The sequence below is a fragment of the Sarcophilus harrisii genome, chromosome 6 (genome assembly GCF_902635505.1).
Source record: "Sarcophilus harrisii chromosome 6, mSarHar1.11, whole genome shotgun sequence".
Taxonomy (NCBI): domain Eukaryota; kingdom Metazoa; phylum Chordata; class Mammalia; order Dasyuromorphia; family Dasyuridae; genus Sarcophilus; species Sarcophilus harrisii.
This window is the reverse complement of record NC_045431.1, coordinates 149,299,634-149,443,812: the sequence shown is the minus strand read 5'-3', so window position 1 is coordinate 149,443,812 and position 144,179 is coordinate 149,299,634. Positions and strand designations below refer to the sequence as shown.

At 35.0% G+C, this 144,179-nt stretch overlaps 2 protein-coding genes across 2 annotated transcripts; both read left to right on the top strand.

Annotated features, from left to right (window-relative positions):
* The first annotated feature begins 53,007 nt into the window (after positions 1-53,007).
* SPP1 (secreted phosphoprotein 1) lies at positions 53,008-59,793 on the top strand. The gene is made up of 7 exons (XM_003772957.4): positions 53,008-53,171; positions 53,732-53,817; positions 53,930-53,971; positions 55,569-55,649; positions 56,121-56,162; positions 57,273-57,530; positions 58,926-59,793. The coding sequence occupies exons 2-7, from the start codon at positions 53,761-53,763 to the stop codon at positions 59,385-59,387; spliced, it is 942 nt and encodes a 313-aa protein (XP_003773005.2). The 5' UTR covers positions 53,008-53,171; positions 53,732-53,760; the 3' UTR covers positions 59,388-59,793.
* A 15,989-nt stretch (positions 59,794-75,782) lies between these two features.
* On the top strand, positions 75,783-143,918 carry PKD2 (polycystin 2, transient receptor potential cation channel). Its single transcript, XM_023506670.2, has 15 exons — positions 75,783-76,563; positions 89,936-90,049; positions 100,574-100,707; positions 119,112-119,362; positions 123,060-123,284; positions 126,365-126,593; positions 128,942-129,109; positions 130,042-130,223; positions 131,335-131,455; positions 135,118-135,216; positions 136,829-136,950; positions 137,185-137,302; positions 140,537-140,700; positions 140,953-141,100; positions 142,098-143,918. Exons 1-15 carry the CDS (start codon positions 75,897-75,899, stop codon positions 142,332-142,334), a joined length of 2,979 nt encoding a protein of 992 aa, XP_023362438.1. The 5' UTR covers positions 75,783-75,896; the 3' UTR covers positions 142,335-143,918.
* The last annotated feature ends 261 nt before the right edge of the window (positions 143,919-144,179 follow it).

Genomic DNA, 144,179 nt, shown 5'->3' with positions numbered 1-144,179 from the left:
CCATTTTTGGTCCTTTCATTTCTTCTGTTTCACTGTCCTCCCACCCCTTGGCAAAAATACACAGATTAGAATAATCTAAATTAAATTAAATTATTTCTGGCAGACATGCATAAAATGCAGAGTACAAGATTTTCTTTCATAGATTTTACCAGTGAAAATATAATTTTCCTTTAAAAACTAAACAATTATGAATAGGGAGAAAGGGGGCTTGTTTAGTTCTCTTAGGCCAAAATGTTTGGACAGGTGTTCATTTGCATTCTTGTCAAAGTTTCCCAAACATAGAGATCTATCTTTCTGATATCAAGAAGAAAACCATTAACCCATTAACAACTTACTTTGTTCTCTGGACCCCCTTAAAACTAATGCCTTCCCTCCAAAATTATCTCCAATTTATTCTGTACATATCCTGTTTGTAAATAACAATTTGAATATTGTCTTCTCTTTATTAGATTCTAACTCCTTGAGAGAAGGAAAGGTTTTTGCCCTTTTTTGTATCCCTATGGTAGGATAGTGTGGCACATAGCACATTCTTGATTAATGTGTTGAATTAATTTGATTTATATTCAGGATTGCCACCAAAAAAAAAAAAAAAAGACAACAGGCATTAGAACATATTTTAGTAATCATGACCAAAGCAATTCTCATAGAAAAATATCAGGGTCAAGCCCTTTTCTCTTCCCGAATCCTATTCAGTTCATGTACCTTCAGTGTGGGGTAGCTATTATAATAATTGTTATTATGTATTATTTATTTACTTGAGCTTATAAAGCATTTTTTTTCACAACTACCCCTGAGAACATGAAGACAAGTATTTCCATTTTACAGATAAGAAAGCTGAGGGTGAGATAACTTAAATGTCTTGTTTGTGATCAAATAGCTAGTAAATATAGGAATAATAACAAATGCAGTTCCTAATTTCATGCCTGAGCAAGTGAAGGTGGGGAGTGATTAATCTTAATAATAGAAATATTGTCCAGCAGACTTTTAGTAAAGATGGCCTGAACATAGACAGCCATAAATCTTTTCTGGCAAAAACCTGAAATTGGCCCAGACAGATTTATAAGAAACTAGAGCAAGAGACTTCTTCCATTCTAGAACTTCACAGAAAGATACCTGGAAGACCGCAGGTAAAGGGGCACATCAGCAAAACTAGGACCAAATAAACTGGTAGCCTCCCAATTCAGAGAGAATCAGTCTAAACATGTCTCTGTCCGGAGGAAGCATTGGGGGATGATTCCTCAAGAGAGTACCAGAATGTTAGAAATTGCATGAGTGGCCAGTAAGCCACAATGGGAACACTTTGGAAGCCATCAGGAATGGATGTGATGAATGCAATGTAGCAATGTTCAAATTAAGACAACCCGAAGAACCTAGGGCCTTCCTTGAAAGTCCTAAGCACTCTGTCTTGAGATGTCCCAGAGGATCCTGAATCCTGAATTATAAACCTCAAAGATTCAGAGGGGGATTAATTCTGGAAGCACAGGAACTCAGATGATTCTGGGTGAGACTAAGTGGGGCCTTCCACACACTCTTTTTTTTAAAAAAAAATTTATTTAGTATTTTTCCCCAGTTACATCCAAAACAACAACAAAAATTTTACATTTGTTTTTAAAAATTTGGAGTTCTAGGTTCTCTACCTTATCCCCATCCACAATTAAGAAACCACATATAAAGTTATACAAACATTTCCATAAAAGTTGTGAAAGAAAACATAAATCTTCTACCCTAATATAAATAAAAATCCTTAAGAAAAATTAAGTTAAAAAGACAGAGAGAAAGATAGAGAAAGAGATAATACTTTAGTCTGTATTCAGACACAATCAGTTCCTTCTCCAGGTATGGATAAGATTTTTCATCACAGTTACATTTAAAACAATTTTTTTAAGATCTATGTTCTCTCCCCACCCACAATTAAGAAACCGCATGTGAAATTATGCAAAAACATTTCCATAAAAGTCAAGTTGTGAAAGAAAACATAGATTTCCCACTCTAATGTAAATAAAAACCCTCAAGAAAAATTAAATTAAAAAAGAAAGAGAGAGAAAAAGAGCAAATTATTCAATCTGTATTCAGACACAACCAGTTCCTTCTCTGGGTATGGATTGGATTTTTCATCCTAAGTCCTTCAGAGTAGTGGATAATTATACTACTGAGAATAGCAAAGTCATTTAAAAACAACATTCCTCTCTCACCCCTTAATTTCATCATTTAAAAAAAGATATTATCCCTTCATATTCAATTCACAACTGTGCCCTCTGTCTATATGCACTCTTTCTAACTGCCATAATAATGAGAAAGTTCTAATGAGTTCCAAATATCATCCTACTATGTAGGAATGTAAACAGATAAACTTTATTAAATCCCTTATGATATCACTTCCCTGATTATCTCCTTATGTTTCTTCAGAACCTTATATTTAAAAACCGAATTTTCCATTCAGCTCTGGTCTTTTCATCATGAATGTTTGAAAGTCCTTTATTTCAGTAAATGATTACTTTTTCCTCTGAAGAATTATACTTAGTTTTGTTGGATAGTTGAATCTTGACTGTAATCCTAGCTCTATTATTCTCCAGAATATCATAGTTCAAGACTTTTGGCCCTTTAATGTGGGAGCTCCTAAATCTTGTGTTATCCTGATTGGGACTCCACTATATTTGAATTGTTTCTTTCTGAATGCTTGAAATATTTTCTCCTTGACTTGAGAATTCCAGAATTTTACTATAATATTCTTGGGAGTTTTCATTTTGGGATCTCTTTCAGGAAATGATCGATTGGTGGATTCTTTCAATTTTTATTTTACCCTCTGCTTCTAGAATATCAGGACAATTTTCCTTGATAATTTATTGAAAGATTATTTCCAGGCTTTTTTTTTGATCCTGTCTTTCAGGTAGACCAATAATTTTTGAATTATCTCTCCTGGATCTATTTTCTGTCAGTTGTTTTTTCAATGAGATATTTCACATTTTTTCCCTATTTTTTGGGTTTGCCTTATTGTATCTTGATTTCTCATAAAGGTAATAGCTTCCATTTGCTTAAATTTATTTTTTAGGGAATTATTTTCTTCAGTGAGCTTTTGTACTTCCTTTTCCAATTGGCCAATTTTGCTTATTAAAGCATTCTTTTCCTCATTAGATTTTTGTATTTCCTTTTGCACCTCTCTCAATTCTTTTCCTATTTTTTTTCTCTCTGTCTCTTACTTTATTTGCAAAATTCTTTTTGAGTTCTTCCATAGCCTGAGCCCAATTCTTATTTTTCTTGGAGGCTTTGGAAGTAGGAGCTTTAACTTTGTTATCATTTTCTGAATATGTCTTTTGATCTTCCTTGTTACTATAATAACTTTCAATGGTCAGAAACTCTTTTCGTTGTCTGCTTATTTTCCTAGCCTATTACTCAGCTTTGAACTCTTTGTTAAAATAGGGCCCTTGTTCCGGGATGGAGGGTGCCTGTTCCAAGCGTCAGGGGGTTTGTGCTGCTGTTTTCAGAGATCCTTCTGGGAATCTGACTTCTAGCACTTTTTTTTTGCCCTAAAGGAGTGTCTTATTCTACCGTAGCTCTAAGATCTAATATACTAAAATAACAGGATCCTGTTTTGCTGAAGTAGGAGGCACTGAGATTGGGCCCAGGGCTGTGCTGATCCACAGATACTCTCTACTGACCTTCAGAATCCTTTCTGATGACTCCAGGATGAAAGAATCAAAAGCCTCCATCACTGCTGCTGATTCAGTGGTCCCACCTTGCTGACACTGAGGGTTGGGGCCAGGCTAGAGCCAAGACCTGGACCGCACTACATGGCCTGCACTGGCTCCTACTCTGGCTCCACAGACCTTTTGTTTTGTCCTTCCAGGTCCTCTTTGGTGTCTCTGGACTGACAGATCTGGAAGCCATCAGTACTGCCACTGATTCACCGGCTGGGGCTGGAGCTGAAGCCGGGGCTGAGCCCAGGGCTGCCCTCTTCAACCACACTCTTAAAGGCATAGGGCCCTGGCTCAAACCCCATTTCAAGAACTAAAGTTATAGAAATGTTGAAAGGAAAGATCAGCCAGTGTTGGGGTGGGGTGGTGATTAACAAAATGACTGGGGGTAAAGGAGAGGTAAAGAGAGGAAGCATTAAAGTGACTAATAGTTCTGTCTACCTAGCTCAGTCCCCAAAACAATTTATCACTGTTACATAAATATATATATCAAAATATAAGCGATTTTTGGAAGGCTCCCCAATACTTAGCCTTTGTAAACTCAGAGCATAGTATTCTTATCCATGAAATTACACTAAGATATAAAAATAACCACCACTATAATTGCTTTGTAAAACCTTTGAATGCATTCTCACCTGAATGTCACAATAACCCTGGGAGGTGGGTACTACATGTATTTTTATTCTTATTTTACATATAAAGGAACTGAGGCTCAGGAGGTGTTAGGGATGGGATTTCAATTAGCTCTCTCCTGATCCCAAGTCCATATTCATCTTACTATGTAAAATCCATTTTATGATTCTAAAATAACATAAATTTCCAAGTAATAAGTAATCTTTGTTGCCATTACCTGTTCTAAAATGGCTGTGGGCAGTTTTCAGACTAAGTAATCAAAACTCTCTATAAACATAAGAAGATATAATCTAATCAATAGTGATTAGAGAAAAACAAATTAAAACATCTCTTCAGTATTTGTCTATCAAGTCTGATTAATATGACAGAAAAGGAAAATAAGAAATGTTGGAGGGAATGTGGGAAAATGGAGATACTAATGCATTGTCAATGAAGTTTTGAACTGATTCAACCGTTCTGGAGGATAACTACACCAAAGGAGTATCAAGCTGTACAAACCCCTTGACCAAACAATACTTTACTATATCCTAAAGAGATCAAAGGAAAAGGAAAATTGCTTATATATACAAAAATATTTATGGCATATATATGTATATATGTGTGTTTGTGTGCATACAAATGGAATTCTAGTGTACTATAGAAAATGATAAGCAAGATCTTTCAGAAAAGCCTGGAAAGATTTACATGAACTAATGAAAAGTGATGTGAGCAGAACTAAGACAACATTGTATACAGTAATAGCAATATTGTGTGATGATCAACTGTAAATGACTTAGTAAAACAATTTCAAAGACTTATGATGAAAAATGATATTCTTTCTCTGGAGATGAATATCATTTTTCATTATAAGATCATCATCTCCAGAGAAAGAACTGATAGAGTCAGAATATAGATTGAAATATCCTTTTAAAAAAAAAAGCCTTTATTTTTCCGGGGTTTTTTCCTCTGTATTTTCTTTTACAAGATGACTAAAGTGGAATGTTTTGTATGACTGTACATGTATAACTTATATTAAATTGCTTGCCTTCTCAGTGAGGGAAGGGGGAGGGAGAGAAAGAATCTGGATCTCAATTTTTTTTAAAGAATGTTAAAAATAGGGGCAACTGGGTGGTGCAGTGGATAGAGCACCAACCAGTCCTGAAGTCAGAAGGACCTGAGTTCAAATGGGTTCTCAGATATTTAACACTTCCTAACTATGTGACCCTGGGCAAATCACTTAACTTCAATTGCCTCAGGAAAAAAAAGTTAAAAAATAGTTTTTGCATGTTTTGGGGAAAAATAAAATATTTAAATTACCTAGAAAAGTAGAGGTGTTTCAGCAAGGTGAAATGAGATTTCTTATAGCTTTTCCTCCAACTTGACCCTATATACACATATATACAGTATATATAAATTTATATGTACATATACATATATATATATATAAAACTAGAAAAAAATGTCAGTTTATGGAAAAACTATATTTATCTGCTAGTCTAATATCAAAAGTTAAATTATTTTTCAGTTATTTTGCCACATAAAAACATATTTTTTTCTTGAAAAAGCAGTATTTCATTCAAATTGTAGAATCTTTTTCCAGTTGCAAAGAAATTGGAAAGTATGTCAGATTTTGATAATCCTGAGACTAAGCATTTCTATTTTCCCTATACTCTTTACACTCCTTAAAATTTAGTTCTCTGTCTTTTGCTAAATATAGGTCATTTCCTGTGTTTTTCCCAACAGATGGTGGAATTTCATTAGGAAAGTAGAAAATAAGTGTCTAACTCTGAGAAGTCAAAGGATCACCTGACATCTTACTATGATGGAAAAACTGATCTCTAGAGGTTGTGAAAGATTGTCTGCAATAGAGAAAAGCTCAGTTATAGTAACTAACTATCCCACAGGGCAGGCAGAAGGGGAAGTCTCTTTTTCACCATTTTACCAGGCCCAACATTTAGCCTAACAGACAACAGTGAAGAAGTCAGATAAAAGAGAGAAACCAAATCATCTCTTCCCCTTCTAATCCAGTATATTGCTACAGGACTTTGTTGTGGTTGTTGAGTTGTTTTCTATATTCCCAATTTTTCCTGATCCCATTTGGGGTTTTCTTGGCAATGATGCTGGAGTGATTTGTGATTTCCATATCCAGTTCATTTTACAGATGAAGAAATTGAGGCAAACAAAGGAAATGACTTGCTCAGTGTCACAAAGCTAATAAGAGTATAAGGCTAAATTTGAACTCGGGAATGAATCTTCCTGACTCCAGACCCAACACTCTATCCATTGCCCAACCCAGATGCCCTAAAAGCTAGCTGCTGGACTACAGCTTTTTAAGAATGAAGGGAGATGTTTACTGAATCTTCTCTCTAGCACAACTCAAGACGTCTTTTCTCTGTTCCTATCCTTCATGAAGCTCTTCCTAAGCTAGTACTACCTCATCAAAAATACCTTGTATTCATTTTGTAAATATTTGGTATGTGTGTTCTTATTTGCTCCCCCAATAGAATTTAAACTTGAAGGCTTTTGCTTTTTTCTCCTTTGGGCTATAATAGATAAGCACTTAATAAATAAATTCCTGTTCATTGATTCATATCAGTTGGCTTTCTTGGTTTCCTATAATTTCAACATAAAGCACTAATTCTTGGCCTTCAAGGCCTTCTAAAAATTGATTCCAGTTTTATCATTTTAATGTTATGTCTTAAATACTTCCTACAACACATAGTATATATGTCAGACTGATTTGCCATTACATCTGTATGGGACAGTAGTGACCACAAAAACAATCAGAGACTCTCTAAGGAAAAAATAAAAAGGGATTCTTTACAGTCTCACAAAAAAGTGCAACTCCTAACAGACAAGATGTCAGTAGAGGATGCAAAAGCCTCTACCCCACTTTTCTCCCATTGTCTGGAGGAGTCTGAGCTTACATTCTAAACATGGAAATCTATCCCAGAAACAAAAGAATATTAGTAAATAAAAACTCTTAAATTTTTCCTACAGAACTGCTATATAAGCAGATATTCTTAGATGAGAGAATTCTGTTATCTGAATTCCCAAAGCCATCATTGCTTTTAAAAGAAATATGTAAATGCTAATTAAAAGGTGGTGAGAAACAGGAGGGCAAATGTTCATCCAGGACAATCGAACACCATCAGCTTTTTAGCTATAGCTCAACTTATTATGGCAAAGTCTCAAGGCCATATTCCCATGAGAAGTCTTAACTCAATTTATCCCATATACATATGCTGATTAGTGTGATAGGAATACTAAATCAGACTAATATAATCACTCTTTATTAACCAACCGCATGTAATTATCTATTCCAAGATCCAAACATCAACACCTCTAAGAACAAATCATCAACATGACTCCTGAAGGTCCCAATAAATATGTATCATATTTGGGCTCCAAGTTATCATTCTAAGAAGTTTTCATTAATCAGCATGGTTCTCAAATTTCCAAATGGAATGCTCGAATTTCTGAGTTCAGGGAATATAAACTGGCCCTAGTCGTGATCCAGAAATAAGTTGATGACTTGGGCCTCTAGTGAATTTTCATAACTCTAGTTAAGTGTATTTGTAAGTTATATCTTAGTTTCAATTAATTATTGATTATCTAAACTTAGCTTTATTCCACTACTTGAGTTCCATAAGTTGATAATTTTGTAAGGCCCACAAATGATGTTATAAATATCCACATGGTCCTTGACAGAAAAAAAAAAAAAAAATTCTCACTCCTGTACTGAGCATAAGACATTTACTTGAATAATTTCTTCCAGAGTACCTCAAGGACACAGATGCCAGATCAAATTTAATACAATTTTCAAAAGGGACAACAACTAGCAGAACATATAATTATGTATCTAAGGAATAAAGCTAAATTTAGATAATCAATCATTAGGACCTCAGGACCTCAACACTATGGGCATCTCCTTTAATTTCATTATTGAACCTAAGCTATTAGGATCTAGTTTGAGTTAAATGAGGTCCAAAATAATTGATGTAGGTAAGCAAGATTGGAACAGTGATATGTGGAATTAATTGAATGAAGACACTCTCATGAGAAAATAGTTTTAAAATATACCTTAATTGTGAGATGAGACTTTATAATACAAGTAGAGTTATAACTAAAAAAAAAAAGTTGCAGGTGTTCTTCTCCTCCTGTTTCCCACAACCTCTTAATTGGAATTCAGGTACCTCTTTTAAAGGCAATTTATTTTATTTCTGAGATAAAATTTCTGGTATTAGAATGTAAGCCCAGACTTCCCCAAACAAGGAGAGCTGGGCAGGGAGATGGGGGCTTCTGTATTCAGGTTATTTAATCTTATGTTCTGTAGTTTTTACTTGGCACTCCTTTTACTAACAAACACTTTGCCAGATGGGAGATGCCCTTTCTCTTGAGATTGTAATAACCCCCTTTTTGCTTTTTCATACTCTGAGAGTCTCTGTTTTTGTGGTCAATACTGCCCCACACAAGTATCATTGTTGTGGTTGGAAAGGGAACCTCAAAATATTGGGATCACAGACTGGTGTTGTGAGATGTCTCAAAAGAATTTGCAGCTTGAATCCATTTCTTAGTCGAGGGGCAAAGTTTATTGTAATTATAATGCCATTACAAGCAGTCTAAATTCCGAGATAATTACCTTATCATCATCTTGTTTATCAGAAACTTTCCACTCCTAGGAAATTAGAATAATTTGCATGTGGCCATTCAAGAAGGAGACACTGGTGTGAATATGCTCTGTGTCCTTAAGCATTATAATTTGACAGTAATTGCAATAAATTGTCAGCAGCACCATTATACCTGGGCTTTGCACTTTGGTAATTCAAGCTTCCTCCAAGATCTACTAGGGGATTTCTTCAGAACTCATTTTAGCCTCAAAGTAAGGGATGGAGGGAGGGCATTGTGTTTTTTTTTTTGGAATTTAAATTGATTCCACATTTGTAGAAAGGGCAAATACATAAGAATGAGATATGTTCTTCCCTTGGTAAAACATTTATATTGCTGTATTGTTAATGGTCATCTAATTTGAATGGTTTTAAGAAAATAACAATTCAGTTAAATAGACAATCCTTAGTAAAAGAAATATAGGTAAATGAAATGAAATCCACTTGTAAACCTTTCCCAAGTCTTGTAATATTCTTGGTATATTCTTGAAAGAGCCCAATCTAATAAATTTTATCAGGGATATTGAGTCCTAAGCTGAATTTAATGTTAAAGGACCATCACATAAACTAAGTCAATAAAAAAACCCCAAAACCTAATAAACAAAACAAAAACTCAGAAGTGGTAATCAAGAGTTAAGTCCTTGGCCCTATGAAAATTAAAACTACAGAGAGTCCAGAGCAGAAAATGAGGAAATAAATTCAAATGTAGCTTTATAAATAATAGAAATGGATAATTAAATATATAATAGTTGTTTGTCCTTCATTTTCAAAGAGGACCAATTACATCACAGAGTAATGTCTTGATCCATGAATTGAATTTAAGTGAGGCACAGTCTCACTCTCTCTTCTTGGGTCTTTGAAGTCCAGTGGCAAAACAAAAGTTAAGATGTGAAATATGGCTGGGCATTTATTTGGTTTCCACAGTTATAAAAATTAAATTGGAGAAATGAAATTTAAATTATAAAGCTGAAATCCAAAAGTAATGAGATCCTTAATAGTGTGTTGACAGAGAGAAACTCAAGAATTGATCCCTGAGGCAAACAGGGAAAAGGCACTGATAGAAATCAGTTTATCTCCATGGTCTCACTCTCTGGGGAGGTTGTCCACTCTGAAATCCAAGTTATGTCAAACCCCTGAAAACCCACCCTCTGTAGGGGTCCAGCAGTCTCAACTTGCCATGCCTTGTCAAAAATTCCAGCCACAACCCTAAGGTTAAATTTTCCCTGTATAATCTATTTATGGACCATCTTATGGCTGCTGCCTTTCTTTGGATCATCCCATCATGGCACTTTGCCTTGTGGTGTCTTTCCTCTTCCCCTTCCACGATGCCACATAATATCTCTCCTAACTCCACTATTCTTCTCAACCTCACTCCTCCTTACAGTATACTTAAAAAAAAAATGTATTTGAAAAAATTTTTTCTTACCTATTATGCTTGTTTTTCTTTTTTTTTTTAAAAAGCCTTTTATTTTCAAAATATATGCATATTTTTTAACATTCACCCTTGCAAAACATTGTGTTCTAAATTTTTTCTTCCTCTGTAATGCTGGAGAAACTGAGGCAAGATAGAGATTAGAGAGTTTTTAATATTTTATTTGAATTTTTGAGAGGGAGAGATTATCTAGGGGCAGAGCAGAATCTATTTTGCCCCCAGGGCTGAATTGGTCTTTTCTCTCAAAGAATTCAGCATCAAATGTGAGATTCCAATGATTTTTATGGGGCTCTAGCAATCAGGGGAGACAAAGGCAAGGGGTGGAGTCCGAACACTGGTGAGCCCAGGAACTTCCAGAAAGAGACCATAAATCCCAGGTTGGGGGTAGGATCATAAATTCTGATAAATTGGGATTGAAGTAGGTAATCAGCTAAAGACAGAAAGTCTGGAGAGATCGAGGTAGAGGATGCCAATTAGGTATCAGAGATAAGACATCTGGAGTTTTATGACTCTTTTGGAATGTCAGAGTGGCCAGATTTCCACAGCCCTAAAGGAGGGTTGTAACCAGGGAGATTGAGGTCGAACAATTAAGGAAAACTGAGGCAGAACAATAAAAGGAAACTGTGGCACACCTCCCTTCCCTCCAGCCTCCTTCAGACAGCAAATAATCCAATATATTTTAAATATGTGCAATTCTTATATACATATTACCATAATTATATTGCACAAGAAAAATCAGATCCAAAAGGAAGAAAAAAGGGGAAAGAAAACAAAAAGAAAGCAAAGAACAACAAAAAGGTGAAAATATGACATTGTGATCCACACTCAGTCCCCACAGTTTTCTCTCTGAGTGCAGATGGCTGTCTCCATCATAAGACCATTGGAAGTAGCCTGAATCACTTCACTGTTGAAAAAAGCCGTGTCCATCAAAACTGATCATCATATAATCTTCTTGTTACTGTGTGAAATGTTCTCTTGGTTCTTCTTACTTCACACTAACTCTTTTAGGGTGCTAAGTCGCTTTGAGGATTTAGCCTGCCAACTAAGGCCCCAACCTCATGGGGTGCTCCCTTTCTACTGGGCAATTGTGAGTTCCACTGAGGAACTTGTCTATCATATGCTCTCCCACTCTATTTCATTTTACTATTCCCAGTGTCTATGGTATCCCTTCATTTGGTCTGTAACCTATTTCCCTAAATAAATGTACCTTTTGCCAAAGAGAATGGCCATTGTGGATTCTTCACATGACTGAACCCCAACTTTTGGCGCCTGCCATTATCTGGTGTCTACATCATCCACATAATGTGGGTCCTCGAACCACATCATTTGGCACCAAACCCTACATCATAAACCACAATGCAGGGACATCAAAAAATAATGGAGGGTGGAAATTATCTTCCCCCCAAAAAGTAAGCTCCCTGGGGGTAGGGACTGACTTTTGTAATCAGAAGTGTCAGCCTGAAATTTGAAAAGAATCTTTTGTTCTTTGCCCTGAAGCCCTACTCTGTTACCCTTCCCTCCTTCTAGAATGTAAGCTCCTGTGGGTCAGGGACTGGCCACATGAAGAGGGATGAAATTCATGTTATATGATTTGTAATATCCTGGGGAGGAATCTGTGCTTCGGGATAGGAAATAAAATGCTGCCTTTTGTAGTTTCAAAAGTGAGTCTACTGATCTAGGTACTCATTCTTTTTTTTTTCCCCCTTTATTAAAGCTTTTTATTTTTCAAAACATATGTGTCAGCATTAGCCCTTGCAAAACCTTGTGTTCCAATTTTTTCCCCCTTTCCCCTATCTCCTTCCCTAGATGGCAAGTAGTCCAATATATGTTAAACATGTTATCTTGTCTAGGCACTCATTCTTGCAAGAATGTAAAATAAATCTTTCCTGCATTGTGGGTCAGTGGATTTCTTGGTAAGATATTTTGTTTCTTACAAAGATGACTGACAATGGCCCCAAAATGTAGTGATGATCTTGGTGTCTTTGATATCCAACTAAATTCTAAGCTGTCTTTGTGGCCAGTTGAACAAGTTGTTCTCATCTGCCCATTCCTTTACATGCTTGGGGTGAAAACCCCCCACTCACTGATAGGTTTGAGGCCTCTTGGTTGCCCTTAACCTGATTTAGTGCTGAGGTGGTTTACTGGAGTGCAGCCATTGTGCATGCTACAATTCTTGAAGACACAGGTAAGAGTTGGGTGAATCAGGCGGACATCAAAGGGAAGATGAGCAGCTCTGAAAAAGGCAGGTAAGCTCTCACAACAGAGGTAGTAATTTTCTTGAATATCCGTACACCCTTCTGTGATAGCATATAAAGGCTTGGAAAAACTGTCCCCTGGGGCACTGATGCTGGTGAACTAAAGGCAGTCACAAGTTTCCAGTCTGCCTGGTTATGGAAAGTAAGTATAGCTTAGAAATCATCATGGAGCAAAAATATAGCAAGGACACTTATAACTATTTCTTCACTAAAAGACGCCAATATCCGGCTATTGAGTAGATTCCAAATGTGGAAAGAACTAATCACTCACCCTGGATCTGAAAGTAATGCTATGAAACATCATGTCACTCTCCAAAACAACCTTTTCTCCCTAAAATTGTAGGTTGTTTTGAGGTTTGGGCTCTGCCCTTGATTGTCTCCTCTATTTTTTATACCTTCTCTTGGCTCTCATGGATTCATTTGTAATTTGTTTGAGGATACCCAGTTTCATCTCTTCTCTATATTCTGGTTCCATAGCATTGTCTCCACTTAAATGTTCCATAATAATCTCCAATTCAATACATCCAAAACAGAACTCATTATCTTGTCCCTAAATTCCACTTATTGCTTAATTCCTCCATTTCTGCCAAGAGCATCACTCCTTTCAGTCACCCAGGTTGACAATCTTGGAGCTAGCCTTGCTTTTTCCTTGCCTCTCATCTCCCATTTTCTAACCAGCTGTCAAAGTTATTGATTTTACTTCCATCTTATCTCTAGCATCTATCCTTTTCTCTCCAATTTTCACAGCCTTAGTTCAAACCCTCATCAACTCTCATCTGGATTATTAATGTAGTCTCCTAATGTTTCTTCTACTTCCAGGCTCTACTTTCTCTAATACATCTTTAATTCTTGAAGCATAGATATTACCAAGCTCAAAAAATTAGAGTGATTTCCTATGGCCTCTATTTGCTATTTAAAGTCCTTCACAATCTAGGTCCAACCTATTTTTCCAATGTTTTTTCATATTACTTCCCCATGTACATTCTCTCTTCTGATCAAACTGGTTTTCTTTTTGTTCTTTGTACAATGTCCTGTCCCTGCATATGCTATCCCCCAGATCTTCCCTCCTTATTTCTATGTCTTGGGCTTCCTTGCTTTGTCTATGTCTCAGCTCAAGTGCCATTTCCTGCAGGGGGATCCTTTCTCATTCCTTCCCCTTTATTATATCTCCTTTCTGTCCTTTTCAGTTCTGGATATCAATTTTGTATTTTCTAATCAGTGAACATGCCAATAGAATATAGAGGGAATCAGTGCATAATACTTCCCCGTAGTAGAATACAATAGAATAAAGATTTTTTTTTTGTCTTTGTATCACTGATGCCTACCATAGTGGCTGTAGATTGAATTACATTGATTATCTAATAGTAGAACTTGTTATATTTTTCAATTAAATAAAATTATTAGAAACCTATGTAATAAGCATATTAATATTCCAAATGATTAAGAAGAAATTTGATATTACATAGAATCAATTCTGCCTACATGGTAAGAACACTTAATACCATTCCAAATTCAGGCTTAAGAGCCCAGAAAACTGACAGATTTAATCTATGAGTCATAATCAGAACTATTATTTGAGGATTTGTGAAGGCTTGAAAAGATGTCATTTGCCGGAAGAAATATAAACACAGCCCTGATTTTCGTTTGGGCAATAAGAAACAGAGAAGAAAAATCACTATATTATCCTGGCCATTAGCAGAAGACCGTTTGAAATAGTGGATAAAGTGTTAACTTTGGACTTCAAATCTCCAGATAAGACATGCACTAAGGATTATGATCCTGGACAAGTCATTTATCCTCTCTTTAATCCACTTTCCCTCTTCAGGGATTCCCCAAACCAGACTTCTTCGAGTATAGCATTAAGTTAACTTTCAGTTTAGAGAGAGAAAATAGAAGGGACTAGTCCCACTTCAGAAAGCCTCAGAAAAGATATGAGAGCAGCAAGCAGTCTTCTTCATGTCCCTATTCTCCGTTTGTTCCTCTAGAGATTTAGGGGAGTTTTCTATTGTGTGAGACATTCTCTTTTGGTTGAACTAAGTTATCTCATTCTCAATGGGAGAGTTCCTTTATTCTGTATTATCTGGTATAAATTCTCCTGTCTACACCTTCTCTGATTTCTGTTTTGGTCTGATTAGGATAAATGGACTGCTTTGCTTTTCACTGTGTTGAATTGGTATTAGCAGGAAGAAGGGGCAAGTCTTGGGTCTAGAATTTGGGGTCTTTCCCCAAAATGATGAAGTGATCAGAAGTTGGATGGAACTTAATCATATCCTAGATGAACAACATACAAGGGAACAGATAAAAAGAGTTCTAACCTGGAACCTCCTCTCTCTGAGTGGGGAACTATGGCCTCAAACTTCCTGCTTCCCCCTGGCAAGAATGAAAAATTCCCTCAGAGAAGTGGGGGGAAGGACAGGAAGAAGAGGCTAGAGAGGTTATTCTGCTTCTATCTGAGCCACGCAGGAAGACAACCACAAGTGGAGCCTCACTACACATATAGGGCACAATTTGACAACAGGTTTAAATAAATAAGATTTCCTGTCAAGTACTATGCTCTGTGATTTTTGGTACAATATAGCAAAAGAACCAGATTGTACAGAAAACATACTTACGAGTGGAGTCATATACAAATAAAAAGCTGTAATTTGGTGGGGAAAAAATTGAAGTGTCCTCTTCAGATTTGAACGATTTTTAACCTTGGAAAGGCCACATATGGAGTTTCAATATAAACATGTAATCTTTGGCTGAGACAAATGGATCCTCTTGTAGATGACAACATGTGGCACTACTTACATCCGTTACATTCTGCTTTGGTCAGACTCGACAACCTTGCCACATCCTTCCTTGTGCTATTCTTATCCTCTTTTACTTTATATACTCTTCATAATCCCCCATCTTGCAGCATAAGAAAACATGAAAACAGATACTCACATATTTCTTAACAAATGTTTATTGAATTATTGGCAGAGTCTTTGCTCTAAAGAGACTTATTGAGGAGACAAAATTCATACACAAGAAGGACTGAACTGGCCATGTATGCAATCTAAAACTAGGGAACAAAGCAAAGTTAGTCTCATTACTACCTGGGTGTATCTAAGCAAATTAATGTGTCAAAGGTATGAGCAGGTAAGTTCCAAACCAATCATATATAGTGCTATTTCAGTGAAGCTACTCATTGATATGTTCCTTTGCTCTCATATTCTATGATCTAGCACATCCAAAAGCATTTGCTCAACTTTCCCCTCCATATTTCGGTTTATAGCAAATCATATCCCATTTCTTTTTTTTTCTTTCATTAAAAAAATCTGGAAAGTTATCTGAAGTGACCATAAAGGAATTTTTAAAGATGTACCCTAAGGCTCCTTTCCATTCTTCCTCTTCCCTGCCATTGTGCTCTCTCCAATTCATAGTATCTGTTTGTACTTTGATTAACACTACTAATTTTAGAAAATTTTAGCATAGTTATTATATAACATATCTTTATATATAGTTTTTATTACATAGAGTGTGGTCTTTTCTCAGTCTTTGTCCTTCTTTGTCTCTCTGTGTCAATCATCCCTTTTTCATTGACACTCTTTCTTTCTGGGTCTTCAAAAATCCATCCTCTCCTATTTCTCCTTCTACATATGTGATAATGCCTCATCAGTCTCCTTTGCTGTATCTTCATGCAGGTCACAGTGGTATCCCGTAAGCCTTGGTCCTAGGTCCTCTTTTCTTCTCCCTTCTTCATTTGGTGATCTCATCAGCTGTCCTGGATTTAATTATTGTCTTTATACTGATGATTCTCAACTCTACCTTCCCTGCTCTAATCTTTCTGCTGACCTCTAATCTTACATCTCCTACTGCCTCTCAGATGTCTCATTTTTAATTTTTTTTTTTGCAAGGCAATTGGGGTTAAGTGACTTGCCCAGGATCACACATTTAGTAAGTGTTTAGTGTCTGAGTCCAGATTTGAACACGAGTCCTCCTGATTGATTACAAGACTGGCGCTCTCTATCCACTGCACCATCTAACTATCTCCAGCCTCTCAGATATCTCAAACTGGATGACCAATAAACATCTTAATCTTGACATGTACAAAATTGAACTCATTATTCTTCTTTCTAAATTCTTTCCGCTTTCTATTACTATCAAGGGCACTATCATACTCCCAACTCCCTAAGCTCATAACCTAAATGTCATCCAATGTTCTTCACTATCTTCCACTTTCCAAATTCCATCAGTTGTCAAAAACTGTTGATTTCACCTTTGCAATATCTCTTGAATATGCTTCCTTCTCTCCTCTGATTCAGGCTTTCTTCTCTTACTTGGACTATTGTAACCATCTGTCATTGTTCTTTCTGCTATAAGTCTCTGAGGACCCCAGTTCATCCTCCACTTAGTTGACACCTATCATATTATTCTTCCTACTCAACAAATTCCAGTCACTCCCTATCACCTCTGGAATCAAATACAAGTCATTTATTTGACATTTAAAACCCTTCACAATCTACTCTCCTCCCCTTTCCAATTTTCTTACACTCCCCCCTCTCCCACATACACATACTTATCAATCTATTGACAGTAGCCTCATGGCTTTTCCATAAACAACACATTTTGTCATTCAGCTCCAGGCATTTTCTCTTACTATTCCTCATCCCTAAAAATGTTCTCTCTCCTCATCTCCATCTGTTGGCTTTTCTGGCTTCCCTCAATTCTCAGCTAAAATTCTTCCTTCTATAGGAAGTCTTTGACAATCACTATCCTAGTGAAATTTCCCAATTTCAATCCTTTAAATTCTAGTGCCTTCTCTCTCTTGATTATTTTTTGTATATCATTTATTTGTTCATACTTGTTTGCATGTTGTCTTCCCCATTAAATTGGGAGGCTCCTTGGGTCAAGGGATATCTTTTGCCTTTCTTTGTATCCTTGGCACTTACCAGAGTGCTTAATATATTCTTATTGACTGATTATTAGCAAAAATATTTTTTGTACCCTCCTTGTTAAGTTTCTCATGCACATATCACAAGTTGAGAACTCCTGCCTCAAAATAACAATGGTATTATGATCTTTTCTTTCTCAATAATTTAATCTCCACACCATTCCCAAAGAGAGGAATACTGTGTTACTGAGTCCTCTGTTTTCAATTTATGTTTTATAATCCTTAATTTCAGAGAAATGTAAAAAGTTCTTATGTCTATTATGTGTTTTCTGAAAAGAAGAAACAGTTTTCCCCTTTACAACAGAAAGCACTGAGCTGACATGTCTTATTTGATTTAAACTCTGTCTCCAAAGGAGAAAGGAAATTGCCCACACAGAAAAAGCTAACAATTTTCTATAATTATCTTCTCCCCAACTCAAACCCAAATAGAGCTAGTATTCATCTCAGTGCTTACAAACCACACTGGTAGGGGGAAGGTAAAAGGAAAGAAGTGATTCATTCTAAGTAGTCAAACCATCCAGTCCCTCAAATGACCTGGTGAAAGTCAATGAAGTCCCAGTGAGCCAGTGAAGAAAAATTCCCATCTTCCACCTGACTGAGCACATCTTAGAAGAAGAAACTGAACTGATAAATAAGGCTTATTTGGAAGAAAGGCAAGATTACTCTACACACTATGCCAACATTTCTTTTCACCTTCATCATGAAAGCAGTCTAAAAGTACATCATTAATAGTGTGTTATACTTGGACAGCATGACTTTTTACAGTGATTTTTCCACGCAGAGGTATGCATAAACAAAGATTTGGGAGATAGAGGCAATTTAAAACACTGGCTAGTCATAAAATTAGATTCCTGAATTTAGGCAGCTAAGTGATGCAGTGTATAGAGTGCTGATCTTGGAGTGAGGAAAAGGAATTCCTATTTTGCCTCAAACATAACATTTCTTAGCCTCAATTTCTGCCTCTGTAAAATGGAGATGAAAATGGAGGCTTGTGGTGAGGATTAATGAGATAACATATGTACTGTGCTTTTCAAACATTAAATACTAGCTATTATTGTTATTTTGGAATAAGAAAGCTATGCTTGTTTTGTGATATGTTTCATTACAAAATGAATGGAATTGAAGATGTATGAATAACTTTGGTGGTTATTGTATCCTTAAAGCTTTTTAACCTTATCATTTGAAGATACATGTACTATCTTCTTTAGATTAAAACTTTGAGAACTTGATTTAAAAAAAAAAAAAAAAAAAAGAAGATGCCAGTTTAAGCTTAATGGCTTAGAATAGATAGATTCAGTTAGGTTTTCGTTTTCCCTGAATCCAAAACAGTAATTCTAGGGAATTCTTGAAGATTCCCTTTTGCTTATAATAGTCTGTATGTGACTTGATGAAAGCCCTGGATGGTGGTTGTGTCAGAGAAGAGGAAATATATACAAGATATATTAGAAAGATAGAAATGAGAACTGACTTGAGAGTCTGGATCACTATGAGGATGTTGGTACCTTGGTCTAATAGGAAAGTTTGGAAGAAAGAGTTCTGAGGGGAAATGGTGGATTCAGTTTGGATATATTGAATTTAAGATGTCTGGAAGACATCTAAATTATGATGTTCAATAGACAATTGGAAGTGGGAGTCTAGACATTGGGAAAGAGATTAGGGCTACATTAGTAGATCTAAGAAACATCAGTATAGAGGTTATAATTGAATTAATAAAAGCTGATGAAATTACTAAACAAAGTATTATAAAGGTGGAAGAGAAGAAGGTCCAGGACAGAGCCCTAATGACATATACCATTAGCAGACATAAACTATGTTTTCATGCCTGTACAGGAAATGTATTGTGTTATTCTCAGGCCTCTGATAATTTCAGGGCTGCCTAGTTGCTGTGCTGTCTTCCAGGCAGAATGTGATGTGCAAAAATATTCATCCTTCTTATGACTGACTTTAATTTCTTTTGAACTCCAGTTTTTAGTACACTCCAAGCTGGATACGGATTGCCCTTTATCAGTATGTCAAACTCAATATGTTAAAAATGAATTTCTTCTGTAAAATCTATCTCCAAACTTCACTTTTCAAAAACACTATTCTATTCTAAATATATTCTAAAAATAATCACTGCCATCTCCTCCATGAAATCTTCTCCAATTGCCCCAACCAGAAGTTATCTATTTGTCTTTGAGCTTCCATAGCCTTTGATTTGTGTTTCTCTTGTGGGATTTATTATACATTACCTTGTATTATAGTCATTTGCAAAGATGTCTTTTTAAAATTTATTTCATTTTTAATTTATGGAATAAAAAGCATTTTTATTAAAAGACGATTGCACCCAAAACTGCAGATCTACCATGCACAACTTATTATTCTCTCCAAACATGCAAAAAATAGATGTCTATCCTATTGTACAAAATTTGAATTTCAGAATCCTACAGTCCCTTTTACTCTAGAAATACTCAACAAATATTTGCTAACTATTCAATGAAAAAATTTTCCCTTTCTCCAATAAAAAGAAACCGAGATTTACCCCTTAGCTCTGCCAATGTAGAAGTGTGCTTATAGCATATGACTTAACACCTTACCCTGCTAAAAAAATAATTAAAAATCCAGTTTTTTCCAAAGTGTTTATTATTTATGATACACATTGATCTTAAACATTTAAGGGTTCTGCATATAAACTACTAAATTATATGACTTTGATGGGATGGAGGGAGAAAATTATATAGTTTACTTGAAAGTTAATCTTAGTAACCTACCTCCTTTCTGAGCAACAATGAATCAAAACTTTTTAATAGCACTGGTGGAAAAACTAAAACCAAAGGAAATATTTTGTAATATTCCTAATATTCTAAGCAGAAAAGAAACTTCTCTGTGTGAGATGTACCAACATGGTCAGTTCATTTACAGCTGATGTTGATTCACTTCCTTCTTTTCTTTCCATCTTTCTCTCCTTCCCTCATCCCCCAACCTTTACTTCATTTCTTTCTCTTTTTCCATTCTTCCTTTATTGTTTTAGATGTTAATAAATCTGATTGGGAAGGAATCAAAACTAAAAACATACTAATTTTCAGGATAAGAAGTAAGGGAATATAATAAACTTGAAGGAAGTATTTCTATTAGGATTCCTCCCCTCTCCCCCCTTTTTAAGTACAAATTTGTGACTTCATCATTGTGGTTTAAACTCCCTCTTTGGAAATTCTTTCCATCAATGCAGAAAAGCAACTTATTTGTAATTCTAGTCATGTGAGCTGACTGGGGCACTGATAGGTTAAGTTCTATGCCCAAGGTCACAGAGCCAGAAGCAGGGCTTCCTGACTCTGAGACCAGCTTTCCATCTACTACACTTAGACAATAAGTAATTTAGATTTTTTTTCCCACTTGACTCCAAAGAAATTAGTAATAACAAATTTCTTATGAAAGCAGCATAAAATTCCATTTCCCACTACTCATTTACTTCTCAATTTGTCATAGCCATCCCTACTACTCTATTGAAAGTGATTTCTCAAATGGCAAATTCTCAAAGACAAATCCAATAATTTCTTCATTGCTATTTTCCTTGATCTTGAAACATCATGATACCAAACTTTACATTTAACACCTTTCTCTCCCTTTATTTTCACGACAATACATTCTCTTCTTAATCCCATCTCTTGACCCTTCCTTTTTTGCCTCATTTACTGACACTTCTTTCCTTTTATTTATCATTTATGGGGGATTCTATCTTCAGTCTTTTGTCTCACTCACAGGTATAGCTTCAGTGATTACCTCTACCCAAATCTGTTTCTCCAGCTCCACCTTCATTCTTTAGCTCTATACTTACAAATAGATTTAATTTCAATAAAAGATGAAATATATTAATAGTAGCATACTTACTTTAGATCACTATGTTTGTACAGTATTCTGGTTCACAACAATCCTGGTAAGAGGGATAGAATTAAATTGATTAATTTGGTGCAGCTAGTTGACAAAGTGGATAGAGTACCATCCCTGAAGTCAAGAGGACCCGAGTTCAAATTTGACCTCCGACATTTAATTTCCTGGCTGTATGACCCTAGGCAAATCAATTAACCCCAATTGCCTCAGCAAAGATAAATCAATAAAACAAATAAAAAATAAAGTAATTAACTCAAGATTTTCCAGGTCTACTGGGATTTCCAAGAAGGAGTAATTGATATAAGGATCATCTTTAAGACAAGAGATAATCATTCTGAGTAGAAATTCCTACCTACAATGTAAGTCAAGAATCCCCACCACCATGTTTTCCATTAACAAATGAGCTGAGATAAGTTAGTTACCTCAACCAAAATTATTACCCAAAAAAGACAAAGCAGGAGTGGAAAAATGTGTTCTAAAAAGCAATGGCACTCAGGATGCAGCGCAGGATGACCTATGTTACATATTTGAGTCTAACCACATATGAAAAAAGCTGGATATTTAGTAATAAACAGGTGTTTGAAAAACTTGTGGGAAGGAAAATTAGAACAGAAGAGATTGTTTGTTGCTCAAGCATTTCAAACAATAGAAATAGAGAAGTGAACAAATGCAATAGGAAAGGATAGCAACAGCAACAAAATGACAAAACTTCTTCCTAAACATACAGAAGGAGACAGAGATCATGGTTGAAATGCATTGGAGGTATCGGGGTAACACTGTGGACAGAACCTCTTGATACTTTGCCTACAGGTGAATCAATGTGCTATTGAATTGTGTGTGTTATGTGTGTGTGTGCACATCTGTGCACATTGATGAGGGTCAAGTGGTAGAGAATTGAGATCTGAGAATCCCCTCTGGTTGACGCAGGTCCAACTTGAAAGAATTTGCAAACCCAAAAAGTCTGAATGGAAAAAGGGATTTTTATTGGCACTGAGAAGCCAGCTTTGCTAGGAAGACAGATTTCTTAGTGGCAAGAGGTCCTGTTAGGGAAATAAAGGTTATCACTAAGAAGAGGGTTTCTTCACAGTAGGCAAGGGCCTAGAGGGGTCCCTTGGCAAAGCATGAGTGGGAGTTCAAATTTGTCTTTTATTGGCCGTCTGGGGCTAGGGCTTCCATTGAATGAGATTCCTTCAATGTTAGTAATGCCCCCTGGCCTAAATTTCCAGTTGAAAAGAGAATATTTATCTTGGAGTTTTAAGCCACTCAATAGGAATATCAGGCCCAGATCTCCAAATGAATAAAATCATTTTGAAGGTTTTTTCCCAGAGCCTGGAATTTCCTGAAGAGGATCCTGGCCACCCCAAAAGATCAATGGAAGGTGATTTGACCAAGATCTCCAATTGAATGAAGTTGCTTAACTTGGAAAAGACTTGTCTGGGAAAGTATGCTTTTTCCCAGACTTCTTGGGGTCTGAGACCCTGAATCTAGTTTCAGGGTTTGCTGCTGTCAACATGACAATATGGGAGAGCACATGAAAGAGGCGGGGAAGCAAGGAAATGAAAAGGAATATGTGATGTGCTTAGGTCAAAATGAAGAATAACAAATAAGGGACTGTGACCTCTGATCCATGAAAGAAAAGAACCTACAGCTGAATGAGTAAGGATGAAGGGAGAAGGCTTGAAAATGGAGGAAGGGAAGCGGACTTCAGTGATGGGAGATGTTTCTATAGGTGAAAAGATATGATGTGTGAAGGAAAATGAAAATCTTATACTGGGTATGGATCTTATAATGGGTGGGGGTCTGGGGAATTTAATGTTTGAAAAGTCTACTTAGCCTGCATAGGGAGAGGTAGAGTTGAACCCTTTAGGGCAACTGGCACCTGTCGGAGTTGGAGAACATATAGACCCACAATAGTACTATTGAGGCAAATGTGGGACAAGATTAGTGGTAGGCTGCAATCAGGGACATCATGGGGCAAAGGGCACTACTATAGGGCAGTATCCTTTCTAACCATCTGTAATATTAAATTAAAGGAACTGAAGGGACATAGAACTGTGTTTATAGCAGAAAAGGGGGAAAAGATTCTTGCAGGAGTTTTTCCAGTGTTTCAGAATAGCACTCACTTCCCTTTCTGCTTAAGGAGCAACTAGATGTTGCAAGTAAGAGTACTCAATCCAGAGTCAGGAGACCCTAGTACAAATTTAATCTGAGCCACTGACTAGCTTTGTGATCAGGATAAGTTACTTTACCTTTTTAAACCTCAATTTCTTCATCTGTAAAATGAGCTGCAGAAGGAGATGGTAAATGATTTTAGTACCTTTGCCAAGAAAATCTCAAATAGAATCAAAAAGTATAATACATGATTGAAATTATTGAATAAAAACATTAGAGACATATGATCAAAAGTATAAACTTCTCATAGCTTTATTGTGAATGGATTTAAACAATCCAATAAAATGGAGATAGATTAAATAAGAAAACAAAACTTGACAATGTTTCATATATATATTATATATATATGAATACTATTTATAATGTAAATTAATACACAGGAGTTAGCAGGAAAAGGGGTTTTAACAGTGAACAATTAACAAGAGGAAAGACAAGTATCCTAGTAGAACTTACAGTTAACCAGAATGAAGTCACCATTAAAGGGAATATGCCTTGAGGTAGGAGGTCACCTTTGACTGGTAGGTTAAATACATAGAAGACTTTAGCAGACTGAACCCAAAAAGGGATTAGTAGTGTTGAGGTCTAGATTTGGGGTAACTAAATGAAATTAGGGTTTAGTTAAGGTCTAGTGGCAGGTTTTGGTTTAGGAAGTCAAGCAAAGCTCCCCTGCAACCCCATTGGATTTGGCACAAGGATACAGCAGTAAATGAGGTCTAGTAGTGGCAGCGAGTCCCCAATAAAAGCATTTATTGGCCCGAAAGCTAGATTGATAAAAGAGGTTTATTATTGGGTTTGCAAGTAAGGAGATAGGTGAAGGTAGAGATAAGGAGGGCACCGGACAGAGGGTCCAGTGGACAGAGGGTCCTCACATGATTAGCATGTTTGGGATCTCTGCAAAAAGACCCAGGGTGGCCCTTTTATAATAGGAGATTTAGCTGGAGGAGCTTTTGGGTGTAGCCCCAAGCGGGTGGGGCTGGGACAGGTCTGGATCTTCTATTGGAATTCAAAGGGACCAGGATTTGTGAGTTAAAGGGTAATTACATTCACTAGGAAGGGGTGGGAATCTAGAAAGGAATCTTTCCCATATCAGTAGGGGAAGGGGTTACACCATTTACTAGTGGGCTAATCCTGAAAGAATTAGCTACAACAGGGAAAAAATGGAGGGGGGAGAACAGAGAGGGAATGAGAAGACAAGCACCATGAGACAGGATGCCATGGTGGGCTAATCCTAAAAGGAATTTAGCAAAGATCTATACTATGAGCAGATTTTTTTTATAGCAGAAATATAACCTTAGGGATTTGATATCATAACTTGACTTTCTGTTTGGATCAGCTGGGGTTTCTAAAGACCGCCCCTGGGATGGTACTGCAATTAAAAGTCCACTTCAACAAAAGACCTTCTTAAGACAAAAGGCTCACTTAATGATCTCATGGGTGCCCTTCCTGCTTGCCTTTGGAAGTATTAAACTCCTATTAGTGCTTCAGAGTTTCTCTGCTAAAGACCCTTCTTGCAACCCAGGATCTGCTCATTAACAATACCTCTCTGGTTACCTTTTCCATTACTGATTGCACCTTTATTCATTCCCCTCAGTTCTCTGCCCTAGGCAGGAGAATTATAGTACTTCTTGCTTCCTATTTCAAATTTCAGATTCTCTAACTGCATTAGGCAATAACCTCTTCTCCTTTGAAGTTCATGCTATTCATTTCTACTACCCAAATAAAATTCTGATAGCTGTTGTTTAAAGTCCTCATCCCCACTCCACCAGGTTACCCTTCTTTTTTTCTTCATTAAATTCTACATATGGCTCACAATTTTTCTGTCCTCCCAAATTCCTGCCCTCATGCTAGGAGACTTCAGCATGCAAACTCTCTATCTCTCAAACACCCTAACCATGAGTTCCTCCACCTATGCACTTTTCATGAACTACTCCTCCACCCAACCTTAGCCACGCATAAAACTACCTCCCTGTAGGAGAATTCCAAAATCCTGCTATCCAACCAGGATCTATTGTTTTTGTTTGTTTGTTTTACTTCTCTTTACCTTTCCATACCATAACTCTGTCTGTACTATGACATGCAATCCCTTCATCCCTCAATGCTCTCCCAGGCCTGCTTTCCTGCACTAGCCATTTTCTCTTCCTTTCCTCATCTTGACCCCTTGGTGAATCAATTCAACTCTATAGTCTTCCTCTTTTAAACTCAGCTCCCTTTACTTTCATTATATCTTGCTCAGTCTCAGCATTGGATCACTCTCAATATTCTCCACCTTCACTCCTACACACATGTTGAAAAACAAAGGCAGAGAAAATCATGCAACCATTCTGACAGGGTCCCTTTCACCTTTGCAAAATCTCTCAAATATCCCCCTTTCTCTCCTTAGACACTGCCATCAATCTTGATCATGGCTCTCATCACCTCAAGCCTGGACTATTGCAGTAGCTTTGTCTGCCTACATCATGTCTCTCCCCATTCCAATCCATCCTCCCTATAATGGCCATTAAAGTGATTTTCCTAAGGTGCAGCTCATTCCTCTTCCATTTCTCTCACCCCCCAGAAACTCATTAAAAACAAATGGTTTCTAGTTACTACCAGGATCAAATACAAAATTCTGTTTGGCCTGGAAATACTTTCATACCCTGAATTGACTATGTAACTAAAAAGAAGCTCTAGAAAACAACGGATTAGACCCAAGTAGATTGAAAAATCCAAGTTCTGAAAATCAAAGAAGAGAAAAACAAAATTGAAAACAAAAACAACAATGAGTTGGAGGAAGTCCTTCCTACTCTCTTTATTGATCTCATGGAGCCCCTAACCATGTCTATAACTTTCCACGCCAAATATTTTTTCCCTAGACATTACTCCCCTTTATACATTATCTTTCTTTATTAGAAGCCAATCTTATTAAGAGGAATAAATGTCATTTTAGTATTTTATTTCCATAATCTATCACAGTACTTGCCACATAATAGTAACAGATAAGGATCAATGTGTGTCCCTGCAGGTTTTACTAAGCCCAAAACTGTGAGAATGGAGAACTCCTTGAGAAACACTTCCCTTGCACAGAATCCAGTACAGAATCATGTGGTAGAGTACATAACAGGGAAGGGCAGCTCCTTTATATTACGTTTTGATGATAAATAGGAAGACTTAGGATTCTTTTCCTGCTTTGATTGAAAATGAGTGGTTCTAAAGTACCACCATCCATTTTTGTTTAGCTAGGCAGAGCTTGTTAACCAAAATGACAACAAATACACTGAATTGGAAACTCACTATATGGCATCACTTTAGACTTCTTAAAACCATAGATGTTTTTTGTCTGATCCATAAATCTTCTGTACACAAAATTAAAAGCAGATGCTGTCTGTTTCACTGTAGATATTTATAACCCTAGAAGTCTACTTCTAGGCATTCTTTAGATAGCAAAACATTTTGAATTTGTAGTACTCATGCAATAGTCTGGTTTAGCTTTTTTACATTTTTCTGTTTCAAAAGGGATAGAATTTTTTGGTCCTTCCTAAGTAGAGAATAAAAATAAAATAAAATAAAAACTTGCAAAATGAACTCAAAATTCTTTTCTACTTTAATACAAACACTAGGGTCTACATCTAATAAACTAACTCACACATTTAAATTAATTGTCTCCTTCTTCCCATTAGTAAGAGCTCACACTTCCCTCCCCATCCTTCAATCTTGGCAGAGCTGTATTCATTCTGCTTTGGGACACTGTCTCAAAGTTAAGCTACACTACTTGGTGAGTAAGAGCACTCTCCTGGAACATTACATTTAACTGTCCCCAAAACAAGCTTAACATCCCACCCAGCCATCCACCAAGATACCAGAGCCTACCAAAACACTGATGTCTAGCCATCCATGTTATGTTTATCACCACTCCCTCCTCGCTTGCCACCTCTTGCTTTTGATTTGGGAACAATAATAAATCCATTGCTAATAGCAGGAAAGAATGTGATGACCTAATACCTCACAGATCCACTGGTAATCTCTATGACTATCCAGACTAAATTCTCCCTCTTCTGGTCACTACTCCCCTATGTTTACTGTTTCCTCTGAATATAAACTGCTGGTGTTCAGGGACTGTCTCACTTGAGTATTTGTATCTTAAGTACTTGGCATAGAGTAATTTTTAATAAATGCTTGCTGACTGATTGATTCACCCATGCAGCTTGATGTGTTTACCCAAATGCCATTGTAAGTTTTTAAGTTCACTTATCTCTTTTGTATACACCCTCACCCTCACATATACATAGTATGTTTTAATGACATTAATATGCTCCTTTCCACAGAAACTATTTTTCCCCATCTATGTTCTCCAAATTATGCTATATGGCTATGAACCATGGAAAACCAGTGTCAAAAGAATAAAAATTGTAGGTAATCCAAAGGAAAAAGGTAAAACTAATAATGTATATGAGGAAGGGGCAGCTCATTACCAACAATGACTTGTATAAAAGAAGTATCATAAAGGAAATTATCAAAAACGTGTCATATCTGACTCTTCATGATACCATTTGGGGCTTTCTTGGCAAAGATACTGGGGTAGTTTGTCATTTTCTTCTCCAGCTCATTTACAGATGAGGAAGCTGAGGCAAACAGAGTTAAATGACTTTCTTGGAGTCACCTATCTAGTAAGTGTCTGAGGGCAGATATGAACCGAGGAAGAGGAGTCATTCTGACTCTGGGCCTGGCAATCTATCCATTCACTGTGCTACCTAACTTCCCATCAAAAGCATACATAATTTTAAAAGGGGGGTGAGATAATAGAGCTCTAATCAGGGTGGAGCCATCAAAACTTCTCTGATAACAAGAACGGGATATATATATATATATATATATATATATATATATATCACTAAATATACTCCTTTTGGAAGTCTCTCCCTCCTCATCTCTACCTCCTAGCTTCCTTTAGGTCTTAACTAACAATCCAACTTCTTTTTTTTATTATAGCTTTTTATTTACAAGTTATATGCACGGGTAATTTTACAGCATTGACAATTGCCAAACTTTTTGTTCCAACTTTTCCCCTCCTTCCCCCCATCCCCTCCCCCAGATGGCAAGTTGACCAATACATGTTAGATATGTTAAAGTATAAATTAAATACAATATAAGTATACATGTCCTAACAGTTATTTTGCTGTACAAAAAGAATCAGACTTTGAAATAGTGTACTAAACAATCCAACTTCTTAAAAAAAATCTTTTCTAGTCTTCCTTAATGATAGTGCTTAATCTCTAGTCACACATACCCACACATCATACATATATAATATACATGTATATATATATATACATTCCATATATATTCATATATCTATATGATATATGATCTTCATAGATTTTAATATATAAGCATATGTGTGCATGTATATGTTTTGTTGTGGCCAGCACATCACAAATGGGCTAGTGGCAGTTGACAATAAGGAGACGGGGTTGCTGATAATTCAACAGAGCCGTTTAATGAGAGAAGTCATGTTGCTTATATATCTTAAAACAATATGTTACTCTGAAAAACACTGTTCTGTGACCAACTCTGGTTTCTGTTTTCTATGATCTAACTCTCTGGAGCATGTTGTTAGTTTTTAGAGACAATCCTATTTAAAGTTCACAATGCCCCAGAAATTGTACCAGGACCTTATGTTTCCTCATGATTTCAAGTTTAAATATACTCTTCATTAATCCTAGGAGGAGGGCAATATCACAGTTACTGAAGTTTCTAGTTTTCTGGGAGTTTTCTATACATATACATCTCCATAGATATTCATATATAAGCATATGTATACATATGTATGTGTGTCTTTTTTGTAAACAGTTGTTTATAAATTGTCTCCTTAATTATATTATGAGCTTCTTGATAACTGGAAGTTTTTCTCTTTTTTCTTTGTATCTAGCCACAGCTCTTATACCTGACATTTAGCAGATGTTTAATAAATGCTTGTTGACTTGACTTGATATAACACCATCTAAGCTCTGCCGGGTATGAAAAGGAATATAGTATGAATATTTGATCTGAAAGAATTTGAACACATTTATGACATGTCATACTTAATATGGGAGTCTTTGGAACATGTCCAAATAATCTAATATGGAAATTTCTGCATTCCCTACCACATGGGTAGATGTGACCTCCTTTGATTGCCTGCCTGTATCCTTAAAATTGTCAAATCTGAGCCAGTCACTTTTTCCTCCATTTTTTCTGCTGCTTTCTTTTCAGCTACTCTTAACTGCTGTCTTTAGGTGAAGATCACAGTACACTCATAACATGGGAGCCATGAACTGAACTTATGAAAGAAAAAGGATTTCCTTCCTCTTTTACCCCTAGTTCTGAGAAATGGCGATTCCATATTGTGTTTTCTCTTCTATGTTGTTTGTTTTCCTCAGTTTCAGGTGGAGATGATCTCCACCAGACTCAAGAGCTCAGGCCATGGCAATCTGGAATCCGGGGTTGTAAGAAGTAAACTGAGCAAGCTTGAACCTGAGAAGAGTTTTTGATTTGGATTTGGGGCTGTGTTTTATAAGAAGCAAGTTAAATTGGGAACCTTATTTCCTTCCCCTCCTTGAGATTAAGGTAGTATAGAGGAAGGGGATTATGCCTTTCATGAATTAGGGGAGTAGATTTGTATTTTTGTGACAATACCAAGTTGGTAAAAAATGAATTCAATTGTTAGTGGCTATATGGATCTCAGGTGCAAGAGGACCACTCCCTCCAATTGAAGAACCATTGATAACAGCCAGAATTATTGGCAAAGAATTTAGATTCCCCTTAAAGGCACCAACTAACTTTAGGAAAGGTGAAATGTAACATACCTGCCCTTCCTTCATGCAGTGAGGGCAAGGGTAGTCTCTTACCAAGTATATAAAAGTTCTGCAGTAGGTGTTCAACTAATTTGCTTCCTACAAAGTTGGGTATTCACTGTGGCCCATTCCAGGGAGACCTGTGACCTGCCCCTTTACTAAAGGAACATACTTGACAAGCATAGTTGGATCCTTGGTCCTCATGAGTGAAGAGTTGTGATTAATGTTATTATTGTTTAATTTTTTGGTCATGTCCAACTCTTTGTGACCACATGAACCATAAAACACCAAACTCTTCTATCCTTCACTGTGAAGATCGCGTATTTTAAAATCAGCCGGAGTCAGGAATTCAGGTTAGAGGAAAATCATCAATCTTTATTCTCAGTGAAGAAATATCGGAGGTGGAAGAGAATGGGCAATAGCAATGTGTGCAGCTGAGTCAAGAAGCTAGCTAGACCAGCAGCCACACGACCAGCAACTACAAGCATAGAACCCAGGCCCAATGTCCCCCAGCCTCTCTTCCTGTCTCTCTGCCTCCACCCACCAAAATCGTCATTTCCTATATAACACATCAGGACTTGCACAGAGAGTGAGCGGGGGCCATTTTTTATCCAAGCAGGTATATTAATAGAGTGTAGTCCAATTACTATTTAGCCTCACGTGCTTGGGACCTCAGTGCATCAACTCAAGCCTCAGCCCATTCATTACACTTCACCATCATTCAACATCTCCATGTTCATTGTTTCTATGACATGATCTATCCATCTCTTTCTCTGCTATCCCCTTTTCTTTTTGCCTTGAATCTTCCCCAGCATCAAGATTTTTTCCAGTGAATCTTCAGCTTCAGTACTTGACCTTCTAGGGAATTTGTTTTTGAATTAGTTTCTTTAAATATTCACTGATTTGATCTCTTTGCTATCCAGAGACTTCCAAAAGTTTTCTGCAGCACTTCAATTTGAAAGCATTGATTCTGCATGTTTAGCTATTTTATGGTTCAACTCTCACAGTCATACATTGCAAATGGAAAAACTACAGTATTGACTAGTGATGTGGATTTTTGTTAACCAGTTGATACTCTGGTTTTTAGTATGGATATCTATGGTTTTTAGTATGCTGCCCAAGTTTGACATAGCTTTCCTTCCAAAGAGCAAGCAAGCAAGGAGCAATTGCTGTCTGCAATTATCTTAGAGTCCAAAGATATAAAATAAGACGTAGCTTTCACTTCTTCTCCTTCTATTTGTCAGGAAGCAATGGCACCAGTTGCGAAGATCTTAGGTCTTTTTTTTTTTTTTTTTTTTTATGTTAAGCTTCAAGCCAGTTTTTACCCTCTCCTTTTTTATTCTCATCAAGAGGTCTCAATTCTTCTTCACTTTCCACCATCAGAGTGATGAGGAACAGTACTCAATAAACCAGGAATAATCTGCCTCAGGAGGCTACAAGAGATGTAGAAAGGCTCTACCCTTTCTGTTTTGAGCATATTGTTTGGGACCCTGCCAGTTCTTCCTTGTAAATCTAATTAAGCAAGATTTATTTTGCTTGTTAACCACGGCCTACAAGTGCATGGAATTGGGTATATTTTCTTTCTTAGATGAGCTTACAACTAGACTTCAAATTACTTCCTAACTTTTCTTTAAAGTGTTTCTTTAGTTGAGCATATATTATCAAACAGAGATTCTATGAAATGAACATTTCTGGCTTTGATAACTACTTTGTGATTTTGAAAATTCCTGGGCTCCTAAGATGATTACAACTGCCTATCAAGAACCATACTGTTCTCAGAGAAGATGACTACTAATAGAATCATTTTGAACCTGAAGGGACTAAAGAGTCATACCTTCCTGGACAGGAAATACAGACTTTGTAATTTGCTCATACAGCACAGATCTGAGATAAAGGTAAAATATCTGTTCTACGCTCCTACAAAATTGTCTTTACTTCCAGGAATCTAATAGATATGATGGATAATTGTATTGTGCTTTAAGTATTTGTTAATATGAATAAATGATTCTATAGTATCTTAAGTATGTTTTTTTTGTGATAGAGAAAATAAATAACTGATCTATACTTGATATCTCTTTTGGACATTGAGAACCTTCTCTTGAAGAGATGTTTTAATAATATCTTTTAGACAGGCCCTAGACATGAGTCATACCTACACTTTGTTCTAAACAATTTCCATCCTTCTTGAGTGGGAGTAATGAAAAAAATCATCCTGCTCTTCTCTCTTTGGAGTTCCCTCAGAATGAACTTGGTTTGTGTGACTCCAGAGGCAGAGATATTTTTCTTGGGGAAAGCCTTCTTGGCTATGAGAAACAAATGAAAAGAGGAAGTTTGTCTTAATAGAGAGAACACTGAACTGGGATTCAGAAGATCTGGATTTTAGGACTTACCTTGTCACAAACTTGCTGTATGAACTTGGGCAAATCATTTAATGTATTACTCTTCTTACTTTTCTTTTCTGTAAAATGAAGGTATTGACAAGATTATATGAGCTCCAAGATATCTTCCAACTCTATAATTTAATTTTTCCTGAGTATGCCAAAAAGAAGGAAATAAAGAATATTTAGGAGGAGAGAATGATGCCTATTAAATGGCACATGATAGAATATGAGAAAGAAGTAATAAGAGAATTAGGCCAATATCAGCAAAATTGTCCAATTGACAAGTCATTGTCCACATCCTCTGGGTACCCCAAACAAAATTAGTTACACTGTACTTCAGGTCTGCCATTCCATGATGCCATTCCTTCTCTCATCCTGCTTCTTAGCTGTGCCTTATTTCTTAATTTGTTTCTCCTAGGGTTCTTCAAGATCTTTCCTTCCTGTTATTCCACCAGATTATTAAATTCAACCACCCATTGTTCCCTCTAAGTAATTTTTTTTCAAAGAAGAAAATTGTGTTTAATACTATCCATCTTAACCAGGATAGAGTAATGAAGACATTGGCCTAAGGAGGCAAAATTTGGAGAGTGCTGACAGCACTTTCAGTACTTTACCAGTGCAGAAACCACTCTTTAAAAATGCTTTTTAACTTCCATTTAAAAAATAAAAATAAAATATTACAAGCTGCTATCCTAGCCCTGCCCACCCATCAGCCACACAACAGGTGAGGTCCTGTCTGGTCTATAGGCCTGTTGCCCAGCATTCCATGTATTCAAAAGAAATATTTGGGTTTTTATTTCATGACATTTGCCTTGGGAACATTCTGTGCTACTTGTTCAAATCGCAAAAATTGAAAATTACAGTGCTACTCTCTACTCCCACATGCAAAGGACACATTACCTTTCCTAAAACTAGCAACTTGAGTTCTCTTTATTCTCCAATTTACAAATGTGATCAACTAATTAAACTTGTACATAAATATACCCATTATGTTTTTAGTTTGTTAATAAAATGTCTGTTCAGTTTATAGATATAGAAATATGTTGATATTTCTATATGTATTTTCTTTATATTCTGTGTTATTGCTTGTTTTGCAGCACCGATGTACCATTAAGTACTCTAGATGATGGTAAGAACTAAGAACAATTACGATGAATTAGAAATGTTCAAAAAGAATTTTAATTTTATTTTTTGCATTGAAAAGGCATCCATGAAAGACTAATTTAAAAACCTCCTAATGTATTAAATTTGACACAATTTTCACATTAAAAACATTTATTAGGTGTCTACTCTGTCAGACTTCTGACCATAGAACATCTATTTCCCACATTCCTTTTTCAGCAAAACCAGATGGAATAATGGTAAAGAAACTCAATGAGAAATTATAGCAATTAACTTCTATAATGGAAGGGAAAGGAGTGCACTTTTATAGTATAGCAAAAAAGTGCTAAACACTTTTACAAATATTATCTCACTTGATTCTCATAGCATACCTGGGATTTATGTGCTATTATTATTCTCATTTTGCTTAAGAAAACTGAGGCAAACAGAATTTGAATTATTCCCACATAGCTAATAAGTGATTAAGGTCAAATTTGAACTCAAATTTCAAATTTTCTTGACTCCAGACCCATCACTCTAAATACTACACTATAAACTTCCTTTAACTGATAGAATGGGAAAGGAGAGCAACAAGAAGCTTGAGGGACTGCAGCAGGCTAATAAAGAATACCCTTCCAGTATGGCCAGACATGGCCAAACATATTTTTCAACATTGATCTTTGTTCATGGCCTTGTGTTCCAAATTTTCCCCTCCTTGCCCCCATTCCCTTCCCTAGATGGCAAACAATTCAATATCTGTTATAAACATATGTTAAATCCAAAATATGTAAACATATTTATGCAATTATCTTGCTGCATAAAAAAGCAGATCAAAAAGGAAAGAAAATGAATAAGAAAACAAAATGCATTCAGCTTTGATTTCAGCAAGCTGGTCTTCATTTGCTAGTCTTGTTTCACTCAGGCCTGTGATTTGGATGTGATAACTACTGAGTTCTCTTGCAACAAGAGCTGTTTATCTTTCAGGTCTAGTAGATTTTGTGCTGTCCATAAGAGTGCACAGATTTCATGTACCATGGGGTATGACATTTTCTATGCAGAAATTTTTGTAAATATTTTTTGTGTTTCAACCACAGGGTAGGATCCCTGCTTGCCATGGTGAGCAGTTAGGGTTAGGTTAAATCAAGCAAACAATTTTTAGGCCATCTTTTCCAGCCCCTTCCTCACATCAGTGAGTGCTATGATCCTTTAAAAGGCTGCTCAGACTCCCAGGGGGCTGCTAAATTCCACTGCTGCTTCAGTCCAGTGACAAGATGACCCTCTAGCCTGAGATGCCATGTACAAGACAGATTGTGACTACAGTGCCTAGTGTATCTCCATTATGCTGCTTTATCACTTGTCTGTTATCATAGGACTTTGAGGTAGTTATTCTCCTCAGAGTTCCATTCTTATTATCCTATATATATCTACAATATATTCTATATTACAATAATTTGGATTCTATTATTATTATTGGATTTTGAATTTTGTCACTGAATATTTTTATTTCATCTCTTGTTAAATAAATATTTTTTATCATCCTCTATTTTTCCCTGACCCACAAAACAGAAAATATTTACTATTTAACCCTTCATAAAATATGTTTACCAATCCTTGAATTTTTCTGGGATCCTCTCTATTGACTGAACTGAGATAACGTCACTCTCAAAGGGAGAGTTTCTTTATTCTCGGTATAATCTGATATGTATTCTCATGTATATACTTTCTCAGATTCCTGTTTGCTATCAGTTTGGATAAATGTATTTTATTTTCTATTTGCTACAGGTATCCATGTGGAAGGAAGTTAAACCTTTGATATATATCTTGGGATATTTTACAATTAAGAGATAGTTGTGATAGGCAGTACTTCAGTATCAGAAGTAAAGAGTTACTTGGGCAACATATGTACTCTGGCCACATATGGTACTATATCAGTGCTTGATACCTGTGTACTTGGGATACTTGTGTTCCTGAGATATTCCCTCTCTGAAAACATCCTGATGATGAGTGCCTAGGATATATTCCTTGACCATAAGCATTTCCTACATGTATGTTCTTTCTACATGTTGTCTAGCCATGCACATTATATTATGCTTTTCCCCACATGTAGTAATCCATGTGTATATGGACCTGTGCATGTTTTCTTATCACCTTGTGATGCTATTTGATCAGATAGATATCTTTTATTTTGAACTATTTTATCCACTGACTGATCAATAAATGGAAACTTATTAGTGGGAACTTGTGAGTGGCCAATCAAACATTTATTAAGCATCCATTAAGTGCTGGGCACTATGCTAAGCATGAGGATACAAAAAGAGGCAAAAGACAGTCAAGGAGTTCACAGTGTAATGGGGGAGATAACATGCAAACAAATATATGCAAAGCAACCTATATAGATAATAATTTTTAAAAATAATAATCAATGAAAGGAAGAGCTGGAATTAAAAGAGGTTGGGAAAGACTTCCCATAAAAGGTGAAATAAGAAGCTAGGGAGGTCAGTAGTCCTGTGAAGTTTTTCCTACATATCAGAGATGTCCTTTAAGATTTTCTTAACATAAAGTATCATGCATGAAATTTGTAATCAAAATTAAAGAGTGCTAGGCTGGCAAATGAAGGCCAGGTACTATATTTATTTATTTTTTCCTGGAGTAGCTGCAGTGATGAGAAATACCATGAATCAAAACTAATTTGGTCAGCAAGCTTGTCTGCCTACCAAAAGGCATTAATAATAGGAATAACCTTAATAATTGATTAGAAAATATTTTAAAGGACACTTAGTGATGCAGCATATCCTAATCCTTATTTAGATAGCATAAAGACATATATTTAGGGAAATCTTACTATTCAGGTAAAACAACACCGAATTGATATATAAAAAGCACAAAATATTGGGAAATATGATGACCACTAAGCTACAAGAAATGTTAGGTATCACTTTATGGAAATGTTTTTTACTTGAACTAAACTTGTAATGTATGGGAAGTTGGGACACCAAACGTGGGCTGAAACTATGGGAACAAATCCAGAGAATTGGCTTTGGGAGACAGCATGTGGGAAAAGGACAGGACTGTATGCTGGTAAACACCTCTTCATTGGAACCACAGACTATACCCAAACCCTTCCTTTAAAACCTTACATTCATTTAGAAAAGTGGAGAAATATGTTAATATAACCTTTGTAATGTCATACCTAAACAAACAGAAGGTGTGTGTGTGTGTGTGTGTGTGTGTGTGTGTGTGTGTTTGCCATTCTACTCAAAATAAAACAAAACACTGATAATTCCTTAAATTCCTTAAATTATTTTTCTTTTGTAGATGCCTACCAATAAATGTTTCATTTTATTGCTGGACATTATATAGATCAACACAGAGCTATATAAAACCTTAGAAAAACATCATTCTTTCCAGATATACTCTGTTCAACAAAAACAGACTCCCACTACTTATGGCTGATTGCTTTACCAGTTGCATTTCCTGCTGGTTGCTTGAACTCAGGGGTATTGTCTATTTCCCAAACAAAGCAGATTGAAAATAGATTTTGGTCAGTGCTGGGATAGTTAAAGTTTGACTTTTTCTTAAGTTCTGATAAAAAATCACTGAGTCTGGGAATTTCTCTCATAATTGCAACTATTGCCACACTAGACATATGAGTCATTTTGGTGACTCTCATTAGCCACTCACCCTCTGGCTATGTTTACCTTTAAGAACATGTTCTTGAGAAAAATGCCCTTACAAATTAGTTAGTTAATAGGAAAGCTACTTGGGTAGACATTAATAAGCAAAATCAGACAAAGACATTGTTTAACTGGGCCCATTCATTTAGAAATTTCAATAGAGAGAGAAAAACACTTTTATAAGTTATGTATCTTTATGAAGACACAACCACAAAGTAAAACAATTGAGGTGCTTGAGAATATGATTGGGGACACAAGGGAAAGAAAAACAAATTGAGTCTTTGGTCATTTATGCTAAGATAAATGAGGAAAGCAAAAGTGCAAAATATACTTTAGGTTGATATGTGAAAAGTTGGATAAGATGAGAATTCTCTAGACAAGATGTGAATTTTCTAGATAATGCGTGAATCTTTCTTATCCTAGGTCCTCATTGCCTTACTAAGAAGGTCATTTTTTTTTTTTTTGTATTAATGTAAGTTCATGGCTTTTTTATGGTAGCAATGAGAATTATTGAGTTCATATAATAAAATCATAAAGTTCACATACATATGATCTCTGGGCTTGACATTTAAAAGGACAGAGATACAGAGGTACAAAGAAAAAAGTCCTATTTGGGGTTAGTCCTAGATGAGTAACTATAAAAACTTTATTCTTTCCAATGAAAGAATAAAGATAAAGAGGAAGAAAAGGATTCAGAGCCTGGAGAAAAAGTGAGAGAAGAGAAAAATATATTCAGATTCAGGGCCTAGAAAGAAGGCTTCAGGCCAGACTACAAGCATATCCCTAAAGAAGAAGCATAATCAATCAATAGGTCAATTAAGCACCCACTTTGTACCAAGCATTAAATATAATAAATTAAACAATCATTACTTTCAAGGAGTTTACAATTGAAGAATAAGTAAAGCAAAGAGCTATGTGTATTCAGATGCAACCCAAATTTATTCCTTCACTGGTAATCTGATTCAAATGAACTATAGAGATCCCATGGGAAAGTGGGATCCAACTGAGATTAGCTTGTTTGATATCCAAAAAGGGGAAGATAATTTTCCTGACTTTTTAGGGGCTCAAATATGAACTCATTCTGTATTTTATGTCAGATTTTTAAAAAATCTGTCCTTTATTCAACAATTAATATTATTATTATTATGATAATACTCATAATAGTACTTGTAGTATAATGGTATTGTTATAATCATAAGCCTTTGTGCTTGTAGGAAAATTGAGTGCCCTTTTTGTGAGTCAAATTCTGATGCTCCCAGAGTAACATTTGATCAATTGATTAATTGATAATGACTATACTAAAGTGTAGTTATTAATAGTTCAATGCCAATTTGAAAAGAGGCTTCTGGCAATATTCTCCAGAATACAATGCTTGTTTAATTTTATTTTAATTGTCTCAGATAAAAATATAGATGGCATCATTTTCAAATTTGCAAACAGCACAAAGCTGAGAGGGCAGTTAATATATAAAATAGCAAATTCAGGGTTCAAAAATATAGGCACAAATAGAATATGGCAACCAGATATTTAGCACAGTTGGCCCAAACTTTGTGCATGCACACGTGTTCAAAACAATTTTGACATATAACATTGGATGAAATTTCACAAGATGAATTTGAATAAGGTTGATTATACTCCTAGAGTTAAAAAAAATTAACTTGACAAGTACCAGAAGGGGATGGTATAACGAAAGAGTAGTTTCAAAAAGATCCAGGGCTTCAGTAGATTGTAAACTTAATGAGCCAAATAGTGTGATGTGCCAGAAAAAAAAAAATGTAATGTAGTCCTGAGATTAATTAAGTGAGAGATAATGAGAGTGGGGTTCCTCTGTATTTTGCCCTGTCATTCCACTGAAATATTCAACTCTTGGTCTCATTCTTTAAGAAGGGCATTGATGAACTATAGGATGTTTCTAAGCAATCAGAAAGATGAAGGACCTTGAATTCAAGTAATATGAATAGGCTGAAGGAATTAGGTATGTTTAGCCTAGAAAAGAGAAGTTTTAGTGAGACATGACAGCCATCTTCAAATATTTGAAGTATTATCATGTCTATGATAGAGGGAGTAAACGATCCAATTGACTCATGGGAATAGAGTTGAGAGTAGTTCATGGAAATTGCAAAGAAATAAGTGTAGATTTGATGTTAAGGCAAATTTGAGAAAGTTGCCCCCAAAATGAAATGAAATGATTTTGGTTATTTCCTCCTTCTCTGGAAGTCTTTAAGCAATATGGCTATATGGCCCATAATAAGTTATCACATAGACTCTTTTTTTTAATTAAAGCTTTTTCTTTTTCAAAACAGTGGACAATTCTTCAACATTAGCCCTTGCAAAACCCTGTGTTCCAATTTTCCTCCCCTTCTCCCATGCCCTCTCCTATATGACAAGTAATCCAATATATGTTAAACATGGTAGAAATATATGTTAAATCCAATATATGTATACATATTTATACAATTATTGTGCCACACAAGAAAAAAAAAGAGAAGCAAAATAAAATGCAAGCAACAAAAAGAGAGAAAATGTTATGTTGTGAACCACAGTTCCCTTAGTTCTCTCTCTGGGTGTAGATGGCTCTTCATCACTGAACAATTGGAACTGGTTTGAATCATCTCATTGTTAGAGAGCCATACCCATCAGACTTGATCATCATATAATCTTGTTGTTGCCATGTATAATGATCTTCTGGTTCTGCTCATTTCACTTAGCATCAGTTCATGCAAGTCTTTCCAGGCTTCTCTGAAATCATCCTGCTGGTCATTTCTTACAGAACAGTAATATTCCATAACATTCATATACCATAATTTACTCAGCCATTCTCCAATTGATGGGCATCCACTCAGTTTTCAGTTTCTTGCCATTACAAACAGGGCTGCCACAATATTTTTGCACATATCATATAGATTCTTGTTCAAACTAAATAGTCTCTTAACTTCATACTCTTAGTCTCTGAGATGCTAAAATCCAGGACTGATACAAAGAGAATTTGTAAAAGGTCCCTCATTCCCACATTTGGACCAAAGTATCAGAGTAGAGTCTAATAGGATGAAATTTAATAGGGATAAATGTGAAGTCTTACACTTGATTTCAAGAAATCTACCTTGCCTTTCTTTTCCCTAAAGTTGTCTCCAGAGAGCATAGAACCAAAAGTGTCTCTCTCCAGAAGAAATAATGACAGATGTTGCTCCTCTCCAAAACTCTTACAGCAGTTCTTACAGCAACTCTAACCTTTAGAAATCCATGTAGCATCATATCAGCATTTTTTCTATCAATTAAGAGAGTCTTATGCAAAATGTCACAGGCTTGGTTGGAAAACAGATTTTCAGGAAGATAAACTGAAGAAGTAGGAAATGATATTTTTCTCCTTTTGAAGAACTAGGAAATGATATTTTTCTCCTTTGTCTCTCCGGAGGAGATCCTAATTATTAATCACTTGCTAATCACCTTATAAATGATAGTTAAATTGATCTAAAAGTCTTTTGGTAGATTGAATACTGCATTGTCTATGAAATGAGGTGGAAAGGAAGGGATTTGCTTAACATATATTGGATTCCTTTTCATCTAGGGGAGGGACTGGGGGGAAGGGGAAAAAATTGTATCACAAAGTTTTGTATGGGTTAATGTTGAAAAATTATCCATCTATATGTTTTGAAAATTAAAAAGCTTTAATAAAAATATTTTTAAAAAAAGAAAAAGAGGGGAAACAGGAGTTACTTCATGGTATCACCTTAAGCCTTTATGAGTTATGCTGGTAAAAGAATTTGACATTTTGTAAATAATCAAGGAGTAATCTTAAAAGATAACAAGAATGATTTTCTTGTTTTTCTTTATTAAAGCCAGACCTGTAGGAAGTGCAGAAGCTTTAAGGGAATTTCACTAACTATAATCTTAATTATCAATCTCTATTTCCAAGAAATCTTAACAACACTGCCAGAAACTTTGTACAATACCAGAAATTGAGTAATCTCACCCTGGAATACCACTGCCTTGATGATGACTTCTATTTCAGGTAGACCCAGTCATGCTTCACTTCACTTCTTATTTCCTGGCTATCTTAACAACTTCTCCTTAACAACATTGATGTTGGATGAATAGCCTCCTTCCCTTTGACTTCTTTCACCTCCAATTTCCCCACTCTACAGTTCTGAATCAAGAATAAACTCTGCCACTATTCCTGAAAAGGTCATCCATCAACTCAATCAACATTCATCATGAAAGTAGATAATCTTGCCCTTTGGGAGCTTGCAATCTAATGAATGAAGAAAATACATAAAAGGGACCTGAAAAGGGTTTATGTACTCAATACATAGACAAGATGTTTGCTTGAGACAACAGAAAACAAGCAGAGCTGCTGATGAAAAAGGAGAGTTACCTGGAGAATTCTTAGCCCTCTATAAAGGAAAGTTTTGTGGTTATTCAATCATGTCTGACTCTTCATGAGCCAGTAGATCATACTGTCCATGGAGTTTTCTTTTCAAAGATAATGGAGTGGTTTCTATTTCCTTCCCCAGTGGATTAAGACAAACAGATTAAGTGACTTGTAGAGGTCTACAAGTCCATTTCTTGTTTCTAAGACCATTTTTAAACTCAGGTCTTCCTGACTACAGATACAGTTCTTTATCCATTAAGTCATCTAACTGCCCCAAACAAAGGCTTTGGGAGGAGTTTATTATTCTACCTTCCAGCCTTCCAGTTAGAAGGAACAGGCAGGCAAGGGAGCTGAAAGGTGTCAAGTAACAAAAATTGATGGGGCAGCTAGGTGACTCAGTGAATAGAGTTAGGAAGACTCCTGAGTTCAAATCCAGCCTCAGACATTTACTACTTGTGTGACCCTGGGGAACATCACTTAACCTTGTATACCTCAATTCTTCATTTGTAAAATGAACTAGAGAAGGAAATGGCAAACCATTCCAGTAACCTTTCTAAAAAACCCCAAAGGAGATCATGAAGAATTGGACACAAGTGAAACAATTGAACAACAAATCAAAAAATGAGTCAATTGCATGACGATTAGATTTTAGACTTATCTTTATGGATTACCCATAATGGTCGCTGGAGTCAAAGTCAAGCAGAGCAACAGATTTTGCTGCCAAAACAGGGAATTCTGATAAGACTAACCTTAGAGAAATTCATTTTCCAAAGGAACAAACTTGACCTTTAACAATTCCTGTGACCTCAATGAATGATTCAATTTCTACTATACCAGGATCAAGTGAAATTTTGTTTAGATGTAATATACCTGTCTCAGGGAGATAGATATGTAATGTGACATACAGTTTACATGAAAAGGAAAAACTTAGGAAAAATAGCAAGAAAAAAAGATTTTGAGATTAAGAGGGCAAGAGACAAAAGGCACAATTTTTTAAAATGGTTAATGGGAACCCTCAGAGTGGCAGACATGTAAGCAGAGTCAATCTTCCTTACCCACTATAGGTCCCTTGATTCTAGCACCTGGTAGCACAATTCTGCTAAGAATGGACTTCTCCAATGACATAGTTTAGCTAAGTGGAAATTTTATCTCACTCTAATGTAAAACTTTTCCAGTTCCTGTTTTACAAAACAGTGTCCATCACATAGCAAACACAATAAAAATTCTTGTTAGCTTATTTGGATAAAAGTTTTTGCCCACTAACCATGAGTTTCTTCTATGTAACAAGAATTTTGAGGAAAGACAAGAATTAGCCTACAATGAATGTGATAGATCCACTCAATGCTCCCAGATTAGGGGACTGCTTATAGGACAAAAGGAATTGACAATTAGCTGTAACTACTGCATTCTGTAATAACTGCAAGCACACATGTGCACACAATACACAGTTTTAAGCTAATTGAGGAAATAACCAGGAGAGCTAAAGAGAGGTTAGAATGTTAAATCTGACCCCCTATATGTACATGAGCTCAGTAATGAGAATGAAAGAAAGGAATCTAAAAGAGGGATTGGGCAGCCCACTCTGGCCCTTAGTCCCTTTACTTCTGACACTCAAATTCTATCTATTAGAAGGGAGCCAGTTAAATTGTTAGTTATGTGGAATATGCCATTACACTGGTTTGGGATGCCTAGAGAGAGTTAAACATATTTTTAAGCAGTAGGGAATCCAGGATGTGAAAGATTGAAAATTAAAGAGAGAATTTCTGCTTAAAATGGCAACATAAAAGATCATAAGGAAACTCAGCTTCCCTGAATAGATTAGAGCAAATATACCTTTAAAAAGGCAATCAGAAGAAGCTTTGATCAAGTGCAACAAGAAGAAATTTCTGTTAAGTTCCTCCATTTAATTCAGTACCTTATAAGAAGACAGCCAGAAGCAGAAAGGTCACAATAGAGGGAGCCTTAGACTCAGTTAACTGGCAAACAGCCTGAAACTTGCTGATGCTCTAAGCGCTGATAGGGCAGGAAGAGCTAAAACCATCCCAGTTGCATGGATTCAGAAGCCTGTGGGTGATTTGAATCATTCTCTGAAAGAGAAGAAGAAATAAGGGAGGACTGGAGAAGAAAACACATATCTAACCCAATCTCCCAGGATTGGAAACCTGCAGGAGCTCTGAGCAGGGACAGCAAACTAAGAGAACATATACCCAACTTGATCTTATAGGACAGAATCTCATAGATACTCTGACCAAGAACATGTCAAAGAAGCCAGCTCATACTCTAATAGTCAGGACTGAAAGACAGGGAGATCTCAGTACCTCAGAGAAGCAGAAAAAACAGAGCTAGCCTCCCTGAATTAGTTCACAGTGGAGCAATGCAAATTTTGCAGCACGCAAAGACACAGAAGGAGACCTGGGAAGCTGGATGACTTGGCTCATATGCCAGATTTCTTTGAAGGAAGACCCAAACCAGTTCTATCTTCTGCTTCCAAAAGGAGACTGAGTTTAGTAATCCAAGTGCAGGCACATGGAATGTAGTGAAATTCATGTCCAGATCATATGGGCAATCTGCAACAAAAGACCTACCCAACATTTTGAGAAGGCTTCTTCTACTTCTTTTCACCTTATATATCTACCAATAGAGCACTCAGGCTTTCCCCTAGCAAATATTCTCATCATGTGAGTGCCATCTTTTTGTTTCTCTCATACATATCTTTGATGACAACCTTTTAAATGCTTCTTTGTGTGATCAATAGTTTTTAATGTGTTGGATCTTGCACATTGTGCTCAGGATGTACTTGTACTCCAACCCTTTGGGTAATGCTTATTTTCAGTTCTTTAGAAATCTTTTTTTTAAATAGAAAGCCACATAACATTACTCCAAGAATATTGTTAAGAAGATGGGTCTTTGTTTCAGGCAGAAGCTTGGAGTCATTAAAACAAAAGTGCACGTTCCAAAAGGCAATCCAGTTTATTCTATTCTAGTGGGTTCCACTTTGTTCATATGATTCACAGTACCAGCTAAGGGATAGGTATATGTGGTTCCCTCTCAGTAAAAGCTGGATGCCAGCTTTATTTCCCATTACAAAATAGAGGGCATCCAATAAAGAAAAATAATATATATGTATATATATAATGACTATAACAATGTAAATAGAAAGAATATTAAAAATAAAAAAGAAAGAAAGAAAAAAATTGAACAGTGTTGATCAAGCTTGGCCCTAAAGAAAAGAGATGTGTCTTCCTCTTTTCATCGCAGAAATGAAAAGACAAAGGGCATAGAACATTACATACACTTTTTACACACTTTTGACTCAATTTTGATTATGTAAAGGTGAATTGAGTACACTGATGAAGTTACTCCACCTCATTCTTATGTAATAAGATGCTTATTCTAAATGATAGTCTGGAAATAAGTCTTTGAAAGCCATTGGATGAACTGAAATGATACCAAATAAGAAGTCTGACTAAGGAATATCACCCTTCCTTCTTCTATATAAAAGCACTGAGTTCCAGAGTGATAAGCTAAGAAATAAGTTTTCTGATAAATCCTTGGGGAAGAATAACCTGAGGAAGAAGAAATCTCATTTTGGTCTTTATCTGGATTTCCTTCCCCTTTAATAGGAGGATGCTGCAGTCATTAAATGGACCTGAATATATGGCAAGATATGGAAGATATTGGTTTTCCCAACCTCCTTTCAGGGTCCTGGCAGCAGTTCCCTATCAGTGAATGGCAATGTTTCCTTTGGAAATCAAGGAAATAAAAGATTTATAGTTCCATAAGAATCCCAGCATAGTAACTATAATATGTTTAAGGGAATCTTCTTGAACATCTCACAAATGAAAGAAAAGGACTTCTAGCAACAAGAGCTTTTTACCATATATGCTAAACTTGAGCCACTTTTTTCTAGATTCTATATAATTATGGAATATCATATCACAAACTTTTGGGAGTATGCTTTGCACTAATTATTTTATTTTAGTAATCACACCTTTTAAAAAGAAATCTATTTGGGACTGGTTGAATAAAATGATTCTCAACAGATAATGTTTAAGGGGGAGCCCACTGGTGGGGATTTGGGTCAATGACATTTGAAAGTTATCCCAAAATTCTTAGAGGTACTATCTGAAGGAAAGAGATAGTCTTACTCTAGTACCTGAGATTCATTTGTGAGAGTGGGAATTGGGATAAGTATTCTTAGAAGTTGTACTAAATTGGTTTTCCCTGTCCTCTCTCTTTTTCAATTTTTGTTATAAGGTTTAGCTTTCAGGGAGGGCAATGGGAAAGATTTTGGAAATAAAGATAATATTAAATATATATCAAAAAAAGTTTAAAAAAGAAAGTCTTGCTGCCTTTATGTCTTATTAAATTGGTGAGATTTATTATCAGGAAATATTTTAAATTAGAATTGTTCTTTTAAGGTTATAAGATCCTGAACCATTTATTCAGCGTTTTTTGTTTTTTTTTTTTTTTTGTTTTTGTTTTTTTTAATGATAAGCAGGCTGATTTCAGAAAAGCCTGGAAAGACAAAAAAAAGGGAAGACAAAAAGGAAAACATTGTACATAAAAACAGCAAGATTATGTGATGATCAGCTGTGATAGACTTAGCTCTTCTCAGCAATTCAAGACAATTTCAATCGATTTGTGATGGAAAATGCCATTTGAATCCAGAGAGAGAACCATGGAGACTGAATGTGGATAAAAGCACACTACTTTTACCTTTTAGTTTGCTTTTTCTTTCTCATGTTTTTCCCCCTTCTTGCACCACATGACAAATATGGAAATATGTTTTAAAGTATTGTACATGTTTCACTTATTGCTTGCTGTTTTGAGGAAGGAGGAGATAAGAGAAAATTTTGGAATACAAAATTTTACAAAAATAAATGTTGAAAACTATTTTACAAGTATTTGGAAAAATAAAATACTATTGAGGAAAAATGATTTTTTCCCTTGTTTTATTTTGTTTTTAACTACTCTTATGATCAAGGCACTGTGCTAAATATTGAAGAAGATATTAAATGTTTAAGATGGATCTTTAGTTGCCAACAGCTGAGAGTTACCTCTCCGCTAACTTCTTCCCTCTCTTTACACTTAATATCTTTATACAGGTTAAATCGGTTTAAAGAAATTTAAGCTTGAGGACAAAAAAGAACAACATGGAGACTGAGGGACATAAAAGAGGGAAAGAGGATCCCTCTCCTCCTTTTGTCTTAGTTTTAGCAGTGAAGGGCAGATTATATTAGCCATATAGACCTTGCTGAGTCTTCATTTCTCAAAAACAGAGCTGCTCTGCTTCCCATACCCCAGACTGAGTTCCTGATTTCCTGCCCAGGAAACTTGATATTCAAAGCTGGACAGAGATTGCTAAAGTCCAAGAGAACCACATTATAGTAATTCTACTCAAGGTCAAAGTAACATGAGCCTCTAATGTATATACTCATTTATAAAATGAGGATACTAGTACAGATAATCCACTATTGGTTCTTTAATTCTCTCCTCTGATTAACCTTTAAGAAATTTCATGAGCATTTGTCAATTTATTTTCCTCCTTAAATAGATAAAATATGCAATTACATAATAAATGTGACACAAACTATATATCTAACCCTGGTGATATCCTTATTGAAAAAACACTAAGGACACAGGCCACACAAATCCAGTGTTTTGAGCTCTATAAAAACATATACACACACATCCAGAATTCATTAAGATTATAGAAAAGCATCAGAAATAATCTGAAGTTATGAATAACATAATTGTTAGCAATTTAGAGTTTTATTTTGGAAATAATTTTTTATCATGTGCAGATGAGGGCTTTGGTTTCTTGTTTCTTTCTATCACACTATTTTTTTTTTTATACTAAAATACTCCAATTTCAGAGTTGTATCATATAACTTTGTCATCCAAGTGAAATAAGAGATGGACTCACATGGATAGTATGTACTTATAGCTAAAGAATTCACACTTTAATTCTGTATATGAAAATGATGTACTTAAAGGATCCCACTTCAACAATATGGATATTCCTTGCATAAATGCAAATCATAGTCCCTCCAAAAGAAATTCACTAATTGCTTTAGCTGAAGGTTTATATTCAAAACCTTCTAGTTTGTAAGTCTTGCTGAAGGTAATAATTCTTTGTAGAGGCTTCTAATACTCAGAGTCATCCTGATGAGACCATGATGAGACATCAAAGTAGGACTTTAGTGGGAAAATATTATTATTACTTTAATCAAAAGGAAAAATATTTAGTCAAAATGGTTCAAGGTAAGAGACAGTAGAAGACATAAAAACCATATGTAGGCAAGTCCCATGGGAACTGCCACATAGTAGCTGCTACAAGAAACAGTAGAATAAGGTAGAGAGTAATGTAATACTACTTTTGTATTATTTGGGGACCTAAATAATGGGAATGAGGCTAATATATCTTGGATCAAACTAACTAATATGTTGTGATGGATAGAACATATGGGAAGATTAATGTTATAAGAGCAAAGAAGGGCCTAGGAAAAATGCAGCTGTTGCATGAGGAGTTCTAAGATCTGAGTCTTTCTCCTCTTAGGTTGATGTTATAGGGACAATACTGGAAAGAAGAGGAGGTTTAAAATATATAAATTGGTCTAAGGATCAAGAATCATGCTGTTCTAAAGTCCATTTCTAGCATGCCTTAGTGTTGGATAACTAATAATGAACATCATGACCAGATCCAGATTAAATCTGCTCCTCTGAATTGTTGGAACACATCTTTAAAAAATTATTTGTTGGTACAAGTAGATGGTGCAATGGATAGAGCACCAGCCCTGAAGTCAGGAGGACCTGAGTTCAAATCTGATCTCAAACATTTAGCACTTCCTCGCTGTGTGACCCTGGTCACGTCACTTAACCCCAATTGCCTCAGAAAAAAATAAATAAATGATTTGTTATATGAGTTATATTCTTCTTGGGAGAAGAAAGCAAGAAATACAGAGAAAAAGTCTTGCTGTATAAAAAAACAAAAGATATCAATAAAATTATTTTTTTTTAAAGATTGTGAATGTTTCACAATTAAAAAAAAAAAAAAAAACCTAAACAAAACCAAAGCATGGCTCCAAAGAAGAGATAGGAAAAGACAGCCCTACCCCATTCCTTTGCAGAAGTGAGAGATTCTTAAGTGTGGAACATTGCATGTATTTTAAGCCTTTTTCCATGTGTTGATCAGTTTTGCTTATTTTTTTCCCCTCTTCCTTTTTTTCTTTAAAAAATGTTCTTTGTTATTCTCTGGAAGGAAAAGGGACTTAGGGGATAAATTTAGTCAATGTAAATACAAAAGATACAAATAAAAATGTATTTATTAAAAAGTGGCCATCTTTATCAGGTAAAGCTTCCTGGAGGGTAAAATTAAGAAATTGCTAAATCAGAGAGCTTTCCCCATTCTTTATTTAGTATTCTTTTGTCAATCAATGTGGGTAGAAAAAGAGATAAAAACAGATATAGAGATGATAAAGATACAGAGATATTATATTTCTTTGCTTACTTATTTGTGTAAATGTGTCATATTCTTCCAGAAGAATATAATCTTCTTGAGGGCAGAACTTTTATCACCTTTGTGACTGTACTTCCAGTGCTTAGTATAGCCATATAGTAGGTACTTAATACATGTTTGTTGATTAACTATAATAATTTGTATCTATGTATATATATATATATATATACCCACATACAGATATGCCATTTCCATTATATATCATTTAATATACATAAATATATCTTCCACATTGTGAGCTTCTATACTTTTGCATTATTCATATACATGTACAAGATGTATACATGTGTGTGTGCAAATATATAATATAAACAATGGTATATTCTGGGTTTTGGTGCCTATTAAAATGTACTTTCTACAATCTTCTGAATAAACAATTTGAGGAAGAGGTCCACTAAACCTATTGACCAAGAAGTTATATTAATACTGACATATTGGTATTATTTAGTAGTTGAAGTCATTGTTCTAAATACCACACATATTTTCATTTTTTTATTGCCCTGGAATCATGTTTCCAATAATTAGAAATTGATGCAGGGTATAGAACAGCTCATGATTGTTTGGATTGCCCCTTTACCACTTGCTTGCATTTCCTTTTGAGAAGGTACTGACTTATATTGGTAGAAGATGTTTCCGCATTAGAAAAATAATTAGAATCATAGAGCCAATCCCTGGTCTTTTGTTTAGCATGCATGTGCTGTGTACGGGAAAATACAATTCATGGTTATGTGTCAAAAACATACTCTCTACCTTCCCAACAATAAAGCATCTTAAACAAACTCCTTAACCATAAACCCATAAATTTTTATACTCTCTGTAGAATCTCAGAACCAATGCCATTTTTATTGAGTAGCAGGAAATATTGCAGTGGCGGGAGCCTCAATTTATGGAGATGCAAGACTGCATGGAGAAGAGAAAATACTTTCGTGTAGACTTTCCATTGCTTCTTACTGATTTTCTTGTTGAGAAAAATTTCTTTCAGTAAGCACCAGGGGAAGGTAGTATAAATTAATTTGGGGCTTTTCCTTAGTCACTCAAATGTGTACCTTTTCTAACAAGAAATTCAGTCTAAACAAATCACTGTCATTTGTTGAAAGATCCTTTTTCCAAACACTGCCATCTTGTGGAGCTTTACAGTTATGCCCAAGAAACTTATAGGTGAGGGTCTCAAAGTTCAGTCTAGTAAAGCTGTGTTGCAGAATTTTATTCCTATTACAATTTTATATTAAACTGTAGTAGAGGGTACAAAGTAAACTTCAGTGTTTACTGTAACTGTATGGTGCTTTTTAGAATATATGAATTTACTCCATAGATTTCATATCAGACCTGTGTAGGTAATGTTTTCAGAAAAATAAGCTTATTTAAAATGTAGCAATAAGAGAAATATTTTACAAGTTTATTTTTTAACATTTGAGAATTTACATGTATTTATAAAATATATAATATTAGAACACGTGTGTATATAATCCACTGTGGACGACAAATCTAACAAGATTAATTCACTTGGAATAGTACCTAGTTCTAACAACATCACTAACACAAAACAAAATAAAAAACTATGGATTTTTCCATTAACCTTGAGAATAAGTTCTGAACACTGCTTAGCATAAGTTCAAGCCAAAAAAGGAAATGACCTGTGAAAATGCTAATAAAGAGGCCCATTTATCTTACATCTTACTTTGCACACAATTCTTTAAACAATTCTGTGAGTAAATGAGCATTGTAATCCACATTTCACAACTGGAAAAATGTGACTGAAGCTAAGTGACTTCAAATGACAATTAAATATTGTAGCCAGAAATGAAACTTTAAAACTTCTGTTCCTACATTTAAATTGTATCTCTGACCTGTTCTCTCACATGTGTGATTTTTTTAAGTCTTCAAATCTTTAGGTACATGAATATTTTTAAAGGCTCACAAATTAATTAACATTTATATAAATTGTGGGACACAAAGGGACACAAATTGTGTCCCTGGTTAGAAACTCATGAGGTACAAAGCAAACGAAATGATATTTGTAAAAGAACTTAGCACTTAGTAAGTGTTGTATAAATGCTGATTCTTTCCCTTCCCTCTCCTCTGAAGTCAGAGGAGTTGGAATCAAATCTCGCCTCTCAAGCTTCCAATGTGTATCATTTGAGAAAGTCATTTAACTCCCCTGGGCCTTAACACTCTCATCTATTATATGTGTAGTTTGGATTCAGTGATTTGGAGATTCCTTTGAGCTGTGAAAGTATGATTTAATTTCATTTTTTGTATATGTGATATTCTTGTTGTTTGGAACGTACAAATCTTAAATATGAATGGCACCAAATGACAATATCACAATCAAGCAAAATTTTACAGGAACATAGATCTTTATTTTAGCAACATTTGCAATAAGCTTCTATTTTTTTATGACAAAAAAATAAGATTCTCTGCTGATATAGAAGCATGCCCTGATGATTCATATTGTTTCAATAATGCAACAAAAGTGCTATCTCCCTCAAAGTTGTTGTTAGGTTCAAGAATATAGTGTGTGTGTGTGTACACACATACACAACTGCACGTACATACACAATACAATGTGAAACTAGGTGACCTCAAATGACAATGAAATACTGTAGCCAGAAATGAAACTCTAAAACTTCCCTTCCAATATTTAAATTGTATCTCTAGCCTGTATATATTCATGTACACATGTACATAATATCCATGTGTGTTCATATATATTGTGTATACATATGTTGATATGTGTGTATGAAACATACACATTTTATTGTCAAACTAGCATTTATCTTAGAGTATAGAATGGCTCTTAAGCATTAAGAATAGACACAATTGTGAGTTCTTAGTGTGTCTATCAATTTCATTTTTCTGAGACATTGTTCATAATAAGAGCATGGGTTCCTGTGGTGCTCTATGATTTATAAAACTTCAGCTATGTGAGGCAGAATGTGCTAGTGGATGAAATTACTTTTTTATTACAAAATTGGGGCTCAGCTAAGTTTCATGATTTGCTACTGCTACTAAGTGGCAAAGGATTCAGCCCCAAATCTTCTCCAACTCCAAGTCTAGTGCCTTTTTTCCTACTATACCTTGGGTCAGAAGAAATTAAGGACTTGCTTAATGTGTTACAGGTAGTAAATAGAAAAGCCAGTATTTGAAACTAGATTCCCTGACTCCAATCTAATTCACTTTCCATTTTCTGATTTTAAACTTTCACTTACTCTGAAAGAAATAAAAATTCATTTAACTTACTTATCATTTGTTGCTGGCTTATTATCATGAAAAATTATGATCTCCCAATACCTAAGTTATAAACTAAACATTTCCAGAAACTGATCTTCTTTGCTTTTATATTGTTTATTTTACCTACACCTACTCTTGAGTCTCTTATATGATGATGTGTTAAACCCTCAGAGGAAACTGCTAGGAAATTACAGAGTATGTAAGTTATGTTTTAACTATAGGGTAGTTTGTATTTGCTTTATAAAAACCACAAAACCAGAAGGAAAGTGTGGGAGAAGGTGGGCTGAACAGTGGCATAAACTCATGACATTTTTCTCCACTTCTCAGTGATTGGCTAATAAGATCTGGGACAGCATTTAAATTCTAGCTGGTCACAACAAGAGAACAGTGTGAAGAGGAGCATCTTGAAGAGGGACCTGAACAATCTTCTTGCTGATTGCACCTTTTGGCCCAAACTCCAGCTCAGGTAATTATATTTTTTGTTTGTTTGCTTTACCACTTTGCTTCTTAAAATTTCCATTTGGGTGATTAGATGGAGCTATTCTAAATTCATGAATTATTTATCTCCTATAAAAGCTCATCATATTTTAAAGCTAGGGTGAAACAATGTAAATAGGGTTTTTTACTTATGTTATTTTAAAATGCAAGCTGAAAAGATTATAAAAACAATTTTGTGGCTGGTCTTCCTTATATTTGGAGAAAGATATGTAGTGCATATATGGTTGCCATTTGGATCCTATTCATGTTAAGTTTAAATGATTATCTAGTGATATTAGCTATGAATAACTCTAAAGTAGAGAATTAAAACTACTATAGAATGGTAAAATGTATCCATGCTTTTTCAGTATTGGATGACTCAGTTTTTTAATTCCCTTTTGGCAGTCAGGAATAGAGAAAGATAACGACATAAGATTTTAGAACTCCTTTTCAGATTTCAACTGAAAAGAGCAAAAAATTTTTAAATGTTAATGGAAAGGAAAGAGACTTCAGAATATAAAATCATTGTGATTAAATCGGTATTACAAGGTATCACTGGAAAGACTGAGGAAGACTCCATGATGAGGACTGCAGTGATTTGCTTCTGCTTACTTGGCATTGTCTCTGCATTACCTGTAAGTAAATATTACATTTCATTACATAGCTAAACCTGAACCAATTGTCTATATTCTGCCTGTGCTAGAAATAAAATTGTACTGTAATCTCTTCATCTTTCTTGCTTCAAAGGTGAAGCAGCAGATCAATTCTGGTAGCTCAGAAGAAAAGCAGGTGAGTTTCCTTTAAAAATCTTTTTATTAATTTCTCTTATACCAACTTTTACAAAATTCACTGGGCAAAATATTTATTATGATTATATCTGCTCACAAAATAATAACAAACTTTCTCCTATTAATTTGAACTTATTAATAAATGAGCTTTAACTTTTACTAAGCTTGCTTTAGATTTATGGGAAAAGGATAAAATAGTGTCATGTTCTTTACCATATTACACTCAAAGCCTGCTAAGGAGTTTATCATCTATTTAGGACAACACAGTTTTTCTTTTGTAAAGTTAAAACCAAACTAGGCCTTTTTAAAATAGCAAATAATTCTCTGGACCACAATGATTCATGAATCCTTCCTCTAAGTATGTGACTTGCCTTTTTGTGAGCCAAGATAATTGTTTTATAAGTAGTTCAATCCATTGTTTGAGGTCCCTAATAGAAAGCAGAGTTTAAAATACATTTCTGACATTAGTCTATAAGATTAGATGAATGGACAAAAGCACATACAATAGATGTTTGCTGCTGAGTCCATTGTCCAACATTTATGTCTATTGTGCTTATCAACTGATTTCAAAGCACATTTCCCAAGTAAAATGGGCATCAATCCAAATCATATACATTTTACTATTAGATTGATAGCACCCTAATTGCAACTGGTCTCCAAAATCAGTGGTTCTCAAACTTTTGTTCTCAGTATCTGTATACTATCAAAAATTGCTAAGGATCTGTCTAAAGAGTTTTTATTTATGTGGGTTATATTTATAGATATTTATAATATTAGAAATAAAAACTGATTTTGAATTTGCCAGACCCTCTGAAAAAATTTCAGGCAGGATTCTCTAAACCATACTTAAAGAACCACTGCCCTAAACTGAGCCCAACAACAAACAGGCATTGCCCCTGAAAACTAAACCTGTAGAATACAATGTAAAATTCTAGATGAAGTAGGAACCAACATTGAGTTACCTGGGATCATTGTGATTATTGCTTAATGAAGGAATCAACAGAATTTTTTAACATGTAGCTTTTTCCTAATTAATTCTTGAGTTCAAGATAATTTGAAATCATAATAAAATAGGAAAGCCAGCATTTTTAGAGATTATTCCTATATTCTAGCCAGATAAGGTTATCATTATCAGAAAACATAAAAGAAGGCAAGGAAGCATCCAAACAAGTACTCTTGATTGGAAGAAGTAAGAGAACAACAGATTTAAGACTGTAACCACATCATCCCTATCATAATCATTAGGATTTTCCATATAAATATTAGGCACATAGCAAATGTAATTTTACTGATATATTTGGTACCCCAACTCTTTATGGAGAGAGCATATGTGAAGAACAAAATTAATTAAAGTTATCTCTACTTTTAGTTTAACTTTTGACCCTTTTTCGAAGGGTCAGTGAATTGGAATATTTAGCCAAGAAAGAGCTGTTACCAAAAATGAGCTGAAGGGAAGAAACAAGGATAACAGGACTCTTAGATAATTATGTCTTCAATTCTTATGCATTTCATATTATCAAAGCTTCCTAATTCATTTAACATCATTTGTAGGTGTATATGCTTTTCTTTTAATAATGATAGATTTGCATTTTTTATAGCTTTATAGCAAACATCCAAATTTTGTGGCAACATGGCTGAATGCTGATCCTTCCCAGAAGCAAACATTATTAGCTACACAGGTATTTTAAAACTTCTTATTATTAAATCCATAACTCAAGTGTTTATCTCTGTGTACGTGTACAAGTAAATGCACATATCTAGTTATCACTCCAACTAATCAACTTACTAGTTGTTTATTAATTCCTTTTTATGTGGGAGACATTGTGCTAAATTCAGGGGATACAAAAAAAATAAAAAAACATCTCTGCCCTCAATAAGCTTACATTTAACAAAGGACAAAACATGCATATAAATAACTATTATAATATATACATATGTGTGTTTCTTTACCTGGAATCCTCCATATTAATGAAATAACAGATCTATTTTTTTTTTAAAAAGTATCTTGCATATGGATAAATTATATGGATGTCCTGCTGTGTTATATTATATAAGATGTGTCATTTTCATACTGATGAATAAAAATTTTCATTTGAATGCCAAAGTCAGAAAGAGATAATCTCTTCCATGTTGACTTTCTTTCTTTTTAGAATTCATTGTCCTCTGAAGAAAGTACAGAAGACTTACAAGAGGTTAGTACTCCACTTTGAGACATTTCCCAACACAAGGAATTCAATGGGTGTAAAAAAAATTATAAAGCTTCTTTCTCCTAATAAGACTGGGCTAGATACTCTATTTCTGATAATACACTGAAAAATTCCTTCTAGACTTGTTAAGTATTTGGTAAAACTTAAAGTATTATATAAATTGGATCTGTTTGTGCAGAGTTGTCATAAAAGTCGGGCATGAAAGCTTAATGCTTAGACAGTATTGATTCAAAAGTACATTTTAAATTTGACTAGTAAAATTTGATCACATATTTCCAAAAAGATTCATCAGTAAGGAATAAATATATTTCCTATCTATTTAGTCCTAAAGGAAAGATTCATTAATATCAGGCTTAAAAACTTTGTTTGAAGTACTAGAAATTCACACAATCTCATATTCATCAAGTGACAAACTAATGCCTTTGAACAATAACCAAATCAATATTTGGTTTACATTGTTATTTTCATTTCTAAATTGTTTATAAAATAAATACTGTCTTCATTAGAGCTGTTTACGTGTCAAAGCAATATTTGCGTCAATTATTTTTTTTTATCACACTGACAGTAACTTTTTTTTTTTTTTGCTGAGGCAATTGAGATTAAGTGACTTGCTCAGGATCACACATCTGGGAAGTGTTAAGTGTCTGAGACCAGATTTGAACTCATGTCCTCCTGAGTTCAGGGCTGGTGCTCTATCCACTGTACCACCCAGCTGCCCCTAGTAACTTCTTTTTTTTATATCACCATTTTGATATATCAAGAATTCCTGATAAGGAAGCTAAATAAGCCAGTGGAATGAGAAGTGTCAATACAAATGTATTTTCTTATTAAAAGATATTAACTGATTGATTCAGGTGATGCCTAAAAACAGTAATATATCTACATATATATATATTATATATATATATATATATTCAGTAAAATTTCAATTATCTAAACAAATGAGTAGTAGTATACCAAAATAATTTATTTGCAAAATTTATAAACTGTTTTTGAAAAGAGAATATTTTATGATGTGAATTTTCAGGTAGGATTTAGTAGCTAACATTTATGTAGATGTTTAAATTAAAAAAAAAAAACTCTTTTGGCTTTTAGACACTCCCAAGAAACTCCAGTGAAAGTCCAGATGACATTGATGATGAAGATGATGATGATGGAGATCACAATAAAAGTATTGATTCTGATGATTCAGATGAATCAGATGAGGTAGTCACTGATCTTCCTACTGATACCCCAGCAACACCAAGTTTTCTACCTGATGGACCAACAAGAGGTGATAATGGTGGCAGAGGAGATAGTGTGGCCTATGGACTGAGGTCAAAATTGGGAGCACCCTACAGATCATCAGAACAGGTAATTCCCTTTACAAAAATCTTAGATGGCTGTGAAAAAGTCTTCTCTTTAGGAAATAAGAAATGAATGAAAGCAGTGTGTAATATCAAAATTACTATTTAAAATGTTTTACTTAGTGCCTTTGGAAAATCCACATAATTTTCCATACTTTTCCTTACATACTTTTTACTTAAAAATCGTGGTCTTAAAGCTTTCTATACTTTTCCTTGTCAAACACAGCACATTTTACTTAAAAATCATGGTCCCAAACCTCTTATTCTATCTAGACTTTCTTGGGAGAAAAATCTCTAGAGCAGGACAATCATATTCAACAAAAAAAGTTAAGTTCAAAAAAAATCTAAAAATAGAACAGCTATAAAAACACATATTATAGCTAAAATTAATCAGTTTCCAAGTTGAGTTGTGCAGAAAGTTTTTTTTTTTAAATGGTTTACATTATTTCTCTTCACATACTAAATGATCAAGTCAAACTGATTGCATTGCTGTCCTTCACATATAACATTCCTTCACCCATGTCGGTGTCATTGAACAGTTTCCTTCATAGATTCTCCTGTGGCATAAATTCATTCCCTTTTGAATTCTATCTCTTGGAATCCCTTGTTTCTGATGGAGCTTAGTGTTAATTTTCTACATGAAGCTTTTCTGCTTCTCCAAAGTCTGCCAGTACATTCCTTTCCTCTGAACATAATTTTGTAATTTGCTTTTGTATATAGCTATAAGTGTATCAATTATGTTATCTGATGAAATGTGAAGTCCTCGTGGGCAAGTTAAGGCAACAAACATTGTTATGCTCTTATTATGTGCCAGTATACTGGGCCAAGAGTTGAGAATACAAATATAAATAGAAAGTCAATCCCTGTCCTTGAAAAGCTTGCTTTATAGGGGGGGGATGGGGCGGCGGAGATAATATGTAAAAGAGAGCTGAAGAAAGTAGGGGGAGAGTAAGGTCCTATATAGAAAGATCCTAGAGTCAGGAGTAGAGCCTGAAGAGGTATGAAGATATATTTGACTTGGTACTTTCCTTGATTCTGGAAAGAAGCAGCCAATCAGAAGAAGGGGCTGTAGGAGCAAAATGTACTACCAGTATATGTACCAGGTTAAAGTGAACTTCCTGAATTAGGAAGCTGCTGTGTTGTGGTAGCAAAAGTTCAGAGATTCAAAAGAAGAGAAAATATTTTATTTTTGTTTTTCTATTTTGGACGACAGTTTTTGATCCATAATGAACTACTGATTGATTGGTTCATATGCAGTTGTACTTTGAAATCTTTCTGAGGCACAAAAAATCACTGAAGAAAAGAACTCCTTAAAAGTAGAATTGGTCAAATGGGAAAGGAGGTACAAAAGCTCACTGAAGAAAATAATAATTTGAAATCTTTCTTTGTTGTTTTGACACAGGTGCATGATGTTACAGAAGAAGATCTTACATCCCAAATAGAAAGCTATGAATCTGAAAAAACACACAAGGCGATCCCTCTCTCACAAACCTTTCCTAAGGTTTCATCTTGGGAAAGTAATGGCCAGGAGAGTAATGAAGCCAGCCAGGCAGATGAATACAGTGTAGAAACTCATAGTCATGAGCAATTAAAAAGCTCTCAACTTGAACGGAATATTTATGACAGCCAGCAGCAAAGTGACTCACATGGCAGTCAGGAAAATGACAAAGTCAGCCAAGAATTTCACAATCGAGAAGTTGACAGAGATAGCCAAGAATTTCACAAACAACAAGTTGGCAAACTCAGTCAAGAATATCACAGCCAAGAAGTCCACCTAGTCAGTGACCCTGAGAGTGTTGAAAATATTAAACCTCTGAAACTTCATTCTCATGAAGTTGATAGTGCATCTTTTGAAACTCATTAATGGGGGCGGCGGAATACTCAACTGTGCTTTTAGAAAGGACAGAAAAATAAAAATATTGCAGTATGGCTGGAGGAGGGGAGAGGAGAATTTCTAATACTTATTTCTAAGCTTTCTGGGTAAATAAATGTCTGTGTGGCATTTGGAAACATAATGGGTTTGATTTCTAGTTTTAGTTAAGTGATATCAACCAGGTTAATGAAAGTTTAAAGTTTTCATTTCCATTTCTTAGTTAAAAAGGACATTAGTGTTTATTTTTCTGTTTTGAAGAGAATATATAAAGGCAAATGAAAATGGTTTATGCATATATCAGTGAAATATTACCTTTATGATACTGTACATTTTGGGTTTTTTAATCAATGTATATTTTGTTGTGATTTTATTTTAAATAAAATGTTAGAAAAAATTCTCAGATAAAATGAGAGCAAAGATTTATTTCATATACTGCATGTGCTTGGTGAATATTGATTCCACATGAAACATGTCCTGTCCTCAATGAGTAAACATTCTACTGGAGGAAAACAACATGTAAATAGAAAATTAGATTCAAAATAAGTTCTAATGAAAGGGAGCAGGTTGATATAAAGAAACATTTGTTAATAATACTAGAGCAGAACATAGAAGAAAAGAATTGCATAAAGAAACCAAAAGGGTAGGAGTGACATGGTTGGATGGGTAGCAGAGAAAGTGATTCAATCAAGGCAGCCTACAACTCCAAATCTCATATATTTGTAATACAGCCACAATATTGTAGATTATCAAAATTACAGTACAATGACAACAATTAATTTTACAATGGAAAAGACAGTCTTTCACATAAAGAAAGGAAATTTGAACAACTCATGGCTATACATTCTATATTAAGCAGGAACAAGAAGAAGGAATAGAATAATATATCCCAAAGAGCAAAGGAGCTCAGAATTCAACCCAAAGATGAAACACTTTTCAAATCTGAGATTTATTCTTTAAAAAAGGATAAACATTAAATGAAAAAGAAAAGATTAGAGATAAATGATGGTTTCATAAACAAATTAGAAGAAATTACCTGTCAGATTTATGGATAAAGGAAGAATTCATGATGAAATAAATGATAGATATTTCACATATAATAAATGATAGAGATAAAATGGATAACTTTGATTGTTAGAGTTTAAAAAATTTTGAACTAAGAAAACTAATGCAACTAAAATTAGAAAAAAAATAGGAAACAGAAAAATCTTTGTAGCAAATTTCTCTGATAAAGGTCTCATTTCTAATAATACCTAAAATCAAATTTACAAGAATAAAAAGCATTTCTCAATTGATAAACCATCAAAGGATATGAATAAGCAGTTTTCAGAGTAAGAAATCAAAGCTATCAATAGTCACATAAAAAAATGCTCTGAATCACTAATAGAGAAATGCCAATTAAAACAATACCCACCAAATTAACAAAGTTCATGAAAAAGGAAATGCAAAAAGGTATGTGGGAAAATAGGCAATATTGATAGAGCTATGAATAGCCCTACCATTCTGGAAAGAAATTTTGAATTATGCCCCAAAGGCTATTAAATTGTACATACTCTTTGACTCAGAAATAGAACTATTAGGTCTATACCTCAAAAAGATTTTTAAAAAGAGAAGAAAAGCACTCATCTGTACAAAAATTGAATACTCTTTTTTCTGGTGGCAAAAAAATTAGAAACTGAAGAGTTGTTTATTAATTAGAGAATAACTGAACAAGTTGTGGTACATTAATGTGATGGAATACTATTGTGTTATAAGAAATGATAAACTGGATAGTAACGGAAAACCTGGAAAGAATTGTATGAACTCATGCAAAATGAAATTAACCAGAGTTAACAGAAACATTTTAAAGATAATTAACACTGAAAGACATAGTACATCTGATCAATACAATAATCCATCACAATTCCAAAGGACACATGTTATATCATGAGTCCTAAATAGGGAGGAAGGAGGAGAGGCCAGAGAGGAGGAAATCATTATTAAAGACAAAGGAAAGAAAATATCAATCTAGCTCTTATAACTTTCAATGCGAAGGTATTGAACAATACAATAAATGAAAAAAGAATAGCAGTAAATTCAAATAATTGGTTGCTTACAAGAAGTTCACCTAAGAATCAAAGATATAAATAGAATAAAAGTGAAAAGCTAGAACAAAATTTACTATGGATCAGGTGAATCCAAAGAAGTGGGAGTTGAAATTATGTTATCAGACTCAGACAGAACAAACTTCTACAATAAAAAAAAAGAAAGAAAAAAGAAAAACACATTATGCTGAAAAGAATTATAAACAGCAAACCAATATTAATATTAAACTTATATAGTCCAAATACCTTAGCCTCTAAATTTGTAAAAGAAATTTTATAATTTTATAATTTATAATTTATATAATTTACAAAGAAAAAATTAAATTTTAAGAAGAAATAGACAGTAACACAATACTTACAGAAAATTTAAGGCTTTTTTTTTTTCCAGTTTTGGACAATCTAACAAAGTTAAGCAAAAGGTAAAAAATAGAATTGAACAAATTGCTATATATTGGAACTAAAACATTGGTGGCATCTAAATAGAGCTGGTAATGAATATACATCTTTCTCAGCACAAGATGACACTTAAAAAATAATCAAATAATAAGTATTTGAGCATAAAGATATTTCAAATAGATGTGGTGGTTGTACTTCCTTCTCAAAGAGGACCAAAAGATATCACTTTGTTAGAGGCAAGTTAGTATGTCCAACTGTGACTGATCAGACCAATACGAGCTTGGAATAGTCTATCACAGGTCAGATGCAAATAGTCCCTATGAACATTTGGGGTGGAATGTCTAATTTTGCACATCTTGCATTTCTTCTGAGATAATTCTATTCTGCTTTGTTCATAGAGCACAGCATCTTCTCTGATGAGGACATGCTATTCTGGGTTGTCTTATGCCAATGTCTCCTATATCATACAAACAACTCTAAAGTTTATAAGAGAGACCTTTAGAGTGTCCTTGTTTTTTCTGACCATTTTGAGGACTCTTTCTCTGTGTGAGTTCACCTTAAAATAGTCTTTTTGGCAAAGTGTACATTTGGCCTTCAAACAATGTGACCAACAGAATTGTGCTCTCTGCAATACAGTTTGAAGGCTTGGTAGTTTAGTGACTGGTATATTATCCTGCCAGGTAATCTTCAGAATCTTCCTAAGACAATTCAAATAATTGTAAAAAGGCAAAAATAATAAAGATATTCTTTTCAGACCATAAGCCAATAAAAATAGTTATTAGAATTAAAGAACACTAGCAAAAAACACAGACCCAAATAGAAAATTTGCAATGAAATCCTAAATAATGAATAGGCCAAAGAACAAAATTTTTAAAAATAATTATATGAAAGAAAATTGTAATAATGAAACAAAATGTCTGGCTTGTAACTAAGGCAATCCTTACAATGATTTATCTCCAGCTATACATTAACAAAACAGAAAAAAGAGAGTATTATACTATTATAGCTCCCATTCTTTCTGCAATATGTGTACTACCAGAATCACAATCTCTCTCCTGCTTTGATACTAGGGGACTTCAAAATACATATTAATATATCTTCAGATCTCCTAACCTCTGTCCTCAAACTACTCATTTTGCATGACCTATTCTTCCAACCACACACACAAAGCAATCTCATTTCATCTTATCTCCTTTATCTTGCCCTCATTTACAAATACCCCACCTCCATGTTTAAGAACTCTGAAATTTCCTCATCTCACCACAATCTATTGGCTATCCACTTTTATCTCTGTTTTTCCATACTAAACCCTACTTTTAGTCAACACCATGATCTCTAGTCCCTTGACTCCTAGCTTCCCTCCCAACCCAGCATCAGTCATTCTTTCCTTTTTTCCTCACCTTGACTTCTCAAAGAACCAATTTAATTGTATAAAGTCCTGTAATCTTGAGTCCCTGCCCCTCACCCCTATTTTAATCCTTCCTTGCCTCAGCCTTGAATTATACTTACCATCCACTGATGGTAATGAACAAAAATGAAAAAAGTCAAGTTATCATTCTGATTGGTCCACTATAAATATAGGTCACATAATCTCACTGGACCATATTACTGCTAAGCAATCCTTCCCTACCTTCTTTATCAACTCATTATTCTACTCTCCATAGGGATTCTTAAAAAACCCTTCTCATTCTTTCTCAAACGGTCCATGGCTCTCCTTGCCTTACCATCTTAACTAAGAATCTTGGCTCTTATTTTACCAAAAAAAAAAAAAATAATAATAATTTCCTCCTCATCTCATATTTGAGTGCAGATGCCTTCTGTCACTATGTGCTCCTTCATCTGTCTGACATCTTCCTTATCAAGGTAAACTTGCTCTACCTGAAAAAGTATTCCCATTCTATTCCATTTCTCCTGCAGACTACTCCTTCTAATAGCACCACTCTCTCACTTATCTTCAATCTCATTCTGTCTGTTCTCTATTTCCCTAATGAAAACATCATCCATATCTCCCCAATCCTCAAAAAGTCTTCATATGATCCTTTCATTCCTCTTATTCCATAAATTTTCTGTTCTTTGTGGCTAGACCTTTAGTAAATACCCTCTACAATAAATTCTTCCATTTTCTCTCCTCTCACACCCTTCTTAATTCTTTACAATACTTTTGACTTCATTTAACTAAAACTGCTTTCTCCAAAGTTATCAGTGACCTCTTGATTTCTGAATCACAATATTCTTTTCTCAATCTTCCTACTTCTTGACCTCTCCACAGGTTTTGACAATCAATTGCCTTCTCCTTGATACTATCTTTTCCCTAGGTTTTCAGGAGAATATGCACTCCTGGAGTTCTTCCAACCTATATGACTGCTCCTTCTCAATCTCTGCTGGGCCTTCATCGGGGTCACACTCATTAACCATCTATAAGATGATGATTTTCAAATCTTAGTCAACCCTAACCTCCCTGCTGGTCTCCAGATTTGCATCTCCAATTGTCTTTCAGATATCTTTAACTGGATGTCTAGTAGAATTCTTAAATTCAGCATTTCCAAAACCAAATTTATCATTTCCAATTGGTGGGGCATTATCATGCTCCTAATTTCCCCAGTCTCACAATCTAGGAATCATCTTTGATACCTTATTATCTTCCCACTTCCAATATGTTGCCAAGACCTGATGATTTCATTTTTGCAACCTCTCTTGAATTTGCCTCTTTCTTCCTTGTGATTCTACCAACCACCCTGATGAAGGATATCATCTCCTCATGCCTGGACTATTGCAATTGCCTGCTGGTAGATCTGCCTGCTAAAAGTTTCTCCCTACACCAACTGTTTTTCCATTCAACTCGCAAAATGATTTTTCTAAAGCACAGGTCACTCTAGAAACTCCAGGAGCTCCCTATCACCTCTAGCTTCAAATTCAAAATTCTCTAATGCTCAGAGCTCTTTATAACCTACCATCTCTCATACAATTTCTGTCTTCTAACACCTTGAAACTCTCCCAAATACTGCTCAAGCCAGTGATCCTGATCTCTTTGTGGTTATCTGTTTGTTCCTCATACCTGTAATAATCTCCTTCCCTATTTCTGCTTATTGATTTCCCTAACTTCCTTCATGTACCAGCTAAAATCTCATCTCCTATGGGAAGATTAATTCCAGTGTCTTGCTTCCATTAATTCTTTCTTATTTATCTATTATGTATCTTCTGTATATAGTTATTTACATATCGCCTCCATTAGTTTGTGAGCTCTTTAGTTTGAGCAGAGGATGTCCTTTGTCTTTGCATCCCTAGTGCTTGTCCCAGTGTCTGGCACATAATAAGCTCTTAATAAGTGCTCATTGACCAATTGGCTGATCTTGGATATTGATGCTATAGTACCTTAACAGCCCACTGAGGAGCCTCCCCATTCATGCCAGGTCTAGCTGTTTATATTTTCAAGGCAGCAACAGTTTCAGAGTCCCTTAGTTCTTTGTCTCGTCTAAAGAATTATAACTAAAGAATTCTTAGGACTAATCAGTTCAGTATGAAGGACAATAATATCTCAGGCACTGGATGAATACCTTTAGTGTTCATGTATTGAATGAATTGGTAGTAAACCTTTTTTACTTATATATTTAATTTTTATTTTTTTAATTTAAAAAATTTTAATAACAGCTTTTAATTTTCAAAATACCTTCAAAGATAGTCTTCAACATTCACCCCTGCAAAATCCTGTGTTCCAATTTTTTCTCCCTCCTTTCTCCCCATTCCCTTTCCCTGGACAACAACAATCCAATATATGTTCAATTCTTCTACACATATTTTCATATTTATTATGGTAGAAAACTTTTTACTGTTCCTCTGGACTGTCATATTAATTTAGCTGTATGATGATGTGACAAGCAGAAGTTGCAACTTTCATCTTTTTTAATTGGTAAGACTTTTTTTTTTTTTTTAGAAAAATGGGTAGTGGAAGTATTTGTTATATATTATAGCATGTCCCTTTTAGTGGAAATAATAAGTCCTGTGAAATGCTTACATTATTTGAATTTAAACTGCATATTTCCATTGGGTTGAAAACCCAATTATTTTATATTATTTTGCATATGTAAATAACAAATTATGTTACATAATTAAAACTCCAAATAGTAACTACTTCACAAGATTTATTATTTGTATTTATCTGGGATTACCTGTGATTTTCTTGTAATTTATCCACAATCTATTTTAAGCGAGTGTTGTTTTTGTTTATCATGAGATTAAATATATAGATAGATAGATAGATAGATAATTCCAGACCAGGGGTGGAAAACCTTTTTTATGCCAGCAACCATTTGGATATTTATAACATCGTTTAAAGACTATACAAAATTATCAACTTATAGAATCACATTAGTTATTGTAAGTATTTCCAGGTTTTTCTAAAATCTACCTGCTCATCATTTATTATAACACAATTCCACTATATTCATTCATCATAATATGTTCAACCATTCCCTAATTGATGGGCATCCCCTTAATTTCTAATTCTTTGCCACCACAAAAAGAGACATTATAAATATTTTTGTACACGTCCTCCAGAATACTTTAAAAGCAAATCGAGTTCTGACAAAATCTCCTAGAAGAACTTGGTGGAACTAAATTAAACTATCAGGTTGGAAAGCCTATATACACACAGTTTGTGAGTCTAAAAGTTCACTGTAATTATCTTCAAGAACTTATGGACTCAAAGAATATTTACATTAGTCTCTTCTTGCTAAAAGGTCATAAGTAGTTTACTCTTTAATTTCCAAATGATAAGTAATGCCTCAATTGTCCTTTCTGTAGGCATTACCAAAAGAAACAGCATCAGAAGCATTAAGGCTAATCAGAATTCATCTTCCATTGTACTCCCCATCCCACACTTCAATGAGATCATTCAATTCTTTTTTAAAAAAGCTTTTAATTTTCACAACACATGCATAGATAGTTTTCAACATTCACTCTTACCAAACCTTATGTTCCAAGTTGTTTTCTCCCACCTTCCACCCATCTTCTTCCCTAGATGGCAAGTAATCCAATATATGTTAAACATGAGCAGTTCTTCTTTACATATTTCCACAATTATCATGCTGCACAAGAAAAATCAGATCAAAAAGGGGGGGGGGAGGAATGAGAAGGAAAACAAAAAAAAGTAAATAACAACAAAAAATGAAAATACTATGTTGTGATCCACACTCAGTCCTCACAGTCCTCTCTCTTGGTACAGATGGCTCTCTACATCACAAGACTATTAGAACTGTTCTGGATCACCTCACTGTTGAAAAGAATGACATCCATCACAGTTGATCATCACATTATCTTGTTATATGTTCTTTTGTTTCTGTTCAATTCACTTAGCATCACTTTATGTAAATCTCTTCAGGTCTTTCTGAAATCATCCTCCTGATCATTTCTTATAGAACAATAATATTCCATAACATTCATATATCATAACTTATTCAGCCCTTCTCCAACTGATAGGCATCCATTCAGTTTTCAATTCCTTGTGACTACAAAAAGGACTGATACAGTTTTGCACATGTGGGTCCTTTTCCCTTTTTAAAAATAATTTAATTCTTAACCAAAAAAAGCCTATTGTTTTAGGTTGAACCTAACTCAGACCAGTCCCCTGGTAGTTTATGTTTAATATTAGATCAGTATCAAAATAGTAAGAACTAGTAAGTCATTCCTTAATTAATAAAAAGAGAGATACTTAATCAAGATAGAAGGATATTTCCCAAGTGTACAGAATAAAAACTTAGCCCAAGTTCATTCACCTGCATGAAGCTCCCTTGCCTAAGTTGCCCATTTCCTATCAATTAAGCATCAGAGAATACATGGATCTACTTGTGGCTATTTCATACTCATTCTAACAATAAGTGAAGTCAATAGCCTGAATAATTAGTTTCTATAAACAAATCAAATCTATATTTGGTTTCAATATCGTTTAAGGGAAAAAAAAGCCTAATTTGCAAAGAGGAAATGGTTAGAATTTTGTACCAACCTACCAATTCAGATTCTTATTACTTCTCTCTTAGGCAGTTGTAATAGCCTTCTAATTGGTCTCTAATTCAAATTTCCTCTTTCCAGTTCAAATCTCCATAAAGATGCCAAATTAATATTTTTAAAACATAGGTCTGATCACATCAGTCATCTGCTTTAGGTCATTCTATTGCCACAATGATAATATACAAATTCTAATGCTAGCATTTGAAAGCTTCCATAGTTTGTTTCCATCCTACAATTTCAGACTTATTAAGATTAGTAAAGATTAGTAAGATTAGTAAAGGCAGCAAGGTGACAATAGAGTGAAATGGCAAATCACTCCAGTATTTTTGCTAAGAAAACCCCAAATAAGATCACTGAGTCAGACACAACTGAAAAATGACTCAACAATAATATATTTAAAGAGCTTGTCCAGACTACTAGATGGACCGCTAGAGAATTTTGATATACAATGTGTGAAAAAAGACACTTTTGTGAAGACATCAGTTGGATGGCCTTACACAATGAGGAAATCATTGGAAGAGTTTCCACCCAAGATAGTTTTCTCATTTAAGATTGGATGGTGCAAAATTGATATTGTAGAGAGAATTCTATGTAGTTTGGAAAGCTCATCCGTAGACCAGGTTTAGGTCTGAGACAGAAGCCATTTTTCTTCTTTACTGCTATTTCTTTTGTTTGTAGGTTGAGAAAGGCCTTATAAAGCTAAGTAAGCAGAGATGCTTAGGAAGCTTAGCAAAAATGCTCTTAATTTTATTATATTAGGTAATAATTGAGATTTTATCTCTACATTATCTATAGACAAGCCAAACTAAATAAGATAAATGGGAAATAATCAACAGAGGAAAGGCTAGAATTAAGAGGGGTGAGGGAAGACCTCGTAGGAGGCAAGATTTTAGTTGGGGCTTAAGGGATTGTATACAGTCTTGCAACATTGGCTATTTTAAGCACAGGGGAAATCCCTGGGAAGGCAAAATTCAAACAAGGGGAAATGTGCAAGGAAGTTTGTCTGAGCATGCCTAGATCACCTAACATAAAAGTACTTTTCATCCCTTTCCACATGAGTGGAAGAGAGAGACAGAGACAGGAAGACAAAGAGACACAGAGAGAAGGGAAAAGAGGGAGAGAAGATGAAGGAGGGGAAGAGAAAGAAAGAGAAATAGAGAGACAGAGAAGACAGAGAGAGACAGAATGAGACAGAGAAGAAACTATCTTTGTCAGAGATGGGTAGCATGATTCATCATTAGTCTGATGGAATCAAGGTCATTATGTTGATCACAGTCCCTAAGTATTTGTTTGATGCTTTTTTTTTCCTCCCCTGCTGCGGCAATTGGGGTTAAGTAATTTGCCCAGGGTCACAGAGCTAGAAAGTGTTAAGTGTCTGAGATCAAATTTGAACTCAGGTCCTCCTAATTTCAAGGCTGGTGCTCTATCCACTGCACTAACTAGCTGCCCCAGTTCCTAAGTATTTTAAAGCTGTCCAAATGAGAGTGAGGTTCAAATGTTAGCCATTCTTCCCAAATTCTTCCTTGTTTGTATGGATTTTAATTGTGTATGCTGATTATGTGAGATAATTCCTTTCCCTTCAAGCAGGCAGTATTTATTCAGCACCTGTGCTGTGCCAGGCAATGTGCCAAGTGCTGGCTAGATAAAAAGAGATAAATGGGCAAAAGACAGTTTCTGTCCTCAAGGAGTTTACTTAACTGGGGAGACAACATAGAAATAAATATAGACAAGACAAACTATATAACATAAATAGGAAATAATCAACAGAGGGAAGACTATAGGATTAAGGGGGGTTAGGGAAAACTTCTCGTAGGAGGCAAGATTTTAGTTGGGGCTTAAGGGAAGCCAGAAAAGTCAGTAATTAGAAAGGAGAAGGAAGAGCATCTCCAGGCATGGGAGACAGCCAGAGAGAATGCCGGGAGCCAAGAAACTGAGTGTCAGGTGTCATATTCATGGAACAGGTCAGTTTTATTGAATTAAAGAGTATGCCTCAGGAAGTAAGAAAACTGAAAATGTACAAACGGGCTTAGGTTATAAAAGTATTTGACTACCAGAGTACTTTATAATTGCTTCTGGAAGAAGCTACTGAATTTTATTGAGTTGTGGTTTGGGGAGAGGGGGATGAGGAAATCTGCATTAAAGGAAAATCACTCTAGTGACTAAATAAATAGAGGATGAATTGGAATGGGAGAGACTTGAAACTGGTAGACCTACCAACAATCAATTGCAATAACCCAGGCATAAAGTGATTAGGGACTGCTTTTAGAAGTAGCAATGTCAGAAGAGAGAAGGGGTATATTTGAAAGATGTTACAAAAGTGAAATTATCAGACCTTGGAAATAGCTTAGATATCACTGGTAAATTCAGGATAACTTCTAAGTTGTGAGCCTAAGGATGGTGTTGCCTTCTATAATAAGAGGGAAGGAGTGGTAAGGGTTTAAGGGAAAGATAATGAATTCTATTTGGGATATATTGATTTTTAAGTACTGGACATCCAGTTGGAGATATTTGAAAGCTTGCTTATTGGACATTAGCTCTGGAAAATAGGGTGTCTTCAGTTCCAATGGTCTTGTAATGAAAAGAGCCGTGGGAACTAAATATGATTCACAACATAGCATTTTTACTCTTTTTGTTGTTGTTGGCTTGCATTTTATTTTCTTTATCATTTTTTCTAGTTTGTGTAGTGTCCTTCTTTTCTAAAATATGATCCTTCTCTGGGAGCAGATTTCTTGGAGGCTTCTGGAGGCAGCTTTAGTTTCAGTTCAGTGTAATAATCATCTCAAATGCAGCCAGTGGTTAAAAGTTCAGTCCTTTATTGTCTCCTTCAAAATAGTCTGGTTAGTTTTCTTAGAGGCCTATCTCCCTCCTTGGCTCCAAGAGCTCTTGCAGTTTGAACTTTTTCTCTTCCAGCTTCAGCTTCATCCTCCAGCTCCCTCTGAATCCTGGCTCTAAATCTCCCGACTGAATTCTGGCTCTCAGTCTCCTTGACTGACTCCTGTTTCACCATCTCTCAAAGTCTCTAGTGCTTGTCCTTTTATATGCTCTTTTAGAGGTGTGAACTCAAAGGCTGACTCCTCCTCTGAGAGAGTGGGATTGTGAGTTCCTGACTTGTGAATCTCAAACGCTAATGTGTGAACTAATGTGTGAACTCTTAAAGGTGTGAACTCTGAACTAGAGAACTGCTAAGCATGATGCTAAAATTAGACAACTGACTTATCACTTTGTAAGAATCCTAACAGGTTTGATTTGATTTTTCTTGTGCAACAAGATTATTGTATAAATGTGTATGCATATATTGGATTTAATATATATTTCTACCATGTTTAACATATATTGGACTACTTGCCATTTGGGGTGGGGGAAGGGAAGAAAAAATTGGAACACAAGGTTTTGCAAGAATTATCCATGCATATGTTTTGAAAAATAAAAAGCTTTTAATAAAGAAAAAAAGAAAATAGGGTGTCTCCTAATAGCAAAAAGTGGAGAGGGGTGGTCTTGATATAGAGATCCTAACAAAGCTGTGGGAGCTGAAGAAATAACTAAGTAAAATCAATATACTTCACTTGAAAAGAAAAAAGCTTACAGCTGAATTCTGAGGGCCTACAATTTTGAGGGCACAATATGGAAGAGGATCCAGCAAAGGAGATAGTGAAGGAACAGTCAGAAAAGGAGGAGAAAACCATGAGAGAAAGTGCCCAAAAAGCTAAAGAGAAGATTATCAAGGAGAAGAGAGTTTTAACAATGTTAAAAGCTACAAACAAGTCAAGGAGAATCACAACTAAAAGATAATTAGTAACTTTGGAGAAAAATTTTGGTGGGAAGATAAGGTAGGCAGTCAGATTATAAAGGATGAAGAAGAGAGTGGGAGGAGTAAGTAGAGGCACTCATTATAGACAATCTTTTTGAAGAGTTTGGTTACAAAGGGCGAAGCAAAAAAGATACACAGAAAGATAAGGATGATAGCCTTCTGTCTACTTAGAGACTTCTTGAATTATCCTGATAATAGAGTTATGAAGGGATACAAGTATTATCTCGCCATATAAGACTATAAACAATTTATTCTTATTTATCCCCTTGTGATTGCTCATTCATTTTTACCTTTTTATGCTTCTTTTGAATCCCAAGTTAGAACTTCAAAGTTATTTACAATTCTTATCTTCTCATCAGGAATGCTTGGAAGTACTCTATTTCAAGAAAAATCCATTTTTTTCTTAGCCATGTAGGAATATACCTAGTTTTGCTGAGTAAGTAATTCTTGAATGTAAGCCTGGATCTTTTATCTTCTGAAATATCATATTCTAAGGCTCTCTGATTCTTTATAATGATATTCTCAACTGTAGCAATAATTTTAAATTAATGAATCCTGATTTCAGTCTTTCTATTAATGCGTATTATGATTCTTATGTTTAGCATTTATTTTGTATAGAGAAACAAATTGCCTGTACCATATCTGATTTATATAGTACATTAAGTACCTTTTGATCCTTCCTTTTTGGGGAAACCTTAGACATGAGATCAGTTAATTTTCTCTTGAAGCATTGGGTTGGGGATTAATGAGTGAACGAGAGTTAATGAATAAAAGAACTTGGAATCTAACTTCCCTCTCAGTAGCAAGTTCCCCAGGACTTAACCTATTCCAAACCATCTAGACAGGAGCAACACAGGAAATAGCACAATTCTGTGGATTCATCAGAGGTTTCTTAAGGTCATATTTATTTTAGGAAAAGTTTAACCAACTTATAACATTATTTCTATGGGAAAATGTCTTCTTGTAAGATAAATAAATAATAATAATTTTTTAAAAGTCAATAAAACCTTTCATGTAGGTAGTTTTGGCCTCAGGACACTTGCCAAAGAAGTTTTAGCATGTGGGACCTTTTCTGAACCTGAGGGTCTCTTTATGGATTGTGTTTCTGTTTCTTTTAAATAATTTTTCATAGTTGTTCTTATTGCCCATAATAGAGGGGTAGCTATTTTCTGTGTGCATGAAAGGGAGTTGGAAAGGAAAAATTTCATCTCTATCTTGATTTACTTAATCTACATACTAAGACACATTTTTTTTTTCTTTTTAATTCTGTATCAGGTCAGGGTTCTATTAATTATCCCACCCACTTAAAAGCACTTAACTTTTATTAGGAAAGAATTCTTCTTAATAGAATCAATCAATCATAACTATATGAACAGGCTAAAATACCTCTTTGAATCACTCAAAGCTATTTCTGGGAAAAGCTTTGTCAAACTCTAAGGAATTCATTTTTTAAAAGTGGGGAAGAGTTACCTCAGAACTATATAGAGATTCTGATGGAAAGGAAGTCATATAGTGCTGTCAGAAACTGGAAGCAAAAAGAGAAAAAAGAACTGAGGTGTGATAGAAAAGACATATAGAGGATGGTCTACATGTATCATGAAGCAGAAGATCAAAGCTAATGAATGAAGCCTTTTACCACCACACCCCCTTCCTCAAAGCTGGAGAGAGTTTCAAAGGAAAGGTATGCTTTTCCACTCCTGGGCCCTGTGTTAGAATCTGCTGCTTCATTACCCAAACTTTTCCTGAATTTAGCTCAATTACAAAGAGGCCAGGGGATAATTAACTAAAGAAATAAATGCAAACTTAGCCAGATAGCGCAACTCCTGAATAAATGTTTGAAATTTTCCTACCTGGGATCTTGGAGAGATTGCAGATAAACATAAATTCAACTTCTCATTTAAAACAAACTCCCCAGAAAAGCAGTAAAAAGAACCATTGGTTCTTAATGTCCCTAGTATTAATATAATAATTATTATTATAATAGGGTAATATATCTTCTTTATAAAGGTAGTAAAGTATATAAAATATAAAGTATAATAAGCAACAAGCAATTAGTAAGAAGTGCCTACTATATGTGAAGTACTGAGAAAACAAAGATGTTTAATCTTGCCTTCAAGGATCTTATATTTAATTGGGGGAAATAAAATGTTATCAGGGTGAAGGATTGGACTTAAGCTTTTATTGGAATAGAAACTCCCAGAGGAGAAAATTCCTATCTATTAATGTAGGTTGTGACCTTTCGAAATTTTTGCTCTCAATGAGTTTGTTAAGCTTTCTGAAATGAGACTTGTGCCAGGTAGCAAAGCCAGAATGTGACAAAAATGAGACTTAAGCATGTCTTTTTTGAGTCTAAGACCAGCTCTCTGTCTACTAAACTAAATTCAAGAATATCTTGGTTTGTTGTATTTTGTTTTATTGAGCTTCCTTGCATTTTAAAAAAATAAATTGAAGGATTGTGGTAACCCTGAATTAAGCAAGTATTTTGGTGCCATTTTTTCCAATAGCTGATGCTCACATTGCAAATCTATGTCACATTTTGGTCATTCTTACAATATTTCAAACTTGTTCATTATTATTAAATTTTTATGTTGATTTGTAATCAGTGATCTTTGATGTTACTATTGTAATAGTTTGGGGAATACCATGCTCCTAAGATGATGGACTTAATCGATAAATGTTGTATATTCTGCTCCATCAACTGGCCATTTCCTGTCTCTCTACTTATAATATTATCAATTGTCAAATCTAATGACTTTTTTTTAGTCCTCATTCTTTTCCACTTCTCTGCAAGCTATGATACTTCTGATCACTCTCTCCTTGATGCTGTCTTGTGTGACACACACTTCTGGTTTTCCTCCTACCTATATGATCTATATAAGTCTCCTTAGATTCTCATCCTCTAATTGTAGTTGACCTTTTCTCTTAACTTTCTAGATTACTTCATTTGGTGAACTCATCAACTCCCATGAAATTGCCACCTCTTCAGACGATTCTCAAATAAACTTACATTGCCCTAAGCTCTCAGCTGACCTTCAACAGCCTTTCAGACAGCTTAATGTCCTAAGAAGTCCAGTAGACATCTTACTTACTGGAAAAGACACCATCCTTCCAGTCTCGAAGGCTCATTACCCAGGAGTCATCCTGGATCCTCACAATCTCAAGTCCTCTTTTCCCTAATACCCAAGCTACTGTCCAGACTTGTTGGTTTCACTTTTGCACTATCTCTCCATCCTGACACTGCCCCATTCTGGTGCAGATCCTCCCTCACCTCCTGCTTGAACTATTGCAATAGCTTGCTATTGGGTTTGTCTGCTTCAACTCTTCCCCAACTCTATTTCACTAGTCATTTTCCTAAATCGAAGCATGACACTCAATAAACTCCAGTAGTTCCCAGTTGCCTCAAGGATCAAAAACAAAATGTTCTATTTGGCATTCAAAGTCCTTCCTCATCTATTCCTCCCCTGTCTTTCCAGGCTTCTTAAATCTCACTCCTCCTCCAACTTCTCATCGGTTCAGTGACAGGAGGCTATTCTATGAACAAGACCCTCCATCTCCCGGGTCTGAACATTTTCTTGGAATAATGTCCCTTCTCCGTTCTAACTTCTGACCTGCCAGGCTTCGTGAAAGTCTCACCCTTCTACAGGAAGCTTATCCCAACCCCTGCTGTGTCTTCCCTCTGCTAATTGTGTCCTATTTGTCCTTGCATATTGCTTGCCTAGTCTATATTTGTTTGCGCATTACCCCCCCATTAAGTAAACTTCGTGAGGACAGGGACTCTCTTTTGCCTCTCTCTGTATCCTCAGCGCTTAGCACAGTGTCTGGCACAAATAGGCGCTTAATAAATATTTATTGACTGAGCCAGATTGATTGCAGCCAATCAATCTTTCCCGAAGCATCAGGTCGGAGCATCCTTTGGGATGAACATCTTCCCTGCGTTGGGAAGGTAGACATGCGGGTAGCGCATCTCCTTGTACAGCTCCGACCCTGCTGCCGCGTCTGGGCTCCACGCACCGAGCCAGGGGGGTGTGGGCGTAGGCGGCCGGGGGCGGGGGAAAGAAGCCGAGCCCGCCACGGGAATGCGGAGTGGTCGGGGGCGGGGAGCGGCGGGCTGCGGCGGCCTGGAGAAGAAAGGAACATGGCTCCTGCAGCTGGCAAAGCGGAGCGGGGCGAGCCCCGGCGCGCCAAGCTGCAGTGACCGCTCGCTCTCCAGCCATGGTGAACCCGAGCCGCGTAAAACCCCAGCTGGAGGGGGGGACGCCCAGGAGAGCCCAGCCGCTGCCTCCACCGCGCTCTGGCGAGCCAGCAGCGGCCCGGGGCAGGCTGACCATGCCAGCCCCCGGCGCTGACGGCGGCGGCGGCCTCGCGGCCCCGGGCCTCTCCTCACCGGGCGGCCTCCGGGAGCAACGAGGGCTGGAGATCGAGATGGAGCGAATCCGCCAGGCGGCGGCTCGCGATCCCCCGGCCGGAGCCTCAGCGTCGCCCTCTCCGCCCCTCTCGGCGTGCTCTAGGCAGGCGTGGAGCCGGGATAATCCGGGCTTCGAGCCGGAGGAAGATGACGAGGACGACGACGAGGAGGTGGAAGGGGAGGAAGGCGGCATGGTGGTAGAGATGGACGTGGAGTGGCGTCCCGGCAGCCGAAGGTCGGCCGCCTCCTCCGTGGTCACCTCTTCTTGCAACAGTGGCCTAGGGCTCGGCAGCTTCCACGGCACTAACCTCCAGAGCGGCCGCCGGAGGAGGAGGGAGACCCAAGGCCCCATCTGCGCCACCTCCGCGGGTCCCGGAGAGTCGCTGCATCGCCACCTCCCCCTAGACGGGCCGCAGCCGCAGCCGCCGCCGCCCCGAGTGTCCGGGGCCAAGAGATTGCTCCAAGCGCTGAGAGGTGAGGCGGTGTCCGGGGCGCTGATGCCGCTATCCTCGGGCTCGGAGCTCTCTTTGCCTTTCTCAGCCCAGTCTTTCTCTACTTCCAAGGCTTTTCCTCCGTCTGGGGTCACTTTCCTCAACTTCTTCTTGCAACCTTTGTTGAAATATTGAAAATCATCAACTTTTATAATGAATGTGTCACTGCAGTGTGGAAATACATATTTACCATTGCAGCATTTGCACATTTAAAGGATTGTAAAAACAATATTGCAAAAAGTTTTAACTGTCAGGAGGTGCATGAGGGAACCCTCACACAAACAACTGCTGGATCAAAAAGATAAATTTTATAGTTTTAGCTTCCTAATCTACTTTTTGGTAGACTGCTGAAACTGACAAGTCGGAATTGAGTATTCAGTTTGTAGAGGACAGGGAGTGGGGAGTTTTGGAGATTATAAAATATAGAGTGAGAGTTTTCTGTTTGGTGGATCAGATCCATTTAAGTCTGGTAGAAAAGTTTTGTCGGGGGCAGCCTGGGAAAAACAAACAAACTAACCCACGTTAGATTTGACCTTAAACATCCAACAATGAAGTGGATTTTGGTGTACATTATGAGTTTAACCACTTGAAAAATCATATAATATTTCAAAGTTTCTTTTAGGGAAACACATGTTATCAAATATTTCTTGCTGAAACTTATCTAGCAAATTTACTTTTTCTGGAATGTTTTCTCTCCTCCATGGTCATGTTGAACTTAAATCCTGATGTAGAATTTAAGTGTATGGTGCCAAAGTGTAGGAGTCTCAACTTTAAATTACATTTAAATGACTCAAGTGTTTAAACATTGTTTTAACATGTACCCTAATAGTAAAAGAAATAGTTAGTTATATATTTCATGATACTGGTAAAATTGAAAGACCTGGGTTCAAGTCCCTCTTCTGATTGTTAATATTAGTGTGAATTTATGCAAATTATTCTCCTTCAGTTTCCTCAGCTCTAAATTAAAATTGTACTAGATGGTACTTAGATCAGAATCCCAACTCAAATTGTGCATATACTTGAGAGTTTGTTGGAAATGAGATAAATTGAGGTTGCATTATTTAGGAATTTGAACTTTTCTGGAAACCTTGAGAGTACAACTTTTGAGCTGGAGAATGGAAGACAGTAGGCTAGAAAGAATAATTAAACAGTGGTATGCAGAATGGACTAAAGGGATGAAGTGATTGAAGGATGGAGATCACAGAACCTCAGAATTGGAAGGCATTTTGAAGCCCTTCTATGTCCATTCTCTGTCTGAATTGGAATCCTTTATAAAATCCAAAAATATTTCACACATACTATGTTTGCTTGATCCTAAATCACTCACATGCATAAGGAATTCTTGTACTTCTCTTACTGAATATTCATGAGTTATTTTACTTCCAACTTAGAAATCAAATTAAATTTGGAAACCAGAGGCTATACTTTTGGGGGAAATAAAATGAATATTTGTCATTTGCTGTGAGTTTAGTGAGTCGAGAACTCAGGCCTAATTCTTTAGTATACAAAGATGTTACAGGAAGAAAGGTTCAGGTGGAAATGAACAGAATCTGTTTGCCTAAGACCATTCAGAGGGATCTGGACTTAGAAATTATAGTGAGTTCTTCTCTCCCCCCCCAACCCGCTAGCTGAGAGAAGGACTAAAGAAAACACTACCAGGTTTGGCCACTAAGAAACTGGTAATTTTAGAGAAAACGGGTTTAATTGATTGAGTAATGAAGTCAGAAGCCAGATTGCAAAGGGCTAAAGTGTTTGAGAAGAGAAGAATGGAAGATAGTGACTGTAGACAACTTTTTCTTTTTTAAAAAAATTTTTTATTGATATGTTTTCTTATCATCCTCGGTCCCCAGTATTTCCCTCCAGTCATACCAGAGAACCATCCCTCCTGATAACAAGTTTTAAGGTTTTTTTTTTTTTTTAAGTTTAGAAAAATTAACAGTGTTAATTATCTCTTCCTTAGGTCCAAGTTTGGTCAATACATATATTTCAATTTTAAAAAATTATTTTCCTTTCCTCTCACTTAACTTTTTCTGAAAAAAAGAAAACTCTTCTACATTGTACATTACTTACTCAAATCAATGCCTTTATTGCCTATTCCCAAAATGGTTATTCCTTAGTCTGTACCTGGAGTTAATCACCTTTCTCTATAAAGTATTGGGTGGCATATATCCTTTGGAAACATGTTTGGTAATTGTGGGTATCAGATTTCTTAAATCTTACTAAATTGCTTATATAGACAGCTTTTTTCAAGGAATTCAACTGAGAAAGGCAGGAGATTTTGCGTTCTGAAGAATGTTCCTTTCTAGCCTGAAGACTGTGCTTTCAATTCAGGGTAGCACTTATGAAATATTTTCAGGATTTTAGTGTTGCTCAAGTTAGCTAAATATGGATCATATGTTGTAATGTAACAGTCCTTCTGGAGGAGATAGTTTTCCATTCCTTCTACTGCAAAGATACTTAATTATTCCTATCTGCCCTTCAGTCCACCTACCATTTCCATGGAGGAGAATTCAGTGATTAGAGACAGTAATGATTTGAGGAATGAGGTATTTTATTATAAAATGCAGCCAGGGACAGTGGCTAGAGAACCAGCCTCAAAACCAAGAATTCTGGGCTTATGTCCCACCTCTGACACATCTTGGCTTTATGATTCTGACCAAGCACTTAAGGTCTCAGTGCTTGAGACAATTCTTTTCTCTAGACAATCTACAAATAGCCAATTATGTTGGTAAAGGGAGTTTCCTCAACTTAGGGTTCTCTTTACCAATTAAATTATAGGTCTAGACCCTGTCCCTATTTCTTCTCTTATTATGATTAAAAGTGAATTTAAAAAATATAAGTTCTTATGAACACTTTGTATAAAACAGAACATTCATTGTAATTTATTGCCTGAAGAAATCAAGTTAGAAATTTTTCTCATCTACCTGTCTGAGCTCTCTGCAAGTTTGCTAACTGGCTAATAAGAATGATGGAACAATACTATACCTTGTTGATGTGCTCAGAAATACTATTGACCTCCACTTCCACAAAGGGTTGAGTTAAGAGTATTCTTTCATGGCTCTTTATTTTTGTCCTGTTTGATCGTAATAATTTTGTTCCATTCACTTTTTTTAAAATTATTTAAAACTTAAATGTAAAAGAAAAAAAATTTTCTTGTCTTGATGACTCCTCTTGTAATTGCTTAACCTATCCTTCCCATCCCCAGTATCTTTCCCTTATTCTGTTTCTCCACCTTTTCCCTCCCTCTGTATCTCATTCCTATTAATCTACACATCCTTTTATACCTCCACACTTTTCTTAAGCAGGCTACTCTTTGCTCAAAATTAAAGAAAGCTATTAAGCTATATTTTTGGTATCCAAGAACTAGTCTTATTTTATATGTAGCTTCTGTAACTGCACCAAGAGTTAGATATTAGGATCTGTTGACATGAGGTCCTTGACAGCTGTTTCTCCATTATGATTCTTGGTGTTGTCATTTTTGTATAAGCTAACAAGTCTTTAATATTGCTGTGACAATTGAAAATTTCCAAGACACAAGAATTTCTAGGGAAGTTAAAATCAATTTTACTGACTGCCTATAAAAGACAGTCCACAAAACAGGCTCAATATCCCGTTGGTAACTAAGAAACTGAGCCTGTCAAATCTTCAGTAACCTATAAAGTCTTTTGAAAAAAGGAATGTGCCTAAGAATGACAATCAACTCTGGTTAAGTAATAATAGAGAATGAATGTTATAATAAGAAGTAGGCTATATTACAATGAGAGTTTGGGGTTAGGAGACTTGAATCACTTAAGTCTTAGTTAAAAAGACTTAACAATTTCCGTATTACTTGTCTGAAAAAAAGGGAAAATCCACATTTTTCCAGACCTGTTTAAATAAACACAATGAGCAGGAATCTTTTCATTCACCAAAATTTAGAATTTTTTTTAACTGTGTTTGATTACATCTTCATCTCCTTAAGTCTTTGCCCAAGTTTCCCCACATTGGTTGGTTGAGGATGAGAAAGTAGAAAAGGGAGAAACCTTGGTCTCTATTCAATAATTTAGTTTTGATACAATTTAATTTAACAATATATAATATTTAACATATAATATCATAACAATTTAATATAATTGTTGAAATAAAATTTATTGACATAGATTTTTTAATGCCTATTGCTCAAGTTGATACCTATACTTCCATGGTGCTAAATTCCAGAGAATCTGGTTAGAAATCCTTGTGATAACTTTTTTTAAGCTGTTTCTACAGTTCTTGTACTGTTATGTCAACCTAGAGAATTTGAGTCATTTGTGAAATGTCCAATGCAATAATTATTTTTTCCTCATCTATAAGACATATCAGTCCATATGAAACATTTGTTCTTCCATCAATTGGGATGATACAAGATTATAATTACAGACTAAAGCCATAGTAGTAACTACATACTCATAACATTATATCCATAATACTGTCAGGAATTCAGTATTCATTTCTTGAGCAAAAATATTTATGATCAGGTGCTCTGAATATCTATCATCTGTTTTGTGTGTGTGTGTGTGTGTGAATATGACATAGTATTTTCTTTAAGGATATCAAGAAAATTTTCTTCAAGAGAACCTTTTGAGTTGGAGATCAGTTCATATTCCCCTTTGAGGTTTCATCTAGAGGCATTTTACTTTTAATGTCCTCAGCATTTGAGTTTTGTTCTTCCCTTTTTTCCATAATAGCTATCTATGTTCATGCCTCTTTTTTGCTTTTTGCCCATTTGAAAAGATTGAGGGTCTGCTCCCAGGGCACAGGGGAGAGTGTTTCAAGCTTCCTCTATAGGACAGGGGCTTCACGCTGCTCTGGGGCAGTCCTGCTGCAGGCTTCCCCATTGCACTGTGGGGGCCTGACCAAATCCCACTTGTTATGGTGGGATTCAGGGGCTCACTATTTGCCTTCTATAGTTGTGTTGAAGGTCTCAAAGCTAGTCTGCTGATATACTGGCCTTCTGAACCAGGACAATGTAGCCAACGCTGCTATATTTTGGCAGATTATTTCCATGGGGTCTCTCTGCCTTGGGCATCCATCCCCGCCCTGGACCTGTGTTATACTGCCTACTCCCTGTCCAATTGAGAGAGACCTTTCATCAAGTCCTTCCAAGATATCTTTTGCTGGAAATTTGTTACATTCCAAATATTTGTGGGTTCTGTCACTCCAAAATCTATTCAGAGACTTGATCTAGTGTTGATTCTGAGGGAAGGCAGGGAAGTCCTATTTACTCTCCGCCATCTTGGCCCTACCTAGAAAAAAATTATTTTCTAACAGGAGATAGATCACTAGCATTTATAGATGCTTTAGACATAGTTCATGTTTAGTCCAAGAGGTTTTTGTAACCATTCTTTAAAAGTTGGTAAGAATATGTCAGTAAGAGGGTTCCTTTCCCTAATCAGTTCAGCTTGACTCTTCTTACTGAAGATGAAATAGGAATCCTTATATTCCCATCCATTTCACATACTGATTTCTTTTTTTGGAGATTTTGCTGAACTCAGGTTCCAAAAGTAAAGTTGGTGTGGCACTGGGTTTTATACTGATTGAGGACAAATGGCCCGAGGGCCCAGCCCTGCAGATATTTGGGGAGGACTTGTTGTGGTAGCCCTAGTCTTAGTCCTCTTGTTCTAAGATGTAATCCAAGATGGAGCCTATCTTGCCAGCTCCCACTGTTCCGGCTGCCTCTGCCAAGGTTTAATTCTTATGCAGTCTTCCGCTGCTGGATCTGCTTGTTTTCCTAATATTGAACCATTCTTAATTCATAATGAATCTTTTTTAGATGTGTCACTATATCTATATCTAGTGACATATTTAGTAATAGGATTATATTTAGAGTTTTTGATTTGATATTAACGAAAGATAATGGCCTATAGTTTTCTTTTTGTTTAATTTTAGGTCTTAAAACTTTATTTGTTTCATAAAAGAATTCTTGTAGGGCGTGGAGTTGTTGGGGTTTTTTTTTCAGTTTTTGAGGATAATTTGTAAATTATGGATACGAATTATTCTTTTAAAATGTGATAGAATTCTCTTAATTCTTCAGGACTCAAAGATGGTTCTCTCTCTCTTCCCCCCTCCCCATTAATAGTTATTTTACTGCTACATTTATTTTCCTTTTTTGGAGATTGGATTATTTAATTTACCTATTTAGTCTTTTGATAGGTAAGGTATTTTATATATTTGAAGTTATTTCTCAATTACTTTTGTTTTCTCAGTTCCTTCCCTTTATAGTTTTACATATTATTGGTTCCTTCTTTTCTCTTGATTTTTTTCTATTTAAATAATCTTTCCCTCCCTCTTTTTTTTTGGTTGGTTGATTCAATTCCCCCTTTCTTTGTTTCCCTTCAACTAGCCCTGTTCATTAGTGGGTTTGTTTTTTTTAATTTTGTACCCTTTTCCAAAAACCTCTTCATTAGCCACCATCTCTTTCTGTCTATTTCTAGGCTTTCATTCTCTGATTCATGATCCCTATAATTATCTAGTTTCTCTTCTTTCTCTGTATTCCTCATACAATCAAAATTCTAGGATATCCAATACTTTCTAGGCTATCCCCTTTAAGTACTTTTTGTTACTATCGTTTGTAGCTTGTCCCCTTGATTCCTCTTTTCCATTGTGCCTCACTACTAAAACAATGCCTATTATTATAGCCTCTTCCAAACCTTTTCATTCATCTTCAAATGCCCCATGGCTTTCCCCCAATTGAGAACCTTGACTCATATTTTACAGGAAAAAATTGAGGGTATATGCGATGAGCTTCTTCTTCTCTCCTCTTCCTTATCTCCTTTCACTACCTTTTTTTATCTGCCTTCTGCTGCTGTCTCCTCATTTATCCTTATATTATATGAATAAGTGATTTTTATCCTTCCCAAAGCTAATTCAACCACTTGTTTAAGCATTATCAATTTATCTTCTCTATCCTAATAGTTTGTCCCATTCTCATCCCCATTCTCACTCATTTTCAATCTTTTCTCTCTTATATTGCTTCATTCTATAAAAACATCATTAAAAATCCCTCATTTGGTCTTCTATCCCTATTGTTTCTTGTACAGACACAAACTTTTCCCCATTCATAAATCTGACACATTTATCCATGCTCCCTTTATTTGCTTATATTACCCTTTATGTTTTGAAATCATATACCTATATTGAGCTTTCCTTTGCATAGTTTGTGAAATGTCAGCCTATGCTTAGTTTTTGTCAGACTATTTTCTAATTTTCTCAGTTTTTTTTTTTTTGCTTTTTTTTTTTTGTCAAATAATGAATTCTAGGATCTTTGGGTTTATCAAACATTAGTCCACTGTGTTTATTTACTTCTCTGTATTGTATGCCTAATCTATCACATTGATGGTTTTATTGGTAACATAGAAATGCTTATAATTTGTGTGAGTTTACTTTATATCCTGCAATTTTGCTAGAATTATTATTTCAACTAGTTTTTCGGTTGCTTTCTCTAGGGTCCTCAAAATATAGCATCATATTATCTATTAAAAAGTTATTACTCTGTTACTTTGTTACCTATGCTCATTATTCTATTCTTTTTCTTGTCTTTTCCATAGACAGCATTTCTAGGATGATGTTGAACAATAATGGTGATATTGGTCATTCTTGTTTCATCTTTATCTTATTTAGAAAGGTTTCTAGACTATTTCCACTACATAATAATGTTTGCTCTTGGTTTTAGGTAGATACTAACATTTTTTTTAAAGTTTAAATTTCTGTGTTTCTAGTGTATTTAATAGGAATGGACATTGTATTTTATCAAAAGTTTTTTCTGCATTATTGAGACGATCATGATTTTTGTTGTTATTGATATGATCAATTATAGTTATAATTTTCTTAATATTGAAACAATATTATGTTCTTTCAATTATGTGTTTGGTTTAAATCCTAGCCAAAATATGTGAATTTTGTGGTATGTTGCTGTAATCTCCTTGTAAGTATTTTACTTAAAATTTTTACATCTATTTTCATTAGAGAAATTGTTCTATGGTTATCTTTTTCTATTTTCATGGTTTGTAGTGTAAGTATCAAAACCATATTTGTGTTGTAGAAGGAATATGATAGGGCGTCTTCATTTTTTTTTAACAGTCTGTATAATATTGGAATTAATTGTTCTTTGGATATTTGGTAAAATTCATTTATAAATTTATCTGGTCCAGTTGCAGTTCTGCCAAACTACTTTGCAGTTTTTCTCGAAATTTTTGTCAGATGAAGAATTCTCTCCCTCCCTTCCCTCCAAAGCTTAGATATTTGGGTTTATCAAACAGTAGATTGCTATGATCATTTAATACAATGTATCATGTACCTAATCTGTTCACTGATCTATTACTCTATTTCTTAGCTATTACTCAATTGTTTTGATGTTACTGTAATACAGTTTGAGATCAGGTACTGCTAGACCAGCATCTTTTATATTTTTTCATTAATACCTTGATATTCTTTATGTGTTGTTTCTTGAGATAATTTTGTTATTTTTTTCTAGCTCTATAAAATAATTCTTTGGTAGTTTGATTTGTATAGCACTGGATAAGCAGATTAGTTTAGAAAGAATTGTCATTTTTGTAATAATAGCTCCATTATACTCATGAGCAATTAATATTTTTCCAGTGGGTTAGATGATTTAATTTGTATGAAAAGTGTTTTGTAATTGTGTTCATATAGTTCTTGAGTTTGTCTTAGCAAGTAGATGCCAAAGTATTTTTTAATTTTCTACAATCCTTTTTAATGGGATTTCTCTTTCTGTTTCTTGCTGCCAAGCTTTGTTGATACACAGAAATGTCAGTGATTTATATGAGTTGGTTTATGTCCTGCATCTTTGCTAAAGTTTGTTTCAAGTAGTTTTTTCATTGATTCTCTAAGGTTGTCTAAGTATACTGTCATATCATCTGCAAAGAGTGATAATTTTGTTTCTTCATTGCTTATTCTTAAGTCTTCAATTTCTTTTTTATTGTCTTGTTGCTATAACTAACATTTCTAGTAAAATACTGAATAATAATAGTGTTAATGGATATCCTTATTTGATCCCTGATATTATTGGGAAGGTTTCTAGTTACAAATCCCTGTTAGAAATAATGCTTGCTCTTTGTTTTAGTTAGCTACTACTTACTAAGAAAACTCCATTTATTTCTAGGTTTTCTAATGTTTTTAATAGGAAAGAGTATGTATTGTCACAGGCTTTTTCTTCTTTTATTGAGATAATTGTATTTTTGTTTTTGTTATTGATATTGAAGAGGGAACCCCAAAACTGAAAATCCTTAAAGGAGAAAACCTCTTTTAACTCTGCCTCAGTGAGAGGACTCCACCCCAAACACAGTTTCATCTTTGTTATCTAGGTCGGGTTGGCTCAGTCCCCAAAACCCATTGAATTCAATTCTAATTCTAACCCTAGCTGAAACCCAGTGAGGAGCCAATTGGAACTGCACCCATGAGCCCCCTTCAGCTTGTAGCCAAAACCCCTTATTATAAAAGAGCCAAACTAAAATCCTCTCTTTGCAGAGGTTCCAAACATGGCAGCCCTACGCTTGGCACGCCAGGGGTCTCTGCCCACCGGAATACTGTTTCCAGTGCCCTCCTCTCTTTATCCTCACCTATTTCCTTAACTAGACTTTAAGCAGACTTTAACTTTACTTCCAATCCCCATAATAAACCTCTTTTATCAATCTAGGTTTTCCGGTCTGTAAATTCCTTACAGGGGACTCTTGTACCACCACTAGACCTCATTTAACTCCCTGACCACTAGAAACCCTAATTTCATTTGGGTACCCCAAATCTAAACCTCATCATTATGATTAGTTATGCTTATAGTTTTTCTAGTATTGAAGTAGCTTTTCATTCCTAATATAAATATAAATAAATATAAATATAAAATATAAATTATATATATATATATATATATCTTGTGATATATTTCTGTAATCTCTTTGCTAGCTTTTTAAAAATACATCAACATTCATCAGGGGAATTGATCTGCACGTTTTTTTTTTCTCCTGCCCTCAATTTAGATATTAATTCCATTTTTTTTTATCATAAAAGGAATTTGGTAGAAATCCTTCTTTACCTCTTTTTTTCAAATAGTTAATGTAGTTTTGGATATAAGTGTTCTTTAAATGTTTAGAATTCATTTATAAATACATCTGACCCTGGGGATTTTTTTCTTAGGAGGTTCCTTTATGGCTTGGTCAATTTCTTTTTCTAAGATAGGATTATTTGTGTTCTATTTCTTCAATTGATAATCTGGTCAATTCACATTTTTGTAAATATTCATTTAGATTGTCAGTTTAGTTGGCATGTAATGTTGTGCTACAGTTTCCTTTTATTGTCTTGCCTCAATTTCTTGAATTGTTCTGCCTCAATCCCCATGGTGGCAAACCCCACCCTTTCCCGACATTAGGACTGATAAAATTTAGGACTGGCTTTTCTAGGCTCCTAAATCCTCCTAAGGTAACAGAATTTATGGTCCTCACCCCCCTTTTGGGAAATTCCCATGCTCAACAATGCTTGAACTCCACCCCCTTGCCTGATCTTCACATGTAAAAATCACTGGAATCTCACATTCTATGTTGGATTCTTTGAAATGAAAGTCCAGTTCAGCCCTGGAGGCAGAATGGATTCTGCTCTGCCTCCAGATTATCTCTCCCTCTCAGAAACCCAAATAAAATATAAAAAACTCTCTAATCTCTATCTTGCCTCAGTTTCTCCAGCATTACATTACTTGAGCAAAATAGTTCCTAATAAGTATTTTTGTGTCACATTTTTCATTTTTAATAATGGCACTATCAATGATTTGTTTTATTGGAGTTTTTTCTTATAAAACCAGCTCTGAGTTTTATTTGTTAGCTTAAATTATTTTATTTTGAATTTTATTAATCTCACCTTTGATTTCCAGAATTTTTATTTTGGTTTAAATTTTGGTTTATTTGGTTTGGTTTTGGTATTAAAATTTGCTCTTTTTGTAGTTTTTAAAAATGCATATCCAATTCATTTGTCTACTCTTTCTCTTCTTTATGATGTAATATTTAGAGAGAAAAAATTTTCCCCTCAATACTACTCTAGTTGTAGCCCACAAATTTTGGAATGTTGTCTTATTATTCTTTTTAATGAAATTATTGATTGTTTTTATGATTTGTTCATTAATCCACTCATTCTTCGGGATAAGATTATTTGGTTTGAAATCAATTTTTAATCTATATTTCCAAGACTCTTTATTAAATGTAATTTTATTGCATTACAATCTGTGAAGTGCAATTTCTGCATTTGTTTGTGAAATGTTTATGCCATAAAATATGGCCAATTTTTGTGAAGATGTTATGTAAAAGTGTGTGTGTGGGGCGGGAGTGGGGAATGCACTCTCCAAGGACCATTGATTTCATTGCTTTCTAATTTCTACAACAAATTGCCTCTGATATTATCTCTATTTTCTCAATAGTACTCAACATTTCTCTTTACTGGCTGTTGTTTACAACAAGAATACATCTTCCTCAGTCTGTTTTTTTTTTCCCCCAAATTATTTAATAGTTTTCCCCAATTACATGTAAAATAATTTTTAACATTTGTTTTTAAAACTTTGAGTTTCTGACTCTCTCCCTTCCTTTCTCTGCCCTCCATTGAGAAGGCACTTGTGAAGTTATGCATAACATTTCCATAAAAGTCATGTTGTGGAAGAAAACTTAAATTCCCTCCTTCCCACAAAAAACCTCAAGAAAAAGAAAGTAAAAAATTAAGTATGCCTCAATCTATATTCAGATACAATTAGTTCTTTCTCTGGTTATGAATAACGTTTTTATCATTAAGTCCTTCAAGGTAGAGTTGGATCATTGTATTGCTGAGAGTAGTAAAGTCATTCACAGCTGATCATCTTACAATATTGCTATTAACATTGTATGCAATATATTGTACTTTGCATGAGCTCATGGAGATCTTTCAAAGTTTTTTTGAGAGCATCCTTCTCGTTATTTCTTATAGAACAATAGTATGTTCTCCATTCTTTAAAAAAATAAATCTTCCAATTGATCCAACCATCTTTGCTTGCTGTCAGCCTTTGCCTTCAGCTAAGCTTGAAAAACTGCCTACAAGTACCTCCTCTCCTTCTGCTCTCATTCTTTTCTAAATTTTCTTCAATCTTGCTTCTAATCTTAACAAAAGCTACTTTCTACAGTTACCAAATGAGCCAATTTCTTAATTTAATGGCCTCTTCCTCCTCTCCATCCTTCTCTTCCTCCTTTTTGACATTCAATGACTCTTCTACCAGAAATTGTCTCTTCTCTAGGTTTTCCTCTCTTCCTTTCTCCACTGCTCTCTTGTCCCCCAGTCTTTCTAGTTACTCTTTCTCAGTCTCCTTGACTGATTCATCTCTGATATACCCAGAACCATAGATGTCTCCACAGAGCTCTGTTCTGAGCTCTTTTTTTCTATCTACATTATCTCATTTGGTGATCTCATGTTCTCCTGATTTCAATTATAATCTCTCTGCTGATGATTTCTCCATTTAACTTTACAATCCAACTTTACAATTCAGCCCTTTCATATTTAAATTCATTTCCTCTACAATGTTCTTAATAAAAACTTCTTTCACTTACAGTCACCATTCTAGTTTAAATATTAATCACCCACTTATTATACATAGCCTCTTAAATAGTCTCCCTTCCTCAAGTATTTCTCTATTTTTCTACTTTACCTCATATTCTTCATCAGAGTTTCTTAAACTTTTTCTTTTTCACCCAATAGTTAGGTATATATAAATATAGATACCAAACATTTGTTGATAATAAATCATAAAGAAATTAATTTTAAAACAATTCTTTCGTATGCACATAATTTTACCGTTTATTAGAAATTAAATTTGCAGGCTAGTGAAATAGTTTATTAAATATCGGTGGAATAGTTGATATGTTTTACTGTTGCTAGATTTTTCGCAGTTCCACATAAGGTTTAAGAAACTTTGTTCAGGATACACAAAGCAGGTGCTAAAGATAAAGACTTGTTGGATTGATTAAAAGATGACTTTTAAACACTTTCAGCTTATCAGAAAAAGCATCTATAAACCAAGTGATTGTGGTAGTATTTAATATATTTGTATTAAATACTATATGAATAATTTAAATGACTTTTTATCTTGACCAATACATTTAACATTATAAATTTCAATTTTATGAATCTTTAAGGTGAAAATTTTTGAAACATATTAGTTATATAACTTATAGCAGATTTTGTAATGAAAAATAGTTAATGGCCATAAATGGTAGTTTTAAGATTTTCTAGGGTTTTTTCCCTTTGTCAAATATATTACATTTGAAATGTGAATAAAATAAATTGACATTACTTTTTTCTTTCTCTTTTTAATATTTAAGGTCTCTGGGGAACAAGACTGATGGAAGAAAATAATACAAGCCGAGAAAAATATCTAAAAAGTATTTTGCGAGAATTGGTTACATACTTCTTCTTTCTTGTGGTTTTGTGTATCTGTAAGTAGACCATTTCTTTCTATTAAAATAGTTTATATGTTCCCTCAAAAGCATGGTTAAAAAAATATATGCTTGCACTCAAAGGGTCAGAGTAAAACTGTTTTCTAATTAGTCACTTTTTTCACTATGATTCAAAATTTATTCAGGGACTCATGGTCATTATTAAATATTAAGTAATATTTTGGCTTTTTATGATTGACTAGTGCATGTTAATTAAATCAAGTAAGCCTGTCATAATGATAATTGTAGTCTTTATAAAATCTGCAGAGATAGAAAATTTTATTAGCTTCTGTAAGAAGTAGATTGGCATGGTCCAGTCATAAGCTATAATGATCTAAGTTTTAAATTCTGACTCCCATTTATACTAGCTGTGTGATTACTGGCAAGTGACTTAATGGTACCCCAGGTAGGCCTTTAAAACTTTAAGTTACACAAGAGTTGCCCATTTGCCTCCATGGAAGGAATTTCCTCACCAGGAATACTCTATATTGATTAAATCACAGAACTGAACAAAAAGAAAAACCAAAAAGAATTATTATAAACATAACTTGAAGCACAAATAATTTGTTGAGTTTGGCAATTATAAATTTAATTAACAGCAATAGACAAATAATCAGATAAACATACATTGTAAAATAAAATCTTATATTAAACCTTTTTTTCTAATAAAAAAATTTAGGCAGAATAGCTGTGTGGTGCAATAGATAGAGTGCTGGGCTTAGAGAAGAGAACTTGAGTTCAAATTCTGCCTCAGGCATTTATTAATAAATTAATAATTTATTATTATTATTGTGTCTCTGAAAAGTCATTTAACCCCGTTTGCCTTCATTTCCTCATCTGTCAAATGAGCTGGAGAAGGAAATGATAAATGACCCCAGTACCTTTGCCAAGAAATCCCAAAAGGAGTCATGAAGAGTTCAGCATCATTGAAAAAATTACTGAACAATAAAGAACAAAATAGGCACCTTGAGAAAGTAGAAGGGGTCCTAGTGCTGAATTCTAAGGTCTTGGATTCAAATCTCACTTTTGAATTGACTCCCTGTGTGACTTTAGGTAGGTGATTCAGCCTCCCCAGCCCTCTGTTTCCTTATTTATAAAATATAATTTATAAATAAAATAAAATAAAAAATCCTTTATTTATAAAATGACAAAGGTTGTACTAGAGCATCTTTTAAAGTCTCCTTTCTTTCTTAGACTGTGAATATCTCAAAGATATTCACAATCCATTGGAGAAATGGTCAAAAAATATGAACAGATAATTTTCAAATAAGGAAACACAGTAACCACATTAAAAATATGTACAAACTACTTAATAGGCATAAATATTTAGATCAAGATAATCATAAGATACAACTTTATGTCTACTATAATGGCAAAAATGCTCTTCCTTCAAAAAAAAAAATCAGTGTTGGTGAACTGCAGGGAAACAGTATTAGTATGGATATGGCATGGTACAACATTTTAAAGTGCATTTTAGCAGTATCCAGTGACAATCACAGAGATAATCATAGCTTTTTCTTACCCTAAAAATATCTGGTCAATTCTGCACCTGTCCAATTTGGGAGCCTCTCAAACAGTCATCCTTCTTTGACCCATTTTGCTCAACCTAATTTCTTCCAGGAATCTTTGAGTATAATTCATGTTCAAAATCCTTCAAGCATACATAAAAGTCTCAGCTTACTTTTAGGTACTCAAGTTAACAATATATTATTGGTGATCCAGCAGTGTTTCTACTGGGCTTATATCCCAAAGAGATCTTAAAGAAGGGAAAGGGACCCATATGTACAAAAATGTTTGTGGCAGATCTCTTTGTAGTGGCTAGAAACTGGAAAATGAATGAATGACCATCAATTGGAGAACGGCTGAATAAGTTGTGGTATATGAATGTTATGGAATATTATTGTTCTGTAAGAAATTCCCAGCAGGATATTTCAGAAAGACCTGGAAAGACTTACATGAACTGATGCTGAGTGAAATGAGCAGTGCCAGGAGATCATTATACACTTCAAAAATACTATATGATGATCAATTCTGATGGACATGGCCCTCTTCAACAATGAGATGAACCAAATCAGTTCCAATTGTTCAATAATGAAGAGAACCAGCTACACCCAGTGAAAGAACTATGGGAAATGAGTGTGGACCACAACAAAGCATTTCCACTCCTTCTGTTTTTGTCTGCTTGCATTTTTGTTTTCCTTCTCAGGTTATTTTTACCTTATTTTTAAATCCGATTTTCTTGTGCAGCAAGATAACCGTATAAATATGTATACATATATTGTATTTAGCATATATGTTAACATATTTAACATGTATTGGCATCTAGGAGAGGGGGTGGGGGAAGGAAGAGAAAAGTTGGAACAGAAGATTTTGCAAGTGTCAGTACTGAAAAATTACCCATGCATATGTCTTGTAAATAAAAAGTTATAATAAAATAATAATAATAATAATACTATATATTTGGGTGAAGAATAGTCACTTCAGAAAAGTGTAGGAGTTGGAGGCCCCAAAAGTTGATCCTATTCTTCTTCTCTAAAGAGTCCTTTCTTTCTCCATGTTACCTATGTAGTCAGCTGTACTCGTGTGGAGAGGAAATAATTTGAGATTACTAGAGAAACTCCTCCCATCACACCTATACACTTAAATGCTCACAGTCTCATGGAGCATTAAGCCAGGCATTTGCTCCTCTGTGTTGAAACTAAATTCTTGTCACTGCTTCCTCTGGGGAACAAGAGCTTAATCTAATCTTTTCTTCAAAAAAATCTGGCACTTCAATGAACCCCTTAATTTTTCACTAAATCTAGGAACTCAAAACTGTCCAAAAAAGACTAGCTCCAAGAAATGTGGGTTTCAGGAACAATTTAGCCACTTGGTCCCTCCTTCGTGAGGCCATGTGACTGCTCATTATTAGGTGTGGGGGACTATTTGTAACCAGGTATAAGCATCAACCCCCTCACACCAGGGAACAAAGTCTGTTCATATATCTCTTTGCAAACTCTGTCTCTCATCTCTCCCTTTCCTTCTCTCTTTTCCCCTTTCTCTCTCTCTCTCTGAACCCTTTCTTCACTTCTTTCTCTTTCTCGCCTCTCTCCTATATATTGCACATTATATAAAATAGTTTATTTTTGCCATATATAACATATGTTATTACATGTAATCTATGATCATAATATTTGCAGGTAATCTATTTAGAGTGGGGAGAGAGGGAGAAGGAAAGAGGAGGAGAAAGAGGAAAGGGGGGAAAGGAAGTGAGAAGAAGGAGGGAGAAAGAGAAGGGAGGAAAATAATAGAGTGGGTGTTTGCTAGCATTTTATTCAAAATTTGTTCTTTGCAGAGTTAAAATACTTCAATATTAAACAATAATATGCTTACTTAAAGATTAACAGATCACTCAGCTGAATAACCAGATTAAAATTCCCATTAGATAGTTTTCAAGGAAAAGGATGTATGCCTTAGGATATGCACATAAAAAGCATAACTTACTTAAATTTTTTTTCTTTTCAAGTTGTTTTTGGTGAAGAGTTATAAAACTGAAAATCTTAAAAATACCTTAAAAATAAATTTTTTTAAAAATGAAAAACTGAGGTTCAATGAGATTAATGACTTGACCAAAGTCACATATCTCATGAATATATCTGTTTGGGATTATTTTAAAATGTATTTTTAAATGTTACATTTTTTAAATTTCAGAAGCTCAAAATTTTGGCCAAGTTATACTTTACTTTTTCTATTGTGCTTTTTTAAAGCATATACTTTTAGTATCCTTTCATTTAATAGTATAATTTACACATATCATTTCTTTTCTTTAGGATTCACATATAGTTCCATAGAAAAGTAACATTTTAAAAAGTTGGTCTTGAGTTGTAATGGACTTCTTAGATAGCTTTTACTACATTATGTAAATAGCCATAAATGTGGCCAATTCAGTTGGCCAGAGCACTATTTTGATGCAACATGGACCCTGAGTTTGAGCAGTGTGACTTCAGTTAGGCTTTCCTTGTTTTGTACAGAATATCTCAAAATTGTCTGCATGGTCTCAATTTGTAAGAGGAACTGGATTAGAAAGTTTGAATTTGATATCCAAGTCAAGATGGAGGGGAAGAGTCAGGAACTTACCTGAGCTCTCCCAGATTTCTCTCCAAATAACATTAAACCATGCCTTAAAATTAATTCTTGAGCAGCAGAAATAATTTTCCAGCTGAGGATAATTTAATAGAATTATAAGAAAGGCTTCTCTGGATAAAAGAGGAGTGTAGCTTGGTGCAGGTGAACCAGCAGGAGGCCCCTACACCCAGCACAGATCAGTAGCCAAGGCTTTGTAGCCCCATCATAGCAGACTGGGCCAGCTGTGAAACTTCCAGTGCAGCAGATGAGAAGCTAGGTTCAGAGATCCTGGTTCAACAGACCAGTAGTCAGGCTCCTGGCATCCCATGAAAGAAGCTTGGGGTATACTACCCCCTGTATCCCAGGAACAGAGCTCCTTTTAAAAGTCATGAAATAAGCTAGAAAATGAGCAAAAAATAAAGAAAAATCCTGACCATAGAAAGCTACTATGGTAGCAGAGAAGATCAAAACACAAATTCAGAAGAAAACAACAGTATTGTAAAAGTGAAGCCTCTAAGAGAAATATAAATTGGTCTCAGGGCTAAAAACACACACACACACACACACACACACACACACAAACCTCCTAGGAGAGCTTGAGAATTTAAAAAAATCTAATGAGAGAAGAAAACTTGGGGGAATGGGGTGGGAATGAAAGTTATACAAGAGAATCAAAAAGTCATCAGCTTGGTAAAGAAAGTACAAACAGTGGGAAAAGATGTATAAAAATTCAGTGAAGAAAACAACTTCTTAAAAAACAGAAACTGGCCAAATGAAAAAGAAGGAACAAAAGTTAATTGCACAAAATAAATCCTTAAAAATTAGAATTGGGCAAGTGGAAGATAATGACTCTGTGGAACATCATTAACCCAACAAAATCAAAAGAATGAAAAAAATAGAAGAAAATGTGAAATATCTTATTGGAAAAACAACTGATCTGAAAATTAGATTGAGGAGAGATCTTTTAAGAATTATTGAACTACCTGAAAGCCATGATCCAAAAGAAAAGAAAAAACAAAGAAATCTTGATGAACAAATACAAGTGAATTCCCTTTCTTCAGTCTATGAATAGGTCCTTGAACATCTCCTTTTTCAATCCTACTCTATGTTTCCTGGGTGATATCTTGTATGGCTGAACAGCAGAACAAGAGTGACCTTGAATTCAGCAAGATAAGAGTTCAAGATATTTCTGAAACACAGTACCTATATATACAGGGGCCAGTTCTTTAGCCACCCAGCTCCTTCGAGGCAGTTAACTCAAGGGCGTCCTTTTATAGATAGCTTGTCAATCTGTATTGATGAAAAGAATTTCCATATCAATAAAATGACTATTTTTGTGCTTGTTGATTTATATATAACTACTAATTTTATGCCTTTTTTTTTTTAATATTGTTGATGGCAGCTAGAATGGCTCAGTAAATAAAGTACCAGCCAAGACTGACTGAGAAAAATCTGAATTCAAATCCAGTTTTAGTCACTACTGGGCAAGTCATTTAACCCCTATTTGCCTTAGCTTCTCAGTTATAAAATGAGGACACATTGGAGAAGTAAATGGCAAATCATTCCAGTATCTTTGACAAGAAAATCCTATGGGCAAAAGTCCATGAAGTCACATGGTCAGAAACAGCTGAACAAGTATAGTATAATGTGTGTGGATATATGTATAAAATCTGATGAAATGGGAGAATATCAAAGAAAATTTTACTGAGACACTACACTGTAGTTATAGTACAGTGTACAAATACAACTTTATTTCATTTTTTAAATTATTAAATAAACATAGCAACCAGGTAACATTTCTTTGTGCTTCTGCTTTACTGGATCATGATAATTATATTAAAATTTTATTAATATTATTAAAAAGGAGCAAAAACTAAAATCTTACTCTACTAACAGAGAACAAAATGTTATATCATTTGTACCTAATTTTTTAGGTCCAGAAAAAGACTAAACGGATTCTTTTAAGTTGGACATATATATGCAACATTAGAATAAAGTATGTTCCTAGTAATAAAAACAACAAAAAAAAAAGAAAAATGGTGAAGGGCTGGTTTCATCTAAAGTCCTCTGGACTCATAATTATAAATATATTCATCAGAGTTCTAAAGTGTTTGAAGTTGTTTTTTCACAGTACTGTCATTTTGTTTATTTTTTAAAATATACTGTTCAGATCATACTGCTTTTCTCAATTCCCTTTGAAACTACCCATTTTGATTTTTCTTATGGTGTGATATTTCATTCTATTCATAAATCATAATTTATGCAGAGAGTCTCCATTAAGTTAGCAAATCCTTAGTTTCCATTTTGGGACGTCTATAAAAAGAGCAATTATAAATATTCTGGTACATGTGGGTCCTTTTCCTCCTTTGATCTCTTTGGCTATACATTTAATTGCAGTATAATTGGATTGAAGAGCATGCATAATTGGCATAATTTCAGATTGCTTTCCAGAATGCATGAATTAATTCATAGCTCCACCAAAATTCATGTGCCTCTTTTTCCTGAAATTCCCCTAACATTTGTTATTTTTCTCTTTTTTTATGGGACCTCTTGTTTTAATCTGAATTACTTTAATTATTAGTGATTTGGAACTTTTTTTTCACATGGTTAGTGGCAACTTGGATTTCTTCATTTCCTTTCATCATTTATCCATTGTGAGTGGCTTTTATTTGAATGAGTTTCTTATGAATCTTGGATATGAGACACTTTTTAAAAATATATTGCAAGGATTTGTATCCCCAACATCTATTGCCCTTATAATTTTTCTAGATTATCTTTGCAATTCTTTTTCAATTCTGTATAATCAAAATTGTCTTTTATTTTCTGACACCTGCTATCACTTTAGTCACAAACTAATATCCTGTCTGATATTGCTTCTAAAAAAGATTTCTTGTTCCTGTGATTTGTTGATGGTGTCATTTTTAATGTTTTAAGTCATGTATTCATTTGGATTTTATCTTGATATATGATGTGACATGTCAATCTATATTGAATTTTTTACCAGATCACTTTTCATTATTTCCAGCTGTTTTTGTCAAGTAATTAAGTCCTTACCTCAGTAATTGGTATCTTTGAGTTTCTCTTTCATGAAGCTGCTGTATTCTCTTGCTTCTGCACATTGTGTATCTAAACTGTTCATTAATTTTAACCTATTTTTAAAAACCAGTACCAAATCGTTTAATAATTATTTCTTTGTACCACGGTTATAGTGCTGCTGAGTTCCCTTCCTTCCCACTCCTTTCCATTATTTCCTTTGATATTCTTGACCTTTTGTTCTCCAGATGAATTTTATTATTTTTTCAACTTTAAATCTTTTAGTAGTTCAATTGTTATGACACTGAGTAAGTAAATTAATTTCAGTCATTTGGTCTTTTGTGTTTTATTGGCTCTATTTATCCCTGAGTAATTAATATTTCTCCAGTTAGGAACTTTTCCACATGTCATTCTCCTCCCTCCCCACCCTTACCTCCAAGAAATTGTCTCTTTGAAGATGGTCAATTTAATTTTTTTGGTTTTGTATCCTAGTGTCTTGCTGCATTTTAAGGGCTTAAAAATATTTGTTTAATTGAATTAGATTGAATCTTCCATCTATTTTTTTACCCTTCTAGTTCCATTTATGAATGCTCTTGGATGATTTGGCAAGTTTTCTGCAAACTCATTTTCAATGTTTTGTGAGGCAATACTGGTTATGAGATTCTTCCATTCTTCACCTTAATAATTTGCAAATGAATTTAAGATATAAACTTTTATTGCCTTTGGCTGCTGTGTTTCTCAGTTTAACAAAAAGAATATGGACTTGCTAACTAATGTGCTTTCGGGTTTTTTTTTTTAAGTCTGTTCATTATGGTAGCTGCTTTATATTGGTTAAATTTCAATAGGAAATGGATATAATCATCTCAGGATCTTTCCTTTTATCCATTTCTTTTCAGCCTAAGAAGCAGAGGGGCAAAAATCCATATCCACAATTGGAAAAGTATCTCAAATTATTTCCCATATGAATAAGAGATCATAATGTAATCTTTATATGTGAAATATAACATTATTTAGCCTCAGAAGTATATTATTCTTCTTGGATGGTTACTTTTTACATTAGTTCAGAAAACTTAGTAGATGTGTTACTCTAGGCAAGTCATTTAACCTTTGCCTGTCCAGTTTACTCACTTGTGAAATGATGGATTATACCACCTGCCTCTCAGGGTCATTGGGAAGATCAAATGACATAATTTGTAAAGTGTTTGGGCACAGTGTGTGGCACATAATAGGTACTTAATAAACGCATGTTTCCTTCCTTTCACTCCACTAAAGAGCAGCTGAAGGGTCATCTGCAAATTGGCATCCTTATAACTAAGGGTTTATTTGTCTGAGTATTCTCCTTTATTATGGACAATAGAGCCCAATAAAGTATGGTCAAGATGAGTTTCTGCGAAGGGAAGAATTTTCAGAGACTTCTTTTTTGTAGTTCAAATTACCTGTTTAGTGGTGTTTTTCTTTTCATAGAATCTAGATGTATTGATAATTCCTTTCTTCTATTTCAAATCTTTTTCCCTTCTAGATTGCATTTTTCTTCTCTTCCTTCCTTATTTTGGGGTCTTTCCTATTTTCTACACTCTGACCTTTTTTGATCATCAAATATTGTTCACTGAATGAAAGATACTGTTGTAATGTTAATTGCTGTGCAATACAAGCCAAACAGAAAAGGTAACTATCTTCTGAAGCTCATGCCTTTATATATCAGCAAGACACCAGAGAAGGAATATTGGCTTGAGAGAATAGAATCTGGGTTCTAATTCTTGATTAGCTGTTGATTAGGCCACTTTCTTTGGGCAGCTAGGTGATGCAGTAGGTAGAGCACTGCACCTATTGTGAGGAAGATCTTAGCTTTAGACACTTGCTAGCTATGTGACTCTGGGCAAGTCACTTAACCCCTATCTGCCTTAATTTCTCATTTGCAAAATAGAGGTACACTAGAAAAAAAATGGCAAACCACTCCAGTATCTTTGCTAAAAAAATCTTGAATATACCACTGAACAACAAGCTATGAGAAAGGCCTTAAACTCTATAGATTTTAGTCTCCCCATTTATAAAAGTGAAAGAGTTCTTAAGAATTGGATTAAGAAGTTTCTCATTCAAGATATGAGTCCTGGAGTAGTAGTTTCGTATCTCAAAGCCATTCAGAGCCTGACTAGCCATTTCTTTTAACATGGGTTAAGCCATGATGGGAATTATCAACAATTTGCTGGATTATAAACTTAAAAATTTTCATCTCCTTGAGAAGATAGAAATGAGAAATAGTCAAGTATCTCCTTCTGTTTGTTTAAAGTCTTGTTTTTATACTGATTCTGAATATTCCTTGTCTTGTATGGTCATTAAGTAGTTGGTAAAGTAGTTCCATCAACTCCCTATGTCATTACCTGACATATATGTGCTGTAGTGACCTTTCTCTGTATACTTTCTTTATACTTTTGACTTTTGACAATGCAGTGAATTCTTTAAGTAACTAAATCATACATTTTTAAATAAAAAAGTCATGAACAGCTCTTTTAAAAAAGTTCTAAAATCAGACTGAGCTGTCATCTAAACCACCAGCATGATATAGCAGCACTGGATATGGAGTCAACATCTAAGTTCAAAATCTAAGTCTTATCACTTACTACCTGTGTGATCTTAGGCAAATCACTTACTTTTTTGGATCTTGGTTTCTTCATTTGAAAAATGAAATTTTTATTTTTAATAATAAAATTGGACAAAATGCTTTTTAAAGTCACTTCAATTCTTTGGCTTTATGAATTATTAAGCCCCTATTATGTGGCAGGCACTAAATGCTGATGATAGAAAGATTAGAAAGCAAAACAGAAAAGTTGTCCTCAAAGCACTTAAAATTCTATCCAAAGAGATGTTATTTATGTCAAAAGTATATACACAGGGGTAGCGAGGTGACACAGTGGATAGAGCACCAGCCCTGAAATCAGTAGGACCTGAGTACAAATCTGATCTCAGATACTTAACACTTCCTAGTTTGTATGATCATGAGCAAGTCACTTAATCCCAATTGTCTAAGGGTGGGGAATTTTATACACATATACCTATGCCTTTGGCTTCTAGACAGGTTTGAATATATAATGAATAAGGCATGAACCTTGTCCTTGAGAAGCTTAACACTCTCACTAGAGAAACAAGTCATATGCTTGTGGAAGAGATGCTAGCGATAAATGATTTTGAGGGTGATCACATCAACAAGCAAGCCATGTATTCATTATCTTTTTTTTTCTGCCAGCCAAATTTATATTTCCTATAGCCATAAGTGGCCCCAAAGTATGGAGTGAAAATTTTTCGGAATATCCACAAGGTACATAAATTAACTGGATGATTGGACAGTATTTGCTTGTTTATTCATGATACCATTTCCTTTGTTTCTTGCAGTGACCTATGGGATGGTGAGCTCCAGCATGTACTACTATACGAGGGTGATGTCACAGCTTTTTTTAGAAACACCTGTGTCCAAAATGGAGAAAACAAATTTCAAGACACTCTCCACAATGGAAGACTTCTGGAAGGTATTTGAAAAGTATTCTCTTTGTCACTGAAAAGTTCACTTAGGTAGATGGCAAGGTGGAAAAAGCCTAGATTTGAAGTCAAAGGACCAGCATTCATTCTCAGCTTTGCCAGAAATCTCTCTATAGGTCCACACAACATTGAATAAGTATTTTAACTTTTCTGAAGCTCATTTCTTTATCTTTAAAAAGAGGAAATAAAACTATATGACTTTTAAAAGTTTCTCATGGTCTAAAAATACAATCCTATGAAAGTCCTTTGTTTTGGATATGTAACCTTACAATGCAGCCAGAGATCAAACAAGTATCTTTGGCTGCCATGTCACAGTTAATCAATATGAGACTTGCAATTCATTAAAATCCCAAATTTGTCTTTATATGAATTTCTCTCCAGCCAAATTTACCTCATCTGTATTGATCTTGTAGATTTTTTTTTAATAGACTACCAGTTTAGCAGTTAACTGTTATTGTTCAATCATTTTTCAGTCACGTCCAATACTTTATGACCCCATTCGGGGTTTTCTTTGCAAAGATACTGGAGTATCATTTCCTTTTCCAAATCATTTTCCAAATGAGGAAACTAAGGCAATCAAAGTTAAGTGACTTTTCCGGAGTCTCCTACTTGTGAATGTCTGAGGCCATAATTTGAACTCAGGTCCTGCTAACTCCAGGGCCAATACTCTGAGCACTTGCACCAGCTATTTTTCCCTAGCAGTCTGGTAACTTAGTATAAAAGAAAGTGAAATTAGTCTGGTATAAGCTTTTAAAATATTTCCTGTAGCCATGGTAACAGTTTGTGGTCATTATTTTCTTAACTAGCTGCTCATATACCATTTCTTAAATAACATATTCTAGAATTTTTCCAGGAAAGCCAGGTTTACTGACATATCCTGGATGATTGGACAGTATTTTCTTGTTTGATATGCAAACAAGATATAACAGGGTTATAATTAATATTTCAAATAATGCAAAATTAGATTTAGTGTAAATTATGGAATGATAACCAGATCATATTTAATGTAAGGCAAAATTCAATTAATGAAACATGTGAATTAGTTGAGAGTTTTAATATGTTGCTATGTCGTCAGGCTGCATTTGTTTAGTATCATATCTAGATATGATATACTGCTGCAAATTATATTACCAGGAGTTATTTTTAAAATTTTTAAACGACCCTTTAAAATGGACAAAAGGAAGAATGCTGCAAATGGAAGCATAGCCAATCCCCCCAAAAAGGCTTGTTGTTATATTAAAATAAAAATTTGATGTGATTGAATGATATAACATAGTTATTGTAACACTAAAATAGGATGAAATGTTGGAATTTATAACATGGAATATTATAAAACATGCAGGCATTTTTTTAAATAAGAAAGAGAATTTGGAACTCAATATTTTTTAAAGAACAAATTAAATTTTTACATGTAATTGGAAAAAATAAAATAAGATTTTTTTTCAAATTCAAAATCTCGTCAGCTTTTTGTGATATGCAAACAACTTACAAGGAACATATTGTTACAGTGAGAGAAATAGCATGTCTTATAGCTGTATGGATTAAAGATGTCAATCAAAAATGCAGGGGGTTTTTTTTGTTTTTTGTTTTTTTTTTTAAGCAGGTCAGTCATTTAGACAAAAACTTCAAGTTTATTTGAGGCAGTGTATGAAAATGTGAAGTGAAATGGAAAGTTAAGCTCTTACTGCAAGCATTGGTTGTTTTTTTCACTTGAAACATTGACTTCAATAACAAAATGATGAAATTCCTGAACAAATGGTTAGTGCAGTTGAGGACACAAGCTAAATATCCTGATGTTTCTAAGAAAATAATTGAAGGTGGTAGATATATTGACCAATAAATTTTTAATGAAACAGACTTATTCTGGGAAAAGATATCTTCTAGAACTTAAGAAAGAAAATAGTAAGTGTGGGTTTTAAAGTATTAGATGCACCTAATGATTTTATTGGAAAGTACTGGAGAGTAGGTTTTCAAATTTAAGCGGTGCTTGTTTTGTTGGCCTTGAAAATTCATGAACTCAGTTCTTTCATGGTCACATGAGAAAGGAAGTATGACTAAAACTATTTTTGAAACTTTTTTTTTAAACTTTTTGAAGTTTTATTTTGGTACAGCTGTTAAAAACACAAGGACAGTGTTATTGTATTTTACAAGTATTACTGATTTTAGATTATGTCCAAGACACCCAATTACACATGGTTCATTGAGTGAGAATGTAAAAATTTTTCTTTGCCACTAAATACAGCACCTTTTTGCAATCTTTAGAGTCATTGCAACTTAAGATCTACTACTTTAGGAAAACTTTTGAAGAAACAAGTGCTAAAATTAGAGGCATCTATTCAATTTCCTTAAGTAACTAATAGAAAAAAATTATAGCTTCAAAGATACAATCAAAAACATTCACTGTAAATGGCTACAATTACTGTAATCAACATTTGCTTGTGTATGTAGAAGCACATTTTGCTACATTGTACAAATTATACAAACAGCAATTTTGAAAGTTCTCCCTCTCAAATGCAGACTGTTACAAATATTGCAAGGAAAGTTTGGCTTTGATAAACTAGAAAATGACAATGTTTGGAAATTGCTGGATATGCACTTGGAAGAATTGACAGATTATAATCTTCCTTTAAATAAATGAGTGTTTAGGAAAGCAAACATGCATTGAATTCAGTGGTACTATTGATAAGAATAGGGAAATCTGAAGGGAAAGAGCTGATTGTGGGAAAAGAGATAGCAGAGCTAGAAATTAAAATGTATAAGTTATTTAAATACAAGTTAGAGTTATGAAAGTGGATGCCATACATATGATAAAGCAGAAACCAAGAGAAAACCTACAAGACTCAGTCTGAATCCCCCATTCTTCAGGAAACCTTTCCCCATCTCCCACAGCTGCTTTTTCCTTTGAGATTACCTTTAATGTACTCTAGATATATCTTGTATATGTCTAATGTTTTTTTCCCCTGTTCAAATGTGAATATCTTGAGATTAGGATCTGTTATTATTTTGGTACTTAATTTATTTATTTATGAATAAATACATGAAAGAATGAGTAAATAAACAAATAAAAGCTAGCATATCTATGTATATAGTTTTATATAATATTTATATATATAGTTCTTTAAAATTTGCAAAGTACTTTACAAACATTATTTTATTTTATCCTCACAACAGTTCTGGGAAGTGGGTGATAGTATTATCCCCATTTAAGATGAGTAAATTGGGATGGGCAGAGTGACTTGCCCAGGATCATAAAGCTAGATTTGAATTTTGGTCTTCTTGATTCTGGGTACAACACTCTATTCACTTAACTACCATTAGGTTGCTACTAATTTAACTTCTACTGCTTTTAATAGGTAATATAATCAAAAGTCTTTACTCAGCTCTCAGTTCAGTTCAGTTCAGTTCCCATCTCAGCTATGCTCCAAACTCAGGTCTCCTTGAAGATCACAGCAACATATAGTAGAAAGCGGAAGGGTTTGGTAATATTGGGGAGGGCTAAGGTAGGAGCAGAAACTAAAGCTCTTTTTAGGAGGCCAAAGGTAGATTGTTTTTCCTCCATCCAGACCAGGGGACCAAAACCCACCATGGCAAAGTAAATGGATTTAGTGATTTCACCAAAGCTTAAAATCTACCTTCTGCAATAGCCCAATGTCCCCCAAAATTCCCTAACTTGTTTCTTAATAGTCAGGGTGGGAATAGCAAGAATAGCATTGATTCTGGCCAGGGAAAGAATATCTCTAGGAGATATTCTAGATAAGTAACTCATGACAAGAATAGCTGGGCTTTCTTGCTGTTTACCCTATATCCTAGGGATTGCAAGAGACAGGAATGAGCAGATAACCTGGAGACAGGTAGATTCAAAAGGTGCGGTCAACAGGATTTCATCAACATACTGAATAAGTAAGCAACTAGGGTTAGAGAAGCAAAAAGGTTGTAGACCTTTGTGAAGAGCCTCATCAAATAAAGTGGGAGAGTTCTTGAACCCTTGAGGCAAATCAGATCCAGGTAAACTGGCCCAAGAAACTATCATCAGGGTCTATTCCACTGAAAGGCAAATAGGGATTGACTTACAGAGATCAGAAGAATAGAGGGGGAAAAAAAAAACATCCTTCAGCTCTAAAACTGTATAAAAGATATGGTCATAGGGCAAGAGACTTGAGAGTGTATGGATTGGGCATTGTAGAGTGGATAATCTCTACATGCTTATTGATTTGATGTAGATCTTAAACAGGCCTAAAATCCTGGGAACCAGGTTTGCAAACAGGGAGGAGAGGGATGTTCCACGTTGACAAGTGACTAGGATGCCGGCATCTTGGAGACACTTGATGTGGAATGAGATCCCTTTGTTGGCCTGGTTAGACATAGGATATTATCTAACAGAGACAAGGGAAGCTGTGGCCAGGAGCTGTAAAACTATGGGGGGGTGGTGAGAGGCCAGTCCAGGAGGATTTGATTCTACCCAAATGGAGAGGAAGTCAGTTAAGAGGGTGGTCAGATAAGGAGACTGAGAAGAAAAAGAAGCATAGCATGAGAATCAGCCAAGACATATTTGGGGACCAGAGGAAGAGTAATCATACATTACAGGGAAGGGGATTTGAGGGGGAGTATGTAGAGTGGCAAATTTCTCCTCAAAAGAGATGGTGACTTGGAGTTTATGGAAGAGATCTCTGCCCAGAAGGGGATAAGAGGAGTCCAGCATGACCAGGAAGAAATGGATGGATGATGGTACTGGGTCCCAAAAGCACCAGGTGTTCATATGTCCAAGGATACATGGCAGGGTTGCCTGTAGCTCTCTGAATAGGAGAGGCTTTTGGTTGAAAGAGGACTCAAAGGTTTCTTGAGGGCTGAATAAGGAGCACCCATATTAACTAAGAAATCCACAAGGTGATCCTCAACTTTAAGTTTTACCCTGGGTAAAAAGGAACCCCGGGCCCTTCAATCCTCAAGAGAGAATATTTGGGGGTGATTTGAGTCAGAGCTCCTTCCCCTTTTTCTTCTTGGGAATTCATTTTTCTAATGGTCAGTCTCTGCAGTAGGTGCACTAGTTCCTACACAAGGGTGGCCTGGATTTTGCCCTTGGTCTGGAGGGCAGGGAGTCTCTTAGGACCACCACAAGGATTTTAGCCACCTCCTTGCCTATTTGTTTATCTGGAGTATCCCTAGTATTGAAAAACCTTCTGGGCTATCTCAAGTAGCTGAGATATAACCATGCCTTCAAATCTTTCCTTGCAATTTCTTGCTAATATCTGGGGTAGATTGGATGATCAGCCCGAACATGTTCAGGGGCCTTGCATAGAGGTCTCAGGGTCTATGGGAGTATAGATACAGTATGCCTCATAGAGCTTCTTGAGGAAAGCACTGGGGGGATTCCTGGGGGCCCTGTAGGACTGAAGAGACTTAGGACAAGTTGGTAGGCACCGACTTTAGCCAAGGAGGAGAAATCAGTGGTATGTATCTAAAGAAGTTCGGCTCTGTTGAGAATTGGGAATCCCATTGGCGGTGAGCTAAGGGGAAATAAACCTTGCACCTGATCCCTTTGATCCTCAATATGCCCAGGACAGCCTTCTGGGCCTCCCATTTGATCTGATCACACTCCTCAATAGTAAAGAGGGTGCTGAAAATTTGCTGGCATTCATCCCATGTGGGCTGATGAATGTGGAAAACAGACTCTAAAAAGCTTGTGGCTTTTCTGAGAAGGGAGGATTTGGGAGCCTTCCAATTATATAGGTCACTAGTAGAGAAGGGGACATAGATTAGCAAAGGGTTCCTGCCTTTGGGGTTAACAGTTTCCCTGAGGGGAGGGATTGCTGATATGGATTGACCAGCACAGGAGTCCACCTTCTCCCATAATGAGTGCTTCCTCGAGTATGACAGCACCACAAGGAGCCGGGGAGGGAGCAAGTCCCGAGGCATTAAGGAGTGGCAGTGGAGGCAATGCAGGTAGGGTGGTGGTAGCTCAGGGTGGAGGCAACCCAAGGGAGGGTAAGGTTTGGGGGTATCCTCTAGCAGATTTTGTAGAACAGGACAAGTTTTATTTTTGTCCTTAGATTGGGGTGACTGAGTCTTTTTCCTTGACAGGGGTGCAGTTTGGGACACAAGGATTCAAATTCCCCATTTCAAAGAACAAGCTCTAAGGCAGGTAGGGATTGTAGGGCCAGAACCAGCCAGATATCGTGGAAGGGAACTGATCTGGATGTCCAGAGTTTCCAGTAACTATCCACCATACAGAATTCACCACCTCTCTGTTAAGGAATCCCTGCGAGTGCCTGCCTGCACTGAAAGTTGGCCACTCTTTTTGACAGAACAGGATCAATTTAGACCTAGCCAGTCTGACACCAATAGTCAACACCATCTTTAAAACCTTCCTGAAAATGGCTCAAAAGGCAGCCTATGGGGAAGAGTAAAAGATATTATTTCCAATGTCCTAAACACATATGTGCCCACTGATGTCTCAGAGGTACCCTGAAAGAGGGGTCACTATCATGTCTGAAGTTCCCAGCCCACTCTCAACAGAAATCTAAATCAGAAACATAACCAAAGATTGTACTTACCTCCAGAGGATTTTACCCATCTCCATGGCTGCCAATTGGGGAACTAAGTCAGGAGAGAACATACTAAGATTAGAACTGTTCAGTTCCCGGGCCCTGAAAACAGGGCCAGCTCCCCTGAAACTGAAAGAGGCCAAAACAGATGTGAGATAAAACAGAAATTTGACATGAAGATTATTGTAATGGGCTGCTGCAAGGGGAATTCATGTCCCAGATTGAGCAGGCTGCATGGAGGGAGAGTCATGCTTATAGGGAGCAAAGTGAAGGGGAGGGTTCCTATCGCCATAAGCAATAGTTGTATAGAAGCAAAAAGCTAATCATTATTTTCTTATGTGGGAATGTCCTTAGGCTTTAAGATGTTCTAGGGAGTTAACAAAGAAAGGGGCTGGTTGAAAAACAATCCCTAGAGGCCTAAGAGAAGAGGGAGCTTATTGTAATTTCTCTGAAATGGGGCCAAAGGGTATATCTACAGGGGGATTGAGCATGTACTGCTAAATTTGTGCTTATCTGTTGTGCATAAGGGGGTGAGATCTATCAGGGTTTTTGTATGGGGTCAAGATGTCTCGTGTTGTCCTTGTGGGCAAGTGGGTTAAACTATGCAAGTTATGGTGAAATATCAGTTTTTCCTTCCTGGCCCCAGGATTTTCACTATACTTTAAATTATCCAAGCTTCCAGAGTTAGATTAAGATATTGGGTTGATGGGCAAGTAGGTGGCGCAGTGAATAGAGCATCAGCCCTGAAGTCAGGAGGACCTGAGTTCAAATCTATTCTCAGACACTTGACACTTCCTAGGTCTGTGACCCTGGGCAAGTCACAAAATCCCAATTGCCTCAGGAAAAAAAAAAAGTTGGGGTCAAGAAAATGTCTTGTGTTGTCCTTGAGGCAGATGGGTTAAGTCATGCAGACTATGGTGAAATAGCAGTTTTTCCTTTCAGGCCCCAGGGGTTTCTCTGTACTTTAAATACAGTGAAGAGTTTAAGTCATTTCTTACAGAAAAATAGTATTCCAAAGCATTCATATACCATAATTGATGGGCATCCATTCAGTTTCCAGTTTCTTGCCACTACAAAGAGGGCTGCTACAAACATTTTTGCATATGTGAGTCCCTTTCCCTCCTTTAAGATCTCTTTAGGATACAGGCTCAGTAGAAATACTGCTGAATCAAAGGGTATGCACAGTTTGATAACTTTTTGAGCATAGTTCCAAATTGCTCTCCAGAATGGTTAGATTCGTTCACAATTCCACCAACAGTATATTAGTGCACCAGTTTTCCCACATCCTCTCCAACATTCATGATTATCTTTTTCTGTCATCTTAGCCAATCTGACAGGTGGGTAGTGGCATCTCAGAACTGGCTTACTTTTCTCACATCAATAGTGATTTGGAGTACCTTTTCATGTGGATACAAATAATTTCAATTTCTTCATCTGAAAATTGTCTGTTCATATCCTTTGACCATTTATCAGTTGGAGAATGGCTTGAACTATTATAAATTCAAGTCAATTCTTTATATATTTTAGAAATGAGGCATTTATCAGATCTTTTGGATGTAAAAATGTTGAGGGATATAATTTTTCAATGAAATTAGTAATCTCTGTTAACTGAAGTCAGGAAGAGATGATGGGCACAAATATGAATTACATTTGAGGTTAAAAAAAGATTAGGTTAAAGAGAAGTTATAGAAGAAATCTAAATAGTTTCTCAATGTTTTGTCAAATATCAGAACTATGCACAAAAATAAACTCATTGCAGTGGTCTCCAGTGGTTAAAGACACCAAGAAGCTAAATGTAACGTTCTCTGTTCAGTTTTCTTGAGGTCTCTGGAGCAACCTTCTTTTCAGTTCAGTAATCACCACAAGAATAGCCAGGGGTTAAAGCCCAAATCCTTTATTATTATCTCTTTCAAATTCTTGTCTCCTTTCCTGGGGCCCAGTTAGCTCTCTTAAAGGCCTTCCAGAGTCTTGGTTTCAATGAAGAAAATGAAGGAGAGCCTGCCACCAAGATGGTGTGAGATGGGATGAATGAATCTGAGTCCAAAGCTTGTGCTTCAGCCTCCAGTCTGCTTGTCTTCTCTAGCTTTTTCCTGAATCAACCTGGCTGAGGTTCCTAGCTTATATGCTCTACACTGAGTTTAAACCAATCATTATATCACTAGGATATCATTAGGAAACCATTATTTGTTGTAAGATTAAATCAGTCATACTGAACTTAGAGAACTTTAAGCACCATGCTAAACTACATAATCATTGTTTCATCAATTCCACTTAATTAGTATCTTGTAAGAATCCTTGTTTCAAGTTCAGAGTTCTGGCCCATAACATCTCCCGCTTTCTTTTATTTTAGAACATAAGGTGGTCACTCTCCCTGACTTCTCAAGGAGGTGAGAACCCCAAAAAAGGAGGTAATCATGCCCTCCCTGATGTCTCAGGAAGGGTGTATGAAAACACCAAAAGAAATGGGGAATCAAACCAAATTAGCGAGTTTCTGAAGGGTCTCACTTGAAACAGGTATACATAACTCCATCAACATGGGAGTCATTACACAAGCATATAGTAACACAGGCTAGTAGTGATGTAACAAATAACATGAATTAACATGAGGAATTATACATGTCCATAAGTTCTAGAAATAGTCCAAAACATTCTAGTATCCATTACTTCATGTGTCAGGAATACAATAATTCCTGCAAGTTTTTGAAGTCCTGCAATAGTCTCATCATGTATCAGGGAATCCAATGATACCTTCAGGTTGTGAAGTCCTGCAATAGTCTTATATCTCAGGGAATCCACTGATTCCTGCTGCTTTTAAAGTTCTGCAACAGTCTTAAAAACAACTTTTCATCTCAGGAAATCCAATGATTCCTGCTGGTTTCTGTAACAGTCTCATTATCAGTCATGCTCTTTCAGTGTCAGATATTTTTTAGGTCTTCTCCTTTGTTTCCAGATTTTTCTCTTTTTCTGTCTCTCTCTAATGGACAAGACAAATATGACTCATTGGCACCCATCTGATTCCTTCTCCCTCTGTAGAGATACAAGCAAACCCTCTCTCCCAAGCAATTAACCTATCTAGTCCCTTCCATTTACCATTTTTGGGATTTCTCCTGGCAATCACATTGGAGCTGCTCACACTGGACACTGCCCTTCTGTCAGGTTAAAAAGCCTACACTCTCCCCAATGCAATCTCTTTCTCCCATCTGATTGCTTCTCTGATGATTGATCTTATCAGAGTATTAAACTTATAAAGACTCTCTGGGTATAAACTAAGCTGCCATCATGCCCCACCTGTTTTTTTTTTGGTTTTTTGGTTTTTTGGTTGTTTTTTTTTTTGAGGTCTTGGAGCTGGGCCCTGCCTCTCATTTCCTTGGATCAGTGAACATTCTGAGGCCCAGTGGAAACCTCGATTGTATTTTGGACATAGGGTTTTGGGTCTTATTTTCTCACCCTGTCCTCTCACTCTATCTCTTTGCCTACATTGAACTCTCAGATGTCCTATTTTTCCACATTGAAAGCATTGACGAATCTCTCTGGAAGTCCCTTGCCAAGAGGGACCCTGTCTTCTCATGTTCATCATAGTCTGGGTATAATAAGCATTTGTGCCCACTGTGGCACAGTGTCTTATGATCTCCTCTAAAGGAGTATCTTTGTGTAGTCCCCATATAATTCTTCTGCAAACCTCATTAGCATTTTCTTTAGTCAGTTGTTTTAACATAATTTTTGTAACTGCATTTTCTCCAGTGGTTTTTGTGACAGCTGTTTGCAAATGTTTGCAAATCAGCAAAGGGTTCATTGGGACCTTGCTCTATTTTCACGAAGGCTTCCCCTCCATCTTTTCCTGTGACAGTGCCCCAAGCTTTTATAGCAGCAGCAGCAATTTGCTCATATGCTATCAAAAGGTAATTAATCTGTGCTGAAGTGTCTGAATACTGACCTTTACCTTCTAGTTGGTCAAAGGTGATTTGTATATTAATTCCAGTTTGCTTATTGTATTGGGCTTGTATCTTGGGCTTGTAGCCTGCATAGTTCACTATACTCCAAAAGCCATCACAAGTTTTGTCCAGGTTCTAAACATGTCCTTGCTATAGATTTCCTGTCACTAGAGGTTAAAATTTCATAAGCCAAACTCTCTCGTAACATCTTAACATAAGATAATGTAGCCCCCATAAAAAGTGCAACCCTTTTTCAAATCCTTAATTTTTTCCAGATCAAAAGGAGTGTATCTTCTCCTGGCTTGACCTGAAGAATCAAATTCTTCAATCACAGGGTATGCATTTATCAAATCAGATATATTCTGTTCTTTTTTTAGCTTTAACTAGTGCTTTTTGTAATCTTGTCATAGGCTGCTTCATAGATGGTGCTGATTGTGTCACTGCTCCTCCCCACTTCTCCCTCCACCCAGGAAGGGTTAATTGAGGGGGGGTAGGTCAAGGGTTGGGGAATGCTCTAATGGCTTCTGCTGTGAAGCACCACACTCCTTAATTTTATCAGAATTGTACTTGACTCCATTCTTGTCTAATTCTTCATGCTTTTCACCTAGTTTGTCTGTATCCTCCCTTTCCTGCTCTTTGTTCTTTTTCTTTATTCTATAACTCATATAATTTCTTAAAGACAGTTGTATTAAATTATATGTATAACGTGTTTCTTTAGGAATTGAGTCAGGGCCCTTATCATTGTAGTATTCACATAGTTGTTCTCCTACTAATTTCCATGCGTCTAGATCTAATTCTTTTTCCTTAGAGAACTAAGGAGATGTGTACCATACTATCTAAAAGTTCAATGATCTGCTCCCAAGTTACAATCAAACCTTGGTTTTTTATAAGTTTAACCAAGCTTTTGACACATTTTCCTTGAAGTGGATAAGAAGGCTCCTTTCTAAACATTTGTCCCATTTTAGCTGAAACACTAGTTTAGTCCTTTACAAAGTTTCCTTCTTGTACTCACCCTAATTTCTGTGTCACAGATGTAGGTCCTTGGTCCACATTCAGGTGCCAAAATTTAATGTTCTCTGTTTGGTTTTCTTGGGGTCTCTGGAGCAGCCTTCATTTCAGTTCAGTAATCACCACAAGAGTAGCCACGGGTTAAAGTCCAAATCCTTTATTATCTCTTTCAAATCTTGTCTCCTTTCCTGGGGCCCAGTTAGCTTTCTTAAAGGCCTTCCGGAGTCTTGGTTTTAGTGGAGAAAATGAAGGTGGAGAGCCTGCCACCAAGGTAGTGTGAGATGGTGAATGATCTGGCTGAGGCTCCCAGCTTATATGCTTTACACTGAGTATAAACCAGTCATTATATCACTAGAAAACCATTATTTGTTATAAGATTAAATCAATCATACTGAACTTAGAGAACTGTTAAGCATCATGCTAAACTAAATAACCATTGTCTCATCAATTCCACTTAGTACCTTGTAAGAATCCTTATTTCAAGTTCAGAGTTCTAGCCCATAACAGCTTAATGAGATCTAAAATTGGAAATTGGTTTTAATTCTAAGACATAGTCAAGCTGACTTAGGTTAACTAACTCTCTTTTACAAACTAAACTCATTTCCTTAACTTACCCTTATAACTTTATCCATCACTTACTTTCTGGACATGTCAAAAAACTTGAATTCCCTAACACAGAAAATGGTACAAGAAAACTGCTTAGAACTTAGGAACACATACATACACACACACACACACACACACACACACACACAATGGCTAACAAAAGAATACCAGATTTTCTCCAAGGGAAAACACAAACAAAAGAAAAAACCTTATACTCTAAACTACAAAACACCCACTGGCTAAAGTAAATGATTCCAGTGACAAATAAGTTTTGCAAGTAAACAAGAGACTATTCTACGCATCACTGTAAATCTCAGAAGGAAATGGAATAATGTTCTGAAGAAAAAAAGGAGCTTAAAGTACATTCCAAGATAATATACCCTGCAAACTTTTATTAAGTTGTTAATAAGAAGGTAGACATTGAATAAAGTAGTTATTGAAAGCATTTCTATGAAGAAATCATATGTGAACAATTTTGTTTTGTTTTGTTTTGTTTTGGGGGGGAGGGGGTTTGGTATTCCCCTTATCCCTTTAACAGAAATACAAGACAGACAAATGAGTATGACAGCTGAGGAATGAATACGTAATGAAATAAATTTTAACAGGAAAAAAAAGATAAGGAAACCTAGAAAGAGAAAAACACTATGAGATTTAAAAATTCACAACCACCACCACCACAAAAAATTTTCTTGTAAAAGTACAAAAAGAAACATGGATAAAAACATAACAAATAAAAGAACCCATGATAACAAATCAGGCCTGTAATACCCTGGACTAAACCTCATAGCACATCATGGGGAAGTGAATCAATATTTTTTCAGAGATTTAATTACAGAATGGGAGAATACATAAAAGGAGAAAGAGGATGATATAAATACAATGAAATGTGTAACATGTTCTCATCAAGTCAGTGTAAACAGGGAAGGAAAATAATTTTTGTCTTTTAGTAAAAAGAAGGCTGACAAGAGAAAGTAAGGTCACAAAAGAAGGGCTTGAAATAAAAAAGGAAAAGGGAGAAATGTCAGGCCAGTGGTGAGAGAAAGTCCCATTGAGGTGTGGGGAATGGTAGTTTCTGTAATGGAAGATGAGGACCTAACAGTTGATATAATCACTAACAGTATCTAGTGAAAAAGTATTTTACCTTTATAGTTAACATCCTGACTTGAGTGCAAGTCATGTAATATGATTTTAAGGTCCTCTGATCTTAAGGGGGCTTCTGTTCTAACAATAAGTCAGTAATCATAAACTTTCTGCTTTAGAAGTCTGCCTCAGGGACTTATTACATTCTCAATCTAAGAACAGCAATCTGTCTGATTCTGAATAGACCACTCCTCAATTCATTGCCGACTGTCAGATAGCTTCTGGCCTCAGGTTGGTCCCAGAGACCAACCACCTAGGGATAATCGGGTCAGTGAGAATCAAATTCTAGAGACCACTCCCTGACCCTGACCCTACCTCTGGGCTATAGAATTAGCATGTCAATGATAGAACGCTGGATAAAGCTGTCTTTTGTCTCTTAGAACTTTGCTAAATTCTCTTGGAATTTAGCCCACTTGTAATGGCATTATAATTACAATAAAACTTTGCCCCTTGACCAGGAAATGGGTTCAAGCCTACAAACTCTTTTGAGACACCTCACATCAGTCTATGACCCCAAACTTTTGGAGTCCCCTTCTCAACCTCAACACAGGGGAGTCAGAGTTGGTGGACAACTGCCATTCCCAAAAATTTTAGGGTACCTAAAGAGGTGATTCCATTAAAAATGGAATTTTAAGAGGGGAGATAGTATAAATAAAACAAGTATAGCAAGAATAAAATTAATGTAGAAATTGTGAAAAATATTTTATAGACAATCTCTCTGGTAGTATGTGATTGTGTTGGAATATTGCTGTGATATAGGAAATGAAGAGCAAAGAAAAGCTGGGTAGCTTGAAAAACAACGTTCAATTATTTATTGTATAGGTTTTCTTGAAATGGAAATTTATTGTTTCATATTGAATCCTCTCATGTTCTGCTGTGTACATGGCAGTTTTTTTTTTTCTTGTTTTGTACTTGTTTAAAATGAAGAAAAATTTAAAAATGAATACAAAAGAAAAAGGAAGAAAAATGGGGGAAAATAACCAGAAAAGAAGCAATGATTGATAGTAAACTATACAATCAGGGATACAGGAAAAGTTCTACAAAATAAATTTTCAAAAATCAATAGCCTTGCTATATAGTAATAACAAAATAAAAAAAGGCAAATCCCTTTTCAAATAAGTATAAAATCATAAAATATATGTATCTCCCAAAACATGTAAAGGAGTTGTATAGATTCAATTAACAATTTTTAAAAACATATATATATATATGTGTATATATATATAATATATATATATATATATATATATATATATATATATATATGAAACATCTTAAATAACTGGAGAAATGTTCAGGTCATGGCTAAGTCATTACCAATATAATAAAAATGACAGTGCTACCAAAATTAATTTACATTTTTTATGCTATACTAAACAAATTCCCAATGGAATACTTTAGAGTATAATAGATTAATATAGTATTTATAATAGAACATAATAATAGTATTAAATAATAATAATAATAGAGTAATAATAATTAAGTTAAAATAACAAAATGCATTTAGGAAAAAATAAAAGCTCTGGAATATCAAGAGGAATGATGAAAAGAAGTCAGGATAAAGGGGGAAAAGCTCCTTAAATTTAAATAGCAGTCATCAACACATATGATATTGATTAAAATAGATAAACAGAACAAGATAAAGGAGAAATGAAAACAATAAATATAAATTACGTAGAAAAAAATCCCTATTTGAAATATAATTTTAAAATAACAATTTGATTAAAAACTGCTGGGAAAATTGAAAAGGAATCTAGTAGATATTAAGCTTAGATCAACCATTACATCACATTCCAAAATACATTCTAATACATATGAGACCTTTATTTTAAAGATCACAATATAAAAAAATTAGGAAAAAAAACATATACCTCTCGTAGCTATGTGTTCTACATATATTCTTAATCAAAAGAGATAGAAAGATAAAATAAATAACTTTGATTACTTGAAACCAAAAGTCTTTAACATGGGCAAAATGAATGCATCTTGGATGAGAAAGGAAGTGGGCAAATGAGAAAAAAAAATGTTTTTTCTAAAATGTCTCTAATAAAAGTTTGATATCCTTGATACATAAACAATTAACATTTAGGAGTAATAACCATGCCTTCAATAAATAAGTAGTCAAATGATATGAGCAAATAGTTTTCAAAAGAAGAATTTCATAGTAGTATTTGCAACGCATGAAAGAATGCTCAAAATCATTAATAGTATAACTGCAAATCAGAATAACCCTGAAGTTTTACTATAAATCCAGAAAATTAACAATGACTAAGATAGAAACAGTAAACATTGGAAGGTCTGTGAAAAGATAGGTACCTTAATGCATTGTTTGTGGAATTGTGGAGTTATGAATCAGTACAGCCATTTTGGAAAACAGTTTGCAAATAGGGTGACTAAAATATACGTAGTCAGAGATGCAACTATTAGGTTTATATCCCCAAGAGGTCATTCATAAGAATTTCCTATATAACCCCAAATATTTAGAGCAGCCTTTTTGTGTTTTCTTTGTTTTGTTTTTTTTTTAATTTTTTTTATTTAATAGCCTTTTATTTACATGATATATACATGGGTAATTTTACAGCATTAACAATTGCCAAACCTCTTGTTCCAATTTTTCACCTCTTACCCCCACCCCCACCCCCTTCCCTAGATGGCAGGATGACCAGTAGATGTTAAATATATTAAAATATAAATTAGATACACAATAAGTATACCCGACCAAAACGTTATTTTGCTGTAGAAAAAGAATCAGACTCTGAAATATTGTACAATTAGCTTGTGAAGGAAATAAAAAATGCAGGTGTGCATAAATATAGGGATTGGGAATTCAATGTAATGGTTTTTAGTCATCTCCCAGAGTTCTTTTTCTGGGCATAGCTAGTTCAGTTCATTACTGCTCCATTAGAAATGATTTGGTTGATCTCGTTGCTGAGGATGGCCTGATCCATCAGAACTGGTCATCATATAGTATTGTTGTTGAAGTATATAATGATCTCCTGGTCCAGAGCAGCCTTTTTGTGACAGCAAAGAATTAGAAACAAAATAGATCAGCATTGATTGAGGATTGTACATGAATGAAATGGAATATTATATTGTCAGAAATGTTGAACACGATGAATAGAGAAATATGGAAAGATTTATATAACTTGATACATAGTAAAATAGATGCAAGAAAATAAAATATACAATGACCATAACAAGGTAAATGGAAAGAACAATCACAAAAGTGAATATTGCAAAATTACAAAAAATAAATATGGCCCCCAAATAGAGAAATGAGAAAATACTCCTGCTATCTCCCCCTTCCCTTTACAAGATCTGTGGGTTGATGCAATGCATACTTTTAGGCCTTTTGTATATTTATTAATTTTGTTGATTCTTTTTTTCTTCTTTTTATCATATGGAGTGTTTCCTTGTGAGGAGCAATAGGAAGACTACTAGGAGAAAGTCTGATAATGTAACTAACGATCAGGCAAGATGAAGTCTATTGGATGACCTTGATCCCAATAAAGCTAAAACCAGTTACTTGCTTAGGTCCAGAAGGGAATTAAGGATTTTATTAGTATAAAAAAATTTGGAATAACTGCTATTCAAAATGTACCAGAAAGTCTACAAAGGTTGAAAAGCAAGATTTTCTGGGTAGCAGTAAAAACTTTGTTGAAATGAGCATATTTGTTTTTAGGTGCATTAAACTGTTTTTTTTTTCCTTCAAGCATTTTTCAGTCTTCTCTTTATAAAATGTCTTCAATAAATCTGTTTAACAAAGTTTTTACAAAAACATTTTTCAAAGATAAACCTAAATTCAGCTCTGTCAAAATTATTTTAAATGTTTAAGTAAGACTTTGAATTAACAAGGTTATGGTGCATAGAAAAAAGATAAGAAGAGAATGTGAAATTCAAAGAATCTTTATGAATCTGTGATTGCTTTTCATAGTCATGAAAAAATGTTTATTTTTCCATAAGCAAACACCCTGTTAATATTTGGGATCAGAATTGTTGATCTTGTAGAGAAATTAATTTTTTTTTATTTTGCCTGGGTTTTCCATTAACCCAAGATCTCTCTCATGAATCCAGTTCCATAATCCCAGAAGAAGATATATTGGAGGTTCAAATCCCCTACTATATTCTCCCAGTGATTGCTGATCCCCAGTGACTGCTGGTCCAAAGACTTTGGTGAAAATGAAGCATCCTTAGCTAGAGAGCTTAAGAGTCAAGAAAAGATAAGTACTTGAATTATTTAACCTGAGTTGAGTCTTAGGAGCATTAGGTGGATGAACCATTTCTCAAACTCGGGAATGAATTTTGGAAGTCTAGCTTTTGAGATTCAAATCCTAACAAGGGCATGAGGAACAAGTTCATGAGTATTGGCACTAGGAAGAGTGATTCCAATGTACATAAGGAAATCACTGTTGATACATGTTTCTCAAAGTTTGTCCAAGTTCATGTTTGTTGTTTCCATGACAATATCTGTTCATTTCATCCTCTGCCATCCTCTTTTCCTTTTGCCTTCAATCTTTCCCTACATATTTCATCTTCAGCTTCAGTGTTTGATCTGCGAATAGTTCAAATTATTTTCTTTAAGTATTGACTAATATGATATCTTTTGCTGTCCAAGGGACTTTCAAAAATCTTCTCCAGCACCATAATTTGAAACTGTTAATTTTATGGTACTAGATTTTACTTTATAGTCCAACTCTCACAGCATTCATTGCTACTGGCAAAATCATAGCTTTAATTATATAGACTTTTCTCAGTGTCCAGGCCCATTGTTCTATTAACTAAACCACTTAGCTGCCCCACTTTGAAAAGTACTGATATCCATAACAAAATCACCTGCATAACCAAGAGATTCAAACATATCTTTTTTATTATTCCCCTAAGACAAACTGTCAGAACCATAACTGGCGAAGATGAAAATAGGAAATATGAGGCAGATCTAAACTGGCCAGAAGTAGAAATAATGGGGAAATCATTATGACCATAGATTTATTTCAGTGCCCCTCTACTGCACTCTGTATTAGGAAAGTGGACCACAAAAAAAAAAAAAAAAAAAAAAAAAGGAAAGTGGACCTTCAGGTTACTCTAGTAACCATGTGGAAATTTTGGGGAGCAGGAAATGTATTTACTCTTATTTTGACTTATCAGATCTTTTTTTTTTCCTTTCAGTTCACAGAGGGCTCCTTGTTGGATGGCCTCTATTGGGAGATGTGGTACAGCAACAGAACAGTAGCTGAAAACCGGAGTTTCATTTACTATGAGAACCTCCTTTTGGGTGTGCCCCGAATCCGTCAACTCAAAGTCAGAAATGGGTCTTGTTCTATCCCCCCAGATCTAAGAGAGGAGATTAAAGAATGCTATGATGTTTATTCTGTCAGCAATGAAGAAAGAGCTCCATTTGGTCTCCAACATGGAACAGCGTATGTACATTTTCCTCACAGGTTTTTGTGCTTTCTCTCCTGTTTCTCCTATGTTTCCATTCATTCTTTCAGCAGTTAGAAAATGTTGTCAGTAATTTTCCAGTGCTTTGTAATCCTAGATTTTGTCAAACATATTCTTACTTTCTTTTCAGAATGTATCCACTCAAAAGATTAATTTGTATGTTGCCCATTCAGTCACTGAATCATAAAATTCCCAAATTGGATGGAATGACCAAAGAATCCTCTCTATAATATAACAGACAAGTGGTCATCCAACTGTTGCTTGAAAACTTCTAATAATAGGATTGTACTTGCACTTATTGCCATTGCACTTATGTTAACTCAGCTTTTCCTGCTTTGATACATCTGTACATTACTGATAGTGCTGCCCTTTTGGACCAAACAGGAGAATTCTAATTCCTCTTTTGTGTGACAGCTTTTTAAATACTATCATGTTGGAGGTTCAAATCCCCTACTACTATTCTCCCAGTGATTGCTGATCCCCAGTGACTGCTGGTCCAAAGATTTTGGTGAAAATGACACCAAGAGACAAGATGAATTCTTCCCATTATGAGAAGTACAGCTTAGTTTGTCCAAGAAACCTCCTCCACAAAAGTGTTAAAACTTAACAAAAACCCCAAGAAAATTCTGATTGGAAAATCCAAGAAAAGTCAGTGAGTCATTTTTATAGACTAGGGGGATTTAGGGAGATAGAGGGGACCACAAACATTAAGAAGAAATGGTCTGGCCAAAAAGATCATCACATATAGAGGATGATATCACCCAGGAACAGAAATTTTAGACTGAGAACTGTGACAGGATAAGATCCAAGGGAATCTTTGAACCAGCACTGAGTGTAGGAGTCGTTGTCATTTGGCAACTCTGTCGCTCACAATTTAGTTCCAGATTAGACTAAAGTGAGGATCTGTACATAAGTAGAGGTAGTAGAGAATAGTGGTCAGTGACAGGTCCTGTCTACTGAGCAAGGAACAAAAACTGAAACAAACAGTAACTGTGAGAATATGATCCCAAAAACAGCAGGAAATTCTTTCTACCTCTATTAAAAGCCAGGAAAGCTTCAGTGAAGTAACCAAGGCAGGAGTCCCAGACCAAAGGACAACTTGCAGTTGTGTTGCTCTGAACCTGCAAAGCCTCTCAGTGAATGAATAGTGGCTGAGCCCATTAGCAGACTGCTAAAATCCCAAACCAGGTACAAACCAATAGACTTCAACATGAGTGAGGAACTTGTTGAGCTCAAACCAGGGAGATGGTGAGTGGGCTTAGCCCTGCATCACTTTAATTTGCAAGTTTTGAGAGCTTGCAGGTCCCCAGCCTGAGTTGTGAAAGCAGCAAAGTACAAAAGAACAGAAACTAGCCTAGTCATTTCCCCCTTGACTCACAGAGAATCCTATATTCACATTACAAGAAACAGGCATAGAGAAATGAGCAAGCAGAAAAAGATTCCCACCCCAAAATGCTGTTATGGTGACATGGAAATTTATGACACAGACCTTGAAGAGAATTCTCTAAAACATCTAGAACCAAAGCCTCAAAGAAAAATGCAGCTTGGACACAAGTACAGCCAGAATTTCTGGAAGAGTTAAAATTATTTTTTTAAAGAGCTAAAAGTAATTATAAAAACCAATAAATATGAAAGGAAATGATAGCTATGGAGGAAATGTATTAAAAGAGAATTAACAGTTAGAAGTAAGAGGCAAAACTTTGTCAAGAAAATAACTTCCTGAAAATTAAAATTGACCACACTGAAGCTTGAAAAATCAAGAAAGATTAAAAGTCCAAAGCCGGGGGGGGGGGGAGGGAGGGGGGCAGGGGGGAAGAAAATGAGTGGTAAAAAAAACAACTGATTGGAAAATATTTTGAGAAAAGATAACTTAAATATCATGGGATTACCTGAACCAAAAGACAATATATTTCAAGAAATCATAAAACTGCTCAATTTTTTTTAGAGCCAAAGGGCAAAGTAACAATCTACAATTCACCTTCTGAAACAAACCTCAAAATGACTAGGAATATCATATCCCAAATCTAGAGTTTTCAGGTCAAAGAAGAAAAAATACAAGCATTCAGAAAGAAAGAATTCAGGTACAAAAGAGCCATAGGCAGGTCACAAAAAATTTAGTAGTCATTAATATAAAAGGAGAGAAACCTTGGAATTGGGTATTCAACATGGCAAAAGATGTTGGCTTGCAACCAAGAACAACTAAGCCAACAAAACTGAGTATTTCTATGGCGGCTAGGGAGGAAATAGATTTTTTATGAAACAGAGGATTTGCAAGCTTTCCTGATAAAAAGACTAGAGCTCCATACAAAATTTGGTGTACATATACAGAAATAAAGAGAAACATTAAAAAGTAAGCCTGACCAAAAAATCATAGGATTAAATTATTAAGTTTTACATTTTCATATGGAAAAATGATACATATAGCTCTGTCAACATTGGCGGTCAGAGAGAGTTCCTGGAAGGAATTCTGTTTTGTTTTGATTATCTTAAAAGAAGAATAAAATGGGTGAAAAAGCAAAGTATACTAAAGTGAGAGGGAAAAGGGGAAAATTATCTCATAATACCTTTGGCAAAATAAATTCTGAAAGAGGGAATGGGGGACAGGGAAGGAAAAATATAAGATAACAAGTTAGAGGGAAATTCACAATTAGCAATCATAATTGTGAATATGACTGAAATGAACTCACCCTTGAAATAGAGGAGAGAAAAATGGTTTAGAAACCAGACTATAAAAATGTTGTTTACAAAAAACACATGTAAAGCAAAAAGATGAACACAGTTAAAATAGGAGGCTGGAGCAGAATCTATTATACTTTAAAATTAAAAAAGAGCAAGGGCAATAATCAGGTTCTTAGACAAAACAAAAGCAAATATAAACTTAATAAAAGAGAGAAACAGGAAGACTAGATTTTTGTTAAAAGCTACCATAGACAATTAATATTATATATGTACACCAAAAGGCAAAGCATGTTTAAGAAGACCAGAGGACCAAAATGTCCATTCTCTTTAAATTAGAGACTCCATTATTGGACTTACACCTCAAGATTGTATTTGTTATGAAGAAAGTCTTCACATATACCAAAATATTTGCACTAGAACTTTTTGTGATAACTAAGAAATGGAAACAAAATAGAAGTCCATTACTGGGGAATGACTAAACTATGGTACATACATCTAATAAAATGTCATTGTGCTGTAAGAAATGGTGTATATGATGGAAAGAGAGAAGCATGTGTTAATTACAATGTAGTGTAGGATTGGGAATTATAAATCACAAGTTTTAAATAAACATAATTATGAAGAGTATTCTGCATAAATCACCTGAGAAGAAAGTGAGTTTACCTTTCTTAGCGTATCTTATGTTGATTATACTTTAGAATGGCTATTTCCTGAACTGTAAATTTTATCAGCAAATTATCTTTAAATAATTTTGTATGATGGGTTACTTCTGGAAAAAACTTTAAGAAAGCTAATTCTCTATGTTCAATTTTTGTTAAGTATGCTCATAGAAAATATTACTTCCTGATCTGTCTGTGGAACTTGAGCTTTCTCCTGGGTACTCTTGTCACTGACCCTGATTTATTACATATTTTCTGTCAGTTTTTATAGTTGCTAATAAGTTGCTTATAAGTTGCTAACTGTAATGTTGGTTTTTCACTTTGTTTTTTTACTCAGTTGGACTTACACAAGTGAAAAAGACTTAAATGGGAGTAGTCACTGGGGATTGATTGCAACGTACAGTGGGGCAGGCTATTATCTGGACCTGTCAAGAACCAGAGAAGAAACTGCAGCACAGATTGCTAGTCTCAAGAAAAACATCTGGTTAGACAGAGGGACCAGAGCAACTTTTATTGACTTCTCAGTATACAATGCCAACATTAATCTTTTTTGTGTAGTCAGGTATGTATTTTTTGATCATATTGTAAATCTTGGTTTGCTCATGTATGTGATGATACATTCTTAGTATATTCACAAGTAAAAAAATGTACTTTATTTTATTAAATAAGAGTCATAAGATTCAAAATGTATAGAAAGAATGGGTTGTGGTATTGATAAAGAAAAGACAGAATGATTTCATGGTATACTGAATGTTTTTTGGGTATGTGGATTAAAAGTATTAAATGTTAGAATCTTAAGAGTAGGAATGTTTATCTAGTATAATTATCCTGGGGGAAAAAAAGCTGTTTTTCTATCATCTATCATTTAAGAGAATGTCATCTCTTTGCCATAGACATGTCTTATGACTTTGACTTTTAGTCCGTACTTCTTTTCCTAAGTTTGTCATCCTCTGCTGGCATCTATCCCATTTAACATATGAACTCAGGAGGGATGGGGATTGTATTAAATATTCTGTAAACAACAAAGGTTACAGCTCATGCTAAATATAGACTAAAGGTAGAATAAATATATTTTTCAACTTCTATATTTCAGAGGATAGGTCAACTTTGGATAAGAATAGTGCTTTTCATTAAAAGCAAGAAAAGGTTCTCTGACTTTTCCACTGTCCACTTTAATACTAAAGCTTATCACTTAATTTTGCTAGTTTTCTATTTGCTCTTTTATGAAATGAGGGATTGACTAGATTATCTTTAAGGTGTTATGACTATCTGTTCAAAGACACGACAGTAGGTTGACAACCAGATAATCCATCACCAAAGATTCAAAACTTATTTAACAATTTGAAAGGACAGTTAAATTATAGAGAAAAATGAGATTTCATATGTGCCTACAAAGTTATTTTAATCATAATTTCGAGGAGGAAAATATTAATTGGCTATAACAGATATTTCTGTCTGCTGTCTTAAGAATTGTAAAGAATTCCTCATGGCTAAGGCTACAGGTGAAGGAAACAATAGCCAGATGGAGATGAGATAAGTCCATGAATCCAGCAATGTTGTAGGATTGAGTTACCTCCAGTTACCTTCAGCAAGCATCCAGATAGAATGACACAGAAGTACTATTTTTAGTTGCTAATCCCAAAGAACTATTTGTGCTAAAAATTTAATAACATTATTTGTAAGATTCATCTTTGATGTGCCCAACTAGATTTTTTTTCATCCCTAAATTTAAACATCTTTAGATCTTTTTTGGAAAAAAATAATATGTTAAATCTTATAGTACTTACTTACAAAAGAAAAAAAATGATTGTAATTACTGCTGAATTCTGTTTAGAACATGCCTAAATGGGAAGTGGTATGTGGCTTCTTTGAAGACGGGAAAAGCAAAAGCAGCCAAATAATTCCATCTGTATTCTTGTTATTGACTGTCTGTTTTTAAATAAAAGCTATCCTTGAACTTCCCTTCCCATATTTTGATTATGATGATACGGCCATCTCGGGATCTCAAAGCACTTTAGAGATGCTAGATCAGAATGCCCCAGGTGAGTGGGTAGGTGAGGGAACTAAATGAGGAGTGTGTCTCCTCTGGACATATATACACAGAAGGTATACATCTCATCTATATCATTATCTGAGTTATATACATCTCATACAGGAGACCCTGCTTGACTGCAGTAGGTTTGGTCAAGACCAGGAATGGGTCTCAGTGGGTCAGAGAACAGTTATACGTATTGTTCGAAGAGCTAATTTTAATAAAAAACCTTACTGTTTGAAAGAGCTAATCAGAGAGGAAAGTGCCTTTATTTTTCCTAGCAGCCTGAGATGTGATACCTGTTGTTCTAAGAGCTAAGTTTTAGTAAAAACTTTACTGGTTTGGAAGAGCTAATCAGAGAGGAATGTGCCTTTCCTAGTAGCCTGAAATGTGAAAATCCTTCAGAGCCCTTAGCATTGTAGCCAGAGAAACTGACCTGGATCCCAAGTTCAAGGTTTTTATTTTATTTATAATAATAATAGTAATAATTTATAATATCATTATTTATATTTATTTTATTATTTGCTTTTTATCTTACTGAAATAGATTTCTTTTCTTCAACATCCCTTCGTATCACTAGTGCAATGAACTTTGTGTAGTTTGAAGCTGATCAGAAAGATCTTTAGCAAATTCTCCTCATTTACATCATCAGAAACATTGAGTACACAAGTGTCAAAAACAGCCTTTTAATGAGAATATCCTTACAGAATGGATTAAAGGATTCAGTACTATTAGATGACGCTTGGCATTTATAGCTAGGTAGGTGACTGTTCCAGTCATTGCTTCTTTGTGTGTGCTAATAGTTGTTCTGCCAGATTTGGAATTAGATCCAATATTTGGCCAATCTGTAGTCAATCTTTCTATGTAATTTTAATTCCAGTGAAAGGAAAAAATAAGTCCTTTTGCACCAAGTGTATGTTCTACTAGCTCATGTTTGGGAAGATGGATAACAAAGATCTACTGCCATGGATGAAGTTATTATTTCTTAATGCTTCTCCAAAAGACTTTCCCAGATCCAAACATATGATTCTATTAAAGCAATTAAGAATCAACTTCTAGAAAGATTTTTTTCATTAGTATCTCAATTAGTTAAATTCTCTTCATGCAAGTAATGAGATATTTATTGAGCTCCTAAGGATACCAGTCAATGAAATAAGTTTTTATTAAGTACTCAGTAAGTTTCAGACATTGGGCAGAAGAGGCAGAGGAGAAACAAAAACAAAAATTAAACAGTTTCTTTCCTTCAATAACTTTATGTTTTATACTAGGAGGCCAGAATATATAAATGTGAATAAATTTGAAGTAATTTTGAGGGGAGATTGCTATGGGGGGGGTGGGGTAAAGGTCTCATGTGGGAGGTAGTGTTTGAGCTAAGCTTGAAAAAAACTAGGGATACTGAAAAGTTCCTCTATGGGGCATTCCAGATATTAATTAAGCAAATTAGTATTGTTCCAACGGTGACTTTGCAATGAACAAGGCAGTTTTGGGTATGGTTTGTGAAATCTAGTTCATTATTTTCTATGATGCTTTCTATGTATGCTGGATAAAAATAGGCTGCCATTTTCATTCAGAAATGTTCACTTATGGCTTTTTCTTTTACTGCAACATAGATTATTGGTTGAGTTCCCAGCCACTGGTGGAGTGATTACATCTTGGCAGTTTCAACCTGTGAAGCTGATTCACTACATCTCAACATTTGATTTCTTCCTGGCGAGCTGTGAGATCATCTTTTGTTTCTTTATCCTTTATTATATAGTGGAAGAGATTTTGGAAATTCGTATTCACAAATTGCATTATTTCAGAAGTTTCTGGAACTGTCTGGATATCATGATTATTGTGGTAGGTTTGGATACAATAACCATAAACCTTATTTACTTATTTTTTAATTCTGAATTTACAGAATTCATACAGAAACAAAAAAAGAGGAATGTTTTATATGCAAAATAGAAAAAGAGTTATATTTGAAATCACAAGTTCTATTATGCAGTTCGGTTTCCTTTTTAAAAAGTACAAATAAATTCAATATGTACTCTCTTTTATAACCTTCCTGCTTGTCTATTGCCCTCTGAATGTCCTTCAATTCCCTTCTATTAATTTAATTTTTTTTCAATAGCCCTCTTGTTTTCTTTAGCAACACTATCATTATCTCTTTTCCTCTTCATAAAAACAGAAAATGCAAAGTCCTTTTCAGAAATTAACATAATAAAGCAAAACAAATCTACAATTTCCAAAGCCCAGAATGAATGCTTCTTTCTCTGCCTTGGTCCATCCACCCTCTTCAATACATAGTAATATGCTTCATCATTAGTCCTTTGGAGTTGTAGTTAGTCATTGTATTGATAAGAATTCTTGTTGCTGTATAAATCATACTCCTGGTTCTTTTCACTTTTAAAATATCAATTAAAAGATTTTCTAGCACCTTCTTGTAGAAAATATAAGAGCCTCCACATTTCATAGAATAATGGATTTAGAGTTCAGAAGTGAACTGAAACCATTTTGGGTGAAGCAGTTTGCCCAAGACCAAGTAGCAGCTAATCAGGCTCTAGATCCCACTAGATCCCTATGTCATCTGCCTTTCTATTTATAATAGAATTTCCCTAAGCCATGGATGAGAAATCTCTAGCCTATAGACCGTGTAAGACCTCCCAAATAATTTGCATAATCAACTCAGGTCATTACCTAAAAGGTAATTATAATTATATAGATAATAAAAATTATAAATATAATGAAAGGTCATTATAAGCTGAAAACTAGGTAGAACAACTTCCCACTGCTTGAATTCTATAAGTTGATGATTTTGTATAGCCTGCAAATTGTTATAAATATCCAAATGGCCCTTGGCAGAAGAAAGTTTCCGTACCCCTGCTCTCAGCCCAAAACATAGAATCTATATTATATACATATATGTGCTTTTTTTAAACTATAATTAACCTAAATATCTCTTTTCTATAAGTTCTAAAACTTGTGAATCTCATCTGCCTACCCAGATTTAGTTCTACGAGAAGAAGAGATAATTAAACAATAGTGGCCAATAATACCTTTCTCCAATTAGAAGGCTCTTACAAGTGCTTGAAATTTCTTTAAGTTATTCACACACTAGTAATTATTAAATTTATAAAATTAAATTAAATTTATAAAGCCTTAGTACAAAATCAAAACTAAGCCTTCCTGAACCTCTTCATTGTATGGAGGATAAGCCTTTTGAAGCGTGTGACAGCATGGTTTAAGCTCTAATGGGTCTTTCTAAGTTTCATAATCAATTAATGATGATATTCCAGAGCCAGCTTGAATAAGTTAGGCAAGCTCATTACCAGATTGACTCCTGTGTCCATAACTTTTTTTGCTACAGCAACTCATAGACACTGTCTTCAGCTGGATTGTAGAGGTTGTGGTCTATATTGTGGACATTAATAATGAAACCACAGGTCCTAAACATATTGACACATGCTACTCACATATCTATATTTACATAGACAAATAGATATAGATAAACACATCCATATTGGCTTCAAAATAAGCAGATAATATTATGATGATCATAGAATATACGACTTCAAAAGTAGAAAACGCAAATGACTTGGAGTTTTGGTCAATGTGATTGTTAGGAAGAGGTCTTAGAATTTTTTTTTAATTCTTAGAGCCATTTGAAGATTATTATTCTTTAGGTTTTATTTCATACACACACACACACACACACACACACACACACACACTTTGGATTAGCTTTCTAACCAAACCTTATCTTAGCCTTATATTGAGTGACAGCCATGTAACACTATGAATTATAATAATGAATAATTTTGGCCCAAAAGAAAATGGGGAGGCAAGGAGAGAAAGGGATAAGCAGCAAGTGCCTACTATGTGTTAAGCATTGTCCTAAATTCTTTATAAATATCTCATTTGAAGGAAGAACAAATGCACCTACCTCCTTCTCTTCTTTGTAGAAATAGAGTATGATAATTGTAGAATGTTTCCATATTTGTCCAACTCAGTTGATAGCTGAATCACTTTCTTCCTCCTCTATTCTTTTTTTTATTCTTTGTTGGAAGGCATGACTCTCAGCAAGGACATGAAGAAGCACATATTGGCAAATGAATTGATATAAAAACAAAAGATAGGATTTTTTTTTTAATTTATGATCTTAAGACAATGAAATTGGTAAACAGTGCTCACATTTCTTTTCCTAGCTGTCAGTTGTAGCTATTGGAATTGACATCTACAGAAAATCCAATGTGGAATTGCTGCTGAAATACCTTGAAGATCAAAATACTTTCCCCAACTTGGAGCCTCTGGCATATTGGCAGATACAGTTCAATAATGTGGCAGCTGTAATGGTTTTCTTTGTCTGGATTAAGGTAATTTGTGTGTGTCACATATTCTGAGACATAGTTAAACAGTACGATTAGGAGATATGTAATTTTAAGTCATCCTAGTTTATTTTAATGTTGTAGTTTACACTCTTGCAGGACTTAGTGTTTGTTAATAAATGAAACTTGCAGTCTTGTTCTATATGAGGAACTCTACAGCCCCTGTCTAGAATAAACATACAAATTCTCTAGATTGCCAAAGTTGGAATAGGACCCATTTTTGACCAGGGAATGCAAGTAGAAAGTGATTTAGTCTTACTGAGCAGAAAAAGATGGTGGGGCACAGATCAGGAGAAAACTATACATGGGAGTACTTGATCATAAGCATCTAGAGTCTACAGAATCTTATTCCAAATTTAATTTGGAATACACACTATGTAATTTTAAAGGGACCTCTGAGTCTATCCAGTGCAGCCCTCAGGTACACCTGTCATCTTTAGTTATTTATGGTTACACAATAAGCATTAGTGGCAGGATTTTAATCTGGGCCCCCTGACTCCAGAATCAGTATTGTTTCTATTGTGTTCACTGTGTAGTAAAATATTCTGTGGGTTTTACAGCCTGAGTTCCAATTTAGAGTTCCAAATCACAGGATCCAGCATTTTATACTATACTTTCAATACATTTCAATCAATCAATTGGTATTTATTGATTAACCACTATGTATCATGCACCTCACTAGTGGAGGTGACCCATTCCCAGGTTAGGACTTTACTCTCTTTTGGCTATTCTAAGTACTTGATTGGTTAAATGGGGTGGAGAGGGAAAAGAGGAACAGGTTCTTTATATTCTTATGTTTTCTAATCTTTGTTGATGCAAATACTTTTTCACTTGAAGTGAAACTTAATGACCCCTGGCTACATTCATAGGAAGTTGATGGTTCATAGAATTCTTAGATCCAATTCATATTTCTTTTACAGCTTTTTAAATTCATCAACTTCAACAGAACCATGAGTCAGCTGTCCACCACCATGTCTCGCTGTGCCAAGGATCTTGTTGGCTTTGCAATTATGTTTTTGATTATTTTTCTTGCATATGCTCAGTTAGCCTATCTTGTCTTTGGCACCCAGGTTGATGACTTTAGCACATTCCAGGAGTGTATGTAAGTACATCTGCAATTTTCAGAAAGGTTTTGTGGACCATGATCTTTATGCCCCTGTGAAAGAATTGTTCCTTGGTGACCAAAATTCTTAAAAAATTTTAAGTAATGATGTAATTGATTTTTACAGATGTATTAGAATAGCATTCAAAAGATGATGATTAATTCTAAAATGTTGGCACTTATTTTAGTAATTTTTTAATGAGGATTATTAAGTCTTTTTATATTAATATTTAGTTCATTCCATTAATTGCTCAATGAAGGTTAGCTTTTAATTCCATAAACACTCCCTACTAAAATAGTCTTGACCCTCAGGACTTTTTAGCATCAAAATGTAAATGTTATCCATTATAGGATTGCTAATCCTGTTCCTTATTTGCATTGAAAGTTGTGGCTTTACTTTTTATTTTCAAATAATTCTGTGAAAAAACTATCTATGACCCTTATTTTTCAAAAGGGCATTCAGATGGTATTTTGAGTCTTAGAATGTTCCACCCAAGTTTTCCCCCTCCCCCCAAAAAGAGCAAGCTCTGGAAAAAAGTAAACCATATCAAATAATTAGGAAATGGGAAAAGAATAAGGAAGTTCCTTGTCCATAATAGTTATCTATTAATATTGCTGACCGATAAGAGGAAGTACTTCTTAGGTTTCATTAAGATCCACACTGCCAACACTGAAGTAAATCTTCAATCTCATCACTTAGATGTTTGGGAATTTAGCACTGTGTTGATATCCTTTAATAAAATTTTTCTAGTTGATTTTCAAACATTTTTTCTAATGGAATCTACCCTGATTTTTGTGATTATTAGAATTGTTTCAGCAGAGGTACCCATTGAATTCTTAGTATATGTCACTTTGCAGTCTCCTTTATGGTTAATCTATGAAGTTTCCTCCTTAATTATCCAACTATAAAGTGACATATTTATTACAAAAATTTATTTCCAAAAATCTGTTGGTATAAAATAGTAAGATTCCTATAAAAGTGCTGATAATTTTCAAAGCAGACAAAAGATGTGTTATTTTTGTTGCTTGTCAGTTGCTGATATTGCTGATTAGTGAAATCATAATTAAGAAATATTAAATCAACTGCCAGACATTTGTTTTGCTTTTGTAGCTTCACTCAATTCCGTATCATTTTGGGAGATTTCAACTTCACAGAACTTGAGGAAGCTAATCGAGTTTTGGGACCCATTTATTTCACTACCTTTGTGTTCTTTACATTCTTCATTCTTTTGGTATGTACATTTATGTTTCTGATGAAGTGGTTGGTGTTTATTTGTTTTCTCATCCATGCTTTTTCTTTCACTTTGCACTTTACTTTCGAGATATGACTAGTGTAAATATAGCCTTTTAACAGCAACAATTCTGAGGAAAATTCCAGAGATACTGTATTATTGTTGAAATGGATAAAGAGATGAAATCGTTGAGGACTGGTCTTCAATATGTTCAGATACCTCATACCCCTACCCTCTGTGACTGTTTGCTCTTTGGGAACTTTTACTTCTTCAGAGGCAATAATGAATTGTAACCAGTAAACCATCCATCATTTTATATATAGTATTTGATCATTCTCCAGAGTTTGCCATAGAAAACAAGACTAATGTGTTGATAACTTTTGTTGAAATGCTTTTTACTCATCTTTTCTGACAAATAAGCAATATTCCATTCCCATAGTCCTCTGATTCTACAAAAGATAAATGGAAAGTTCATTTTCTCAACTCTTCTGGAACCATTATCACTGGGATTTATTTTACTGTCTAAAATAACAGTTTTAATTAGTAGTAAGAATATAAAAAATCCTTAAGCGTTACAATAAGCCCCTACCTAGAATAAATTGCTAAATGAGAATGGCTTCCTGAGAAAGGGAAAAGAAGCCCAAATGGTTGGTTTTTGTCCCAGACGCAAGGGAACAGTGAACTGTTCTGTGAACTTATCAATTAACCTTAGACCAGGCACTTGAATTCTTTTAGGTTTTCCCATCTACAAAGTGAAAATTTTAGGAATCAACAGATAATATGCATATATGAGATAGATATGCATATGTTATAGCAAATCATTCTAAAATCATCATTTTTAAAGTCTGTCATTATTTAATAGGCAAGATTCTAATCTTGTTTTTTATCCAGTTTTGTATTTGTTTTATTAGATTGGTGACAAAAGACTTAAAGAACCTTCAAATTATGGTCTAAATTCCATTTTTTTTAAGTGTATATGAGAAGAAAAAGAAATATTTCCTTGTTTTTAATAAAAAGATCCTTAGGGAGACAACATGTAGGACCCTCTTTCAGAAGCACATACTGTGTATTCACTCCACTGAAATGAGAGGAAGGGCCAACCCCAAGTTATTCCCCCATCTTCAACAGACAGAAGTCCAAGTGTAGACACCTTAGAGTCTCTTTCTCGTCTTAAGCTTTTTACAATCATGGGAATGAAATGAAGGTTGGGAGAAGGAGGGAATGAGTGAGGGAGTTCCTCCTAGCTATAGTTACCTTAGGTACTCTTTGCTCTATAACTTTTTCCAGTCTTCAAGATTCTTCTTTTAAAATGTCCATAAAGGACCGTACTTCAAGCCTTTAATCAATAGTTGACACTTTAACAGGGATTATTTAAATGACAAGACTTACCTCTGGATATTGCATTGGATGAAGAATCAAGAGTTCCAGATGAGCCAGTTACTTTATAGTATGATTGGAGAAAGTTTTTATAACTTTATAACTCAGTTTTTTTTTAACTATGGGATAGGTAGGTATAGGGAGAAGGATCTATGTATCTACCATGAATATATCATTGGTGCAGGAAACTCCCCAAAAAAGAAACTATTTCTGCTACTGTATGTTACAGATCTACTGGTGATCCATTTTTCTACCCCATCCCACACACAAACACACCATTCTAGAATTAATTAAGAGACATACACTACCAGACAATTCTGACTATCCACAAAGAGTGGTTTTTTTTTTTTAATAAATAAAAATAGGTATTTTTAAAATCTCAAAATATGGAACTTACTCGGCCAAAGCAAATAAAATCACATGGAACCACTATGAAGAAAATTGCTCAGGGCCTTTTTTTCTTCTTTTAAACTAGGTGATATATTCACTAGAATAAGAGATTAGATTTGTTAAACATTTAAAAATAAAATAGTTAAGAGGATTCCTATATAATTTTGGGACAATATACATACAGTTGTCTTAGAATTTTCTGTAATTGGATTAGGGAGAAGAATAAATCTAAAGAACTTTACTGAGTTGATCCACTGGTAACATTCAAACTCCCCTCACAATTTTAGAAATTCCAGCCAAGAATTAAGAGACATATAATTCTGAATATTCTACAGAAACTATTTTTAAAATAATAAATAAAGCTACAAGTATGTAAGTCCTCACTAGTATGGCAATGTAGGCCCAGGTGTAGAATACATTAATGATGTATAGAAAACATTTTGATAGCTTACTAAGGAGAGCAGTCTGTCAAACCACATTATTTGGAAATAAATTTATTTTGCAAAGGAAAAATCAGATTTTTTTTTTTAAAAAAAAAGAATGTCACCCCACTTTTTCCACATATCTGACATGGACATGATAGTCATGACAGATTATGAAAAACAAGCCAAGAAACTGCTAGAATTAATGAAAAACTCGTAAAGCCAACTCCACAATGTATAGTCTTAATTGCCTAGGACCCTGAGAAGTTAAAAAGCCATACAGCCAATATATAACAGAAGTGAGATTTAAATCCAGGTCTTCTTGCTCTGAACTTTCAAGCTGGATGGCTGTGAGCAAATCACTTTATTTCTTTCAGCTTCTGTTTCCTTACATATAAATATAATACTGATATCTCATAAAATTGTGAAGAAACTACTTGAATGTGATAGCTTTCATTGTTAATATTAATCTGAATGATAATTAATTGCTATTATTAATTGCTGTAATTAATTTCATAATGTTAGTGAAAAATCAGTTTTTAAAAAACGATTTAAAAAAAAAGAACATATATCCAACATAAAGAACACTGGATATCCCAAACCATTAGCAAAGGCTTTATTGTGTTCCTGCTGTTTTCTGTCAAATTCAGCTTTAATTCTTTGAACCAATCTTGATGCTAAAGTGTTCCCACATCCTTATTAGTTATTAAAAATCCAGATTTAAAAAGTATTTAAGAAAAAAATTTTAAAATTCTATGTTACTTGAAGGCACTGTAACAACAGTCTGGAAAAACACATAATTCTATATATCTGCTTTACAATATTTGTTCAGAAAGTGTTGTTAAGCTTTATTTAGAAGAGAGCCATATTATTGTAGATAGAGAACTGGTTGGGGTATAAGGAGATCCCTCATGCATGGGTCACTGAGAGATGTCCTTGTCAGTAATAGTGAAATTAGGAGGAAAGGAGGGCTTGGGAGTAAAAATAAAGAAATTCTATTTTGGCCATTTTGAGTTTAAGATGTACAGTTCGGGATGTTCATTAAATAGCTGGAGATGCACGATTGGAGATCAGCAAAGAGATTAGGGCTGGATAAAAAGATATGAGAATCATCCATCGTATTTTGTATTTGTTTTACATTTGTTCTGCAGATATTCTTTCTATATTTTTATGGACATAGGAATCTATATCAATCAGTTCATCAGAATTTATGATCCTGTGATATAAAGTAGGAATTATGCCACTTTCAATATCTTTAGCCCTAGCACCCAGCACTTAGTAAGTGCTTCTAAATGCTTGTTGCCTGGCTGATTAGTTGAAAATATTTTACATTTGATACTAAAACTATCAGAAACTGTTCTCAGATACTTGTGAGATTACAGCAAAAAAGGACAAAAAAGCCCATATGGGTTTCCTGATTGTTACTTGAAAATGATCTTTAAAATATATCTTTCTTTGTTTTCTTTAAAATAGAATATGTTTTTGGCCATCATCAATGACACATACTCTGAAGTTAAATCTGATATGGCTCAGCAGAAGACTGAAATGGAACTGTCAGATCTTATCAGAAAGGTAGTAATTTATTTTTTTTAAATGCTTCCTTTTTGGCTGAATTCCTAAATCAAAAGACATTTGTAAATTTTTTTCTAAATTTTTTTATTTAAACTGATCAGTGGAGATTCTTTGAAATAAAAATTATGTAATACTTTTTCTATAGTTTAAATATTACCTTATGGGAATGACTGCCTCTGGAACTACTGATTGGAAATTTTTTTTTAAGTTTTATATGTGCTTTTGTTTTTTACACCATAATCACTTCCTTATAAGCACACATACACACACAGGCACACATACACAAGTGTTCCTGTAACAAACAAGCCAAATACAGTAACAGCATCTGATAGGAGATACCACATTCCCCAGATACAGTCCCTACCCATCTACCTTGCTTGTTCTCAAATTAGTTATTACTCTTCAGAGTTCAGCTTTTTTTGAGAGCTCATTTTGCTTGAATTGTTATTGTAGTTATATATTTTGTGCTCCCTTTTCTGTTTATTTTGACCTGAATCAGTTGATATAGTTTTTCCTCTGTTTCTCTGAATTTCCTGTATTATTGCTTTTTCTTTTTTGTTTCTTATTCTGAAATAGCAAAAAAAAAAAAAACCCAAACAAGTAGTGATTTTATGTACAATATAGAAAAATAAAATTTTATATTAAACTATGAATATTAAGCTTACTTTTGCTTACTAAATATATAATAAATTCTTCATAATTTTTTTTTTAAATAGCCTTTTGTTTTTCAAAATACATAGGTGGTACAGTAGATAGAGCACTAACCCTAACGTCAGGAGGACCTGAGTTCAAATGTGACCTCAGACACTTAACACATTATAGTTGTGTGACTCTGGGCAAGTCAGCCCTCAATTGCCTCAGCCAAAAAAACAAAAACAAAAAAACAACTATATATATATATACATACATGTATATATATATATATTATACACACAATGATAGTTTTCAACATTTACCCATGCAAAACCTTGTGTTCCAAATTTTTTTCCCTTCATCCTCACCTATCACCTCTCCTAGACTGCAAGTAATCAAACATAGGTTACACATCAACATAAAAATTTCAGATGTCCTGTGTGTTTCCTTCTGACCTTTTTTTTTTGTTCTCTTCCATGCATTTTTAAAACCTCCCTATTTTTCCTATTCTATTCTCTTTTTTGTTCTCCTTCCCCCAAATCCCATTGAAGAAAAAGAAAAAACAAAATCTGTGTTAAAAGGATGTGGTCAAGTAAAATATTCTCATTGCCTTGACCACATCTGAAAATATCTTATTTGCCCTTTGAGTCCATCACTCCTCTGTGAGGAGCATATTTCATTCTTGAGCCTCTACAGTACTGGTCATTGCATTATTCGAAATCATTAAATCTTTCAAAGTTGCACTGCTTTCCTAACTCTGTTGTTTACTTTGTTCTCTTGGTTCTGCTCCCTTCATTACACATCAATTCATGGAAGTCTTCCCAGGCTGTTCTGAATTTAACCCTTTCACTACAGGATTATATTACAGGGCAGTAACATTCTATTACCTACTTTACCCTCTTACTCTATGGAATCTTGGTAGTAAAAGTGAATAAAAAAGACAAATCAGGATAAAATCAATTATGTCTCACTTCTTTAGGGCTGTCATAAAGCTATGATCAAACTGAAACTTAGAAAAAACACTGTGGATGACATCTCAGAGAGTCTGCAGCAAAATGGTGGCAAGTTAAACTTTGATGAACTTCGCCAAGATCTAAAAGGGTAAGAATCCTGTGACCTAAGCTCCAGTAAATGCCAGAAGTGAATTTTTGTTTTATGGTGTTCCTGGTGATGTCTAAATGCACATGTACTAAGTCAGGGACAGTGTCTCACTATAGTGATTACTATGGAAATGTCTGGCTTCCTTTAAGTAATTCACTTCGCCTCTTTTGTGTCTTCCTTTTTGTGTGTGCTAGACCACTGATCTCAATAAATTTACCTCTATTCTATTTTTAGGAAGGGCCACACAGATGCAGAGATTGAGGCAATATTCACAAAATACGATCAGGATGGTGACCAAGAATTGACTGAACATGAACACCAGCAGATGAGAGATGACTTAGAAAAAGAGAGGGTATGTCTAGTTTGGGACACTGGATAACTTCCTAGAGCATTTCATTCTGGTAGCATTTTTGCAGCAAATCTAAAAGTTCTGTGCATTTGACTCTAGAATATATGTTTCTGTCTGTATATGCATTGTTGATTAATCTTTCTAATTCTATTTCTTAAATTATGATTATAATTTTATAATATAGTATAATTACTTAAGCTTCCAATGACATTCATGTGGTGTTTAAGTGACCCCAGGTTCTCACAAGTGTGCAGCATAGCTCAAGCTCTGGCAGAACCTATCAAATTCAAAAGCCTTCAAATATAGACTCACTGATAGTCTCAGTATCCTTTTGTCTGAGGAGCATCCTGGCTAAATTTAGAAATACTCACAGAAGATGATTTATATTGAGTGATGAATCCAGAAGTTAATTTGTTAAGCAAGTTCAGTAGTAGAAATTGTCATAAATAGCCATTACCCCTCGCTTGATTTAGGGGCATCCTCATTAGCCATCACTTTATAAGTCTTCCCATTTTGTGACTAAATTCTTGAGAAGGTTGTCTATGATCATCTTATTTTTTCTCACCTTCTTAATTCCCTGCAGTATAACTTCCAACCTAATCATTCAACTGATACGGCTGTCTCCAAAGTTACCAATAAATGATCTCATCAGATCTAATGGCCTTTTCCTGCTCCTCAATTTTCTGACCTCTGTAGCCTATGACACACTCTGTCAGCCCTTCTCCACAATATTATCTTCTCTCTAGGTTTTTGTGACACTTCTTTCTCCTTGTTTTCCTTCCCCTCAGACCATTCTTTTACTCTTTTGATGAATCCTTATCTTGATCGTGTCCACTTAACAATATATATTCCCCAGGCTTTTCCTCTGAGCCTTCTTTTTTATTCCCTCCGAGTCTTCTTTTTTATTCCCTCCATACTCTTTCACTTGGAGGTCACATCAACTGCCATAGTTCAATTACCATTTCCTTGCAGATAAATCTCAGATTCATTTACTCAGCCCAGCCTTTCTTCTGAATTTCAGTATTGCATCTTCAACTGCTTATGGGAGATCTTGAACTATATGTCTCCTGGAACACCTTAATCCCAATATGGGGGTTATTGAACTGAATAATTCAAACTGAATTTGAATTCAAATTTGAATTTGAATCTGAACTCATCTTTTCCTCAGAATACCCCTTCTTTCCTAAGTTTGACATTACTATTGTACCATTTTCCTAGTCACCCTGGCATGCAATCTAGATGTCTTCAAATCCTTGCTCTTTCTAACTTCTTGAATCCAATCTCTTGCCAAAGTTTGTTGATTTTCCTTTTCAAATGTCTCTCATATACAGTCTTTCTTTCTTGACACTGAAGTATCCCTGATGCAGGACCCTATCACTTCACCCCTAGGCTATTATTGGGAAAGGGGGTTATTATATATTAATTGTTGGTTGCTTTTCCTGCCACTAGTCTCATCACCCCAATCCATATTCCATTCAGTTGCCAAAGTGATTTTTCTAAAGTGCAATGCATGTCTGACCATGTCACCATTATTAAATTGTGACTCCTTGGGGATTCAGGGATTGTTGCCTTCTTTTGTATCTCTGTCCTAAGTATAGTGCCTGGCTTACCAATGGCACTAAATAAATGCTTACATTAGATTGTGACTCCTTGAGGTTTCAGAGCTATTGCCTTCCTTTGTATCTCTGGTCTAAATATAGTGCCTGATTCTCAGATGAAGAAATTGAAACTATTTCTAGTCATATGAAAAGATGCTCCAAGTCATTATTAATCAGAGAAATACAAATTAAGACAACTCTAAGATACCACTACACACCTGTCAGATTGGCTAAGATGACAGGAAAAAATAATGATGATTGTTGGAGGGGATGCGGGAAAACTGGGACATTGATGCATTGTTGGTGGAGTTGTGAACGAATCCAACCATTTTGGAGAGTAGTTTGGAACTATGCTCAAAAAGTTATCAAACTGTGCATACCCTTTGATCCAGCAGTGTTACTACTGGGATTATATCCCAAAGAGATTATAAAGAAGGGAAAGGGACCTGTATGTGCACGAATGTTTGTGGCAGCCCTTTTTGTAGTGGCTAAAAACTAGAAACTGAATGGATGTCCATCAGTTGGAGAATGGTTGAATAAATTGTGGTATATGAAAATTATGGAATATTACTGTTCTGTAAGAAATGACCAACAGGATAATTTCAGAAAGGCCTGGAGAGACTTACATGAACTGATGCTGAGTGAAATGAGCAGGACCAGGAGATCATTATATACTTCAACAACAATACTATACGATGACCAGTTCTGATGGATCAGGCCCTTCTCAGCAACGAGATCAACCAAATCATTTCTAATGGAGCAGTAATGAACTGAACTAGCTATGCCCAGAAAAAGAACTCTGGGAGATGACTAAAAACCATTACATTGAATTCCCAATCCCTATATTTATGCACACTTGCATTTTTGATTTCCTTCACAAGCTAATTGTACAATATTTCAGAGTCTGATTCTCTTTCTACAGCAAAATAACGTTTTGGTCAGGTATACTTATTGTGTATCTAATTTATATTTTAATATATTTAACATCTACTGATCATCCTGCCATCTAGGGGAGGGGGTGGGGGGGAGTAAGAGGTGAAAAATTGGAACAAGAGGTTTGGCAATTGTTAATGCTGTAAAGTTACCCATGTATATATCCTGTAAATAAAGGGCTATTAAAAAAAATAAAAAAAAAATAAATATAGTGCCTGGTTTATCATTGGCATTAAATAAATGCTTATTGATTTGTTAGCTTTTTTTTTAGCTTCCTTATGATTTTTATTAAAGTTTTCATTTTCAAAACATATGCATTGATAATTTTTCAACACTGACCCTTGCAAAACCTTGTGTTCCAAATTTTCCTCTCCTAAATGGCAAGTAATCCAATATATGTCAAAAATGTTAAATTTAATATATGTATGTATATATATATATATATATTCATGCAATTATCTTGCTGCACAAGAAAAATCAGATCAAAAAGATAAAAATGAGAAAAAAAAACAAAATGCAAATAAACAACATCAAAAAGAGTGAAAATGCTATGTTGTGATCCCTCATTCTGTTCCCACAGTCTTCTCTCTGGGTACAGATGGCTCTCTCTTCATCACAGGATCATTAGAACTGGCCTGAATCATCTCATTGTTGAAGAAAGCCACAAGCCTCCTTATTCTTACCAGTATTCTTGTCCATTCTGCAGGAGGATCTGGATCTGGATCATAGCTCTTTGCCCCGACCCATGAGCATTCGAAGCTTCCCACGAAACCTGGACGATTCTGAAGAGGATGATGATGAGGACAGTGGACATAGCTCTCGAAGGAGGGGTAGCAGCTCTAGTGGAGTTTCTTATGAAGAATTTCAAGTGTAAGCATATTTTGTTTGGCTTAGTTTTATTAATGAGAATTTTAATGGATCATTCATTCTTGGACTCTCTCTAGCTGTAAATACTGCCTCCCATCACTACCCTGACTTTATCATTGAAATAACCATTTGAGAGGTCTGATAAAATATTTCTTTCAGATTCCCTCTCCCTCACCTCTAGATTGACTAGCTAAATTTAGAGAAAATGTTGGAAGACAATGGCTGCACCTTCTCATAATCATTGGTTTCCTGCAGACTTGTTAGACGCGTAGACCGGATGGAACACTCCATTGGCAGTATTGTCTCCAAAATTGATGCTGTCATTGTAAAACTGGAAATCATGGAAAGGGCCAAACTGAAAAGACGAGAAGTATTAGGAAGACTTCTAGATGGAGTAGCAGAGGTAAGAGGTTCTGTGAGGTAACTGAAGTAGAAGAAAAATTGTGACACTATCACATTTCTTCATTAACAATATCTGTAATATTGGTGCTGGTCATACCTAGTAAAGTAGCATTATGGAGGCCAGATGTTAATTCCAATAGCACCAAGGTAATGTAAGAACAAAGCCAAAAGTGGATTTTTCATAGCAGTGAGAAGCAGGGAATCATTCTTGACACACTATGACATCCGTCCCAGGGTACAGGTCTGTGCTTTAGTCCTAGTGGATCATTTATTTCATTTAGGTCTGTTCTAGAGCTATAACTTACACTCCTACATCTAATTATCATCTTGCTAATAATGTGCTGTTGGTAAAAGAGAGAACAATACGAGTATATGAATGGACTAACATAAGTCCATCTTGCCATTAGAGTGGCAAACTGGCTGGCTCAATGCACCTCATTTTAATGAGTAGAGTTTGTATATGAAGAAGTTTGATTTGAAAATTAATTATGGAAACCACCGTCTCTTTTATAGAAATGTCACCTACTTTCTATTTGTTCAGTGGTGTAATAACAAATTTAACACAAAAGTGCTGTAAAACATTACTGTGTTCATTGGCTAATATGTCTAATAATGGGCCCAATTTTTTTCATATAAATTAGAATTTATGTGATTTATTTTTAATCATTTATTCTTTTGTCTTTCATAGTATCTTTTAAACATAATTAAATGTTTATAAATTATAAATTAAATGTCTACAAATAAATTCATGTTTCTGAATGTGAATTGTAGGCATAAATTCATGAGATCATAAATTTAGAGCTGGAAGAGATCTTGAAGGCTGTGAAATTGAACATCCTCATTTTATAGATGTGCCATTACTGTTCTTAATCTTACTCCCGCCTAGGTCCCCTAAGCCTCATTCACATTTTTCCATGTTTCAGAAGGCATTCATCCTTCCTATAACTTCTAGGTTCTGTATCCCCTATCATCACCTTTGTTTCTTCCTTCACCCTTAGGATGAAAGGCTTGGTCGTGATAATGAAATCCACAGGGAGCAGATGGAGCGCCTGGTGCGGGAAGAATTAGAACGCTGGGAATCAGATGATGCAGCTTCTCAAATCAGTCAGCGGTTAGGCACTCCTGTGGGACCAAATGGTCAGCCACGCCCAAGGAGTTCCCGCCCTTCATCCTCCCAGTCTACAGAAGGAGTAGAAGGTGGAGGAGGAAATGGAGGTGCCAGTATCCATGGATAGTCTGTGCCTTTATAAAGAGAAACCAGCAAATCCTAAATTGCAGTAATCTATATACTATTTATATTTTATGACCACAGTCTGATGTTGGTGGTCCCTTTGACCATTTGTCTTTTTTTCCTCTGCACTTTAATTTATTGTATAAATTTTTTCTCATAAAGGAAGGCATCTTTTCCTTTTCTCTTTGTTGAGTATAGAAACGGCCAAATCTTTTTTGTAGAATACTGAAAGCAGTATTGGATTGCTGTTGCAAATCTTACTATATTGCATCAGTTGATGATAAATTAGCCTTTTATATAAACCAGCAGCAATAATGCTTTGAGAAAAAAAAATAGAATTGTTTCCAAATCCCCCCCCAAACAGCATTGTGTCATCTTTGAAGTTGAAGAATGGTTGAGGGAATATAGCAGTATTAACTTAAGTTCAGATTTATCTAAATATTTCATGTCACATCAAGCTTAGTTCTTAGCTTTACTTTTATTTTTTTTAAGTCTTTGTCTCAACAGGGTGACCAATATGAAATGTACACGAAAGATAAGAAAGAAAGGGACTCTTAAACCAAAGGATGAATGGTCCTGCTTGGAATTTCTTTGCTTGATTAACACATTTAGCATTTATATTCACCGTCCACTTAATGTATCGTTTATTAATCTGTGAATAGAACTAAAACCATACTCTAGCTGTCACATGAACATTGATTTGAATTCATGGGGACAGATAAAGATACCATAGTGATCTCTCTACCACAAAGCCATAAAATAAGATTAGAAAGGATGTGGAGCACTAGTTGTTCCCTAAATTAAATCAAACTAAATTTTTTAGTACACTTGGGTGAGAAAAAGAAAAAGATCTTTACAGTTTTCAAACCAAGATATAACCATATGGGGAAATCAGGACTAATTTACTAAATTCATGTACTAGGAGATTTAAATTTTATAAGAATTTATTAAAATGTTAATATTAGGATAGCATATAACCAGAATGTACCAGTTTTTTGGAAAGGAAGTTTTGATATTGAAAGTTAGATCATTGCTGAAAGATTGGTTTATTTTGGATTTGTAGTTGCCAAATTTTAGAACTTTATGTTTTGAAGGAGAGATGGTATATTTGAAGGAAAAAATTCTGCCAGGTGCCAGGCCTGGAGTTAGAAAGACTTATCTCTCTGAATTCAAATCTGATCTCAGTCACTTAGTACCTATGACTTAGTATCTATAACCCTGAGCAAGACACTTTACCCTGTTTTGCCTCCATTTCTTAAAGGAGAAGGAAGTGGCAAACCACTCCAAGTGTGTCTGTCAAAAAAGATTTTGTGGAGTCACAGAGTCAGACATGACTGAAAATCACTAAGCAAGAGGAGAACAAAATATTTCAGGGCTTGATTATAACATCAAGAATTGAAAGAAATAGGTAGGTCAGGATCATTTGGGATTTTTGGAGTATGGAAATTGTTTATATGAATTACCATGTTGGTCATCCATTAATTGAAAACATAAGCAAATATTGTCCCTCAGATTAGTTTCTTTCTTTTTTTTTTTTTTAATTTAATAGCCTTTTATTTACAGGATATATACATGGGTAACTTTACAGCATTAACAATTGCCAAACCTCTTGTTCCAATTTTTCACCTCTTACTCCCCCCCACCCCCTCCCCTAAATGGCAGGATGACCAGTAGATGTTAAATATATTAAAATATAACTTAGATACACAATAAGTATACATGACCAAAACATTATTTTGCTGTACAAAAAGAATCAGACTCTGAATTATTGTACAATTAGCTTGTGAAGGAAATCAAAGATGCAGGTGTGCATAAATATAGGGATTGGGAATTCAATGTAATGGTTTTT

What these genes read in the sequence shown, in the direction of transcription:
- SPP1 (XM_003772957.4), top strand. Translation starts at nt 53,761, where the DNA reads ATGATGAGGACTGCAGTGATTTGCTTCTGCTTACTTGGCATTGTCTCT. An exon ending in GCATTGTCTCTGCATTACCT is followed by an intron (nt 53,818 to 53,929) that starts GTAAGTAAATAT and finishes CTTGCTTCAAAG; the next exon opens with GTGAAGCAGCAGATCAATTC. An exon ending in GTACAGAAGACTTACAAGAG is followed by an intron (nt 56,163 to 57,272) that starts GTTAGTACTCCA and finishes TTTGGCTTTTAG; the next exon opens with ACACTCCCAAGAAACTCCAG.
- PKD2 (XM_023506670.2), top strand. Translation starts at nt 75,897, where the DNA reads ATGGTGAACCCGAGCCGCGTAAAACCCCAGCTGGAGGGGGGGACGCCC. An exon ending in ATTGCTCCAAGCGCTGAGAG is followed by an intron (nt 76,564 to 89,935) that starts GTGAGGCGGTGT and finishes TTAATATTTAAG; the next exon opens with GTCTCTGGGGAACAAGACTG. An exon ending in TTCTAGATGGAGTAGCAGAG is followed by an intron (nt 141,101 to 142,097) that starts GTAAGAGGTTCT and finishes CTTCACCCTTAG; the next exon opens with GATGAAAGGCTTGGTCGTGA.